Source organism: Phaethon aethereus (assembly GCF_964289735.1).
Source record: "Phaethon aethereus genome assembly, chromosome: 7".
Taxonomy (NCBI): domain Eukaryota; kingdom Metazoa; phylum Chordata; class Aves; order Phaethontiformes; family Phaethontidae; genus Phaethon; species Phaethon aethereus.
Genome location: NC_138583.1, coordinates 33,754,916 through 33,899,094, shown reverse-complemented (window position 1 = coordinate 33,899,094; position 144,179 = coordinate 33,754,916). Strand labels below are relative to the sequence as shown.

The window sequence follows — 144,179 nt, the reverse complement described above, 5'->3', positions numbered from 1 at the left end:
TACTCTCCTGAGGAAAATAAAATGTTTTGTCAATGCCAGTTTCTTTGACTCCCATTGTTTTCACTGGCTTTGGGAACAGATCCTTATTTTTGCTTTATTTTTTAATTCCTTTTTACATCCTCCTATCTAATGAATAATCTGATGCAAGAAATCAGCAAAGAAGGGAAACTGCACTGATGGGAAGTAAGGAAGCTACAAAAAATAACAGAGAGACCATTTCAGGAGAAAGCAGAAAAATTTTCTTTAAGATGAAGGCTTTTCTCCTCATGGTTTGAATCTTTGTGTGAATGATGCAGGTAAGGGAAGCTGAGGGGACAGCAGGTAGCAGAGGAAACGCACACTCTTCTTTTCCTCTGAAAGATGTTCAGAATCTTTCTGCTGTTACTGGGCTGAGGTTCTCCTGCACAGCTTTCTTACTGCTGAAGTAGAAAGACAAAAGGAAAAAATTCCAGGATGACATAAAAGTGACACATTCTGGTCTCTTGTCAGAAAAGCAGGTAAGCATCCCCTGGCCCTCGGCAATGATTCAGCTGTGTGGCCTCCCACACCTCCCCCCTTCCTGCAGGAGGACATGGTGGACAAGTCTGAGGACAGACCTACCTTCCAGCTCTAAGAAGACCCACAAGGGAAAAAGGCCCTTTCCCAGTCAGAGTAAGAACAACCTGCATTGCAGAGCCCTGAACTCCATTAACCATGTACTCATGAAATAGATTTTATGAATTTGCACTGTCAACAAATTAGTTTCCTTTCAGAAATTTCTAGATAAAAAAATATAATGTTCTTTTGCCTTCCTTCAGCACCCGGTGTACATTGGTTAAAGAGAATTAAAAATGAGCTATCATAAATTCTCCTGACCTATAAATTAGAGTGGGTGGAGAGTGGTACTACTCTGCTGCAGTAGCCCGTGTGGGACCCCATGGGGTCTTATTGCAGAGCTTGGACCCACAGCTGTGGAGGAAGGACGTTGGCTGCTCCGGACATCTTCCACAGCATTTTGTGTTTAGGGACCTTGCTTTGATAAATTTTTAGTTGTTTTTCCTTTGCTTCCCGCCTGCCCCCAGCCCCTCCACCACGCTTCTGTCAAATCCCAGTTTCCACATGCAGTTTTGCACCTGAGTGAAAGCGCTAAGATAATCTATTTGTAATAAAATACTTTCCCTTCACTTCAGTAAACTTAGCGCTTCCCTGTAAAAACAAACTCTTTAGTTATTCAGGTGTGACTAGTCACCATATTAAATCACCATAGTACCTCCTCAGCGTAATAATACATTTATTTAAAATTTCATTTTAGAATCACTCCTCTTTTGCTGACATTTAATTTTGCACAGGAGTAACACTATAATAAAAGAGCCCAGGTGTAAAAATATTGCATTTTTTGTAATTATGTACTGTACATTGCTACTAAAAACTAGAAAAACTATCAATATTTCTCAAAATTGACTGGAATTACTAAGTTTAAACATGAAGAGGAATCATTTAAGAGCTACATTGCAGCATAAATGCCTGTGTGCCTCTGCTACACTCGGCCATTTGCTGATATCCTTTTTTAAGGATACATTTCACTTACTTTTTTAAGTACAATGGTAAGCTTTTGCACAGGTAATCAGCATTTTTTAACATTCTGACATTAACATTGCTAAGATATAGGTCTATCAGTAGAGGAGAGCATGAGAAAAAGGAGAGACAAGGATGAGTTGCATGTTTAGTGAATGCCATTTTGACAGGTTCGTATCTATGGCTTTCAGATGATGTTTTGGCCTCCCAAATGAAGCTCAGGCTCCTCCAACAGGAACAGTTATGACTGCAGTAGCTTTCAGTTCTTCTGCCTTAATTTGATATATTAGAGGCTCTTTATAATGGAACTAGAAGGATCCTGAGTCTAACCCAAGTCTATGGCAAAACAGACTGGAATGAATCTCTATGACCTTTGACAGTGTAGCTTACCAACTAGGTAATTAGTAGATAACCAACTAGGTAATTAGTAGGTAAGCAACTAGGTGCGTTCGTTCATTCATGGAGAAATATAGTCTCCAGTGAATGAGACTACGAGAAATCCCAGCGACTGCCTCATGCCACCCTGACACAAGTACCTAAAACGGGTGAGTCAGTACGCATGGTTACTTCTCTCTTGCTCCATAGACCAGAACAACAACCTAAGGATTTTCTTAGCTTAAGCATCCACCTCGCACATAGTTAATGCTTGGTTAGAAGAATCCAACCACTTGACTTTGACATGTTTGGATCAGACCCTACAAGGGCATGTGCATTTGGAAGTAGAGTTGGCTGGGAAAAAATCAGTTAAGCCCATTTATTTGGAGAAATGTCTGTATGGCTGTTTGTCCAAATTAAAACTTTTTTTGTCAGGGTAGAGGGACCACGTTGGTTCTAACAGTGACTGGGGAAGATTTCTCAGTCCAGGCTAGAATTTGTTATCAAAATGAAGAAAAGACCCCAACCACAAGATAACCTTGTGGTGATCCACTTGAGATAGGGGAGACCTGAGCTTAACAGTAGGTCTTAACAGGCAGGTGTCAAGGTCACTGGGCTAATACGCGCTGCAGTGACAACCTTTCTCCTTCCCTCGTTGTTCATGTAAAACATCAGGGAGACATGGCTTCATTCTAGCACAGACCAGACCAGACTATTTTTACAATAGAAGTTTTCACAGGGTAGAAAATATTAGTTCCCCTTTCATCACTCTGAAAGAGTATTCCAGAGGGCAGACAAAAATCTTCACTAAATGCCAGTTGACTTCGCATTTTGGCTTCCTTGCAACGGCCAATCTTATCTTTCCTAGGCAAACAAGAGTCAGATCATTCAGTTTTGATGCTGTGAGATTTAGACTATACTCTATTTATCATTTAGGCCACTGCAGCTGTCTCAGAGCCCTAGCAGAGGACTGAGCCTGCAGCGTGCTGCATCAGGTAAGAACAACTAAAAAGACAGCCTCTCTCACAAACCACTTGCAAAGCGCTTCCTGACCTGACCTGTAGTAAAGCTGCAACATCGGCACTATGTTGTAGTCCAACTCCTTCTTCAGGCAGAGATATCTGAGGTGAGGCGGAAGATCTGCCGTGTTTTTCCTCCTTTTGTAATGCTCAGTAATTGCCGAGGTTCTCCAGAGCTATCACAACTCTTCAACTCCATGTTCTCACAACTTCTTTCCTTCATGATTTTCTCCTATCTTCTGGACTTTCAGCACATTTGGATCTCTTAGATTTCTCTTTATGTGAATATCACCCTTATTTTTCTTCCTGATTTCTCTCAGAAATTTTCCACACGTTATCTGCAACTCCCATCTCTGCCTCATTGCTATTCTTTTTCCTGAGCTGCAAGTGGTTTGCATGGTGGTTTCTCCCGTCATGTTTTTATCAGGCATTATCCAGTAACATTCCTGCATTTGCCCTTTTTTGCCCAAGGTTTTGTTTACCTTCTCTATCTCCTCTGGGTCTGCATGTTTTGGGGCTGTTGGATCTCTCATAATGGCAAGGCTTGGGTAGTTTTTTTTAAGGGTTGTGTTTTTATCTTGCCGAGATGTATGTTTCTCTTTTCTTCCTTCATTGGGCTGTTCATTTTTTAAACTTTCTTTTAATCAAATGAAAGGAATTAAAAATGAGGAGGGAAAGCCCAAGAATTTAAATTCCAGTCTTCTTTCTACCACAAGGAACCAAGAATTCTTTCTATTTAAGACAATCACAGATTTTATCATTGTGACTGGTTTCCATTAACTTTGTAAGTAGAAAGACATTTAGTAAAGTTGAAAGCTGTCTCTTATGTGATGACAGACTTTGCCTGTTTTAATATTTTTACTGGTTAACTACCAAATCCTGAGTCTACCACAGTCTACAGCCAACATTTAGTGTTCACTACTCCTCTGGCAAGAAACGTGACTTAGAAATATATCTTCCATACTAAGCTTTTGAAAACATATAGTATTTTCTGTTAGAAAAACAACGGTTTCAACATGTGAAAGGAATTGCCACAGCAAGGCCTCCCCAAGAGAAAGAAACAGCAAAAAAAGCTGCAAAGGGTCAGGCAGAGAGTTTGCTTCGGCAAACACAAGAGAGGCTACTTTAATTAATACTAACGCAGACACCTCAAGGAGGATGAAGTGGTTATATAGATCGAGAAACTGGTTAAACCAACAATGGTGCCATGCTGGGATGCAGTGATGCTGAGCGGGATTTTGTTTCTGGAAGTCAGGATGCAGTTTAGTCCTGTTGAAACCCTTGTCATTGCCGTCAGGGATCAGAACGAAGTCCTCGTACCGGGTCTGCCATCTGCTCCCACACCCCGCGTCATGGCCACATCTAGCTGCTCCCAGTCCTTCCCTCGCTCAGGGAAATGGGAGCAATGGGAGCAAAAAAAACCTGACCAGCTTAGAAAAGACGTCCAAATAGATATAACGTACAGAGTCATCTATTCTGGAGTATATTTCAATGCCTGGCATATTTGGTTCTAGAAAAAGAAATATCACTGGAGATACTGTAATTTGTTTAATATTTTTCAGTGTAAGCAGTATTGGTGGGACTATTTCCCCCTCCAAGCTCAGGTCCAAGCAACAGCAGGAAGGCACTGCCAGCCCAGTTCTACTGCGAGGAGAAAAAACTCACATCCATCTGGGAAAGTTATGCTGGTAAAAATGGCCACGCAGGCAGAGCTGATGTCCAGCCAGCTGCTTCCAGCACAGCTTGTTCAGAGTGACCCAACGGCAAACAGCGCTGATGGTTCCCCTGGTCCTGGCTGGCTGCTGGGTGGGGAGCACAGGGGTAGCAATGAACCTCACCTGGTCTGCCCGATGGCTCAGGGGGTGAATTGAGATCCCTCTTCTTCCATCTTGTTTTTTTCCTCCACTGAGCAAGGCAGACAGGAGGCAAGGCATTTTGCTCTGCCCATGAAATGAGAAGTTTGCTCTTTCTGGCTCTTTCAAAGTTTGTCTCCTGCGCTGCAGGGTCTGTCTGGCACCGCTGCTACATGGGACATATTGCTTAGGAGCTCAGCAAAGCGACCTTCGTCTTCTGCAAACAGGCTGCTTCATGCTTGCTTGGTGCTGTCAGTTTTAGATTACCGGCCAGAGAAGTCAGATTTGGATAGAGGACCGAGAGGAGAGACAAGCTCCTCCCACGATCCATTTCCTACCTGCCTAGATTTTTCTTACAGTTTCTTGGGAAACCTCTTCTGTTACAAAAGTTCTTCTCTCATCTCCTTCCACACTGCTTCTTCCTTCAGTGTCTGAGCTTCTGAAAGGCTCCAGTATTACAGTTAAGTTGCAAAAAAAAAAATCAAAGTGGGGCCCATAAATCAAGCTCTGCAAAATTCCCTTCAAAAGGGTTCCTCGGGAAGGGAACCTCACTCATTCCCTCTTCAAAAGAAACAGATGCTGTGTCCTGCAGGTCAGGGAGGACCACATCCATCGTTGGTGCTATCTGGAGACACGTACCGCTGTACTGATGGCAGGGCTACTTCCCCGGCAGCACAACTGCAGGGCAGACATCCCAGCAGGGCTTCCTCCACGGCAGCCTCCCCTTGCGCTGCACCTCAAACTCCCTCCCAAGCCACTCTGAAGGCCTCCGAAGGCCAGAGACCTGCTGGTAGGAACTGAACACAGCCTCAGGCCATGCCACCTCAACTCGCCGTTGAGCCGCAGGGCTGAGGCTGCCCAGGACCCGCTGGCGGGGATGGCATCCCCAGCGCAGCAGGCCAAGATCTCACACGTTGGAGTCTCCTCCAAGCCAGGCTGTAGAGGATTCAGACAACCCAAACATCATCTAACCTGCCTGCTCTGCAGAACTGCAGTTTTGGCTTTTAATCCTGAACGTTTGCTTCTATTTGGGTACAACTGTTGCTAATTTCATCCTTAGTGTTATTGAAGAAAGGCTTCCCTATTTAATTATTAGAAACAGAGAATCCAAATACACTCAAAGCTGTGAAAACTTAATCCTGGATCATTTTTTACTCTCTGAGAAAAGTTGCTAGGACTGATCTATTCATTCAATTGAGTACACACATTTAGTTTATTTTTAACATTCCTTTCATTGTGTTATGAGCTTCTTAAGGGTAATGAAATAATTGCTTGTCTCTTTGATTGATCTTTGTTTTGAAAGGAAACTTTAATAGTGTTATTTCTAGAGCAGGCTTATGATGCAATACAATTAAAGAAAAACATGACATTAAAACACATTAAAGCACGTGTTCCAGTAATTAGACCTACAATCCTCATCAGCTAAAGCACCGTGCAGGGAGGAGTTACTGTAAAAAATTATGAGGGGAGAATTCATATTATTTTTCTTAACAAAGAAAATATATTAATGATGACATTTAGTAACATTGTATAGCTGTAGCAATCGGCGAACAAGCTCCTTCCCCAGACTGCTCCGAAAAGCTGTTCACATACTACAGAAAATCCCAAATTCTGGCATTTTATTTTGTTAACATGAAAACATGTTAAAAATATGGTAACTTGGAATCAGTTCTACATTTGTCCCTTGTGTGAAAGATTTTGCGGATCTTCATGCCTGGGGAAATTTACCTTCATCCTGGATCTTCCTTTGCTGAGGACCCACCACCACCTCTTCTGCTGCCGGTGAGCGGAGAGGCTCCTTGCCCCCGGAGCCAACGGCACCGCTGCGATTCCCTGCCAGCAGCAGCAGCACCTCTTTGCAGAGCAGGGCATTTTCGACACTACCATAACACACGTGAAAATTGAAATTTGCCTGGGTTACTTAGACCCTTCCTCCCACGACAATTCTGGATGGGTTCCTGGCTGCCTCTATTTCCAGACCATTTGTTTCCAAGGTATCAGACTAAATGAAGCACAGACAGAGGGTGTAAGTAGGCACTTGTGATGTTTTACACATCACCGCGCTGTCTTTGGTAGCCAAGTGGCACCCCCCAGATACACCTTTCTTGCTTCAATTAGCTGTGGGATAGGTCCTTTTCTGGCACAGCTTCGGCGGACTTACTTTTAACAACTTTCTGACCAGATTTGATGTAAGTCTGGCCCCCAGAGAAGAAAAGTAGGTATGTATTTCCTGGTTGATTTTAACTGCTAAAACATGTGTTCGGCCAGCATACACATGGTGGCTGTGTTAACTGAATTAATGTGTTATGAAAGTATTCTCTATAGGTATGGGACATCCTACTGTACACAAAAGATCCTGGAAACAACTGTGCTGAGGAACAATTCTACTATACTTTTGTTCTTTTCCATGTTAGCATTCCCCATGTCCTCCATCAGCTTTCCAGAAACAAATGAGCAAATGGAATAAAAAATTAAGAACTGCAGTTGTATGTATTAGATATAATGCATGACAGGCATTGTGGCTCTGTTTGGGACACTTACTGTGTAGACAAATATAGCAAAAAATGCTGATCACCTAAAAGCTGCCAGGATGCTTGGAGTATAGAAACACGTTCTTGTTTAGGTAACTAAATCTCTCTAAAATCCCTTGTCTTTTAATAATACCCAAAGACCATCTCTTGCTCTTTAAAATGAATTGTATTTGCATCCTTGGTAAGCTGGATGCTTAAGTATTTTAGCAATAGTATCTTTTAAAGCTTTTATTCAGCCAAGAAACAGAAAAAATCCTTACAGAAAAGCATCACTAGCATATCAGTAGAAAGTTGTATAGACGATTGCTTTGACAAGCTCCCGGCTTTCCGAAGTAAGAATTCTAGTTTGCACAGTTCTCTGTGGTAGCAGAGATGGGGGAAAGCTCAAAACCTGATATAATTGGGTATGTCAGAAGTGTGCATGTGCATGCAAGCAAATAGCCAGTGGTGTGCCCAGGTGGCCAAGAAGGCCAACAGCGTCCTGGCCTGTATCAGCACTAGTGTGGCCAGCAGGAGCAGGGAAGTGATTGTGCCCCTGTACTCGGCACTGGTGAGGCCGCACCTCGAATCCTGTGTTCAGTTTTAGGCCCCTCACTGCAAGAAGGATGTTGAGGTGTTTGAGCATGTCCAGAGAAGGGCAACGAAGCTGGTGGAACCGGGATTGTTTAGTCTGGAGAAGAGGAGGCTGAGGGGAGACCTTATCGCTCTCTACAACTACCTGAAAGGAGGGTGTAGCGAGGTGGGTGTTGGTCTCTTCTCCCAGGTAACCAGCGATAGGACAAGAGGAAATGGCCTCAAGTTGCACCAGGGGAAGCTTAGATTGGATATTAGGAAAAATTTCTTCACTGAAAGGGTTGTCAAGCACTGGAACAGGCTGCCCAGGGAAGCGGTTGAGTTACCATCCCTGGAGGTATGTAAAAGACGTGTAGATGTGGTGCTTAGGGACATGGTTTAGTGGTGGACTTGGCAGTGCTAGGTTAATGGTTGGACTCGATGATCTTAAAGCTCTTTTCCAACCTAAATGATTCTATGATTCTAAATTAGAAGGAAAAAAAAGAAAGAAAAGACCAGAGATCCTGAACCTGAATACACATGCTGTCAGCTTGAAATACAGCTGTGCTTGGGATTAGACCATAAATGGGATAGTATAGACAGGCCATACTAGACTGTATAGACAGGCTATAGTAGACTGTATAGGCAGGCACCTCCTGCTCCCACAAAGAATTAAAAAAGGACTGGGCAGAAAAGCCTCAGATGATGACCTCATGTCCTGTTAGGACACTGACATAAGGGCATTGGGATCGAGGATTTTCTAAGATGTACTTTCTTTCCCACCTTCTGTGACCTGATTTCTCAGTAACAAGGCTGAGATCACAGATAATCAAAATATTCAGGTTTTGGTTTTTTTTGTCCAGTTACAGTTGCATTCAATTTAAATATTTGGGGTTTGGCAGGGAAGGGCGGAAGGGTGGAAATTTTTCACTTCTTTGAACGCTAGACCAAATAATCTTTTCTTCATTTAAGGTCAGTGAAATCACTTAGAGACTGTTAGTTTGGTTGGATTCGTGCTGGACAAACAGCCTGCCCTCTGCCTCAGAGGAAAGTAGAAGCAGGTCCCGGGCACCCCGGGGAGCTCTGTGTGGATGTATACGGCTTGATCCTCTGATGAGGTTTCAGTGATGCTGTAGTGCTTTTTTTATAGCAAATGAGGATTCACTAATGATAATGACTCTTTTTAGCATCCACCCACACGTGACACTAGCAGCGCAAAACCGCATCAGCAGTTATGCAGTGTCTGACGACGCGATTTGGCAACTTAGGAGGGAAAGCGAAGGCTCTGAGTGAACCAAGGAGGTTTAGGTCATGCTCTGTACTTGTCCAAACTGGAATCATGGGTTTAACATTTCTGCTCTTGAGAGGCTGGGCCACTGATCGAAGCTGACCAGCGCTACTTCTGCAATGTGGGTGGGACCTTCTGGTCTTATCTGAGAGGCGTCCTGGCTGTAGGCACGCTTAAGAAGCGGTTCAAGCCTGGGTCTATCTGAACTTCAGAGTTCATGCTGGGAAAGGACACTGTCCTTGTTTTTCAGGATGCCTGTAAGCCTGCGTTAGTAAACACAGATGACGGCAATTACGCCTTTAGGAGAATCTTGGCACATTGGGACTGACCGTTTTTCTGATGAAGAACTGAGATAGCAGGAGAAACCTTTATTCTCTGGCTGAACAAGAACATCTTGAATCTGTTTATGTGTGTATGAAAAAAATTAATCAAACCTCTACGGGGTAGATTCCTCAAGGATGATAAACACTCGCTGGCTTCAGAATCCTGCACAAACAGTATGGGTTAACCTGGTGAGCTGTTTGACTCGAGATAAACTTGAGGAGCAAGGCTGTGGGCCACAAGTAACGAAATGTTATCACAAGGAGAGGTCAAGCCTTTTCTGGACACAGAGCAGGTACTGAGTCCCTCCAGTTTTTACCCACTTGGGTGATTTTCACTTTGCGTAACTAATAAAGCCAATAAATATTAACGACCCCTTTGCTTTTATTTGATGTCCCAGAGGTTAGAACCTGATTTCTGCCAGGATGAATAAGGATCTGACTCAGTGGTAGATAACCTCTGAGTTTCAGTTTAAGGAGGATTAATAGAAAATCAAACACAGAAATCAAACACTGGTTTCTCTGGGAGAGGGGCGGGGGGAAGGTGAGCCCAATCTCACCTCTGCACGGCTGAAACCGATGATGGTTGAATGTAAAAGTGGTCTGAATTAGCCTGGGAGGTCAAACTGAGCTTCCTGCTTGGTTCAGTACCCTGTCCCGGCCGCCCTGCAGCTCAGGAGCTGTGGAAGGACACATAGCTCAAGTGAGATAAGTAGCTAGTCAACCCTCAGGTTGCTTGCATCATGCTCCCTCACGCCATCATTCCCTGTACAGCAAGATGCCGATGATTGATAGTTACCTCCCAGGGGGTGGATTCAAATCCACTTCCCCAGAGAGATCTGAACCTGCATCTCCCACTCCCTGGCTGAGTGCCTTAAATATTTGGTAAAGTATCTGGATATCCTCTGCAGTGTTGTAAACCTAGGCCAAAAATAGTTTCCAGCTGCAACTATATGACTAATTTGACCTGGAACTACTTTGGGGGGGCAAATATTTTATTCACCGAAGAAAAACAATTGCCCTGCCCCATTAAGAAGACAGAAGGAAAGAGGCTCTACTGCTGCAGGAAATGAGCCATGAGATCTTGTAGACAAGGTGAGGAGGCTCCACTAATATACACCACCTTTTCCCAAGATACGGTTTCAAAAATCCAGAGTTCTCCTCCCCATCTCCTCTTGTATATAGCCATATATTTACTTAGGTATGGGTTTCCAGAATAACTCAAAGTCACTAGCATATTCTCATAACGTGCAGTAATAATTATATACATTTTATGGCTGTAACCCCTGGGAGTGCAGGTAGATGTCTCAAATATATGATGTCTTTCCAGAGAAAAACATTCAAATTATAGAATCATAGAATCATCTAGGTTGGAAAAAACCCTTAAGAACATCAAATCTCGTCCTAGGTTTTAAAAGGCATTTAAAGTTAGGCTCCTAGGATCATACTTAGGCTTATAAATAAATAATCCAATTTTCACATGTGCTACATTCAGCAACTTCTCCTAGTTTACATGGTTGCAGCTGGAAGGCCGGCATTTTTGAAAATCATGATACTTGAGGCTTGAATACAGACTTGAGATGAGGATTTGCAAAGGGAGGTAGGTGCCCAATTTCTATTGAGAAAAGGTTTAGGAGTTTCATGAGCATAACTTTTAGGTATCCATTAGGAAAATCTCAGCTTTGCTGTAAATGCCTCTGGATTCCTTAGATTTCATTCATTTGGCAGCCAGGCACCTAGTTCTGTCGTCGGATCTGAAAGAAATTTGCCAAGTTCTGTATAACTTATGTAGTCTTTCTTTGGAAAATAAATAAATCATTCAAATGGAAATACTCAAATAGCTGGGCATATGTCCAGATACAGTATGCCTAGCTTAGTGGCAAAAAAGTTACGGCACACATCCTGTATTGTCGAGGACACTGAATGTTTTGGCTGCCCTAATAGAAAAACAATAATTCAATCATGTATTAAAAAGGAATTTCCTGGAGAAGTTTGGCCCCACTCAATCATCCTATTAGATTTTTCCTTAATGTGGAAGAACGGCACATTAAATTCATTACATACATTAGGCCAGCTACATTTATTTCCAGATGGGTTTCCATAAAGTGGTTGAAATGCCTAAAAAAAGACATTTTGAAGATGCCTTTATGTGTAACTCATATAGAATAATAACGACACTGCAGTCTTACACCACTGTATGCCCAGTAATTCTTTCTCGCAATGGTAGGACACATTTAACACAACTAGCTGTAAGTATTTTATAAATCAATAATAATAGGCCCACAGGGCTGGGATCATTGTTTTATTTTGCTGGCAGGGGCCCACAGGACTGGGTTATTATGCAAAGACGGGAGAGGATGTGTGAGGAGATAGTTATGCTAATATACGGCATTTTCCCCCTCCTTCTTTCCTCCCTGGAGTAACGGTCTTAACATTACACGTGGTGATTTGTCCTCAGCAGTTCCAAATTACCTACACCTGTTGGCTCTGGCACATTAAATAAACACCCAATTAGGCATTTCTCTGTTCGCAGAGTATGAGGAAAAAGCCTTTCGAAGTGCTCTGCCGCAGCCCTACAACTCTCACCAAAGTGTTTTAGATAGCTTTCAGATGGACAGGAGTTAGATCCATACCAAGGCTTTTGAAAATAGGGCTGCAGAGCGATCTGTAGGCAATTTGAGGGATTTAACTTTCCCAGAATACAGGCGTGCGCCCTCAGTCCTGGCCAGGGCCTGTGATGGTGCTGCCGGAGAGCAGCCCCATGCTCCCATCAGAGCCTATAAGGGATAGTGTCGATAATGGGAGGACTCAAGCTCCCTAGGCAAAAGTAAGGGAGGTGTGTCACCTCCAGAGGTGATGCTGCCTTTTCGTGCAACACTGGCTAGGACCCCTTTCCTTACAGCCTCTCAAAGACCGGAACCTCCCCTGTTTGTGAAGACTGTCCTGTATCAGCCTGACTCCCTCCCAGACGCAAAGCCACAGCCCTCGGCAAGCTCTCGGTGTTCCCAGGGTACATTTTAATTTCTCAGGGCTCTCTAGGTGTTCCCACCTCACAGTCGGCTTCATCTCATGCACGTGCCATGCATCTTGCCACCTCTCCCTGGCTCAGAGACCTGGATGCTGCCGGCTAGCCAAGTACCAATGGTCACTTCCCACTGGGGTCCCAGGCCAGAAGAAGAACAATGCTTTGAGGGGCAGCTGAGAGGCTGTGCCTGCAGGGGTTCATCTAACCAAGCAGCAGATTATCAACATGCACCCGCTCTTCCTACCTCATCCCATATGCTCAGACCCACGCCCATCCTGTGACCACCCTATGCCACCCGTGCCCCTTCAGGAGAGCCCATGGCCACCGAGTGGTGCAGCTTCTCAGTAACAGGATGAGAGATCAGCACCATTCCTCAGTCATGACCTGCATTTTAACCATCTTGCACCCTCACACCCAGGAATTTTTAAGTAGAAATACTTGATGTGATGTTTCAGTTCCTTCCCATCTCATTCAAAGCAGATACAGATGAAGGTAATCATCTTGATGGCAACCTCTCTCTCAAGTGAGGCTGCTCTGAGGAGACCACGGAGGCTTCCGAGCAATATTAACACAACCTCATACCTGCTGTGCTCTCAGCCACACAATCGGCACTGTAACAAGTCAGCAGCAACGCGGCCGGGCTTAAGGAGAATCTCCCATGAAAATTCCCTATTATTGATTTGTTTCCACTACCGAGTCGTACCGTTTTATCTGTCTCTCCATCGGGAAAGCAGAACTGCCTCCCCAGAAGGAAGATGAGCTTGTCGTGGGAGGTTTGTGTACACTGTTCTGGTGTACAGAACCTTCTCTGCTGATAACATTGCACACACTGCAGATGTGCAGGGATGGGCTGGTGTGCTATTTCAGTAAAAGAATCACCCCTGCACTGGAACTGTGTAAAATTCCACATAGACTAGGCTTCAAAAAGCCTCATTACTTTAGTAGCCCAGGATACTCAGCTAAAGTACTCAGTGTTTTGGTCTACACTTTTGCAGATACACAGTGCCCAAACCAGACCAGGACACAGCTGTGACTCCGAAACATGACGGAGCACCTGGCCACACTCAGCTGGGTGCTATTTGGGTGTCACCTCACCTGTTCTCCTTCTCTGCCAGGGCTGCCAGATATATGGAAGTTCCACAGCAGAAGTCTTGACTGATGCAGATACAGAGAGTTGTTAATTACACACAGCAAGTGACTGCAAACTGTCATCTCAACTGTACCTGGTGCTGGGAAAGGCTTACTATTCTTGGATCTGTCACAAAAACACTTCAAGTTGTTACAATGCCTCTCTCTGCAAAGAGCCAGAAGGCTCCAGTATTTCAGTAGTGCCAGGGCAAACAGTTTCTTAATCACCTTCACTCAAGTGTCTCCTAGTGATACCCCTGGACCCTGCTTTGCACTGCAGTACGCATATGCTGTCACACATTTAAAAAACATCTACACTTTATGCATATGTAAATATACCTACTTTGCAGTCATGCGTGTAATATAGGTATCGCTTTCCTAAGTCTACAAGATCCGTAGCTTTACTGGTGCACACGCATGTCTTCTGCATACTTAGAAGTTGTATCAACAAGCTGTATGCGCCAAGATTTTTCAGGAAGGAATCTGAATTGGGTAACAGCTGGAAGACAAGCCAGAAATTGTGATATATGCCCATAACTTACTGCTACAAGCACTGGAGCCAATATTGTGTCCCTTCCAGTGCCGGCAGCAGGAGCAGGCAGGATGCTTTGTGGTGGCACCCTGGTAGCCCCCCCGCACACGCAGAGTTTTCAAGGAAGGTCTCCTGGGTGTCCCTCTGTATGCTGCTGGTAGGATTTGCCTATAATATAATTTAACATGTGTTTGGACTGCTTCTGTAGGCTTAGAAAATGTTAAAAACATACATATTTGTAAAAACTCTGGGTTGCCTGATGTACTGGAAACTGGTTACGTGCCTATAATGCATTTCCTCTAGTCAAACTGAATTCTTTCCCTCTTCATTTCTGCCAGGTTTTCCGTAGTCCCAAAGGGGCAAAGTCCTCATCTATCAGTTCCAAATTACTAGGACCATAAGGTTGAGAATATCACAGTTATTGAAAGCTCAGAAACTATAAATGGAGGGTCTATTTATAATATTTTTCTATGTGGTCTCCTGCTGCGCTGAATCCAGTGTCCCTGCTCTTCAAGCTGTAGGTCCTTTGTTCTGCACTGATGGAAACAGTTTCATACAATTTCAGATGTCCCACCGGGACAGTTCATTGTGGTTGTTACATTAATCATTCTTTTCTCTGAACTTGCAACGTCCCTAATTCTAGATCTGTGTTTGTAGTCACACTCCATCTGTAAATTTGTAAGTTCATCATTTTCTGCACCTTTCTTAACATTCAAACACTTCCTTCCTCATTGTTTATGATATCCAGAGCAAAAAAGAGGAATTAGAGTTCAACTGGACAGGCCCTTATGAAGTCTTTCTCTATATCAGTTAACTTACATTGGTTATAAAAAAATGGAGAAAACCTGATAAAAAAGTGAAATCATTATTAAGTACACTGTTAAAACTAGGTAATAATTTGTTGCTCTTGCTACAGGGAAGCTTGGCTCATTTTTCTACCTTGTACATTTTCCAAATTTATTTTTCTCCATCACTGACATCCACTGCTGGAGAGCATAGCCTCTCCCTGAATAAAGCTCTACAGACATACTGAGATTATAGACTGCGTTCTGATTTCTCGTGTGTTAAAGAAATACAGTATGATGCCAATTACTTCAGGGGGGAATGAATGACTCTGGATTTATACCACTGTATCTGAGATCATAATTTGACTCCTTGTGAGTAATTGAGGTCATGTGTCTTCCTTTTTAACTTCACCACTGTAATGCCTACGCCTCATGCTGGAGGGTGAGTAGCTTGAACCATCCCAGATGACTGAGTCATGAACATTTTTTCTAGATGAATACATGAGAGTTTATATGAGAGCAAGTAATTGCTCTTCATATGTGCCTGGGATATTATTTCATTAAGCAAACTACTCCCTGTTCATGCAGAAGCCCTAAAGATCAAGCAGCTGCTAGTGCCAAATTAAGTTTTCCTTGGGGTTAGAGCACAAAGTCAAAACTCTTGGGTCCTCTTTCATTAACTTCCTCAATTTGTGACTTTGGACAAACTCCCTGGGATCTCTGTGCATCAGTTACCTGTCTATAAAGCGGAACGAAAGCTTACTTTACGAGGGAAAAAAGATGTGAAAGTTAAGCATGTGGGGCCAAATTCTGTCCTCTTAATCATACTGAAACAGTCCCTTGCTCTGTGCTCCTTAACTGTTTGGCTCCATGACATCACCGAGGAAAGCCAGACTCGGTGTAGGTTCGCATGTTTACCCCTGGCTCTCCAGGTTGGTAAAACACTCTGAAATTCTCCGATGTAAGCTGCCCTATAAATACAAAGTGTTCTTGTGACTCAGGTTCACTCTTTGTTTGGGTACAGATTCAACATCTCACTTCCTCGGCTTATGAGACAGGTTGTTATTACAACGCTCTTTCCTACCTCCTAACACCTACTTAAACAGAAATCACTTCTTCTGCTCTCACATTCAGGGCACAGAAATCTATTTAAACTTTCCTTTTGACATGAAGGAAATCATTAAAATCAACCTCAAACCCTGCCCGAGGGACTGCTGTCTTGTTACACTGAACCTCTACCAGTAAAGGCTATAGCATGTCTTCAGCTTCGCTTTTCTCAGGAAGGACCTCGGCTTTTGAAACTGAAGAGTCTTCTCTGAAGCCATGAGCAGCATGTGAGAGCAAAGGCATGGGCGAAAAGAGAAGTTCTCCTCCCCAAGGAGGAGTTTTAATATGCCTGAAGAAGGCAATTAAGACTTCAGATGTAGGCTTTAGCACCATGTTACATAAGTGACACCCTTTAGCATAAAATCACTGTACTGAGGGAAAGAAGGGCATATCAGCGATGTTTATATAATCAAATTTGAGAATGTCTTATATCCATTTCATGCATGTGTTAAGTGCCTACACAACCTACAAGGCACTACAGGTCTGTTTTGCTAAGTTTTCTCTACATAACCTATAAGGCACTAGCGGTCTGCTTTGCTAAGTTTTCTCCCTGTGGTAGTAACTTTTCCTCCTTATATGTGATATTTAAGCTATAGTCACCCAGGTTAGTGATAGAAAAATGTTATTTTCAAACTCCCACAGCTGTAGAGGTGGCATTAGTACCTGGATGGGGTCAAACAGAACAGCATTGAGCCCAGCGGACACCCACCCAACACTCCCCGCACCCCTCTCCCTCCACCTCCACCCTGGACATTTCTTACCTTGCCTTGCAGAAGCCCAAGGGTCCAGAGCCACCAAACCCAGATGTGTTCCAGACATCTATTAGTGCACACACTAAAGAGCATATTTATGATACCACAAATATTTAAGTGTGGTCTCTGGAAGTGGGAGGAGAAACTGCTCTCTCCAAAAGCTTTTGGCCACAGGACTTCCCTATCTTGCCAGCCTCCATGCGTCCCCCTGAAGCTGTGGGTTTGGTGGGAAGGCCTCAGATGATCATCTGGCATCTTTCACAGTGCTCATAAAAAGAGCTGGTGAGAACTCCTTACATACTATACGTACTTGAGTTTCCACAGCACAAACCAACACGTCCAGGAAAGGAGGGAGAAAGCATGCAGTCGGTGCTAAGGCGTTCGGGGAGTCATCTGCCAGGCGATGGAGTGGGGAAGGAAGGATCCTGCCAACGCGTCTTGGAAAGTTCTGGCCAGCTCCTTCCCTCTTTGCTTTCTTGTTAGGAAAATTCAATTTTACTAGCCTAATATATAGTGTGATTGTGAAATGAAGCTGATGAAAGATGATTTAAATTTTATAATCACTCTTCTGGTTTGGATTGATAAATGGCTTTCCTGCAATACGCTGCTGTACAGAATGGTCACCTTTTCCCCTGGCTTGAGAGAGAGCCTAACTGAGCCTGTGTGAAATCGAAATGATCCTTGCCCCAAAGTTTACATCTCCAGCTGAAAACAAGGGATCAGGTTCCCTCCCTCAGGCCGAGCAGATTCTTACTCTGCGAGTAATCCTGCTGAAACCAATGGGGATGCTCCTGGAGCTGAAAGATGTACTGGCATGGTGTAAAGGTCGCTGGCTTTGGTTCCAAATACCCATTCACCTTGTTTGTTTATTTTGGTATTAAAAAGCTTTTAACCCTGCAGGCATTGCAACGTATTGGGACTGAGGCACAACAGCTGAGCTTTGCTGCCAGTTTGGCTCTCTCAGGGTATGTAAAGAAATGCAGCGTTAGGAAGGATGGAGCAATTTTGGCCAAAATGGTATTTTGTTTCTTCTGGTTGGATTTTTTAGTTTGGGTTTGTTTTTTTTTTTTTTCTTTCTCCCATCAACCAAACTCCCAGTCACACTGGCAAAGTTAGCTGTACTTCACTGGATACCCCGTCTTAAAAAAGAAAGTAGCTTTTCAATTAGCAGAGGAAAAAGACTGATCCCATGTGCATGGTCTTGGTGCTTCTTTTTCTGAGTAAAGTCAGCTGATTAAGTGAAGTACGTGCTCTGTAGACACTCTCTGCTGTTATATGTAAGTAATTCTTTCATCTTCAACGACATTAATACAGCTCTGCACCTAATGCCATCTCCCCACGGCATTAATACGGCTCTGCATGTAAGGAAATAGGAGGTAAAGAGAAGCTGTGCAGAAGAGCTCCTTGGGTTATCCTTCAGCTCTCACTGAAACGGGTTGGAAATTTCAGAGAGGGAGTTTTCACGCTGGCAAAATGCCAGACTGATTAAATCAAAATGAACCTCCCAGCAGAAATCAGATGGGTTTCTCGTATTTCTGATGAGCTCAGTGGGCTGGTGGGCTGCTGCAGAGCCTGGTGACGGGGAGAGCCCCAGCTCAGTCCCGTTGGATCCACAGCTCTGTTAGATAATCGGGTGTTAGTCACTCCTATCTTTATCTGGCTATGACGCTGCAAGGAGTTCATCAAGCTGATGTAATCCACACCAGACCAAGCTCCTGGGCTGGGTGAGGAGGTTCTAAAGCCAAGCTCTGCCCCTCGAGAGCCTGTGATGGAGCTCGGGAACCCCGGAGCTCAGAAGTCCTCTGCTTTTGAAAATTACCTGAACCACCCTGAACAACACTCCACCACAAACTGGTTCACAAGGGGAAGATATCCACTCCAAAAACGACATTCAAAACACTTCAAGGTGGTAAGGAGGAGCTCAAAGGCAGTAATTTTGCGTTGCCTGTAACAACTTAATTCCATCTTGTGTGGAAAAAACTCTCCACCCTCTAGTTGTCTGGTCCTGTGCTCCTTTCTCCTGCCAGGCTGTCACCAGGTCTTCAAACTTTAAACAGGGCTTGGGGACCTCTGCCTGCCTAAAGGGGATAAATCTTGGAAGACTCCAATTATAAATCTGTGGAAGTCTCTACTGAGTATATATGATTTCTCTTTCAATTTTCTTTCTTAAAAATAAATTAATAGTTTTATCCCCTTGTTTTTCAGCTTGAGGCAGAAAATCTAACAGAAATTTTCAGCTTGAATGATGAAAGTTTAGTGAAGCTATACCGAATGGGAAATAGGACCTTCTCCTGGGAAGTGCTGAGCAACCTTGGCATGAGGTGGGACTCGGGCGGTGCAGGGTGGACTGGCTGGAGTTCAGCAAAGCACTCCACCGGTCGGGCCAGTGAGTGGTGCCAGACCCTCCAGAGCACTGTGTGTAAATGTGTATGATCTGCCCTGAGGTCTCAGGGAAGCAAGGCTGATTCTTGGTTTCATGATGTTTTCTATGTGATTGTTCCAGAATGTCCTTAACTTCCCTTTCTTTGCCATAAAACCCCAGTCTCTCATCCAAATCTTGAAGTCCTCTTCTCTCTTCCCTCCCCAGTGCCCCATTTCAGCTGTTTCTATCAGATTGCCTCCCCTCTTGTCTGTGGGGACGCCAGCAGAGCAGAGCAACGATATCGCAGAAAAGAATCTTTTTGTCCTCTCACCTCTATGACCTCCTTCACTGCAAGGCGTCAGAAACAGACCCACCTCTGACCTGATGTCTATGCAAGTGTCCAGCACAGTGGGATGGTTCTGTAGAGGACTGGTCTTTAGGGACCTGGCAGGTGCTTTTTCTCCACTGTTTTTTAAAATTTATAATACATGGGATCAGCCTTTTATCTCCAAGCAAATAAGTAGATCTGCACTGTTTCCATAGAAGAGGCATGGAAAGAGGGTGGCGGTGAGCTGGCATTTGGCACCAGCCCCAGGAAAGCATGGAGCAGGGTCCCAGCACCCAGACCTGCCTCCTGGGGTCCTAGCACCCAGACCTGCTTGTCTCCTGGGGTCCCCCAGCTCACCAGCCCAGACTGGACGGAGGTGCTCCTGCTCCATGCTGGCCTTGACGTGCTGTCATCACTCTAGAAGCTGCAGTTTCTTCTCCTTGATCCCGAGGTCTCTTCCCCGATGAGAGGAAGTTGTCTGGCAGTGCAAGAGAACAGTCTGTGCGTGTGCTCCTTCACAGTTACAGACAAGGTGACAGGCATGCTGTGCTGACTTAGGAAAATGAGACGACAAGTTCTCATAAACAATAATAATAAGTAAAATAATATTTAATTTTCTCCAAATTAGGAGGTGTTTTTGGTTTTGCTCTCATAAAAAAAAAAAATCTCCTGCTCCTCTGAAATGGATCGGTAGTGACACCCAGTGGCCACAAAATGAGACAGCTATAATAATTTTGTGTTGTAATAGTGGTCTGCATTTACCACCAGTTACATGTATCTTAAAAATGTTCTGTACGCAAAACCATGTATACAGTTTTTATAAGTACCACTGTCCATGGAGTGAAGAAAAACACCGTATCCACCCAGATCATCTTTTTGAGGGCTAGTGCAACAACTTGTTGTCCTTGGAGCTATTGCTCTGCTCTGACCCACATAATGAAATACCTTCCTCCCATTTGGGCTGGCCTTTGGAAGAAGCTTAATTCACTCAACCAGATATTTTGAAGTGAGTTAAAGCTAAAGGTCTTACAGAAGAACTTGGTTGCCTATGCAGGTTGGCAGCTTGTTTAATCAGTTTTTTCAAAGGGCTTTGTGAGTCTCAGATGGTTTCTATTTATCTGCTCAGCTTCTTGGGCTTCTTCTGGCAATGCTGTCTGAGCAAAGGGGCTATCTGCACTCTGCACAGAGTTGTACAGATGTCATGGTTTGTACATGATGGGGTGAGGGTACTGCTAATAATGCTTTTTTTAAAAGAAATGTGTATGAAATACAGAGTTTCCCAGCACAGACACCGATTAAAACTTTCATAGCATTATTTCCAGAGGTTTAGAAATGCCCACTAGATCTAGGTAGTCAAAGTCCAACTTGGAGTCCACCCTACATCACGAGTGATTTTTTTCTACATCACAATTTTTTTTTCTTTTCTTATCATGTTATCATGGTGTTCCAACCCACAACGTGCTAAATACAGCAAAGCACATACTTCAAGCGTCCAAATAGCTCCCTGACCTTGAGCAAGCAGACACAGGAGGACTGTCTTGGATTGCAGCCACCCTGCTTCACTTCTTGCTGATCCGGCGTTGCAGAGTGACTTAGCTCCTGATGGGGAATATGAACCAGGCCACCGACGAGGGAATCAGCTGGTTTGTACAATTCAGGGAACTTGGAGAAGACCTTGCTTCTCTTTCTCGGTGTGTTAGAAAAATACCGGCCAGGCCAGCATGCGGTCAGAACCGCCCAGCGTGAGCCAGGCACAGCAGATTTTTTACTGACTGAACGTGCGCTGGGAAATGCTCAGCTCTCCCTCGGAGACAATAGGCTTTTCTTCAGCAAAGTGCTGACGCTGTCACTCCATAAAGTAAATCCTCGGTAAAATACTGTTTCTCACTTGATCTCACTGGCAATTTAAGAAGTTAAATTTACACCCTCTCTGACAGCCTCATGCCTCTCGCTCACTTCTAATCTGAAGCGACTGCTGCGGTTCAGTTCGGGGTTGGGAGAGATAATCAAGTTACTGTTGGTTAGAGAGTTACTGTGTGTTCGTCGAGGCTGGGGGTTCAACCACATGCATACTTCTAGACTCTCGCAAACACACAGCAAAAATGCATTATCTTAAATCTTTTTTTTTTTTTCTGACACTTAAATGAACACATTTTTCCTCAAATACGTGACAGGCTGAGCGCACCTGGCTCCACTGATGCTCAGTAAGTAACTCATTACACCGCAGGAGCTCACTCATTTTTGAGCCCTGGGCTTTGGTAATCCTCTTGCCTGGTTTGTGGCACTGGTGTACTTGATTTGCACTTGAGCCAGGGCATTATATTTAGGCAACAAATTTTGCACAGAGATCCAAACCTTTAATTCATGGCTACGGGAAGCGTTGGAGTAAACCCCCTGCTCATAACTCATTGTTAGCACTTTGAATACGAATGCTTCAAGGAATGACAAAATGCAGAGTCTAAAAACGTATGTATCGAAACTACAAAGCAGAGGCACACAAGTCAGCCTTTCAGATCCTGCTGATGCTTTACCTGAGACAGCAGCCTGATAAAACATCCTACTTGTCTGTTTAGGAAGGTGGCTTAAGGCCATTATGCTGAGTGACATTTCCAGCATGTCACTTTTTGTTTTGCGATTGTCAGGATGGCTGTCATGTCTCCTTCCATTTCTTGTAATGCTTGTTTATCTACTTGGTAATGCTTAGTCTTCTTGTGGGATTAAAAGATGCTAAGACTACAAATAGGACACAGATGGCAGCAAGTTCATATTATTTAACGGTAAAGCACCAAACACATGCAACTATTTACACTCAGCTAGTATTTACTAACAATCATATGGCAGATCATTCGTATCAATTTCTAACAGAGGTAGGTATCTTCAGAAAATCTGGATTCTGCTCCTCACAGAAAATTTTGGGATGACTTCCCAAAAGATATCCAAGGAACTTACTAATACTGCAGCAGTAGAATTACAACCTCTCTCCTCATGTGCTGGACAGACCAAGAAGTTCATCGTTACCTAAAAGTCTGATTCCTGCTAAGGACATGGAGAGGAAAGTAAGCGGTGCCTGTCTCCACAGATGCTTCAAGCTTACTACGTGTGAGCTACTACCTGGGTACCTCACTGTCATGGGATGTGAAACACCCTGAGCCAGGAGACAGTGAACAGATTACCTCTACCAGATGTCAGGATAACATCTGAGGAAAATATCAGGCTGCAAGGGAGGAGTTAAAAATGGAAAGCTTTATGTCATCGGTGCCAGGTTGGGTGACAGAGCAAGTTGGTAAAAGGAAGGAAGAAGGGAGTAAGTGAGAATACTCATCTCTAGCAGAGTTTTTATGAGGCAGTGTAAGTCTAGCAGGGGTTAATAGAAAGTAATAGGATTAAACTTGGCTGAATTCAGAGCAAATAGTGAGATTTGGTTTCTCAGAGGTTTCAGATTTGGATGTTTGGCAGTTCACTAAGAAATGAAACCTTAAAAGGGGTGGTTGGAGTATTTATTATTATTATTATTACTATTACTATTACTATTACTATTACTATTACTATTAATCTTTCAAATCCCTGGCAGGTGTATGGTCCTTAGGTGACCCACCTGCAGATGAGGAGGGTGGCTGCTGGCTGAAAAGAAAAAAGGCTGTAGACGAGTCATATAGTGCTGCACTGTCCAGGAGTGCAGTGTATTTCTGCTTGGGTGCCTTGGTCTTTCTCCAAGCCTCGAGATTGCTTGCACCATGGGGAAGGATCTATGACAGCTACCTGCAGCTGCATGCATACAGGGCATGTAGACTTAGTCCTTACTACATGTGGAAGAGGGAACTGGTTTATTTGTAGAGCTAGCAACTGTTGGCTGTGTCTCCATTTAATTTTTTTTTTTTTTTAACTCCTATAGCAAGAAATAAAGGTGGAATCCCTTGAGCTTCCTGGAAAGTAAGTTTTGCTGAGCATGGCTGAAACAATAAAACTCTGTTGGTATCTGGTCTCAGGTAGGCACTTGGAAAGCAAAGGCCACAGTAGGGGTGACTGTTAGCAATACCATCACCCCAGGAAGGCTGGAGCTCACTCTTTGCCTCATTCTCCTAACCCTACCACGAAAAAAGAAAATAGTGTTTGTAAAAGGTGAAACTATACCTGACCTGTTGCCTTTTTTTCCCTACAGGATTTCTTCATCCCTGTGCTGGAAAGCTCTGTCACTTTACACACTGGAAATCCACACAACATATAAGGATATACCTTGAGGAGCACATACTGCACTGACCCTAAGTCTGTGCTGCAACCCACGTAAAGGCACCAACCCAGCTTCCAGTGAAGACATGTGAGAAATACAGAGGGACTGATAAGGTACAAAACTCTATTAACTTACACTAAAAAAACCCCGTGCATCTGTCCAGAAAAGTCTCAGCTGTTGAGACAACCAGGAAATAGGTTACTTGGTGGTGGTGTCACCACAACAAGTGCATCCCCCAAGGGGAGTGGGGGTGACTGGATTCAAAGCTGGTTTTCAGTGGACCTCTGCCAGGCTCTTCTGAATGCATACAAGTGTAAGAGTTGCTGGCTGTCTTTTATCTCCTCTCAGCTGTCCTCTTAGGACCTCTCTAGAAAACAGTTCATTGTAGCTTTACTTATCTACAGGTGAGAGAACTCGACTGGTGGGAAATGTACTCACGCTCTTCAAAAATTGTTAAGAAATGAGGGTTGTGCTCCCTGGTGATCGTAGCAGTTGCATCATTAGCCATAGATGAACAAAAGGCATCTGACGCTGCGTATTTTTATGCATGAGGTCAAGTCTCCTTGTGCTGATTCTAGCTCTATAGGCGCTCAATCTGGGGCAAAAAAAGGAAGAAGCTGAAAGTCCCCTTCCTTACAATGAGTGCTTAAGTTTGCCTACACAACTACAAAGCTTTCCTACATAAATAAGTAGTACCGAGACCAATCCTTTGGACAAGATATAATGGCATATTATGGCCTGTGAAGGTATTGCACTTAGGTTTTCCAGTATTCCTCCGTTGCTAGATTGAGTATCACTTTACAGGAAGCCTGACTGGACAAACCTTGGCAAGGTCTAATGCTCTGAGGTTCTTTGCTGTTCTGTTTTACAGGCTGATGTGCAGATGCTCATCTGTTTTGGAGAAAGTATGGGCTGGCTTTGCATCTTTTGCTATTCCAAAGAACTAAGTTTCAGAGCCCCATGTTCTGGAAGAACTGGGATGAAGCTTTAGGCTGTATTTTGTCTCCTCAAGCCAAGATTAATCCTGAATCTCCAGAAGCTGTACAAAGGATTGTGTATTTTTATTGTGCTGGTTAGCCAGCGAGGCTTTTAATGCCACAGGAAACCTGAGGGATGCAGTGGTTAACTCCTGAGGCACTGAAGCAGTGTCCTGGAATAATATATTCCAGGCTTACTTTAAAACAAGACCAAAAAACCCACCCCTCCACCCCCCCAAACAACAACAACAACAAAAATCACAAACCCCAGTATCTGTAATATGAGAAGATGGAGGGTTCCCTCCATTCTTACCTACAGGAAAAAGTATTTTCTTTGCTTATGACCACCTTCTATGTGCTTTTTCATGCACTCAGCTGTGTTAGTCTACAGTATCTCTTTAGCCTGTTTGATCTACGTGTCCAGAAAAAACTTGCAAGTTACTCCTTGGCATCTTTATTGCATTTACAAATAACAGGCTATGTTTTTCAAGTTCTCCACCTGCTACTTCATCATAGTGCACAGGAAGGTACGAGCTGTCTGCCAGACTTAATTTCCTTAGAGGAGTCAATCAGCAAACAGGTGCCAGCTAAAGCAGAATGAACCAAGGCAATCTCAGGAAAATCAGTGGAAGTTTTCTTCTCAGACGAAAGTAAGAAAAAAGAAATGCATGAGATTTATGGAGTATGAAATCCTCAGATGCTAAGGACCAGATATTGCAAATTCTCACCATCCCTCACAAATTCTGGACTAGAGAAGCACTAAGTGTATCAGTGGTATTGCTGAAACTATTAACAGTTGGGTCCCATGTGTGAGCAGAGGGCTACGGAAAGGAGATGTGCTTGCACAAAGATAAGCCTTCCTCAGAAAGGCTGTGAACTCGAACTCTTAACGGCTACCAAGAATCATTTTTATATTGTTTACCAAAACCCAGTGCTTCTCTATTAGAAATGGATACTTTGTGTTGTCGGGAAATGGGATAATAAGGAAGTGTGAAAGATGAGTCACCAAGCCACAGGGGAAGAAAATGTAGTGTGAGCAACCGCAGCACCCTCACTTGCCCTGTGGTCCTTAGAGCATAATGCAGTTTCCTGCAGCCGTGGCCTCCAACAAGAGCTATGTTCAGCTCACTAGTGCTGATGAGGGTTAAGGATATTTATTCCAGCTGCCTCCGTTGTGCCTACAAGACCTACCTAAACAGCCTGTAATTTTAGTAAGTACATTTATCCTGACCTTACAGGTGTGACTCTAAGGCTTGAAGAGCTAAGCTCCTTCTTCTCATAGGATTCAGGTGACAACACACCTTCTGAAGATACGAAGTGACATGGCTGTGGTGAGAGTTAGGGCAGGAATCCTGGCATTGCTCTCTAGCAGGGTTGTCCTTCTCTCCATGTTTGGAATCCAAATCATTACAATCCTCTCCTTGAATGTCAGGATGGGGCAGATTCAAAGCAAGACCACCTTGGAAGCTGGGCAAGTTGAGCTCAGACACAGAATAACACAGGAGCAAAATGTTGAGTCACAATGATGAGTCGGGAGGGAAGACAAGGCTATGCTGCTGAATTCTGACCGAAACCCATTTCTGTAGATAACACTTATGTCAAAAAACCAAAACAATAACAAAAAGAAATGCAAAATGCAAACCAACCACAGACCGTGATGTTACTGCTAATGCTACTAAAAGTTAAAAGTGGGGGAAGTAGAAGGGAAAAGTTGATGGTGTGTGGTAGAGCAGCAATAACTTGTTTTTAAATCTTCATTGTGTCTGTGGCCGCCTCCTTCACCTAAATTTGAACCTGTGCTTGCCCTTAACGGCACCTATCTTGTGTCAAGTGAACAGTCTCCCCCGGTAAATGCAACTTCCCAATAAAAGATGCTAAAAGGAGTTACTGTGGGAAGAGTCACGCTGATGAGAGTAACTGTAGGAAACAAAGAAGAACTTGGCCTTGTGGAAAAGCAGTATTTTCACTGTTCTGATAGGGTTTCACAAATAACTTGGCACATACTTTGAAAACGTCCTTGACGGTGCCCTTTTCACCAACGAGAAAGCAGGCGAGCTCATGTTACAGCATCAGATACGCTGAGCAACTGGTGCGGAGGAAGTATTAATGCCCACAAATCTCCTGTGTAAAATCAAACACAGACAATTACCTTGGTTATGAACCACGGCGGTGTAACAGGCTTCAGCTAGCAGCCTGTCCAGCTGCTCTTTGGCACGGATCCTGAACAGACCTCGCAGTTGGTCCTAGATCTTTGGATACTTTCCTCCTCCCCCACCCGCCTGGCTAGCAGCCCTACGGATCACACTGAATGTTCACATAGCTGCTGATGGCTGCACTTTTCCTAGAGATACGGGCAGCTCGGCCAAATTGCCGTCAACAAGCTCTCTCCCAGGCCTTCCCAGTAAAACAGCGGAGGGTATAAGTGAAAGGGAGATACATTCCTGAAGAAGGAGAACTTCCTAGACAACCACCAGCGGGAACAGAGCTGTAATTAGCTGAAGAAACCTGTGCTCCTAATAGAAGGGAGAGGGACCCCCAAATATATATACCTGCTCCCCCACCCCAGGCAATTCTGTAGCACAAAGGCATCTCTCCGGGTACCTCTGCTGAAGACCTCTGGACTCCCTTGAAGAGATTCAGCATGGGATAGAGCTCACTCCTTCTACCTCTCCATGGAAACCCTGTTCTTGACAAGGCCGGTTGTCAAAACCCCACTCATTTTTTTCCTGCCATCCTTCCTACCGTGTACTTTATAGAGGTTTACCTGCGATTCTCTTCGCCTGCCTTTGATGCCCTTTGTGTCCAGGCTGCCCCAGAGACCGCGCGGAGGCATGTGCACGCTAATAGAGTGGATAAGAGATGAGCACGTCCTCATGCTCCCTGGCTTGTGCCCCCTCCAAAGTAGATCATTTCTGCATGGTAAAAACAGTATTGCCGGACTCTATTTTAAGCATTTAAGCTAATGAACCAAAGATTAGCATCTCAGAATTCTATTACCAAACTTAGGAGGATTGCTTTTTTTTTACCCAGTATACGTATTTATATATTGTTAATGAAATCCAACAGTTTTGCAGTATATGCCTCTATTACTCCTGTATCACTCCCATGTATGGCAGTGTATAAATTAATCCTATTATTGGCCCTTGCTAGTTGTCCCTTTAGAAGTTAAGAATGAAAAAGAGCTTTCTGTTCCTTCCAGAAATGAAGCCCCACTACCACGCCAAGCACGGGGCTGAGCTTAGCCCACTCTCTACCTGTTTCACCTGCCTGAAATCTGCATTCCCCCTGCAAACTGCTTTGCCTTCTGCAGGGGTGAGAAAGCGACAGGATTACCCTGAGATATCGAAGGAAAAAGTTGAGTATGAGGTTTGGGAATCCACGCCAGCCTTTACTCCATCTTTACGCTGGAATCAACAGGGGATGAAGCTCTGAGAAAACAAGTCTGAAGGAGGCAAGTGCAAGAAAAACCCACATGTTGCTTCATTTCTCAGCAAAATATTATCGTCCTTCCTGCTCCTCCTCCAGAAGCAGCCATTTCTGATCCCTGAGATAAACCCAACTGTTTTCTGTTGTTCTTCCTCCCTGAACCAAGCTCTGCTCCCGCAGCGGCTCCTCTGCTCCAGCGCCTGTGGCAGTGTTCCCAGGGGCTCGAGGTGCCTCCCAGCTTCCTCTTCCTCCTCCTCCTCACGTTACCTGCTAGCTCTGCCTCCCCCAGCCCCGCTCCCGAGCATGATCTGCCTCCCCAGCCTCTTGTTTTCTACCCTTTTTTCCATTGCTTGTGTACTACCAGTTTGGGGGATCCTCGGCCACAACCTGCTCAGGTTTTCCTTGTTAGATCCCTTCTACTCCCGTACACCTTCCTCCTCCTCCCGAGGGAAGAGGGAGCTCTTACAGGTTCCTTTTCCAGACCAGCTGCGTGTTGATAAATAATTATGCAGTATTTAGTGGATATTTACTGACTGCAAAGGAAAGCAAGCCTGGATCTGTGGAAAAGCAAGGCAGGGATCACGATTTCAAGCCTCGACAAGGGAGTTTTGTTGGATGACTAGCTCACAGCAGCATCTGCAGTGGAAACAATTAATAGCTGTATTTAAAAAAACATGAATGTGAGACCAAGGTAGAACATTTAAAAATAACTGTTCTTAATGTTGCTACGGAGACTTTTATTGTAGCCGTTGTACGTGATGTGCATTGATTATATTCCACGTAGGTAACATTTCCCTCTGACTGGTAGAAGCTGACAGTACTCCCACTTGTACGAGATGGTATGTAGGAGCATACAGGTTGTGGAACTAAACAACAGTTGAGATGAGGTTTACTCGGTATTTTAATCTTAAAAATTTGTACATGTGCAGTTTTAGTACTCCATCAACAGTTTTTCACCTTTGCAGATATCCCTTGTTTAATACATTCTGCCTTTTCTAAAGCAGAAGCGCTTGCGATCATTGTAATTGAGGTGGAAAACACAGCAAGCCTATTATAGAAATAAGGGGTATCGTTCATATGGCTGGCAGTGCATGCATCTGGAGCTCCCTCACTTAAATCTGAGTAGTTTCAACCCATGGCATTCAAACAAAAACTGTATTGACTGCATTAAAGATTTTGTCTTTAAGCCTAGTTGATTAGGTCACAGTACTGAAGGCAGAAAATGTATTGCTGATGCTCATGTAGTTATACGGGCTGCTTTTTTAAAATGCTTTTGAGAAAATGTTGCTGATCAAAAGCGGTTAAATCAAAATCTTGCAAAAAACCCTCCCAGTTTTCATTACCATATTCTAAGCTTTACCCATTCCAATAAAAATAACGGTATTTGGAAATGCAGCGCTCACAGAACTTCAGTTTCACTTTTTACATGACAGTTTTCATCTTCCTGGATTTTTTTTTTTTTTTAATATTGACTTGGATTAAATAACCTTGTACGGATGACAAATTTTAGCAGAAATTATTCAGGAAGCCAAGCTTCTTTAGGGCTTATTTCAGAGAAGTTTTAAATTTCATATTGAAAATATTTACTTCAGTTTTTCCATTTGTTAGATGGAGAGCTCAGTAAGTAAATTCAAATAGAAGTGTATAGGCTTCAGGCAGCTGTGGTTTTAGAGACACGCTTCTAAAATTATTGGAATAGCTGAAAAGTTGTAGGCTGGTAGTGGGAGGAATTCCTAATTTGCTGCAATACTGAGGGTAACAGACAAGTTCCTCGCTTCTTTTAGCCCGCAGACTAGAACTTCACCGTCTCAGTCAATCCAGTATTGTCGGCACCACTGAGTGCCTGGGAATAAAGAATGGAAATTGAACAGAACCAAACCTGTATGAATATCCATGAGTTTTGCCTTCTGGCTTAAAGAAGCTACAAGAGTACAGTTTGTCTGAAAATGGGGAAATTATTCGTCTGTTAAGAGGGATTTGAATTTTTTTCCTTGTCAGTAGTTTGGAAGTGAACATGAAGAACACCAATTTAAATCACATTTCTGCCAGAGCTTTTTATCTATTTCTACTGATAATCCAAACATTAAAAATAATCCTAATATTTTTCTAAATTATTTTTGATACTTTCCTTATGCAGGCAGTTCACTTAGCCCCTTCCCCTGCAGTGTCTTATGCATAAACAAGGTAGAAAGTGTGAAAAAGTTATGGCCCAGACTCAGTGTCAAAGGATAAGGCCAGACCTCTCTGTTACTACAGAGATAATACAGTTTTCCAACCTGCAAAATGTTTGTGGAAGTATGAGTTGCTTCTGTCCTTTCAAATGTCACTTTCTGAGTGTGAAACATGCGGTCGTGTTTCTGGGTGAATTTAAATTTGGCTGGTGTTTGCCTTGCTCTGAACAGACTCCGAACAGAAGCAGTGCAGACAGCTTAGTATGAAACCAGACTATTAAATAAACTCTAACGGGAGAAAGACAGGAATTGTAACGTTACGCTTTCTCAGCTGAAACATGTTACTAATGGTATTTACAGAGATTTCATTAATATAGCTATTTGTCTCACATAGTTGGACAGAGAAATTTACATTATTACAAATATGTAGCCCAGATTGATAGGTATATGTATTACATATGCATACATGTGTATGTATTACAATATGTAGTCCAGATACGTGTGCAATGATTATTATTTGTCATTGAACATAGTCTTCAGGCCGTCTCCTGAAGAAAAGCTACTTGAGTTTGTGCAAAAATACGTTGTGAAGGGAATAAAACCACATGTGTAAAGATCAGCTGTGGGAGTCCGCATGCATCTTTTCATTCTCTGAATATAGAAGCGTGGGAAGACTGTTGTGAAAACCCGTTAGCAGGAAGGTACGGAAATGAGAATATATAAATAAGTGTTTCCATTTACCTTTCCCGAGCTTCCTGCCAGTACAAAAGGTGAAACAACAAAAAGCCAATCTACTTTTCCAGGCTCAAATGGCCTTGAGTTCATACAAGGAAGGGAGCTGAAACTGCCATCTTCCAGCTCTGTGGTGCGAATTCAGGAAATTGGTTCTTTACTTAGTGCTTGTCAGACTCATCTTTAAAATAGATTTTTTTTCCCCCCCAGATTTATTTACATCAGAATGCCTGGTCTAGCTTCGACTGCCTGGAAAAAGATATTTTCATTTTAAACCGTTAGGTTGGGAGGAGGAAGGGCTAACCAAACAGGAGGGAAAATGAGAGGATCTCTTTAGGCTTTTGTGAAAGGTTCAGCTCCGCAAACACGTTTACATGTGCTCAGCCGGACGGCTGTTAGGTACAGCCCTATGTGGATGCCTACAAGCACTGAGAAGCCCGAGGGTGCCCAGAGCGGCAGCACACAGGCGTGCCTGCCCGCTGCACTCACACCGACCACACCTTCTCCAAAGAGTAGATGTAAACCAGTAAAGTCCTTTTTTCTCCGCTTTAGTAACTTGATACCACGTCTGAAACTTAGAGGCAATCAGAGAGTTAAAGGTGAATAACAGAGAAATCACAGAATCTTCCTTTTCCAAAAAACCTCACAGATCTGGGCTAAAACTTCTGAGATACTCCCCCCGGCTTGGAGAGTTGGGGCAGCTTCCCTCAAACCCCCTACGGTCCCCTTATTTAGCATTTCCTTCCAGCTGAGCCAGCGTCAGGATACACGGGAGCCGCCAGCCGCTACAGAAAGCCAAGCCCCGCCACGGCATGCCACCGAGCCCGGGACCGCACCTGGTGAAATCGGATTAGCGAGTGTTTGCACAAGGACGCGCTCCCCCGCGAGCAGGACGCGGATCCGGGCTCGGGTTGCTGAAGTGCCAGGCGGTTCTCGCCCACCCCCCCCCGCGCAGCCCTTTCGCCCCCCTCGTCACAGCCATAGAGGCTGATAAAGAGTCTCGGCGCTGCACCGGAACGGCTGCAGCAGGGACACGTGCTCAGCTCTGACCTTACCGCAGGGGTGGTAACCTCCAGCCGAAGGGAGGAAGCGTCTCGCCCCGGCCTGATCTGGCCGAGCTTATCCGGAGGCTACCGAGCGAGAGCAGACGCTCTGTGGCCGGCTGCTGCCGGGGCCCAAGGCAGAACCCCCAGCCCAGGAGCCTGCGGACCCCCGCGGGGAATTGCACCTCAGCGAAGGGCAAGTGAGGCACAAAGCCTCACAGGGACCCTCGCCTCAAGAATTACGTTCATCCCTGAAGTGTGTATTAACTCCTCGGGCATTGAATCCTTATACAAACTCGAAATCGCTTTTTAACGCAGTTTCTTGAAGCCTCTCCATCAGCCAGAGGCTGCTTCGGACCAACCCAGCAAGCGAGCCAAGTATCAAAATAAATAATGTGAGGCTTGGAACATCTCAGACATATCGATCATACTGCAATTATACTTGAAGTGTATTAGGGGAAGAAGCTAAAACAATCTCCGCGCTGAAAAAGATAATTTGGGAGCGTGCAGGAGGGCCTCGGGGAGGCTGCCTGCAATTCTTAGAGGGGATGGTGGATCTGCTTCAGAGTAAGGAAAAGGTACTTGAGTGAACGCTAAATGACAAACGTGATAATAACTAACCCAAACATACCACTTTCTAAGGCTTAAGCAAGCTAGCATTTACATGAATACCAGAAGTCGGCAAAGCAAATGCAGGAAGAAGCAAAACACATGTGACAAGCTTCACGTGCGTCTGCGACTTAAAGAAGTTTCTGGACTTAAGATGTAACAGCAGGCAGGGAACAGAGGAAATCTTCTGTTTGCCTTGGTACTGGTAATCTAAAAAGTCTGAATTTGTTATGGTTAAAGTGGCTTTTTTTTTTTTTTTTAAATCTCAGAAAAGTTATCTGAGTGCTACGGTTCCTCAGCGGAGGATCTTGTTTCATGATACAATAAAAGCCAGGGTCTGGGTGAGATAGTAACAGAATCCCTAATTAAGAGCCAGAACACTTTAACCTTGAACACAAGTATCTTGAAGTAAGTATCCAAAGCATCTTTACATCCAAAATGTTAATCTCTTGATTAAACAAGCAGAACATACTTTTGATGATAATTAAAGATGAGCTTCAGTCAAAATACTGGATTTGTATTTGGGCCAAACTAAACCTTGGATGCAAACCTTCCCTCTCTTTTTGTTTTAACATGTGATCCAAACCGTTTGGGCTCTAAGCCACTATTACCAACCAACTCAAGTGCTTTACTTGTTGCATGTAAGATTGCAAAGCTGTTCATAAACAATGAGAGTATCCCTGTTGTGAGACAGATCATATTAGATCGGTAAATTCAGACACAAAGTTGAAAACCTCTTCTTTTTCAGAAGCGAATGTCCATTTGGGGCATTTGCCTCTTTGGGTAGCCAGAGCTGTTGCACACAGTATTCATAATTCCAAAATAAACTCTGTAGTTTCTCATTAGCTGTGAAAATTGAGGTTTAGCCTTCTCAGGTAGCATCCAACCAAAAAGCAACATTTAATATGCATTCCAATCTTGAAATCATGGGTCTAGCTTCCTTTCCTGAATTCATACAGTGAGCCACCTCTAGGATAGGAATGAAACCTCCAAAAATTCTCAGTCACCATCCCTAAACATACCTAAAAGTTGGGGTAGATTTTTCAGTAGGATAAATGGATGCATTCAACTCAATGGATCCAACAATTTATTCCACCTGACGATCCGCTGGCGGTTCCCTATAGCACTAATACAGCCTAAATACGATTGAGTCACCCAAATTGTATTTTTTTCCTCCAATTCTGAGTGGAGGAATTTTGCTTGTAATAGTGAAATGTACTGGAAGGATTTGGAAATGACTAGTGAGCCACAAGAGATGGACCGTCCTCTGTGCAAGGAACGGGCTCAGCAGGGTCACGACAGATGAGTTCCTCCAGGCGAGTTGACTAGAAGTCTTCTCAGGGACCAGCTGGAGGTGGGGTGAGCCCTTCCTGCCAGCACCGGGAGCAGACTCATACTGCAACCTGCCTCTTCAAAGGCAGAATTAAGGAAAAAAAAAAGGAATTTAGGTGGCAGCAAAGGAAGTCTCACATGATCTAAAGCCGCAGTGTTTTTAAAGAGGTTCACGCCAATAAAACATAGGATCGTCTGATAATATGACATTGCGCTTGGCAGAGTTCAGAACTAGAACTGGAAGGAGCCCTGATCACTTTTTTTTTTTTTTAACATATCTTCAGAATTGGACCAGACCAGCTGCTCTCTGTGCAGTGTATCCTATCTGAAATTGCAGCTGCCCGAGGACAGTCAAAAGAAAAGGATACCCCCCTGCAGTCTGGCACCAGTGTAACTCCCAGCAATCTTTGTATTTAATAGCCTTCAGTGGATTTTTTTTTTTCCTCATGAATTTACCTAATCACTTTCTAAATCCTGTTTCATGCAGCACCATGAGAATGATAATCTAATTTTGCTCTCTAAGAGATGTAATACAAAAACAATAGGAGGCCCAGGAAAGAATGTAATCATTTTGCTAACAGGTATTACAAAAGCAGGCAACAACTCCAGCCCAGTGATGAAGAAAATTACTAAAACCACTCATTACAAAACAACCCAGCACTTCCCGCTTTGAAAAATAACCTATCTAGACTACTTTGCAGTTTTGAAAAAAAACACCACCTGTAACTGCTTTTCTAAGCTTGTGATATGGATGTTTCTTTCCTCAATGCCATGATGTGAACTTTAAGAGCACGCCTCTTCGACTGGTCCTACTGTCTGGGGTTAACTAAAATGCTCCCAAACCCAAACATCCTTGGGTCAGTCATGAATTAGATGAATCCAGGCAAATGTTCCCAGGGTGTCACTATTCTTTCTTAGAAGAGGAGAACTGGCTCAAACACATGTCCCTTCTGTGAATTTATGTCACTTGCTCTCTATTAAATTACCAGGCTTTACATATTTTGCAATCTCTGTACACTATCACTGTTGCAATCTCCTGCAAAATGTTGAAAATTGGTTTTGTAGTTCTACATTTACAGGTTTGTTGCCATCATGCCCTAAATTGATTTGCAGAAGAGGGTTTTCCTTGCTTAAATATAGATGAAATATTCTTTTTAATAAACTCTCCCCTAGTACTTAAAAAAAATAATCAAATATACATATAGGGACTTTTTTTTAATGCCTTGCATCCTATTTAATAATTTCCAGCTGTTCAAAGTGCAAATAGCTGTGTATATTCTAGACAGTTTTACAAAGCTCTGTGTAACCAGGTGGAACTTGGTGAGACTGCATACACCTTTCCATTTATCCAGACTTCCAGAAAATGCAAATAGCAACTTCCAAATTGAAGCCAAAGTAAAACATGCTCTTAAAGGCCCTTTTTAGATGGTATTAAGACAAATCTTTTTTTTTCTCCTCTACCTAGAAGGTTTAAACACTTTTCTCTCATATTTCCATCCTATTTGATGTTATGTAACACTTTTGCACATCCTTTTTGTATTCATGTTAACGGATTTGCTGCTATTTCCCTTTATTCTCTCATTCTCATTGAAAATGCTAAAACATGCCCAGTTCTTGCTTTGTAACATGTCTTTAAGATAACACGGCTCCTATTGAAATTGTGTTCCTGGGAGAGGAGGAAAGCGACTACTGAGCTGAACGCTTCCGAGGCTGTTAAGCTGCCATCAGGTGCACAAAATGTGCCAAATTTCCTACTCCGCTTGTTTAACAGAAGAAAATACCCAACCGAGACACCTCCAACATGACTTTTTTCCTCCGGCTGTTCCTCCTGACCCAAAACCACGGCTGCTATTGCCTTTCTGAGTATATTACTCCTTATCTGAAAAGCCATTTAGTTGCAAATCCAAACCCTTTCCATTCTCGCCGTGTATGCCTGTGTTAGCCATGGTAAAGGCCCGTTATGGGGGAGGACTGGACTAACGACCTCTCCGGTATTTCTATAGAAATGCTCTGTTAAACACCCAGGCATTTCAACTTTCAGTCACAAGACCTATAAAAAATTCATACTCTGAATCTCTAGTTTCAAACCACAGCACTGCATCATTAAGAGCTTTTCAATCCTCCCACCCCACACACTTTATGAAGGGGGAGGGGAAAGAGGGTTTTTATCTTCCTGGCATTTAAATTTCACCATTTTCTGCTTCTCTTGGTTGCATTTTTAAGTAGTTGTGGAGGTTGGCAAAAAACCCCCCCCCAACCAACGATGTGAGCCTGAGTTTTCTTTTATTCTATTAAAATATAACATTACCTAAGAACTTTTTAGCTAGATACCTAACTAAAAATCAAAATAGGTGTAAAAAACAAGCTTTACTATTTAAGTAACTTTTGTCTTAATTGTGGCTGTCTTTCAGAAATTGTAAAACTTCTGTTTCAACCTTGAAAGAAAGGACTACTCCTGACACAGGGAAGCACCTGAAAAACAATGCGCAGCTGTTATTGTACATTCTCCAGCAGTATGTACAGCTTTGACCTGGCCTTTAAATGAGTTTGCTGAATTAGAGTAACAGGGTTTTTTGGAAAGATGTTGATATTTTCCAGTAAAAATATGGTTATTTTATATGACACTTCTGTAAACCCATTTTGAATATAATGGGTCTCCTGGGTTGCTCTCTGAAAATGTTCAAAAAGGATCTTTCTGAAGTGTCTCCACACATTTTTCTCGCTCACTGTTGCCCTGCCTCATGTCACGTTTCTTCTTTCTATCCTTGTTCGTTGCTTCGAAAGCAATTTTTATAAACGGCCATTCCTCCTGGTCCTCAGTTCGACCGGCTGCCGCTCGCCCTGCCTCCTGCGTGGATTACACCTGTGCAACCTGAAAGGGTAACGCGCACCGCGGGAGGCGAGACGCCCTCCTCTCCTTCGCTCTCCGACTTCGACGAAGCCGCAGTCTGTTCTACGAAGCAACCGCCGCCGTCAGTTGTCGCAGTAGTTCAGTCCTACACACAGGACATCACCAGCTGACAGATCATGACACTGTGCAAGGCTCTCAGCTTTCTTCATATTACTTTCCTCTATACGTTTGGTTGGGGTTTTTTTACTTAATTTATTCACTGACAGCTTTTAAGCATTAGTAAATTATTGAAGAGGATAGGAACAGATTGGTATCTTACGCCAGTAACAGCAGAGCTTGATGTCATCTATAGTGTATTTTGAAAATCTGCTAAAAGCACCTCTCACCAGCTGCAAACAGAGAACTGGCTCTAGGCGAGAAATCCCACGGAAAGAGATTTTGTCTCCTTGCCCCTCTCCAAGGCAATTTCACTGAAACAATCGGCATCCACCTGCCCATTCTGGAAGAGACCAAATGTCCTTTCTCTCTCATCACTCCTCACACGTCCCTCGGGCAACGAAGTGCCGAACGAAACCGGTCACCTTCCCACAGGCGAGACGGCTTCCCCCTCCGGCCCCGGCCCCCCGCTCAGTGGTGATGCCCTAACTACCGCTGCGGCGCCCCAGACGCCCCCCGACTGACACTGCACGGCACTGGGGAAAGCGCCCCACCCGTGTGCCCCGGGAGCGCGTGGCTCAGACCCGCGGCTGCCCGCCCCGCCCAGCCCGGCCCGGCCCGCCGGGCTGCCCACGGCGCGGGCGCACAACCCCCCGGCGCGCATGCGTCCGCCAGGCTGTGACGCCACACCGCCCGGCGCCGTGACGTACCCGGCGAAACCTTCCCAGCTCGGCCAATGGGGCCGCGCGGAGGGGAAGGCTGCACCGCCGTTGGCTGGCCCCGCCCCCTGCCCCGCCCCCTGCCCGCCGCCGCGGAGAAGGCGGTGGGGGGACCCGGATGAGGCAGCCTCCGGCGGCCGCGGCCGTTAAACGCCGGCCTGCGGGCGCGGCCCCCACCATGGCGGCGGCGCGGTGAGGGCAGCGCGCTCGGGGCGCGGCGCGGGGCGCGGCGAGGATGCTGCTGGTCTATGTGATCCTGCTCTCGGCGCTGGCCGGCTGCTTCCTCACGCTCCTGCTCCAGCTCCTGCTCCTCTACAGGAAGAAGCCGGAGCTCCCCGGGGCGGCCGGAGCCTCCGACGGCCTCGTCTACGCCCCCGTCGCGGCTGACCACAGCCTCAGGGACTACCTCCAAGGCTCGGAGCCGGCCGGCAGCCAGGCGTCACCGGAGCCGACCCCTGGCCCGGCCCCGGCCTCAGCGCCGGCCGCCGCCGCGGCTCCCGCCGCCACGGGCCCGGACCCCAGCGCCAAGCAGCCGCCGCAGCAGCAGCCAGAGCCCCCTCTGGCCCCCTCTTCCCGCGAGGAGACGTGCCACTTCCTCAATGCTATCTTCCTTTTCCTCTTCAGGGAGCTCAGGGACACGGCCCTGGTCAGGAACTGGGTCACCAAGAAGATCAAGGTGGAGTTCGAGGAGCTGCTCCAGGCCAAGATGACGGGAAAGGTGCTGGAGGGGCTCAGCCTCAGGGACGTTTCGCTCGGCAACGTCCTGCCCGTCTTCAAAGCTGTCAAGCTCATTCGGCCGGTGGTCTGCAATGAAGAGGGCTGCCCCGAGGAGTTGGGCTTTGAGGTAGACCTGGAGTACAACGGTGGCTTCCACTTGGCCATAGATGCTGACCTGGTCTTTGGCAAGTCGGCCTACCTCTTTGTCAAGATCTCCCGGGTGATGGGGAAGCTGAAGCTGGTCTTCACACGCCTGCCCTTCACACACTGGTCCTTCTCTTTTATGGATGACCCTGTGATACTGTTCGAAGTGAAGTCTCAGTTTGAAGGGAGGCCCATGCCTCAGCTCACTTCCATCATTGTGAACCAGTTCAAGAAGGTTATTAAGCGCAAGCACACCTTACCCAATTATAAAATCAGGTAGGATGTCCTGTGTCATCAATGTTGCTTTGGAAGATGTGCATTACAATTGCTGTTTTGCTCTTAATAGGTAAAGAGAGACTTCTCATGGTACTTTTACAGTAGGGGTGTTTGTACATTGTTTGTCTGATATCAGAAGCTTTCCATGAAGGTGAGCATGGCTTTCCACTTATAATAGATGAAGAAATCAATGCACAGTGAGATTGTGACGTGCCCCAAACTACACAAAACTAAATGGTGGAAATAGTAGGTGTGAGGTATTTGGGGATACTGTCAGGTGTCCAGTGACAGGACCATGATAATCCCGCTTTGGAAAAGGTAGAAGGATGACTCTGTGGACAGCATCTGGGTTTGGGGTGTCCTTCTCCCAGTCTTCTGCCACTGGTGAGCTATCTGGGCAAGACGTGTGGCTTACGCTTACCTATAGAGGCAAGGTGGTGGTTAGTTAATGTGAGAAAGGATAAAGATGACTTTCTAGGGTTGTTTTTTGAGATCTCATGATAGATGGTGTCCTCTTCTGATTCATTGAATTTCTTCAATAACTTTGGGGAAATCTAAAAGTTGATGAGAGAAGTATTGCCACTGTTGTGGTAACTAAAACTTTGGGGGTCCTCTTGGGTTTTTTGTCTTTTTTTGGTAATATAGTATGTTTTCTTTTATAAATGCACACACTGCAGCACAGACTGCATTATATAGTGAATATAAGGAAACGTTCAGTGATACTTCTGTAGCAGAAGTTGCAAAAGGCATCTTTATTTTGATTCCACCCCCATTTCTGATTTAAAAGATACTGAATGTCTTACCACTGTTCAGGTACTGTTCCCTTTCTGTCATGTGTCTTGCCAATTTTAGGATACCATGTTCCCTTTCTCTTTTGTTTATTCTTTGTAACTTGTGTTATGTGTTAAGGAAGGATTTTTGTTTTGTTTACCACATTCTTCTGCAATAAGTCTTGTCTCTGAAATGCATCAGAGATGAGTAACTGAAAATGCCTGTTGAATTTTGAAGTGTAATTAGCTCTGCAGTGATGTCATTTTTAAGGCCTTTTCAGCTGGTGGTTTTGCAACCAAATTTATAAGAGTTCTCATGAAAGTGGATGTGTAAAACATCCAAGATCTGGAAAGCCTGCAGGGCAATGAGTAGTTTCTCCAAGTAACATGGTGGTCCTTTCAAATTTTGAGGTACTGAATTGCTTTCCAAAAGAGAACAATCCCTGGGCAGCAGGGAAGATTTGAAGAGCAAGTTTGCTTCCATTCTTGTACTGTGTTAGAGAGAGACTGCAGAGACTCCACACTGTTGTCAGTGGAGCCTGAAGGAGAGCCTGGGGTAGCACAGTAGTGGTACAGAGTGAGAACTCTTGGCATACCTACAAAGAGAAAGTAGAGCAAATGAGCTTTATGCTCTCTGGACAGGTTTTTAGGGTGCCTGTGGAACCAGCAAGGATGTGCTCCTCCCCTTCAGCAGAGGGAGACAGACAACTTCATTTTTCCACTGGGAGATGCACCTGGGCAGTAGGGTGCTCTCATCATTTGGTGGTGATGAATTTTCCACCTATTTCTCATGCTTTATGCACCAGAAAGAATGGATGAGGTGTGTGTGAGCCACTGACATGTTGAAAGAACTGGAGGGGAAAATAAGGAAAGAAGCAGAGCACAGCATTTGGGACAGAAATGAGTAGAAGTGTGAGGACAGAAGGTAACTGACATGGAGAATAATATAGGAAGCATAAATTCTTATAGAACTAAGAAGAATAAATTGTTATTTTAAAATGTTCTCTAAGTTATAAGGAGTTGGGAATTTGTGAATGCTTGAGAGGGAAATGCAGTACCATAGCTGGTTTTCACACTAGATAGTAGGTGGGTAGCATTGGGTGGCAAATGTTCAGGGAAACTGTCCAACCCTATATATAATGCTGTTGACCTTTAAATTTTATGTCATGTTCTGAACATGTCATTCTGACCCACTGTGTTGTGAGGGGGAAGGCAGGATGCTAAGCTTATTGTACATTAATGAAAATGTCTTAAAGAAGGTTGGGTCATCGGTAACTGTCTAGAACTTTGCCTTTAAAGCTTAAAGAGGGAATTTAAAGCTTAAAGAGGGAACACAGACCCCTGTATGGGAACCTCTAGCTGTCTGTGAACCTCTAGCTGTCCACAGTTGCCCAAGGTTTTTGGGAACACAGACTGAAAACACGTAGTCTCCATCAGCATGTCTCAGATGAGTTTATGCAGGTAGATCCCTAGACAGCAAAACTTGGTAGCAGCTGAGTAGTAACAATACACTCTTATGTGGTGGCATAGTTGAGAATTGAGATGTTACAGTTTAGGTGGTATGGAGAACTGATTTGGAAAAATCAAGCCCCCTGCTGATAAGATGCAAAACTTGGCATTTTTAATAGAATTTATAAGAATACATTGTCTGGGATTATGGTATGTTAATATATTCCTTAGCAAGGAATGTATAGGAAGAAGTCAGAGTTTCACAACTGCTTAATAACCTGTTACCTTACTTAAAGCTTAACAAATTCTCATCTACAGGGAATGTGAGTATCCTCTCCCTGTTTTTTTCCTGTAGCCTATATGCCTTTTGTTTAAGAATGTAGTCAGTATTTGCTTCCATCTGTAGTTCAAAACCTTTTTGATGTCTCCCTACTCTTGCTCAAGTAACTTTGTAAATAAATCTTTGAAAAGCAGTAATTACAACCTTGTAAACAAAAGCACTTTGAGTGCAAGGAGTTTTCAGCTGGTTAAAAGGGGCACTTCATTACCCTGCTAGCTTCCAGATTGAAGTCCACAAAGGAGTTCTTTCTTGTTTCAAGGTGCTAAGTAGCATTAAAAATTAAAATATGGCATTTTCTTTGTCTTTTGTATTAGGCAACTTCTAGAGGTTATTACTTGGTAGTGAATGGCATAAGAAGAGAATTTATGCCAATAGATGATTTTGAATATCCTATAACTAAGTTTCTGTAAAGCACATCCCCCCCCCATTATTTAATTGTAAAATACTGCATTAAGAAAATAGGTGTTGTGTCTTCACGAGTGTATTGTCTGTTGCTACAGCCAAATTACTACACACATACTTTTGTATTCTTTCCAGTTATGTGCAAAATTTTATGCAGCAAAGCAGTTATTAGTAAGATCATCCTCTTTTGTATCATCCATTGCTAGGTGTCACTTTGTGTGATGTGCGTAACCGTAGCTTGAAAGTAGAAGGTGGCATCTTGCATTCCTGATGCATTCTTAAGTATCTATAAGGGGAGACAATGTAGACTGGTAAGTGCATTTTAAGGTTTGTCTAGTATTTTATGTACAATTTTCTCCATAAAAGCAATTGTCTACTAACTGTAAAAGGAGGGATGCACTTTGTCAAAACAAATAGTAATAGTGTGTAATCACTTTTCTTTGGCGCTTTAAGAAATATGTTTGTGTCTGGCAAAACACCCTATTTTGAAGCTGCTCTGCCGTTGAATGGTGATTGCTATCACAGATAGTAGAATTTGGTTAAATGTCTGGAAGCAAGGCTGCTGGTAAAATTCAGTGAATGGTAGGCTTTTTTTTTTCTTTTTAGTCATCATTGGTAAAGGATCTGTGCAATTCAGTTGGTGGTAGCAAGAGTTACTAGTGGTTTATAGCTAACTTTAATCTTAATGTATTTGTTTCTTCGTAGTAGAAATGCAAACAGCTTTTCTGAAAGCACTGTGGTTTGTCAGAAGTTTCTTGTTCAGGTGTGGGGAAGATCTAAAATGACAGTTTGGGTTTTTTTTTTTTCCTTCTCCAATATACACGAGTTCTGGTGTACTCTTGGGAAACTAGGTAACTGTGAGTCAAGGGTCTTTGTTTATAACTAGCCCTAACTTCAGTAAGGAAATGAAGAGTTGTAGGTGTCATTTATTTGGCGCTACATAATCCATAACTCTATTTTGACCCCAATTATCTGTTTAAATCCTACCTTTTTTTAGTTCGAAGACAAGTTGGCCAGTGGGTGAAGCTTGAGAATGAGCATGGAAAGCCTTGACTTCCCCTGTTGCTTGGTTGTAGTGGCAACTATTGGTGGTCTGCAGGGCAACCACTGACCCACCAGCTTTGTCTCACTGTCCCGAAATCTCTAATGCTGGCACTCTCAGGAATCATACTCAGGCAGTCTTGCCTGTTGGCATAGCTTGACTTGGCACTGGGTTTTTCATGTAGGTTTCTTTTACTAGAGCAGGGTGGTAAATACCAATTATCAGCAGAAAGTGGAGTTTATCTAGTAGCCTGAATCCAACCTTTGGTTTTTCAGGGTACACACTAAAAAGTAGTGCTGTAGGCATTGTTCATGTTGGTTTTAACTTTGTGTATCATGTCCTCTTAATAGTAGGATAAAGTGGTTGACAATAACCTGTAGTTACTAGCATTGCCGTAGTGTGGTTTGTATTTAGAGATGCATAGTAAAGACTATTTCAGGTGTCTCCTATGTCATTGCTTGTTTGTGCTGTGGTGGGTGTCACAGGTTCATCTCTGTTAGTTCTCTAAAGGCTGTACCTTGCTCATTAAGCTCTTATTAAGCTGGTGGCAACCTTGATATTCCACCCATCATGTCAGGTATATAGGTACATGAATTATGCTGTATTGTCTAGCCTATTCTTAATAGTCAGCTATAGTTTTGTTGTTTTGATCAGGTCCTGATCTCACTTTGTATAAGTTTTGGAGAGCTTTGGGGTTTGGGCTCTTTCTAGACAAGAAAAATACACTTTGCCATAATGAAGATACAAAGCCCTTTGTGTGTATGTAAAGGGTGAGGAGGAAGTACTTGCAGTCTAGTCTCCCTCCAGAATTTAATTTCCTGGTATTTCTTAATCAATGGTGTAAAAAATCTGACACCTGCTGTTTTTTTCTAAATGTAAGGTCTTGCAAGTTCATCCATTTAGATTCTAAGCAGATTAGGTGTTGCCTAAGCAGTGAGTCAGTTGTGTATATTTTAAGAACACTTGATTTCTCAGTTTGTTACATTAAAAAAAGCTAGTATTTTGTATTGATACTAGCCTGTTTGAGAAACTAATACTCTGCTTTATTTTAATGCATGTTATCACAGAGTGGAATAACTTTCTTTAGAAGTAATCTCACAAAAGATTACTTCTAACATTTCTGTGTCAGGTATTTAGATGGCCTCCTGAGATCTTTTCCAACATGAATTATCCTTGGAACTGATCACTTGCAATATAGTTAGTCATTTTCAGTAGTTTTATGCTTTATTTGGAAGTTGAGGCTATATTGAATTTCACTGGGAAGAACCATCAGACAATCCTATTTTAATTTACCATTATAGAATGCAATTTGAGCATTACACAGCAGTTTCTTATTTCTGGCAAAACTTAAGCTAAGTAGTAATGTGAATAGCTATTGATTTGAAGTGTGTTTTAGAATAGAAATGACTTCATAATATGGTAATAGAGGTATTGGAAAAAGTATAAAATTCAAAAAAGTATATATTATTCATATGATGAGGTGATATTCAGAAATACCAGAAATAATTGTAGAGATTGGGATTGTGAGCATGTCTTAACTTCAGAAATCAGCAGCCAGTATCAATACCTACTTTCTCTACAGCTTCTGCACAGGGAGAGGACATTCCTGAGTGGATTTCTACTGTAGTTGTGCTATCAATCTCTCTTACTAGTTAAAACTGTAAGGCACTCCTGTTTGATGTTCTCACTTCTCTTGCTGCTGAAAGAGGAGGCTTTTCTTTTCTGTTCTTAATGCCATGCCTATTCTGCATGCAAAAATCTTCTAGTATACAGAAGCATAAAAAAAAAACCCAACCCAAGATCTGAGTCCTTTTCAGCTCTGCAAAAATTCATGGTAAAGCAGTGCTGTGATACTTGCGGGTTTTCAGCCTGTTCCAGGGAGGTAATGCTCTGAATGATGCCGGCACAAAGACTTGTTCCGCTAATGGGAAGGCAGTGATAATTGGCATCAGTAGGTCGGTCTGTAGACAGTAATTCCATGCTTGGAAGATTATCTTTGTGTAGTGTATGAACAAGTAGTTTTTCTTAATCATACAGGAGCTAGATAAATGGATCTGTAGGCAACCTGGCACACAGTAAACAAAAACAAACCCTAGAATGTTAAATATTTTCATTTCTACAAGGGTGCTACATGTGTAGAAGGAAGCTTTTTGTAGTGCAGAGCTTTTTACTGTCTTTATTTTGGGAGTGGTCTCAGACATACATTGTTCCCACAGGGTCACTAAATACATGTTTCTTCAGATTAAATGGAAATATGTGGTACAAAGTATGTATGTAGATCTCCTTATGTAGATATAATGTTCAAAACCTGTTGGTTCTAGTGGTTTTGAAACCATTTAAGTCTCCTTCCCCAGCTCCAGCACTTCACAGGCTTTCACACTGGTAATTCTGAAAGAATGCCAATTTGAAACTTAGTCATTATAAAGTCAGATTTAAGGAATGACCAGCCATATATTGGACATTTCCCAGTATATAGGTGGCATTCTTTTCAGGTTAAGAGTGAGCCTTTTCCTGTGAGTAGTCAACAAATGTTACATTTTCTTTTCTTAACTGCAAGAGTGAGGAAGTAAAATGGCACTGACTTGAGATGGATTATTGAAGAAACTGGGAGACCAGAGGTATAGTTGGGGGGGGGGGAGGAATCCATATCTCCTTCCAACTGAGAAAGACAGAATAAGTTTTGGTGATTACTGTTTGTGTTTGCTGCGGATAGCAATCCAACAAACATTAAGGTTAATTGGTCTGACAGGTAGATAAAGCCTCCTTCAATTTCTCTTACTTGAAACAGTATATAAAAGATTCTTTGTGCAATAATAATTAAAAGAAAATTTCCTCGTTTAACACCTTTGCTGGTTTGTATTTAAAAATTACTTGATCTTAGTACTGTAGTGAACTTCTTTCATGTGGATAGTGAATGAAGGCTTTGAAAAATCTGATAAGATTTATTTGGTACTTCATGGCGTTTGCATGCAGTAGCCTTGCAAGAGCGTTTCTGTTCATCTGAACTCTGATCTTGAACATTTAAGCTGATCCTGCTGCTCAGAACAAATACTTTTATTCAGTTGTCATAATTTGCATAGTTTTCAATTCTTTTAAATAAAATACGAAATAAGGAGTAGTACTTTTATTTTTTTTAAAGGTAACTTCAAAGTATAGGGCATATAGTATTGTGAATAACTCCTGAAATAACAAATGTCCAAGCTTGGCTCTGGGTCCATCTGAAGCAGGTAGGTGTGCTCAAGCAGTAGAGTTGGGCTATTCTGAATTGCCTTCTACAGGCTGTACTATGATTTTTAGTTTCTGCGGATAGATAGTCTGACTAATGTTCCCCACCTGTCACACAAAACTGAGCACTGGATTTTCCGTGAAGGAGATTAGTTCAAGGAACAGAGGCACAGAATTTACCTGTAAAAATGGGTAGCTAATACAGCTCTTAGTAGCTTGTTTGATGTCACAACATGTCTTTTGTAGACTCTATTTTGTATATACTAAGCATGTGAAATAGTTAATCTTTTTAATTATAAATGATGCTTTTATCAGAAAGCTCTTATGTAGGCAGACTGAGTAAGGACAGCAGGTTTTAGCACTCAGTGGTAGAACAGTGTGGTGCTCCAGTGACGGTGAAGCTTAGTCTCAGGCTGCCGATTTCGGAGCTAGTCCTTTCATGTTGCTGGGTTTCTATGGGAAACTGCTTATTCTGCATTCCTGCAGAGATTGCCTGAAGTCACCCAATATGCTCCTGTGTTTACAGTTCATGTTCACACTTGTTTGATTTAAAACTATTTAAACATTTGGTTATTCTTGATATTATTGTTCTTTAGAGAATAGTAAAATACTGTAAAACTTCTAGGATTAATAAGCATTATTGTCTAAAATGAGTATGGAGAGAATGTTATGTACCTATGTGGTTTGTTAATTTAATAGATAATGTGTGCCACCCCACTCTGCTAAAATCCATTAAATGTGGAACCACACAAACTTTTGTGTGATCTCAAACTGTGCTTTTGTCCAGAAGCAAGCAATGATCCAACATTATGTGTTTGCTCAGAACAATTAGCTTTTCAAGCAGGTTCCATTCTGTGATACATGACTCAATATTTTATATAATTTAGAAAAAATGCTCTATTGAAAGTGCATGTTTTGATGTTTAAGGGTTAAAGAGGGGTTGTTCATGACTGGATAAATTCTCATTTTGAAATTAAGTGTGGATGCTAGTTTGTGTGAAGGGGATTTGGGAGTCGTTACTTAATAAACGTTCATGTTAATCATGACATGCTAAGCTGAACATAGAATTTATAAATAATTACTCAAAGAAATTTCTGCTACAGTCACTGAATTTCTGGTTAAACTAAAGAATTTACTGCTGGAACTGATGTTCATCTCAGTTGAGAGACACCAGTAATATCCACACAAGTTTTGGAAGCTTTTCCTGTTATTTACTTTCACTGTTTAACAAACTTCTGTTGTTTTACAAGCCAAACAAATCTGGGATAGAATTCAGACCTTCAAATGCTCAGTGATTCACAGAATCATTAAGGTTGGAAAGGACCTTCAAGATCATCAAGTCCAACCGTTAACCCAACACCACCATGCCCACTAAACCATGTCCCGAAGCGCCACATCCACACGTTTTTTGAACACTTCCAGTGGCGGTGACTCTACCACCTCCCTGGGCAGCCTGTTCCAATGCTTGACCACTATCTCAGTGAAGAAATTTTTCCTAATATCCAATCTAAACCTCCCCTGGCGCAACTTGAGGCCAGTATATCCAGTAAATTAGTGAAAAAATCTGCAATGAAGACTTCAGTTGACAGATGTGTTTGTGTTGCAAAGAATATTTCTACAGTACAGTTAAAGTGCCCAACCATGAGTGAAATGGTTGCATATGCAGTGTCATGGCTGTGGGTGCTCCTAAATTGTGCTACCAAGCAAGTTGGGTATGTGCAATGTTGGGTTTGGTAGCTTAGACTTCTGCGTGAAAGCTTCACGAAGCCATTTGGGTGCATCTGCTTCCCTAAGCACTTCTTCTGGAAGGACTCTTACTCCTGTGGAGCCTTGCCTGTGTTAACAAGCCCCCTCGGGACTTGGGAGTGCACCTCTTTTCTGCGGGACCCGGTGGGAGCCCGGCAGCATCTTACACCTGCCTGTGGCCATATATAGCTACGAACACTGCCAAGGGGATGCCAGGTGTAGCAGAGAAGCAAAGAGAGAGAGGAAAAACCTTATTTTTTGTGAGATAAGAGAACGGCAGAAATCGTTTTTAGCTCTGAGTTGGGCTCTGGAGAGCCACTTTGTTGTTTTTTTTCCCACTAGCTGTTGTAATTTGTTTTAGCCTTAAAACTACATGGGGACAATTAACTTTTATGATTTCCAGCTACACTATAGTCTAGCAGAATGGTGTGTGAGGAGCGGTGCACCTAGCCCTCTCCATTAAAGCTGTTTCATGTAATGGAAAACACAGGGATTCTACTACAGCAATAAGCTTTTCCCATTTTAGAAGACTTATTGGATGTCATTATTGCAGACAGATATTTTTTTTTTTTAAAGACTGTATTACAGAGATCAGTTGATGATAGAGTTAATCAGACTATTACACTTAGCCAAAAGACAGTAATTAATTGCAGATATGACTAGCATAAAATTGGATAATCATTTGGAAAAAACTTTTTAGCAATTTTGTGTTGCTTGAGCTGTAAAAGTTACAGGACGATTTGAGATTAAGTTTACAAAATAATTTTAAAATATTGGATAGAAATTAAGAAATAAGTGTTTTGATTTGCATTAGATATCCACGGATTATATACTTTGTTCATTACTTTCTTATCCTATTCTTAATGCTAAGTTTTTCAATGTATTTTCTGGAATTGCTTTTAATGGTAACAGTTATGAAAAATGCCCATTCAGAAGGAGTTGTGTACAAATAGTACAATTTGCTTTTATAATGTCATTAAGTACAAGATCATGTTTTGTCTGCCAGTGTCACTGGGATGAAGATACTAATGCTTACAATAACTAATACCACATAGGTAAGATACCTTACGTGACGAGACCTTTGAAAAATATCCTGTTAAATAGACTTTTATATAGTATTTTAAATGTAAGCCATTGTGTAGTAAGAATAAGAAGAATAGACTTTAACATAAATGTCACTTGTGTAGTAAGTGACTTAAACCATTATTCTTGTTTGCCCGAGCTAAAGTGCAGATGAGTAGAAATTGAGGATCATAGTCTTGCAGTGACATGGCAGAAGGCTTCATGGAGTTGTTTAAATCACTGCTGTGAATGATCTGGCTTGGTGAATAATTCCTAAGTAATTAACAGTGGAAATGATGCAGTGTAACTCTGAAAACTTTGCAACAGTCTGTATTTTTTTAAGAATAATTCTGCATACTTGCTAACAAAACTTAATGCAGTATGGTAGAATAAACAAAACAAATTCTAATGTTGCTGAGCAAAGAGCCCAGTGGATTACAAGGGGTGGTGGGGTGGGAACAGCAGTGTTAGTCAGTGGTATTGTTTTAAAACAATGCTACAAAAACTCAGAATTTTTTTTCTTTTTTTTTCCCGTTCCTCTGAAAGAAAGGCAAATTAGAGAAAATACCCAAATTCATTATGGGGATGGTGGGAGAAGATTATGGTAATTTGAGCAGCTGCTTCTTTCAAATGTAATCACAAGTCCCGACTGTAATTCTGCATCAGTGATGCAGGATTTGCAAAGTGCAGGAATCCTTCCTGGTGCCACAGGTCTAGATTGAGTTTCTGTGTTATTTCATCCCGTTCATTCACAGTACGGGCCCATTAATAAAATACTGTAACTCACAAATGTGACCTTTGCTTGGGGGACAGTTGGCAAGTATTTGCCATGGTGTGTTCCTCGGTCCCCATTAGTGCCCTCCCCACCATTGCAGTCTGAATAGCTGAGCTGTCTCTAAAACAGATCCTTAATTACTGCTGTTTACAATTTTAAGGTGAACTGTCAGTCATCTCAGGTTTGAAAATGGTACTACTAATCCTGAGCTAGACAATCCCCACCACTTTGGAAGACTTGAAGGGTGTGAATTGGACTGTCTTCTGCCTTGTCAGAAGTGACTAGATAAATGTAGATTGAGGAGAAGCTTATGTAGTTTGAACATTTTTAAAACTGGAGGAGTGAGGATAAACCTTGGGATGCTATTATGTGTAGAATTCAGAACAGATACAAATAGTTTTTTCACTTTTGGTTTACAGCTGTCAGAGACTGTTTTCATCCATGAGACAGCCATTTTCTAAGCCGTCTAAGAGGATGTCATTAGTTTTCATATGGACATAGGCTAGTGTTTAGAGCAGAGGATTAAAACTCTTGAGCTCAATGAATGAGTCCTGTACAGACCTTAGACTTCTATTAGAACATCAACAACATTTTCCTCTGACCAAGAGTGCGTAGAGATGATGTTTGTAGGGGAACTTGAGACTTACAGGAGAATATATTGCTGAAGTGAGGAAAAGCTAGCGTTTTGCTAGCATCAGTTAGTGGAACCAATCTCTAATCCAGCTGGCTAAAAGTAGAGTTTTGGGGTGGCTTGCATTTATTTTGTTGGTTTGGGGTGTTTTGGGTTTTTTGCTGCTGCTGTTCTTGAATGTCTAAAAGCTGGTTGCTGAACTACACCTGCCTCTCTTCCAGCTCTATATGAACAAGAGCATAATTCTGCATCTTCTTGTACATTTGGAGCAGAGCCACGATGATCCAGGCTTTCTGGTTAGATGGGGAAATTTTGTCTTCGTTCTGTCTGAGACTGAAATATAGCAGGATTTTGATCTCTTTCTCTCAATTTGAACAGTTGGCTTCAGCTAGGTCACATACAATTTTTAAAAAAACCAAACAACCACATAAAAATTCAGAGATCAAACAGGCATTGACTGCATTGAGTTAACTGAGCTATTTCAGTATTTATGGAATTTAGAATTTGGGAAACTAGTATTCTTGAAGTGCAAAAAAAGTGTGCATGGTCAAATTGATCTTGTTTGTGCTGATAAGAAAGTAGTTTTGATAAGCCTGATTCAAGATTTCTTTTTTACCCGTGGCTATTTCAATACGGACAGAAATGGCAAATCTTTAAGACTCTCCTTGCCATATTTACAGTGACTTCTGTCATATAAGCAAGAAAAAAAAATCTACTATCCTTTTTGGAAGGACCTACTTGACCATTTGCATTTTTCTCATATTTGTTCTTGTAGAACGGGTCTTAAAGTTTTAGAAGTGTTTGTCTTGAGTGTCTGATTTGAGATATACTTCGGAGGTACTGATACCGCCATAAGAAGGAAGACTGTAGCTTAAGAATCTGGAAATGTGTGAAACATCTTTGAAGAAAAAAACCTGAATAATAAAATCCTTGCTTTTTTTTTTTAGGTCTTGATTTAAAAAGTGACTGTTCATATATTGAGAACTTATGTGTATCAGCCTCCCACATGCCTGTGGCAGAATATCCTGTAACACAGTGGGTGGAGTGTTAGAAGTGATTTGCAGTTTTCCATAAAATTTCCTAGAAAATAAACCTACTCTCTTATTGCAATGTTTTTCAGGTTGCTTGTAAGCCAAATTTTCATGGGTGTGGTTAAAGCTGAAACTAGTAGATTTCTATATTGAATAAGAGTATAGTTTGAATTACTGAAGTCTACTGGATATGAATACTTACACAGTTCTGCAGCTTTGTTCCTTGTGAAATCAGTGGAAGCTGGAGAATTGCTTTAGCAAAATCTGCGGTGGTGGTACTTTTCTTTTTAAAGTACTTAAAAGTACCCACAACAAACTAATTTTTTTCAAAATAAAGATGAGCTCCATTTTTATATCTTCAATGTGAAGAATGATACAAGCTGTTTGCATTCTAATACCTAACCCTAACAAGCTTAAATGTTTGCTGATAAGTACTTTTAGAATCTTATTAATGTGATCAGTTTTTTTTTAGGAGTGGGTTTAATATTTTAATTTTAATGTAATATTTTAGAATTTTTGTAGAAGTAAACTTCATCTTAAATTACACATGATGTAAGACTAGAAGACTTTTTTATGACTTAAAATATCTGGTGTCAATCACTCTTTTTTGAAACTTATATACCTTACAAGCACATGACTTGTATTTCTGTGAATCAGATAAAGGCAATCTAAAGATGACTGAGTTCTGTTCTGTAGTTAGTTGAGCGTTTTGAGTATTCCCAAAACAGAAAATAAATTCAGCAGTTACTCTTCCAAAAAATATTTTAGATACTAGAATCTTTGAATACAGTAGCATTTACAAAAGTCAATTGTTGCTTTACTAAACACAGTCTGACTTTAGATTTTGATTTAATTTTTACTTAGTGGTAAACAAAATTCTAAGACTTGCAGTGTATATGAAGTAGCCTTGTACTCAAGATACTTGCATTTTTTAGGTGGTGGGCTCTTCTGAGATTTAAGGTCTTTTTTTCCCTGTCTTACATTAACTGAACATTTAAATCTTAGTAACTCGATTAAAAAATTGATAAACCTGACAATGTTAAATCTTTATGGCAGTAGAGTAGTGCTGGAATTCATATGATACAAATGATTAATGTGGTCTTAAACATATCCAGTAATTTTTAGACCACTGTTTTAGATAATAAACTTCCTTTATAAAACCAGAGAATAATTTAAAACTTTTCCCACTAAGAAGTTCTCACTTCTTAGCAAAAGCTCTACAAAATCCTAGCTTCCTCCTGCATTTCCAAATGAAGCTGTCTTACTGCTTCTCCCGGTAGGAAGTGGAGTCCTAAGAGCTTTTGAAGTTTGTCCTGTCTGTGTTTAGGTCTTAATTATTTTTTTTACTGTGACTCTGGGTATTCTTAACAGATGCAATGAACAGAAACATATTAAGCGCATAGTTATCTTTGGCCAGATAAATTGATTTTTTTTTTTCCTCCCCTGTTCTTAATAGATTTCCTCATGCAACTGAAAATAGTGTAGTTTAGGTACTGGTGGGAGCCATTAGTTTAGGTAATAGCTTAATTAACCTAAGGTATGAAAGACTTCTGTACTCTTCTCTGTTAAAAGTTAGCTAAAGGACTACAAAACAATAATCACAGAGTAGTGAATACAAGTGAATGGGAATATAGGTCAGACATTTCTAAAACTAAACAGCTGAATTATACTCTTGTTTCAAGTAGGTGAGTTCCTCCCCCACAGAACTGTCACTGGAAGGAAGAATAGCGTTATTCAGGGGCCGAAAACACCCAAAATGAAGGGAACAAACTTAATTTGCTCGGTTTTGTTTGTTTGTTTCCAGGTGAAAATTTGATCTAGACTTTGAGTGAGGTGGTGATGAGATGAGAGCAAATGAGCACTGAAGTGACTCTGTGGAATATGGCATGAGTGGAGTGTAGAAGCCCTTTGTATGAAGGAGACATACTGACTGCATGCAGTGTCTGGAAACATTTTTGCTGTGCTTTGTATGTGGAAGAGCTCAGTATTATGCTATTTTAGAGTACGACTTTAATCCTGTATATTAATTGAGTAACTTTATCTTAATTATCTTTCAGTGTAAACATCTGTCCAAATTCCTCATGTGAAATGACTTTTTTTTGCTGTTTGTGTTCTGCACTATTTGTTGAGAAACACTTTTGCTACTTGACAGCTTCTTAAATATTATTTTCATAGGTTTTTTTCCCTTGCTGAAATTTCACATGAGGTTTGATGGATATTCCTTTTCATATTCACATTATTAAGTTAAAATGCTGTTTTTTAACTAACATTTTCTTAATAGTGTGCTATTTGAATTTTAGACTTCTGGATGAATAAGGTGATAAATTTGTGGAGGGAGACTGGTAATTTAAAAACAAATAGAAAACACACTAAAAGCATCTAGTATAAGGCACTTTTTAAAGACTTTTTTTTTTAATAGTGTGCCATATCTAATCAAGGTTTTGGGGTAGGGGTGTAAGGTATCTGTTTTCTCATATAGCTATGATATGCCTATTTTGTTCCTCTGGAAAAGATGAAAAGATTGCAAAAACTTAACAAATATGTTTTAAAGACAGAAAAATCTCTCCCCCACAAAATCTAGCTTCTGATAGTTGTTTAGTATCACTTCACAGGTTTGGAATTGAAAAGGAGGTTTTTGGGTATGTGGACTGAGTTGGTGTAATCCTGCTTTGTAGGTCAAGGATTTGTGACATGAGCATGACTTTTGTCTTTTGACCATGCTGAATGAGGAGGTGGCAGCATTAGACCCCACTTGAAAGGGGTCTAATATTGATGCAATGACAGTCTGCCTTGGAGAACCCTGTAACAGCTCAGCAGTGTTTAGAAAGACACTGTATTTCTTGTAAGTACCTTTTGGTAACAGTTTCTCAGCTGTTGTACTTTTAGGAGCAACTCCTAGATTTCCCCACACCATTGTCATGGCTTAAAACCTCTTTCTCTGGCTGCAGCAGTGAGTGGACCAATTGCAAACCATTTGTTATGGGCTTGTTCTCCACTGATGGAGGTCCACTAACTTCTTTGATTACTGGTTAAAGTTAAGAAAGGGAGCGGAGGATACTGGATGAGTGTTCAGAGATCTAGACAGCCACACAGAAACCATATTTTTTTTTCTCTTGGTCAGTTTGTAAAGTGAGAGCCTTGAATTCACAAGAGCAACTTACCAGAACTTACCAGATCCTGGGATGGCTGTTGTGATGAGGGCAGAGACTAGCCAAGATTAACCGAGGCATTTAGTTTGCTGTCAAGGTTTCTTTATAGACTTTTTGAGTAGAGGCTTAATGGCAGGCTACACAACCTTTTTTTTTTTTTTTTTCTTCATTAGTGTGATGAATTTCTCTAAGGCATTTATTGGTGGGCTTTAGCTCTTTAAAGCTGGGCTAAACATTAGAGGGTAGCAAAATAAAAAGCTATTACAGCAAGGTTATTTACACAAGATATTTTATAAAGTAAGTTCTACATTATAATAGCAAACCCAGGATGCTAGGAAACTTATCTCTCCTTTACATAGGAATGTCTGGGACAGGAAAATACTGAATCACAAAAGGAACTGTAGTCTGCAGGGCTTGGGAATAGAGTTCGTATCTCTTGTTTCATTCACTGTGTGTTATTGGCACTATTAGCTAAAAGCCTACTCTTGGTACTTTAATACAATGAAATACAGCTTTGCTTTCATATTAAAAGTGTGTTTTGTTGTCCCTACTATAAATACTTTACAAAACAAACTTCACAATTACATTTCGTCTAGTGATGTGATTGTTTTCAAGCAGGAAAATTAGATGTTGCAGAGGTGGAATGTGGCTTCTCCGCAGAGAGGAGAACATCCGTTGGTGTTCTGCTGCGCTCCTGCTAGACAGAACAAAATTGCAGCAGCGGTGGCTCTGTAAGAATGCACTGCTCCGTGCCCTTCATTATTGGTGACTGTGTTTTGAAAAGGTAGGGTAGCTCATAGGCTTTCCCTACCATGGGGAGAAAGATGGGAGAACCTGTGGTGCCTGACTCAGTTACATGCATGGGTTGCAGGTTGCTTACGTGTGGTTTTACAACTGACTGTTGCTGTCTGCATCTGTATTAATTCACCAGTTCCCAGTAGGAAAGTCTTCCCAAATAAATATGGGTTATCTTGTACTTAAATAGTCTGTCAACAGTTCATTTACCTAATACATAATTGAAATCTACTTGAAATAGTAATTTGTCTGAAGTTTAATTTTGGAAATGTACAAACTCTCAGTAAACTAACTTAAATAGGTAAGTGCTATCTTATAAAACTGGAAGGCTTCAGAGCAGCACTTAAACATTAAAAATGCATTTAATGCGGGATATTTAGCTCTTTGTATGTTGCTAATGCCAATGGAAAGCGGTAACGTGTTAGGTTTTTTTGCTAAGGATTTTACAAAATAGTTGCAGTGGTAAGAATGTGAACATAAGTGCTTGTTGTAAATTAAAAATGATGTTGAGACTGCTTTTTAATCCCATATTTGTAGAAAATTTAACTAGTGCTGCACAAAGTCCATCTTATACTGTTAAGTGTTTTGAGTATTATTGTATATAACTGCATTGGTATTTTAGAATTTTTTCCTCTTTAAGTCATTGTTGGTTATGAAAGCCTATTTTGAAAACAGAAATCAAAATTGTAATAAACATTATGTCTTAATCTACCGAGAAAAATGGCTTGTTCTGAGGATTACTTCATCATTCTGTGCTGCAGCAAAAGACTGCAGTGCGCGCTGTACTTAATGCGTTGTTCTGAAGTTACTTGAGAGATGACATTTTTGGTTTGAATATGTAGGTAGATACGTCTGCGTCCTTACTGGAATATTTTAGTCTGTTTTTCGTTTTTGTTTTGTTCTTGTTTTTAATATTTGAAAACAGATTTGTCCAGGTTTGTGTTTTTGTTAAATAGCCTGCAGACTGTTTTATGGGGGGGTGGGGGGTGTGTGTGGGGGGGTGTGTGTGTATATATATATGTGAGAAAGACCTTATCGATACTTGTAAGCCTGGCATTTGCAGAAATTCAGAGAGGTGATGGTAACTTATTGGATCCTCTTTTTTTTTTTTTTTGTCTATTCCTACCTGCCAGAAATCTTGTTTTAGTAGCTCACTGAGGCTCCTGCTGATGGTCATCAGTTTGAGGTTCCCATGGAAAAACTATCTTTTTTTTAAAATAGATTTTGGGAGAAGGTATATGGACAGTTGCTGGTAATAATTGAAAAGTTGTTTATTTGTGCTGAAAAAAATCCAAACCTACAAGTATTTATTCACTAAAAACTTGGCATTATTTTCCAGTGTGCTTGCCTAACTCTTGTGTTGTTGTCTAACAAAATCTGAGCTAAATCTGTATTTTTGAGGGGGTAAAAATGATTCCTAAAAGGAGCAGGGTGCCCTTGCTTGTGCTTAAAGTGAGAAATGTGTGGGGTGGTGTTTGCTGTGATGGCGTAGGGTGGGTTTGAGCAGGGAGGTGGTCAGGCCCTGAAGTGGTAGTAAGTCTTGTAGAGTGAAAATAGTTGGGTCATCTTGGTGATATTTTCTCTACCCTTGTGATGCTTACTATTTCTTTAATAATTGAAGAACTATTAAAGGAAGACTGAGTAAAGTTATCAGACCAGATAGTACCTGCACAAGGCATATTTTGAGTTGTTTGCTTATGGTGTACTCATAAGCCGAAACCATGGTCAATGTGATCTAACAGCTTCGTATGTCTTGTACACAGACTTAAAAATAATGGAAAAAAGTATCTGAATTATTGAATTTTTTGAATTTTTTTCCTTGACCAATTTCAAAACTGTTTTCTTCCTGAAGGAGTTAATGAGGAAACTTGGAACCAAATTAAAGTTAGAATTTGAATTGGATTTCAGGAAAATGGCTAGAGTGTTGAGTTGTATTTATTCACAAGGAGAACAAAAGAAATGTCTTTCTCATGGCTCTGTACGAGGCTGATGCTTATACAGAAATGAAGTGTCTCGAATCAGAGCGTCGAACTCCCTCCCAAAGAGTGTGCCGACAGTTAAAGGGCGCTTCAGTGTTTATTTGAATTTCTGAAACTCTTCATTTCAAATCCATGTGACTGTTTCCTGAACTTACTGTGATCTCTGAATGTGACAAGCAGATGCCTCTGAGCAAACTACTTATGAAAGACTTCTTTCTCATGAAATGGCAGATACATCCTGCAGGCAGTGGTGCTCGTGTCCTGCTATTTGTAAGTCTTCGCAACCGAAATAATCACTGGGAGGCTGTCTCGGTGACAGAGGATGGAAGCCAAGGCATGGGGCAGTGCTAGGAAATAGGAGCAATAAATAAAAACAGAAGGAATACCCTGCAAGTGCTTTTTCAATGCTTTTATGTAATGCTAGTGCAGATTCCGTGATATCTTTCTATTGGCAGGGTTGTGGCCCTTGCTGTTAGGGCTGCATGTGTGTGTCTGCCATGGGATGGGGCTGCAGCTGTGCAGCCTCTCCCCCTCCTTCCTTCCCTCCGATCGTGGCTGTGTCTGACACTGAAGCACTATCACTTAAAAATGAAGTCAGTATTTATAACTTGGTATATTCTAATCAAAGAGAGAGAATTATGTGGTGAGATAATGTGTGTAAAACACTTAGTATCTTGAACGTGAACTGCTTTTCCTGTGAATCATGTGCTGTGATAAGGGAAATAAAGCTCAAGGGCGAATATTTAGAGTACCTGTATCTTTATTTTAATTCAAGAAGACTGGCTGAAAAGAACAACCGAATGTTTTTCACAAAATGAGAGAAGTATCAACCTGTGTAACTAAAGTGTCCTGTTTATTAGGATGCCCCAGTCCTTTAAGTACAGCAGTGCCATAAAAATTTATGCTTAGGGTCATAGTACATTTTCGCCTTTCAAGGCTGTGATATTTTATGCAGATGAACTTAAAACTTAAAGACCTCGTGAAATATTTACTGAAAAAGGACTCTTGTGTCAAATCACGTTTGCAGTCATAAACATATTCTGTGACTTGATCAGCTCCCTGCTTTCTCGAAATTATCTGCAGTAGTACATATAACTCAAATAATCTATTCCTGTGAAGCAGTTTGTTTATGTATTCTCCAGTCTTCTGCATTCAGAAAGCTTTTGTAGCTTCTACTTGTTCCTTTTGACCAATGAATATGTAGGAATGGTAGTATTTCTCTTTAGGAGTGTTAAAGACTAATTGTAATCCTGTTACTTCTTAATATTTCTCTGTGTTAGTGTTATTTACATCACTTGAATTAAGATAAGTCTCTTCTATATTTTTCAGGTTCAAGCCATTTTTTCCATTTCAAGTATTGCCACCTCACGAATTTGAAGATCGAGACCTCTGTATACAGGATTTTCTATTGACAGAAGGTCGCCTAAAAGTCACGTTAATTGAATGTACAAGGTATGTTTTGTGATCTTTTGTTCATCCTTGGCTAAGGAAGTACCTTTGTTTGTTAAGTTAGTAGTAATTATAGATGTAGGCCTATTCTGCTTCATGAAGTAGTAGCTTTGGTGGTATGATTATGCTCTAATCAAAAAATGTATTTTTTTAAAGTAAAAATTAACAAATGAAAGTTGCAGTAAGTTTCTGAGGCACTTCTATGTTGTTTTGTGGCTGCTTGCATTTGCCTTTCTTCTGAATTTTGCCTGGTTACAAGCTAATCGGTGCCTCCTGTTACTTGGTTGTTTTGAGTTTTTTTTGTTTGGCACACCAAATTATGAATCTCTTTCCAGGACAGTATAAATGTTGTAATTATTCTATTGTATTATGTATTGTATTATGTAAGCAAAGGGAAATAATTGTTTCATTCAGTCTTACTTGGATTAATCCAAGTAACTTTTGTAAGGCATTATTTATTGTCTTTGTCTTGAACAAAATAATGGAAAGAAATAAAATCTACTTACTTCACTCATTGAAGAGAAAATTATTCTTTTTAAAGCTGGAGAGAAGGTGTGTGGGCTCTTGGTTTGTTTGGGGTTTTTTTTGTCAGACCTCTTAATTCTTGGTATATGTTAGATCTTATCCAAGTAGTGCTTAGGCTTTGATCTAGTCATGTGCCGTTCTGTTCTTTATGAACTAAACTCTGTTTTGCAGCAAGACTTTTTTTTAACCTGTTCTTTTCTTTGCTTGTATTACCATATGAGCCTCTCTTTGCACTTTTTTCTGTAGCCTTGTCCAACTGTTTGAACTGTATTTGCTGTATTAATGTGGTTTATCAGTGCCACGGATTTCCAGAAGATACTCTTCTGCTTCTAAGGATTGTGTGGGCCACAGCAGTGATTATTTTATGTAATAAAATTGCTGCTTACCTGTGTCCATAGCTTTGTGATGCATTTTTTTTGAATGATCCAAGACCACTAAATGATTCTGTACACTCCTTGGCTGCTAGGACTGTTTGCTCTTTAACTGTACTGAGTGAGGGAACTCATGATCTCTCTTTATTTGGCAGTCTCCAACTTCAGTGCAGTAGTGCATTCATTTTTATTATAATAGGGCCCAAAATAACTACCTTAAGTTGTGTGTAGTTGTTCTTGGATTGGAAAGTAATCTTTAAATACTGTCTTTCCTGAATCTGAAACACTGTGTAACATCACCAACATCTCACTAGTGTTGTGTTTCTTTCCATTACATTTAGAAGCCAGATTGCTCAGTTTGACATCATCATCTGACCTCTCAGTATTTTCAGCTGTCACAGATGCTTATCAGATGGCTGAGAGAGGATGCAGTTGCTGGCTTGTCAGGTCTTTTAAACTTCAGGTCTGACTTAATCTGACTATTTTATGCAGCTTGGAATTTCTCAACACACACTTGGAAATTACATCTCGACAGACACTTCTCAATCTAGATGTCTGACTTTTGGTCCCATAGTAATTCCTCAGATCTTCCAGGTGTCCCATCCTTTTTTGAACTAAAAGACTACAATTGCTGTTCATAGAGTCCCCCGGTGAGTAAATATTCTTGCTTACTTTGCACCTGAAGATATTGATGAGGTAGAAGCTGAAAGACACATAGAGGATTTTGGTAGTAAAAGGAGAAATATACAATGTGTGCAAAAGAAACAATGACAAAATTTCCCTATTTCATCAATGCTGTACGTGAGCTGGTGTGAAGGTTGCCTGGGACCATTCTCAACCATTTTTTTTGCAGTGCAGCACTGCATGCTGAAATACAGAGCTTTTTCACTCATGTCTTCCATACGGACCTGAAAATTTTTCTTGGCAATCATTTTTGTTCCAGAAAATAAAGATTACTGTATTTTTCAGTTTTGCTTAGTGCCCCAGGTTTTTATATTCTCTCGCAGTGCAGTAGCTATTCGTTCACTTCTGTACAGAATTTGGAGTAGGATTCTTGACCACTGACGTTGTATTCCATCTAGTCTGGTAACAGTGTTCTGCTACTTCTCCTGCTTAAGTCTGAAATCACTATAGTTTCACCACTGTATAAAACATTTAGCAAACTTTTTCTGTGTTATACATGTAAAGTTTAATTTTGTTATGTTCTGCGCACAACCAAATACCTGCACTTTCTGCACTTGTTTCTTTTCTAATGGTAGGCTTGACCATACTAATTTCCTTGCTGTCATGCTATTGAAAGAAAAGTTAAATTTTGCGCATTTTAAAAATTAAATTAATGAAAGGATGGGAACTTTGGTGTAAATAATAAGGAATATGTTTTGCAAATTTTTGTCTGACCCGCTGAAAATGTAAGTTTTCTTGTACAAGTGCAATGCCCTCATAGAATTCAATCATTTCAAAGATGCTGTTATCTGTGATTACCTTAAATTTTTAAGGAAAATGGTAAAACAAAGCTGTTAAATTTTGCTATATTAGTTCTTTTTAAAAGATACACCGTGAAGAAAGTCTCAAAGCCTATAAACTCATTTTATTAGGTGAGAATACTCTTCCAAAACTATGCCATCAAGTGGGCTTTCTAAATTATAATTTTTTCAATAGATAGTGTTTGTGGACAAGGAAACCTTCCAAAGATAGTTGTTTAGTAAAGTACTGCAGAGTGTACCTGAGACTGCGTTGTCAAATTTGGAGTTTTATGGGTTCTTCTCCTTTTGTCTTCAAGTGTGCTTCAGTGTGCAGCAGTGGCACCTTTAAGTATGTGAATATTGAATCTGCTTTTGATTATTAGAAGTTGGGAAATATCCTATGTATTTCAGCTCCTAAAATACTTGCAAATAGAAAGGCCACAGTGGAAATGAAAAAATGAGGAAAGGGTTGTAAAGGAAATTCAGCTTGCTTTTACATACCTGGTAATAACTAACATGTTACTAAAGTTTGGTGTGTACTTTGCCTGCCCATATCAGATCCGTGTTAGATTTGCGGATCAGTACTCTAGCATCATCGTACAAAAGGAAGGAAACTTGGTAGCCTTGTTGTTCATTCTCCTTTCTGGAAGACTATAAAAGTTTGCTGAAGTTCTCGGCTTGGCTTGGCTTAAGAGTTGAGGTGACCACAGCCTCCATGTGCTTCCATTGTTCTCTATCGGAGGGAAAATACTTCATGTCTTGGAGTCCTCATAGCTCTCGGACTGGAAAGCAGGACAGCTGCAAATAACTTTTCATATCCATAGCTACTGTGTTGAATCATCCTCTTCTACCTCATGCTCACTTGCTGTAGGTAACCATCCCATTTACAGTTGAGGCATGAATAGAAATTAACTTTCTGTATGTTTATTTTAATTACTCAGGTGGTAATTTAATAACTTTATTGATTTAATTATAGCTGGTGTTATAAACTCTGTTTCAGGATGTCTTTCATGTATCCTTTCATACTGATTTACAAACTTGCAATCTGTAGGATATAGATATCTCCTTAATATCCAGTTGTTTGGGGTGTGTTGTGACACAATCTTAACATCAGTCTTTATCTGCACCTGTGTTATAGAATACAGTACCTCTGGTTGCATGCTAATGGAGGTATGATTCAAACAAAAATTTCCTTAGTGTAGTAGCAGTTAAAAATTCCCTTTTGTCTTTCTGAAACTGGGAATTGAATTCCAAACTCCAGCATGAAGAGCTCTTTAAAATTTAAATGTGTAGTTTTGCTGTCTTGTGATATGTTTCTTCAAGTTGCGTTTTGGTAAGCTAATGTAAGGTGAAATTTCATTATGGCTCATTGTTTTCCTTGCGACTTTTATGTTACGGTTCTCTGAAAATTATGTTTTATTTCTATTTTGAGCTACCTCCTGTCCTTGTTCTTCTTAGTTGCCACCAGTACAAGACAGCTAAATAGCTACTGTGCTGATATTTTAGAGGCACAGTAAGTGCCCCTGGAAAATTCCCCAAGAGTGTGTGTAGGTGACCAGAAGATGAAACGTATGCACCCAGTGACCAGCTGTGGAAAAGCTTTAATGAACTGGCTGATATCAATGTGACACTGAGGAAAACCTGCATTACTCAAAAGTAACTACTAAAAGCGGAGCAGAAAAGCCACAGAGGGCTGGGGATGGCTTAAAAATAAGCAAAGGCAGCATGAGTTCGTCAGTTCAAGTAATCTTGAACAAACTTAGTCTTGTCCAGACAAAGTACCTCATCAGTTGGTTCTGAGGCTGGATTTCTGCTTACAGTAATCAAATTGATAGTGTCTAGACAAATGAGTGCTGAAGGTCAGGCTGAAAATGAGGTTGACAGCTGCTGTTTGTGGCGTTTCACTAGAGCGTGCGAAGTTTCCATCTGAAGACGGGGTTACAGGGTACAGCCACCAACTCTGAACCGAAAACAATTGACACTTTGTATGCAGGTGTGCTGGGTACCAACCCAAATGGGATCTTCCCCGTCATCTCCCCCATGCATTCATGGACTCAGCTAAAAACCAGTTAAACAAATTCCAGTTAAACAAATTCTTCATAGACGAGACAGAAAAGAAGTATTTATTTACCTCTCCTTGCTGCAATACAAGCTAGAGAGCTGTTGTAGCCAGAGAGGTGTTTTCCCTTGGGATTGGTTTAATTTTACCAATTCTAATTGTTGGTGAAAGTTGATTTCAATAACTTTACTTAATTTTCGAAGTATGTTTACTACATGTTTCCACGTCTGGAAGGCTAAGCACTTGTTGATCATATTTAACCTAGAAACATTATTTAACAACATCAAGATAAACAGAGAAAATTGATGTGTTTTCCTAACAGCTTTTGTCTGTATCATCTAGAGTTGTGTAACATGTCACAGTCACAGCTAAGATAATATGGATGAAAGCTTAGAAACTGTTCTTGTCAAATGTATATAGAAATTTTAGGGGGGAATTAAAAATCTAAGAGCAATTTTGAAAGAGTAAGATTTGTTTGAAGTTTTTATTCCAAAATATTTATCAGCTTCCAGCTACTGTGAGAAGCTGTGTACAACTTTATTGCTGTTCTATAGCCTAAAGGTTATTGTCTTTTTTCTTTTATAGTGCTGCTATCTACATGAAAAGCATTATAGCCTTGTGGAATAGGGTATCATGCATCAAGAACCACTCTTTTGTTTGTTATGAACATTACAAAAAATTACAGATATATGAGGATCCCAGATTAGTGGAAAGAAACATAAGCAATAATAAACTTACTTTAATCTGTAGTAATGCTCTTAAATCAAGAAGAGCTGAAGTTCACTGTGAAGTTTAGGACTAGAGTGAAAGATTCTTGTGGCTATTGCTGCTTTAAAAAAAAATAAAATTATTCTCTTATGGAAACTAGTCTGCTGATTGAAGGCTTTATTTAAAAAAAGAAAAAGGGAAACACAATAGCAAAAACAGAAACAAAAAAAACCCGCAAAACAGAAAACCCCTAGCTAAAAATTTGTACTTATATTTGATATTTGTGGAGTTCTTCCACTAGAGGGTGGCAGTGTCATTCCTTTGGTGTAAGGCTGTGCCTGTAGAGTCTTTTCTGTGGGGACACAGAAACACTTCTCTGTGTGTACACTTTGATAATAATGATAGAGTGTATAAATGAAAAATGGTGAGTTTAATATGATAAATGGGATATATGTAATAGTATTACAATTCTTACTATAGGCTTTTCTATTTCAGGTTACTTATATTTGGATCCTATGAAAGAGAAACAAATGTTCATTGCACAATGGAGCTGAGCAGTAATGTTTGGGAAGAGAAATCAAGAAGTTCTATTAAAACGGTAAAAAAGGGTATAATCTTTGTATATTGCAGTATGTCATACGCTCTTAACATATTGTCTAAAAAGAGTGTGTCTTTGGACAGTTAAATGGGTGATATAGCAAAACACAGCAGACCAGTTACTTTTTAATCTAAAGTATTTCACTGTTAAATTGACATGTATGGATAACATCATGCTCAGTTATCACAACTGTGCTTGCAAATGTTCCTGGTTTGAATATACTGTCAACTGTCCATCTGCATTAAAACAAATAGTTTATACCATTTTACAATACGTATCTTAATAGTCCTGTTATATTTGAGTGGGGCAATATTTAGAAAATGGTGAGTAAGATTCACTTCTCTTTCACTGGCTGGTAACATATATTCCCTTCTGATGTGAGTGGTGAGGACACGTGTGATCAGGGGGTAGCTCATGTGACTGACTTCTTCCTTTTCCCCTGCTTTTTGTGAAAATGTAGGCAATTGCCATAGAACTCTCAACTTTTATTAGAGCACAAAGAAGAATACTTTTACAGGTGTCTGCAAATATAGCTAGTAGTATTGGTGGTATTGTAAGTTAATCTTTTACTAATTATCATACTTGATAACATAAGTTTAGCAACATACAGCCTACGAGTTGCCTCTCTGTGTGTGGGGGAGGATGAGTTACCTTTTTTCTTCAGAGGTGTAATGTATGAAGGAGCCTTTCAGTTTCACATTAGAGTGCTATTGTGTTAGTCATCAAATTGAATTTGGCTTAAGCTGAGAAGCAAGTAATGTGCCTATTGGAAAAAAAAACCCACAACAACAACTAGAAGCTTTAAAAAGACTTTAACAATTGGTTTCATGCAAAGAAATCACTGGAACAAAAAGCAATGTCCTGTATTTTACCCTCTGCTGTCTGAGTGCAGCTAGCTTAAGCCTGTGCCTTTGTTATATCTGACTGGAGTTATGTTTGGAGGCCAGCATAGTTTTTCCCCTGGAGCAGCAAGAATCCAGAATTTCAGCATCTCATCCAGTTTCTGCAATTAAATTCCACTTTGCATTGTTTTTAAAACTGCTTGTGACAAATAAGTATTCAAAAAACGTGTGGAGATGGCACTTCAGGACATGGTTTAGTGGGCATGGTGGTGTTGGATTGATGGTTGGACTTGATGATCTTAAAGGTCTTTTCCAACCTTAATGATTCTGTGAAATGCTATGATACTGTTTTCAGCTTACTGTATATTATGTTTTGACAAAAAGGGTGTATGGCTGAGCAGCAGAGAGAAAGGCTCTTTTTGTTATCTTAGCTGCTGTATTCTTAGACAAATGAAAAACTGGAATGGAGGGTGGAGGATTGCCCATGCTCCCTTAGGAACCTGTAACACTGGGTGGCAATCTGCTTTCCGAGTGCAGCAGGGAAACAACAAGCAGGGAGCCTGCAGCTGGAGTACAGACTGAGAAACTTCAGAGAACTTTCCTGGAGTCCATCTCAGCAGCCAGGAGTCATGGATACTGAATGGCAGCTCAGAACTCTGTATTCCAGCTTTGTCTCTCTCTTGGCCCCCTCTCAGCCTGCTCCTAACGCAGTCAGTGGTGTTTGCGTGGTTGCGTTAGCCATGTCAGCTCCCTGAGTTGGCTTGCTGCATGAGAGCTCCAGTGCCAGTGGAAAGGAGAAAGAAGGGTGGGATGGCAGCAATTTCAGCTAGTTTAAGCTGCTGAAGCATGGCACCACCAGAGGCGATGGCATCAAGCGTTCCAGTGGTCTCGAGAAGAATTACTGAGTTTGCTTACCACTAAAGATTGTTAGACTTCAATGAAGCACTAAGTAGCAGGTAGGTTTGAGTAATTTATTTTTTTAACCTTTTCTTAATCCATATTATGCAGCAGTTTTAAAATTTTGTTTAACTTTTTCTGGTTTGTTTTAATCTAAAGATTTAAGCATCTCTGCGCAATTACATAGGGGTAAGGTAGAAGTAATTCAGCCTTAGTAGTCTGGCCAGTTCATAGTCTTAACCCTTTTCTAATAAGTATTTCAGAATTTTCAAGAAACAAGCAATACTGCCAGAGTTAAAAACAAACAAAACAAAAAAACCCCGACAAAACCAATAAAAAAACCAAAAACAAAACTCCCAAACACCTTTGGGATCCAGACCCAATCCTGCTAATACTTATGTGAATGGCCCTTTTGTTGGGACAAGCTGTGTATGAAACCGTGCATGGATCTGCAGGGTTGATGCTCTAGCAATAAAGGTGGTAGTATGCTGGTTTACCATTATGCTTCTCTGGACAAATTAATTTGTGCTTATTTTTAGATAATTTTGAGTAGCAGTATTGGAATATATTCTTTTGCACTCTAACAACAGAGGAGGGAAGAAAAAACACTGCAGACTTCATGGCATCGGTGTGTTTGCAACAGCAGATGGCAGTAGGACTGAACTGATGGAGGGTGGAATAGCTCCTTTTTAAAACTACAGAAAAGTACTCAGGGTGAGATTCTCAAGAACTCATCTTCTGTTTCAACACCTAAAATAAAATGGCAAGTTTTAAAAATTTCTTTTGGAAATCTGGCCTGCAATGTACAGAAGGGTTTTCAATGCATCTATGCTGCAGTCCTTCATTCAGCATCATTGAAATGTTGCCTGCCAGAGAGCAGAGACTCCTTGATCTGAGTTGCTGAATCTCTAGCTCTGCTGTCAGTATGAAGAATTCACTGTGCTCAACCACCTTGAACTTTAGGCCATGAGATAGGTGGCCTAACTTTAAGATCCTGCTTTTGAAAATCTTGATGTTGTAGAATATGGAAACTGAAAATTAGCAACTTGAGAAGTAACAAGTAGTTCTGCAACTTATATTCAACATATGTAGTGAAATCATGGAAGTCTCTTTTCCTTAGGAAATCAGGTTAAACATGGAAGTAAAGTTACAAAATGTTTGGCAATATTCTTGCCACGCGTTGAGGATCTTAGGACATCTCACTAAAAATGGGTTAAGTTGCTAACCCACTCAATGCTGGAACTTATTTTCCTCAAATTGTAACTGTGTGAATAGTTAAATAGAAAATTATAATGAAAAAGCATGTTGATATTTTGCAAACAAAGTTTACTTGTATCTTTAATTATGACTTTTAGCTCTATTGCAATGTTAACCACGACAGCTGATCGCAATACTTAATATCTTTCTAATATTAAATCCTTTTTTATTACTCACATGCACAATAATTATTTGAGATGAAGCTGTTAGAATGAATAACTTCAGAAACTACGGAGAAGAAATGATAGACTAAGTTAAAATGAAAAGTAGAAAGATACATTCTAGTTTAAAAGTGTCTAATTAGAATCTCGCATAGGCAAGACAATACATCTTCCGATTCAGACTATGTTCTACAATGCTCCTGAGGAAATCAAAACTTTCTACACTTCCTGGCATTTTCATTCTTTTTATTACGTTAATAATAGTGATAAAAGATTAGACAGGTTTAATACTTCATAATGAATTTTGGTGAGACTTTAATCTGATCCCATTATTTATGGAATATTAGTAGGTGTCAAAATTGGCTTTGAAAAAAGATGCTGTGTTATTGAACATATCTAGAGCATTATTGAAGTGTCTGTTATAATACAAGGGTGTCTCAGGCTTGTTTATCAAATCAATCTGAAACACCAGTAAGACTTCAGAGAGGTGATTTGGCACATTCCCATGTGGTACATGTAAACATTCTTAAAGATCCTAAGTAGTATATGTTCCTGGAAGTAACATTAATCACTGCACTGCTATGCAAAACTTAAATTACATATGGATAAGATGTAATTAGTAGCATTGGATTACTAGGTAAGTGTTTTATGACTAAATAGTTGGATATATGCTTGTTGATATTAAATGGAGGCTGTGTCATAAATGTGAACGGTTATGTCTACTGAACTGCCAGTTAGCAATACCAGATTGATTTCTACAAACAAAAAGAATTGTTCTATTTTTTCTTGAAGCACATCTATTTAGAGTGGACGCCTGGCCTGGTTACACTTGGTGAGAATCTTGCTGCTGACTTTACCTGTGCCAGCACTTCAGGTATACTGCTGTGAAAGATTAATGTAGTTTTTCAGCAGAAGCTGAAGTTGCTCTATGACTAAAAGGAAAACATAGTCTCCCTTCCTTAAAGGTGGTAGAAGAATGGACATAAAAATGATCTTGAAATGCTAGTAACAGAGACCTGAGGTAGCTTTGCAGCTGTAAGTATCCCTTACATTGACTATACAATGCCTTGACTGCTCTATGGATGCTTGGCTGTCCTGAGTGTGGCAAGTGCTGGCACTTTCCTGTGGTTCCAGCACTGTAGGGAAGAATGAATCAAGAGTATAGTTGTATCAAAATGAGAATCTTGTTTCTTTTGAACTGCTCTGCTTATCTTGGTTGTCATGTTGCCTTCCTTTAGGTCCTGATTTTTCTCGCAGATAAATTAGTTTTCTACGAATTGTAGAAACTATTGCACATAGATTGGTATCTTCTGATACTCTTATACCCAGGAAGCATGTATAAACTCTTAATGGTTTGTGCTTTTTATTGGTTGCATAAATGTAAAACAATGGCAGAGAGGTGCTCAATTGCAAAACAAAATGTATCCATTCCAAATTTTAAGTATTTCATTTTTATAGAAATTGAGGAGCACAAGAGAATCATTATTGATCTTGAAATAATCAAGTTAGATAAACTTAAGAAAAACATAAGGAAACACCTCTAAGTTCTGTTTTCAACTAATGCATTGGCTGAGGTGGTACTGTAGGAATAACCACAGTTTCGTATTCCTATAGATAGTAAGTGTTGGGGCTTTTTGTTGTTGTGGTTTCTTTTTTTTAAACACTTTCTGTAAATACTGACTCTAGCAATACAGAAACAGCATTTCATATTCTGCAAAGTGAAAATTTCCATCTAAAATGCCACATCTAGTAGTAGCCCATAGGATTTACATTTGCAACAGTTGTCTCCGGAGCACACAGTTGTACTCTGAAGTAACCTAATAATAGAAAGAATTAAAGAATTAAGATGAGCACCCTACCACTTCTTTAGGAATTCTGCTTGATGTCTTCTCCAGTTCATTTCAAACATTGTGGTCAGCACTGGAGTAACTGAAGGGAAAGAACAGTGACACCATCTTTCAATATTGTACTCTGAATTTGTGCATGTGTATATGTACACATATATGCCATGATCTCCACTTCTTTTGGTGAGGTTATGGCCTTTTATAGGTAAATTTAATGGAAACTTTGAAATTGCAGGCAGGCTGGTTGGTACCTGTTTATAAAAACAAAGCAATACTTCTCAGCCTTTCATAAACTAAATTTCCTTTATTGAGGATTAAGGGAAGCTCAAAGGTATTACAGTACTGTAACATATGAATGTAAAATGAGAAATAATGTAAATCAAATCCAGCACCTTCTGAAATGAGTTGCCTGAAGATACTAAACTATAGTGTCAAAATTTAAAGCAACTGTGAAATGTTAATTTGTAAATACATGGAGTTAAATGCCTCACAGTTGGCATTTCAGTGTGCTTATTTAACAGCCTGCCATTTCAGCATTTAATCCTATCAAAAGAAAGGAGGAGGATTAAAGCAAGAGAAGCTTTTTGAAAATGTCACTTTTTATGAAAATTCATGATCTTGTAAAATTTGATAATATTTGTAAATACAATGGGGAATAGTTCTGAGATTTGTGCCTTACATAATATTCTGTAATCCGTCTTTCAAATAAACTTGAAGGCCATCAGGATTTTTTTGGTGTCATCCTGAACATTTAAGCTTTTTGACTTGGGGCTTTAGAAAGCTTTTCTGTGATTTGATGAGGGACCTTCTGTGAAAATGCACTGTAGTTCTTACCTGCTCAGAGACTATTGAACATGAACATTAAAAAAACCCACTAACAGCTTTTGTAAATGCATATATGTGCAGGTAGCTGTTTAGAACCAGATGTCATTGCTCTAGGCACAGCCTGAACTGATATTTCTTGCCTGCTTATAAATCATTCAGAAGCTGTCATGTACTGCATCCTTGGGCATGCCTACCCTCACCTGGGACAGGTAGAAAGCAAGGCTTGCTCTGCTTTTGTATATGGCAGCAAACAGTTCTCAACGCACCATGTGCAACCAAGTCTGTAGCTTCCCTTACATGCACTTTCTCCTTTATGTCCAGGCTTGAACTTGTGATCCTTTCCAGCCTCTCCTGGAATGCTGCAGAGATTGACTTGCTGAGTTTCAAATTTAAAATGATGACAAGATTAATGGATAAAATAACTTGGGTGACAAGAATCTGTAATGAGCAGGACTTCATGCTCTGTGTGTGCTTATGTTTCCCCATCCCCAGCTCTTACTTTAAGAGCTGCCAACAGAACTCATCCATGGTACTTGGACTTAGGAAGAGAAGTTCTTCTGTAGCCAGATACTTGTCTTGTATAGTGAACTAAGTCTGTTTTGAAGCCACTTAATTCTAGTCTAAGTTTCCATTAGATTTTTGTAACCAAGTTGTATTGCAGGTGCCATAGGTGATACTGTCTATTCAATTGGGGTCTTCCAAGGTATTTTGCAGGGTGTTGTACTCTCTGAAAGTGTGGTAGTGACCTCCTGATTCATCAGAAAGCATCATTAAAGAGGTGCAAACCTTTTAGATGGTTGTGTTGAGTGAATTCACCTTTGCAAGACCTCTCTGTATGACTGTTCTAGGACAAAAATGATACAAAACTGCAAGCTCGATCAGGGATTAGTTCTGTTCTTTTAGTGCTTTTTACAGAGCTGATACACAGCGTTCATTTTTGCTGTGTGTTTTTTCTTTGAAGGTTACTTATGTAATAACCAACCTGTAGTACAGATCTGTGAATTACCTTTTAGTTGCCTGTCTTCCATATCCTCCTGATACTATCTAGTTTGGCTAGTGATTGTAAGCTTTTATCATACTTTTTAACTTAATAGTTTTATATTTTAAATAGGAAGTTTTAAGTAAACTCTGAATTATATCTTTTCCCTAAAAATGCTTATAATAGCTAAGATGGGCACACTGTTTTAGTGTATCACTAGATCTGGTGCTGATGACTTTTTTTTGGTATTCTTGTCATCTGTTCTGCTGCATGTCCAAATACTGGATGCAGGGGAGAGTTTTAAGTAGGTTTTACAGCAGCTGTGTTTCTCATTTGTGAAGAAATTGATTTACAGTGATAGCTGATCTTGCTAAATAAATAGATGGTTGATGTGTGAAAGCTAACTTTGTTTGTATAAACAGTATGGCCTATTGTAAGGGAGATAACAGTGTTTTATTGACCAGAGTAAACAAAGTGGTTTCTGGGTAATTCAGTATATTTCTGGAATGACTTTCTAAACTATTTTTTTACATCTAATTGCAAAGTTGTATGCCCAGATGAACCAGCAGATCAGGTTGGAGGCTGCGGCACATGGCTGGAGTGGAAGGGAAGGGACTTAAACACAGATATCCACAAACAGCTTTGGGGAAAAAAAGCTGTGTTCATTCTCATTGGTTTGTAGTTTGTTTTCCTCTTTGGTCTTCTAGTTTTACTTTTTAAATATATTTTCTCAGAGCACCTTCATAAAAGCTAACCTCTTCTTAACTTAATAGGCTTTTGCTTTTTGGATTGAGAGGTTTGGATCTGTTTCTACTGATGAGGTGGTAATTGGATTGAAACTAATTTACCCATTTGCATGGATTTTAGCAGAGTTGTAATATTTCCCTACCAAATCAGGACTTCACCAAGTAAACTGCTGGGCATGTCAAAAACTGTTTCCTTCCATTGGTGAGTGGTTATGTCTCTGAAAATAAGGAAGAAGGGAACCTGTGTTTTGAATGTTTAATTACTGAACAAAAATGTCTTTTCCAGGTTGTAACAACACAAATAGAGAAAGCCTGGGGATGGGCAGAAAGTCTTAGAAAAGGAGCCTGTGGCTGTGAGTAAAATTAGTTGTTAAGAACTAGTGAGGTATTGGCACTTGGTGCTCATATGCCCTCCTAAACCCAGTTAACATCTAAAATCTGTGTGTGATGTAGCAGTTTGACACACGACAAAGTCGTAGAGGTGTTTGCTTCTAACTGCAAATTGCTCAGTGGTAACTTGTCTGTGAGTTACTCCCACAAGTCGTTCATCATCTGGAAGTTCATCTTGCATTTAAGGAAGAGAAAATGACATTGTAGTTTCTACAGATTGTCAAAGGATTGGCAAGTGCTTGTAGTTATTGCAGAAGAGCTGATGTTTAGCTTCTGACCCGTCAGTGTCTTCAGTAATCTGGTACTGCCCTTGGTTCCAAGTATGAACAATTTATCTGTTTGTAGACTTCAAAGTGCAATAATAACTACTGAGAAGACTCCTCTTCTGAACACCACTTTATTCAGTTGCTTTGTTCACAGTTTTCAAAGTTTGAGCAATTAAAGCTACTGAGTAGCTTTTTACTGGAAGCTTATTAAGAGCCTGCAGTTTGATCTTGCATTTAATCTTGGGTTTTCTCTTTATGGATTGTCTGACACCTACCCATGCTCACCTGCAATATGTCAAATGCTGCTACTGAGTTTTACCTATCCTTTTTCTCTAAACTGTTTATTCTGCTGTGGGCTGTCCTAGAGGAGGAGTAGGGAGTATTTGTGTGCAAGTGAATGTCCAGGAGGAGTTAACTTACTTTTAGTAGGATTTTGCCCAGGTTGGTTATGTTGTTCACTTGTTGTTTTGTGGTTTTTTTTGTTTGGGGTTTTGCTGTTGGGTTTTTTGTTTTGTTTTTGTGTGGGTTTGTTTTTTTTTTTTAACCCAAATTGGCAGATTGAGTTTGGGGACTTGACAAAGTCTTTAGCTCCTGCTACATGACTAAAAACAATGGATAACTATGGCAGACCGTTTCTTGAGGTAAAGTGAACCTGTTGGAGATTGGCCTCCTGGAAAGTTTCTACTTTTCATTTGATAATCTGAAAAAGGCATAACTAGACTAGGAGTAATATCAACTCTTTAGCAACTCATTTGGGCAAAATGAAAGAGCCAGAGTGAAACATAATGGCATATGTTTGGCTGCTGAACTGTGCTATCTGAAACTGAGATGTTTTAGGTGACACAAACTAATACAGGGAGCAGATGGAGACAACGGAGAGGTACATGGATTGGTACTTACTGTCTGGTGTTTGTCACCAAACCAGCAGGTTCTTCGGCACTGAGAACGGGTTTGAGAGGGATGTATGAAATGAAGGGGTCCCCAACAAGTTGGTTATTACAGGCTGCTATGGAACTGAAAATGTCCTTTTGTGGGTAAGTCATCTGTCACTTCTGTAACAGAAGTTTTCTTGGTAATTGTTTCTCCCTCTTAATGGCCATAGATGCATCAAAGTATCCAAAACAGCTTGCTTTTAGTCAATGGACACACTGAGAGCTGATCAGAGTTTGTGGCATCTGTGTTCCCATCTTTCTTCCAATACCTTCCACTCAGAATGCACACTGTATAACAATAGGACAAGGTATCCAGTTATTCTGCAAGTCTTTAGGGATCTTGAAGAGGATCATGAATAGCATGAAGAGCCAGGAGGAATGCACTGTGAAAGGTGTGGCCACATCATAGTTTGAACAAGCATGTATTTTGCTTATCTACTAGTATCTGTAGGGCCTTTGGTCCTATCCATCCTGAGCTCCTGGTCAGCAAGGGCTGCTCTCGCTTCTAGGCACCTGGCATAAGATGGTATGGTTTTTACACTTCTGCTTTGGCCTGCAGCATGCTATACACTGAGTAGTGTGATTTAAACTTAAAATTGCATAAGTGCAGCTGTTTGCATTGATTATTTGTTTTTTAAACAATCAGAAGTGTGAGTGTCTCTGGTTCTCTGTGTGATTCAGGCTTCTTACATAGTGATGGCCCTATGCATCTATGCTTCTGTCTGGATTTCATCAGTTACCCTTCTGTTCTGATGAGTTTTTAGAAGAGATTGTATTCAGCTCTTCTTGAATGTTAAGTATATGTTCGTTAAATAGGCATACCGGTCCATTGCAATTTAGTGAGGTGTTGATGAAAGTCATATATTTTCTCTCAGTTCCATTGATTTATGCAGTTGCTCTGCCTGTCTGTTTGAAAATGACATTGTACCAAGTAATATTCTAGATAGTTTACTCCTCTTTCAGGCATGGTTGAGCTTGGTTTGTCTCAAAATAAAGACTTTCCTGGAAACAAAGAGCTAGAGATGGAAAGATAAGAAAATGGCATCTCTGAGGCAAACAGCTGCAAAACGCTGGTACAAAGGCAGCGTGGGAAGCTGGTTACTCACGGCACAAACATACTTTGGTGTGAGCCACAGTGTATCTTCTTTCATAGAGTGTGTGAAGGGAAGAGGAGGGCTTGTAGAGCAAATTGCACTGGATACCTTAGTTTTGCTTTTCACAAAATGGCTCGTATATAAACACTCTCATTAGTAAACGAAATCTTAGCTGCTTTGTTCTGATTCTCATTTTTGTATTTACAGCAGCTAAATTAACGATTACATTAGCTTAAACAAAAGCATAATCAGGTTAAATACCAGGAAGAAATTTGGAATGGAGATTTCCTAACATAGCTTTAATAATATATAATATGATAACAATTATTAGTATTAATTATTTAACTAATGAACCCACCATTCTTTAATGTAGATATTTGATGCCCTTCAATGGGATGGAAACGAATTTTCATACACCAGAAACAGAAGATATCTAGTGGTCTTAAATTTTGTGGTTCAAGTGTCAAAATACAGACATAAAAACTACTGACTGTTAAAAGAGCCTTTAATGTTCTGGGAGGAATCCTTATTCTGAGTACATTCTTATGTAATGTAGCTATTTTTGTGAAGTCAAATGAGTTAAATAGTTCAGATTCTTGGACTCAGGGTAATGCAGTGTTGCTACATGTGTCATGTCCTACCTTCCTACAATGTGATTATTTAACTAAACATTCTCCCAAAATGACTATTCATTTTTTTCTTCTTTTCACCCTTTTCAATCACAAGCTGAACCAGAAATTAGATGTTTATCTCAGTGTTACAAGTCTCTCTTGGGTCTAGTGGTGGGGAGCTCAACACCTGGAGGCAACATGGAGTGAATGAGAATGGTGACTGGAGTATTTATGTTGTTGTTGTTGTTACAGTTTTCACTAGTTACAATACTGTAGCTATTCTATGTCCCTAAAACAGCAGGAGTGAAATCCTGCTTTGTGGGCGAAAGTACATGTTAGGATCATTATTAGTGCAGGTTAAGTGATTCTTCTTGCTTTTTCTTAAGGGTGACCCAGCATTTTAAAAATACTTTCCATAATTAAATAATGTATAAGCAAGTATTTTGTAATGCAAGTGCGGTGCATGTTCTCCAAATGCTCTATAATGATGGCAGATAGAAATGAGAAAGTAATATGAGTGGGCAGTGTAGCAATTGCCCGGGAAAAGCCTTGGGGATCAAAAATGGAATTGCTGATTCCCGTCATACAAAGGAAATGACAAAAAGGTCATTCCAGTGTATTAAGGTTAGATATAGCAGAGTGATGCTCTGCAAAGGACACCTACATATCAGAAGTAATCGGTAGTGAGTAATCATTAGAAAATGGAGCATTTCCCTTAATGCAGTCTGTTAAAAGGCTGCCTCCATTAAAGTTTTGGTAAGATAAATAGAATCTTTGAACTATGAATGTCTTTACAAATATTTTCAACAAAAAGTCGTCAGATCTATGCTTATGTCATCTGTTTCCATTTTTAGGTATTTAGTTTAGAACAAGTATCATGTCTATGTACCCTCAGATCCATTTGATGTTAATTGAAGCTATATATTTTCCCTAGCTGAAGGAAGAAAACAAAACCAAAAAAGCTCTTAGAAATCTGAGGCAAGATATGCAGAAAGGGTTTTTTTTAAAATTATGAAAACAGCCATAAAGTTTTTCACATCTAAACAAATATTTTAAAATATATACACTTTATATATGTTTGTATGTTGTGCATATATAAATACATGCACTTAACATATATAGAGATTTGTGTGTGTGTGTATATATAAAAATTAAAATTTAATGGAAGTCTCATGGATAACAAGTTGACCCTGCATTAAAAAATGTAGATACCTGTAAATACAATAAATGACTCCTGAGAAACTGAGCTTGGCTTATCTGAAGTTCATCGGTGCTTACAGATCCAGTGATATACAAAAGAATCAAGAAATACAAAGATGATGTTTGAGAGCAATTACAGAAATCTGTTTCTAGGTTCCTGGGTAGTTAAATCACACACCTGTGGGAAAATAAGAATAGGCTGTACAGCAGCTCGCAAACTAAAAATACAATTACTTTACATAACAATGTGAACTACGTGTGAAGTGAGCATATGATTAGTGTTCATAACTTTATAACACAAACACGTGGTCCATCTCCACTGTAATCTCTCCCCCTTTCAAACCAGTAATTTCCACTGGTCTTGATTCAGATGCACATTTCTGATAAGTAGAGGCAAAAATACAAAGTGTATATGATTTCATTGAGCTAGTTAAGTGTATAACAAGTAACTTGCTCAAATTATAAACTGCTGTTCAGTCACATGGTATTTCTGTGAAATGTGGACTCAAAATAGATTTGAGTTATATAGCCTGTTCTTGCGGAATATGAAAAACACCATGTGACAAAGGCTTTGATAGATGTTATACATACTCATGTATGTGTAACATGCATACTCATGTGTAACATGCATTACTTGTAATTTTTGGATCTGAGATCTATGCATAGAGTGTAGATAAAGCTGTCCTCTCTATGGCCATGCGTGTATATATATAAATAAATAAATGAAAGAGTTTGGAAAATGGAGGTGCATATCACAACCTGTGTTGAGAGCAGGATGCTGAGGCTGCCCCTGCGTTAGTATGTGGTACAGCCTGGGGGCTGAGGACATGACTTCCACGCTGTGTGCATCGTAGAGGTTTTACTGGGGTCTGCTTTTGGTGTCTTGTCCTGGACTGACCATGGTTTAGCGTTAGGAGCACACTGTCTGGTGTAGCTTCCTTTGGAGGGAATGCACTGTGTGTGTTGCAGGAGCACTTCATAATGCAAATCAAAGCCCAGCAGGTAGAGACGATGGGAAGTTCTGCCTCAAAAGCAATCACCTGATCTGAACTAAAAAGCAAATATAAGCCTGTGCTTTGAGCAACTGTTAAATTGCAAATTCCATCTTGGGTGTTGGCTGCCTTGCTGCTCCTACCTCTTTTGTCTCTCTATAAAATTTATTTTGTCACTGTCTTGGGCATGGCACAGAGGTCTATCTAACTGTGCAAGGTCATCAGCTTTTATTTTTTTCTGTTCATTGAGGGCATAGTAAAGAAGTAACTGAGGGGCTGTTGAAGCCTGGGTTAAACTTTACCTCCTGTGGTGTGGCAGGAGGTGGGTTGCTTGTCAATGGATTTAGATTATGCAGCGAGACTGATGCAGAAGTCATTTTGTGTAAAGGGCTAGAGATTGTGGAAGGAAAACATTTTCACATATCAGCGAAAAAAAAAACCTTGGAGGGCTCTAGCTGCCTGTATGTTAAGTATTTGGGAGGGGGGAACTGTGGGCAAGGCAGGATAGATCCAATATATATGACTCGAATCCCACAAACTAGCTCAAAATGGAATAGAAACAGGTAGTGATGATGTGCAAGTGTATATATTCTTCTGTCTAGGTAACCTGATTTCTAGTGATACCTAAAACGAAGCAGCTATGCTTGCTTTGGCAGTCATTTGTTACCTCTTTGAACTGTTGCTTTACTTTTGGAGGAGCGAAGTCTAGTGCTGAGTATCAGTGAGATGAGAATTTTGAGGGTGCTCCTGAGCTTTCTTAGTTGTGATGTCCTGTTAAAGTACAGGGAAGTAAGGGAAAGATAGGGATGAGTTTGACTGGTAGGGTTGGTTTTGATGTTTCAAGGCTGATACAAATGTGCCTGAATTGCAGGCACACAGCTTTGGCCTGAAGAAGGCTCCCCACGTAGGTGGGGTAAGATGTGTTAGGAGTGGAATACTGTGCTCTGTAGTGGGCATGGGACTCTAGGACGGCCATGGCGAGAGCCTTGCTAGTTAAGCAGCCTTGTCAGCAAGGAAAAATAAGGTGCTCAGGAGAGAGAGTTCATGTTAGCCAGAATTTCTTTGAAAGCTTCCAGTAAGGAAAATACCCTAGGTTCTAGGAATTGTATTACTTAACCAAACCAGTTCTGCAGGCAGCACTTAGAGATGTAATATCTGTTAATTATTAAAGGAGAAAGCAGGCACAGTAGTAAGGGAGAGCAAATAATGAGTATTAACTTGGTGCAGGAGACCAGGTGCGATGATGAATAACTGCATCGATTCAGCTGCATAAACAGAGCAGAGGATGTATGACAATAATAATATTACCAACAAGGTCATAGGAGTAGTAAGGTCATGGGAGTAGAGTGGCTGTAAATATTTGGCTAAATCTTTAAAATCCCTGATTAATGTATGTTATCTACCAGTTATAGAAACTCCCAGGAAACGTGTGGCTGTACTAGAAACAGTAAACAGCTGGCTTCAGCAGAAAAATTGGCTCAATTTCAAGCATTTCTTCATATATACACACACACATATATATAAATATTTCAAAATAAGATTTGAATGATGTCTGGATAAGGTATCTGTTTAGTTACTAGACTAGAGTCAGAGTAATTTAGAATGGAAGGGACCTGTGGAGGTAACCTGGTCCCAAGTCCACCCAGGTCAGCGCTAAGCTGGCTCAGGCTGCTCAGGACTCTGCTCAGAGGGGCCCAGGCGGCCAGTTGTTAAAAAAGGCTTTTTCTTCAAATTGCGTTGTTTTCTTACTAAATAGTACATGACAGACTAGACTATTACACAGTGATGGAGGGAAGCAGAGCTATCTGAAATAATTTCAACTAGTTAAATAAGAATTATTAATAAAAAGAGTGATTTAGCTTCAAGACCACTCTGCGTCTGTTTCAGTAAGGGTAGCTTCAGAGGGAGTAAAATTTCTCTGTGTTGCAGGCAGTCCAGGCAGGAGGCAGTTTTAGCCTAAAAACATGTAACAAAATTGCATCAAGGCTATGCCTGAGCTTACTGGCTGGCTCCCTTGCTGGAGGGAGAAAGTAGTAAATATGTAATATTTTTGTTTCATTTATTAAACTTCTGCAGTCTGGCTACAATGGGTGTTTAGCCAAAACATGGGAACATCTATGATGATTTTTGTTCTTTGCAAATCATATTTGAGCAAAGAATTCTTAAAGTTTTTTGCCAGGCTTGATAAATGTTTCTATTTCCACTACAATTCTTGAAGCCTTAGCTATTGGAAGAGAATCTGAAATAACATATATTCTAAAAATACATTTGTAATAACTAGGAACAAACTTTTGGCTGCCGTTGCGAGCAAAGGCATTCGGATTCTTTCCAACTGATGTGTAGAAGTTCATTAGGAACCACAGTCTTGGTTACATATGATTGAGGTAACCAAGAATTGTAATTAATTCCTGAGCTTTAACAATAGCTGCTAGGAGGAAGTAATTTTATGAAAGGTCATTAAAGCAATATTCTCTCATATCTAATAATTGGCATGAAAGTAAATGAGATTTACCAGAAAGTAAAGAATCTGATTCTAGCTGAGAACACACAGCTTACTCTTACAGAGATGAGTTTCATTTCTGGATTTGTTTTGACAGCTGGGAGTAGAAACCTATAAAGACATTGGAAATGTGTCCTGGACAGAATACACTCTTCTGCATGTTCAAAAAATAATTTAGTGGAGAAGAGAGATCTTTTTTTGATACTGCCAAACCCCCAACCCACTGTATAAATCTTCAAATGCTGAAATAAATATTTTAAAGCTACAGTAGAAGAGAAGGAAAGAATGTTGCTGTGGCTGCAGGAAGAACAGTTTAGGGAAAGATGCTGTATGGGTCTTGACTGGTTGTATCTTGGGCCTCCTTTCCAGCAAAGCTGGAGTAGAACAGGAGAGGTGCAAGCGAATTCCTTCCTCTTACTGCTCTTCTGTCTATATCAGAAAATAAATCTTTGACATTGAAACTTGCCACTCTTTCTTATTTTTTATTTTTACATTTAGTTGGAGAGTAACTTTACCAACTTCTGAAAGGAGTTTTTCCTCTTCATCCTTTTGAAAGCTAGATTATTTTTTTCTTGTTATATGCTTCCTGGTGGCTGGTGTCTAGCAGTCCTACAGATCACGAGGTAAGCTTCAAGTGTTATGTATTGTTAGATGCAAAGTGCAGGAGTATAAATTCTATTGTCAATAGAACAGGTAGATTTTATATTTTGTTAAAGGTTGAATTTCTACTGAGGCAACAGCATAAACCCAAAATAGGAGAGCAATGATTAACCTACTATTACTGAAGAGGGAAGATTTTGCACATTGATCATGAACTTGAAGTGTATAGTCATCCTTTTATGTATCTGTCAGTATCATACATTTCTACATATCATTTATTAAGGAAAGAAAGAGTAGCAGTTGAGAATGCTGAATGAGCAGGCAGCTAGTAACTATCAGCTGGCCAGAGACACTTTAAAGCAATGCCTTCCATAAGAGAGAGAGTATGGCTGATATGCAGAACTTGAACGAGTGCACTGTTCATGCAGACATGCTTTTTTAAGTATCTGTCTATCACTTCACCCCTTCCCCAAAAATATCTTTAGTTCCATTCTCTGAGTATTGCTGCCATTTATCTTGAATATTTGGTATAATGTGACTGTTGGCTAGGGGTCTTATCTAGTGTAAGGATTAATTTTTAACTGGTTATTTCTAGTATTGCTATTTTATGTTATTTAACAATTTCAGAAAATTGTATTTAGCTACGCTGGGTTGAGGCAGTTATGTCAACTGAGTGAGCATCACTTAAGTCTAGAGGCATAAGTTTGAGATCCATTTCAGTGTCTTGTTATTCAAAGGGTCTCATTAATTTAGATATGTCTCCCTTTTTATACTCCTATGAATATCTATATGCCTGTATAACACTTTTTGAAGAAAGCACAGTGATACGTAAAATCTGTGGGTTTGAACTTCTGTTGAAAAAAAATTTATTTAGCCAGTCAGACTTAAACTAAGGACGTGGTCCAGCTTGGCTCTAGTCCCTGCTTTAGTCCCGTGTCCTCATTAGAGCTTTGCTGTTTTGTTCCCCCAACAATGTAGAGCTGCAATAAGCCCAGGTAAAAAGTTTTGGTTTTCTGTAGGGGTGAACTGGCTCATGGGCCCCACACCACAGTGGGGACAGCAGGACAGCCTGCCTGCCCAGAGGGTCTTCCTGCCATGGGAGTGCCAAGGGTGCTGCTGGGCAACCACCTAGGTCCTTTTCCACTCACCTTTGAGCAGGAGTGGATCTTGCCACTTGGCCCCATCAGGGCTGTGTTTATCCCTGTGAACCACAGCAGTGTCAGCTGCCTTGGAGAAGGTCCCTTATGAAAACCCCTTCTATTCGCCATGGAAGCAAGCCTGTTCACTCCCTATGTAATAAAACCATAGGTCTTTCAATAATTATAAGCAACATATTACTTGATCTCATCATCATGTATTAGTTACGATCCTTGCATGCTGTTTTTAACCTTGGACTGCTTTGTATGCAAAATACCGTTTCCAGTTCAACTCAGAAATGTGTCCTTGTATGAAAATGGCAAAAAATGAATGATGCTTCTGCTGAAAATATCTAAACTACAGTTCATTTTGGTATTTTTATGATTTAGCAGTCTAGAATTACCTCAGGTTTCATGCTCTTCTTCAAATGGTATTAAAGTATGTAAGTCAAAGGCTATTTTTGTGAACTTCAAGAGTTCATCAAGAAGGGCAAGCTGTGCATGATGAACACACATGTTTATGCATTATGATTTTCTTCTGGCATTGCAGGCTAATGGACTCAAGTAAAAAAAAAAAAAGCACTGCACTTACAGCTTTGCTTTTTTAGCTCCCCAAATTGTCTTTTTTCTCTTGCACAAAAGACAATTCATACCTTTCTCTGAATATAATGCAATACGTAGATGGCGATCTCTACCGAAGTGTAAAAAATATGAATTTAAAAGAGAAACCTCAGACTTTGAATACTTAGTATTGAATGTGCCATTTCTGGACAGTGACTTTTTTGGGGCTGTTCCACCAACAGCCTTACAGTGATGGTCAAGAAAGTATAGTACCATGGCCTGATATCAGGTATTCATATTATCACATAATGTTTTCATCAACTTCTTGCATGCAATTTTCAATTTTTTGTTTGAGAAAGCTTATTCAAATTATTAAATAAATTGAACTATTCATACTTAAGTCAAGAAATCAAAGAAATAACTTGTGGTTTCAGAATTGATGCAGATTCCATCCCTGTAATATGTAGAAGGATGAATATTTACCACCTTAAAGTAAACAAGCAAGATCTACTTAAGGAAAGCTTCTATCATGCATGTGCATCTGACGGTCTTCTCCCCCACACACCTTGTTCAGTATGATTTTTTTTTTAAATATGTTTATTTCTCAGACATTCTATGGTATTGACTAATTCTTTGTTCATTTTTAAATTAAATGAGGGGTGAGTTGTAAATTCTTTTGATTAAGGTAATTTGGTGGGGTCTCAAGCAAGCCCTGTTTCTGGTGGCAGAGAAGGTGGAAAGGGAAATAAATATGTTGCATTATGGAATCTACAGGGCATTTTTCTTCTATATTTCACTAGCTATCAATAAGAGCTGTTGCGAATTTAAAAATAATAGAGCGTAAAACCAGAGTATATGAAGTTACAGTGAGTGCTGAAGTAAAAAGTTTTTAAGCTTGGCATAATTTCCTATTCATTCTTTCACTTACCTTACGATAGGGAAATAAGGAATTGGTATGTATTACTTCCCTGAGCCAGGAAATACTTTAAAGAAAAAAAAAAGTCAAAATTAATGAACTTTTATTATCTTATGGGTAGTGTCCTTGTCCTCTTGTAATTTATTTTTCCTTTGATTCCTAGTAAGCTGTCTCTGGAAGAGTATTTTTCTTGTAGCACTTTTGCATGCTTCAGAGTTAGTGGTTTGGAGTCTAAAATGGTTTTCCGGAGAACTCCTATGTTCTGCTACCTCCAGAAATACATGGGGGGAGAGATTTCTGCCAGAATCGGACTAAGCCTCTCATAATGCACAATCCCAGTCTCAAAATGTTTAACAGCAATCTGTGTGGCATAGCTAAGTGGGTTTTGTTTCTTTGGGTTTTTGGACATTCATTGTAATAAAGCTTTTTCATAGCCTAGAAACGGAGGATATTCAGCTCTTTGTCTAAGTAGCGATACCAGTTCTGTTTTCTTGTCACTTGGATATCCAACTATTGTAGGAGAAAAAAATCCTACTTTTTTGTTAGACAATTATATGATCACATTGATTACATGGAGAGAAAGCTGCAACATGAAGCTCCTTTCCAAGCCAAACCATTCTATGATCCTATGAAAAATTCAGACCTTTGGATCTTCATGAAGCATGTATAGAACCTCAGTTGCAAAGTTAGATAGCATGTTGATTCCTATTTACAGCTAACATTCAGTTTCTAAATTGTTCTTTGGCTATATTAGGAAGTGATCTTTATGTGTGTTTGGGGGGAAGAAAAAAAAATCCTAGGATATTTTTCAAGTGCAAAACAAATGTCGCTAGGTATTGATTTCTTTTGCAAAGAGAATTGTCAGTATTTGACTTCATTGGTGTAAAGATCTTTCTCAGTTTAATAACCGTGGCAATTTTTATAAGTGATAAACGGTAACGGTATGAAAATCTGGCTTCTAGGTGTGCCGTTGTCCTGGTGCTACTAATTAGATGTGACACTGAGCTGCTGTTTCACTGCCTGGCAGCGACTTGTGCCCTATAACCATAAACAAATTGATTTGATGTGATGTGTTCAACAAAATAACCAGAAATAGATGTACGGTTGTGGAAATCTTTACTGGTTATATAGTTGTGTGTTTATACTGCAGCGTTTTGTCCAGAACTTAATTGAAAACAAAGTGTGGTTTGGCTGCTGTTCTAAGTAAAGAAAGATTATTATATATAAAACCTTGGCCTTCTTACAGTAATTATTTGGAATAAGCTAGATACAAATCCGCATCTTTTCTGTTCTTGGCAATGTAGAATTTCAGAAGAAAACTGATCTTCTGGTTGTACCAGGCAAAAGGTGGGATTGGGGAGTTGTCTATGACAGGAACTTAATTTTGATACAGATGGATCTTCTATTTAATCTCTGAAGAGCTGTTATAATGACGAATCATTTTACTACATCTGCTTTAATTCCTTTGGGTTTAGCTAGTTCTGTGGGAATGTAGGAGTCTGAAAAATGATCGGGTCATGCAGGATATTATTCAGGCTTGTGCTTTTCTTTAACAGCCATCTAGCCCTTAATATTGATGAGAAATCTTAACAGTTGTCAGGAAGATTGTATGTTTACGCAGAGCAGGAATAACAAGCACTTCACTTAAATCCTGTGATATTAACAAACGCTTCACTTAAATCCTGTGATATTTCAAATTTTATAATTACATTGCTACATGTGAGGTCCCTGTTGCTTAGACAATGTTATTAAGAGCATAATTTGTGTAACCCAAAATGGTAATGGTTTGTAAGAGTATAGCCTCTTACATACTTTTTGCATGCTCTTGTGCAAGTAACTGTTTAAATATGTCGCATCTTTAATAACTCAAATGATATTGCTTGATTTCCTCAACGTTGGTACAAAGCTTAATCTGATAATCCTGGTGGAGTTGAGGGTAGTGTAAGGGCTGCAGGGCTGGGGCAGAGGGGGAAGACCAGCGCTGTGCTCTGGGCTCCTGGGACTGCGGATGCTCCCTGGCCCTGCCACCGCCGCTGGCAGCACTGGGATCTTCCTCGGAGCAGTGATTCTGCTCCCGTCTCAAATGCCGGCATTTTCCTGAAGATTCCCAGGTGAGGAGTATTTATGAAGCTCCTGCTCATTTTAGAAGATGCACTGTACTCCAGGTGTAACTCTGCAGTTAGCATTGGTCTTGCGCTAAAAAAACCCTTCTGCTCCAGAATAAAATCAGCCTATGAATAATGCAGCGCTTCCAACATTTTTCCTTCAGAAACGTAACTTTTTTAAGCCCTTTAAAGTGTGACTTTTAGATCTCACTAATGGGCTTAAGAGTTATGATTTGTATGCATTAGAAAGTAGTATCGTATATTTTATTTCCATGGAAACTGGCATCTGTGATGCATGTTACTGTAACTACAGTGGATAATAACTTTCCATATTTTTAGTTTTGATGGCAATATCCATGGCAGTAATCAGATGGTTAATGCTGCTGGGTGCGATAGTTAGAATTGTCAAGCAGTTTCTCTGTGTGGAGAAGAAAACTCTTCACCATGAATATTACTTCCATTATAAAGAACTTTTACCTGATACTCTACCACTTTGAATTTATCACTGTTTTATTACTATTAATTAGGTATTTCCAAGATAAATACAAGTAATTACCAGCTGTTTTAGAGGGTTTACTTTTAATGTGTACACTTGAATGTTTTTCTTTTGTTTGCTTCCATCTCAAAGGTGAACAAAACCCTGGGCTGACATCTCTGTCGTGTGCAAGTATTCGCAGTGCATAAACTCTTATGTTCTCATTAATCTCCTTTATCTGTAATTTGTATTGCAGCAATTCATAACAAATTTATACAAAGAAAACCATTAACTAGGTAAAGTTTTTATTGGTTTGGTGTCACATGTGGTATTATTAATGAACTTTCTCTGTTCTTTTTAATATCCAGTTTCAGTAACTTTTTATTTCAGTATTTGCTATTAGGCTACCTGAAGTTTTTACGAAATATATATAATGACACAGTCATGCTTAAGCAATATTGTAGGAAACATTTTATCTATCAAAGACCTAAATGGTGATGGGGGGGGGGGGCGGGGAGAAATCAATCTCTTCCAGTTTTTCAGGGACAAAGGAAATCATCACAGTTGGGTTTAATAAAGACTAAAAGGATGTCAGTGAGTAAGAGCACTTAAAGAAGAGCTACATTGGTGTTTGTACTAAATTGCTCTCGCTCCACCTAAAACTGAAGGTCTGCATTTTACCTGCTTCTGACACTTTGAAGTTAAATGCAGGTTTTCTGCTGCCTTGTTTGTCTTTAACTTCTCTGTTCAAGTCCTGTAATTGCTGTGTAATACGAATGCCTCAGCAATTCATGATGATTGCAAAACAGTTTGTTTTTTGCATGCCACATAAGCTGTTCCACTGCACAATTGGAGGGTACACTTTTTTAGTAGTAGCTTAGTCAAAGAGCACCTGCAATGTGTCAGAAGTACTGAGGAAAATAAGATGTAGCTCCTTATTTTGTTCAGTAACTAGCCAGTTCTGGATTTTGCTGATGTCTAAACGTTTTTAGTGCTCATCAGGCAGACAAGCAGATGTTTAGTTTGAATGAATTGTCACATTTACTTCAGACAAATAGCACGTGATGGTGAAGTTAGACATGTGTGCACCATTTGCAGTATTGTGGCCTTAATGAATTACTACTTTAAATATTATCTTGGTCCAATATGTAACTCACTTATTATCAACTTATTAACTTTATTAATACATTTTTTTTGCTTTTTTAAGATACCATGTAGAACAGAAAATAATGAGGCCTACTAGCTTGCTATGTAAGATGGCTAGTAAAAAAACCTCAAGAATTTATCCATAAATATGCTTCTTCCTAAAAATAAAAATAAAAAAAAAAAAACAAAAAACAAAAAACCAAAAATAAGAACATGAAAACGGCAACCTTCATCTGAGATAGTTGTGTCTCTCCATGCACAGACCACAATTCACATAGCTGGAAAAATTAACAGCAAAAGGTCTAGCTTCCATTTTTTCACTGTTTTAAGTAATTAAAAATCCGTTGTTCCTAATATTCCACAGAAAGCAAAGCTGGTGACTGATTATTCCAGATCTTGCTAAGAAAGCAGAGGTAGCAAGTCTGTTGCTTATAACCCCGATTTCGCTTTCTGTGACACATTTGCTGTACAGACTTTTTCATTAATAATGCTATTTCATTGTTTAAATAAAGTGTGCCACAATTTTTAATTTATTTTATTAATTGGGGTGGCTGAAAAGTGGCATACCCCTTAAAAACTGCTTCCAGTATAGCTTGGAGAAAATTCTGTAATACCTGAAATGGACAAGACGAGATTAAAACCAGTGGAGAATAGGTGCACACTGCAGTACAGCACTAGAATTCTGCTATACCTGAAATAGCTCAGCAGTACCAACTTACCTGTTCTAAGATTTAGTGCTGTTTCAACATCAAACTCAGAGTGGGCTAATTCATCTTAGTCTGTATTCTGATGTCAAAGTAGTCAGCACAACAGGTTTAAAGTCACAGTTTTAAACCTTTCTATGTTTTAGTCACAGGAGAGCGTAAGAACTGATTACTTCCTGGCCATTTCCAGATGCCAGTAAAATGTAACAAGTCTTTTGAAGGCAAAGGTGTTTCATGTGTGTGTTTTGTGGGGGTTATTGGTTGGTTGCTCTTGGATTTTATTGCTCTTAGCAAAGGGGAAAAGAAATGGGGAGGTGGTGTGTAGGTCATGTGCATCATCTGAGTTGGGAGAACAGTAACCGCAATTGGGGGGGGAAATACCTTTTTCTGGAGCTGACCTTTTCACAACTTAAAGGTCTTTAAAAGGTTCAGTGCAATTAGGACCCCAGTGTTTCTTTCTTAACTTCTCTCTGAATGCCTTATTTTCTAGCATTTGAACTTAAACTGTACCTTTTGAAATGGCTGTGTAATTCCTCTGCCTTAATCAGTGGTTGGAGCTCCCTTTGAGAAGCCCGTGGCAGTCACACTAAACTTGCCGAGATACTCGTGATGATGGATGAACGCCCGAGTCAATCCATTCCATTAGAAGTGGGTAATTTTTTAAAATAAAATTCCCTTCAAGGAAACATGAAGAGTCCACAAGCTAATGGTTTTAGTATTTGTTCAGTGACACCCAAAAAGGCACAAAGGTGTAGCCGGTCCCGTAAAGCTATGTACGGTATGAATGATCCGTAGTGCCATCGGTACCTGATTTGCCAGTTAGTAATTGCTGTTTCAGTTGGTTCTGTATGCTCCAATCTGCAAGCATTTTCGGCTGATATGATATAGAATGCAAAAAAAAAAAAAAAAAAAAAAAGCAGTAATTGCAAAACTGACAATATTGAATAAAACTAAACAAGCTGAAGAATGTATTTTCTGATATTGCAAATATTTGTACTAGAAAAATCATGTGAATATCCATTCTCGAGATGATTTCGAGTGTTGGCTGATTTATTTTATTGACGAAGACTATTTTCAAGACAGAATGCATTGTTCAGAATTTCTTTGGTGTGAAAGGTGATCAACAGAAAAGGTTGACTTTTTTAGTGGATGACAGATTAGGCAAGTGAACGGCTGCCAAGGACAGCTATATGACTACAGTAAAAAGTCTCTAGAGTCATGGGCTTTCAGAGCAAAGTAAGAGCTGCAGTGGAGGAAAGCAGAACACCAGGTAAAGCAAAAAGCAAGTAATTAAAATTGTCTAAAATTGGAAGGATCAGCCTGGTCCAGAAACCCACTGCAAACATGATAGTGAATGTTAGGTAGAGGCAAGGGATGATTTGACTATCAAACTAAGTGGTATAGGATGGATTAAGAAAATGTGGTTGTGCACCTAAATAAATTCCATAGTATCCCTGTGGAGACAGCTTTCTGGTAAAACTTTCATATTTTTATATTCGCTGTAACTCAGTCCTGTTTGCCATGAAGTTTTGTTTCGATTGGTTGTGTCTACTTATGGTGAAAGCTCATTCTGCAGTTATTAGCTTTTCCAAACTTACTCTGGTTCTGCATGGTAAGTTTTTAATTGTTTTATCAAATTTCTTCTTCCAAGCAAAATGGGCTCAGTTGTATACTGTAAAATGAATTGTGCAAGAACAATAATTTGGGACTTCAGGATTTCTGTTTGACAAATGAATTTTTTTCATAAGCACGAGATATTTTCCTTTTAATTTCTTACTTAGAGTTTTATTTAGATTTAAAATTTTTAAATATATTTATAATATATAAATCCAGGTTGGGGGGGGGGAACCACCCACCAAAAATCCCCCCCCTGCCCCGAGACCCTACCCCCTATTCTACTATATCTAGAACAAATACATGCTCATTCAACATGTTTTGGAAGATACTTAAAAAAACTGGGAGTGGGGGGGATTAATCTTAATTAATCAAGATGTTTGTTGAAATTAACTGAATCAATGTAAACCTGGGAATCGGGGAAAATACATGAAAGTTTGCAACCAAATCCGATATTAAAGGTGTATGTTTCTTTGATATGGAGGAAGCATCACATAGCAAGAAATATGTTAATTATTGTTGTAGAAGTCTTGATACAGATTTTTGGAACAGTAACAACTCTAGATTTTAAGATTTAACTTCAATTATGGAAGCAATAAGTCAGGTTTTTATCCAAGCAATCTTAGGAACCACATTTTATGAATGGTTTGAAAAAATTAATCCACAAAAAGGTAAACTAATTTCCAAGTTTGTAAATGTGCTTCCCAATATATGTTGGTTTCTTAAAATAAAGTATTGCTTCTAGCTGTGATGTATACTGATGTTTCAAGTAGCCAGCCTATAATCTTTTGCATTAGATTACCTTCAGACAGTGGTCTGTTATTAATGCCTGTTTTAGTGGAGAGGAAAATAAATATTAAAAAGAGTCAATTTTCTATGTAGACACATGGACAGGAAGCCTGGAGAATAGGTTGGAAAAGGCTTGTGCTACTCTGACCCCACAGTTTTGGGCTTCAAGGCTGTGTCAGAGAGAAGAAAAACATCTACTCCTCTAAAGCATAGATGGAAATCCTCTCAGAACATTAAAAAAAAAAAATTCCTTTTTTTCCTGTGAGTCTAGTGTTACTAAGGAGTGTATTGTGAGATTGGTGATACCTGTTTCCTGTCACTGTCTCCTCGAGCCTGTATAAATAATCTAGCAATCATTTCGCTGTGCAAGTCATATATAATGACTGCATTCAATAATAGGGTTGGAAAAAAGCAATAATGTTGAAGTCCATATTTTAAAGATATTAAAAAAACGTTTTTGGCACATAATACAAATATTTGAGTCTTCAGAATAGGAGGAACTGCTTCCTAGTTTTGTACTTTAATGTTTTGGGGTTGGGGTTTTTTGACATGAAATATTCCTTCCTTTACTCTCAGCATGCAGGGTTGTCTAGGAGAATGTAATACTTTACAGGCATATTCATAGACTTTATCTCTTCTTTTTCCCCAAAACACATTAGACCATACCTTGCAAGAATACCTAAGATATACTTACATACAGAGGTACTGTAGTAACTCTGACAGGTTGGAAAAAAATAAGGTTTTTATCTACAGTACAGCACTGACATGGTGTCAATTTGATACATACAGTGTGTTACATACCACTAATAGAGAATAAGAAATATTTGTAAAAATATTATTCTTTGGTTGATGTAAAGTCAATGAAATAAGACTTGCCTGGCTGATCAAGCTTTTCTTAGCATTTATTCAAAAGAATGTGACATGCTTACTAAATTCTAATAAAGCTTTCCTATGTTAATGCTTACAAATAGTTAAGCAAACATGGAATATTAGTTACAGAGTAAAATTAAGCGTTCAAAAAACAGTTTCCTTTTTAGTTCCTGAAAATAAGTGGTTTGGTTTAAAGCAAAACACTTCTGCTCTAATTATCATGCTGTGTCTTAATTTTGTGACTTTTTATTTTTGTATGTGTCTAATAGTTTCTAAAGTTTAGTTGAATGATGTTGCACTATCAGTAAGAGGTTGCCATACCTGCTTTTCCAGATGTTGCAATCTCCATATTTACAGATGGACACTATTTATTATGTTTTGTCTTAGAAATTCTGGATGGAAGTGCTATATGTAACGTTAACTTACATTGTAGTTATGAGACTACAGTATTACTGATTACATTCTTACCTCTATTCAAAAATAACCTAACTTCTTAGGTACAGTTTTGTAAGCAAAGAGTAAATGAGATGGCATAACATTTGTCTGTTGCCTATGAGAGAGATGTTTATCATCCCTTTGCATTTACAAATTCTTTCAGCTTGATAATTTGATGAAGCGTTTAAAGATGAAAATTACATCCTGTGTTGACACTCATCTAAATAGTTGGTCATTTAAATGGTATGAGCAAGCTTTAAACTTCTGAATGATCACGGTGTAGCTGTGGAGTTCAGTATCGGTATGTTGAAAAAGGTTGGGAAAATTGATTTTTCACTGACATCCAGCATCTGCTAGGCTTTCAGAACAGCAAGGCTGAGGTAAGGAGAGGCTATGAGACACAACATAATTTTCTGCTGCATTGTATTTCCAGAGCATACTTCCAATATTGAATTGAAAGTAGTGGTGGGGTTATGCTCTGCAGTGGCTCATACACTGATGCATATAAATGAACTAAAGCCTGTTCTGTGAAATCAATACATATAGACTTTGTCCTGTAAGTCAGGCATTCATAGCCCCACATCAAAATGTTTTATTAATTTTAAAGTGAATGGACATCTTGTCTTTTTTTTTTAATAATAAAACACTAAGGAAATTACTTCCCACTTTTTCCCAAGGTAGTCATTCCTGTTCTGTTGCATCTTAATCTCAACAAGTATTTCATAAATAGTCTGGGGGGTGCTTACCTTTTTAAAAAAAAGGTACCTTTTTCTATGTTCTATGACACAGTTTAGCTCTAACTCTTTCAATATAAATTACTCTGAATGTGTGCCTGTCACTGACAAGCAAGTAGTATTATCTGCTTTGTCTTGCTCCTGATTTAAGTAACTGCTAAGGTTTGCAGGAACTAGGAAAACAGAGCTATTAATAAGATCAAATTAAAATGCACTTGCTTTAATATGGTATAGCTAGTTGGTTAAAAATTCCCTTTCTCCTAGGCACAACTGTTAATTTTTCTCCCTTGCAGCCAGCTTCCCTGGTAATAAATGTCTTTTCATTATCAGCAATTTTCTTCTAATCTCTGTGTCATTTAGCTGATTTTTGTCCTTCTGATGTTTCGTGTTCCTGTAGATCTTTGGCTCTTCACATATATTATCAAGTTTTAATTTGAGGGAGAGGCAGAAAGGCATAAAGTAGCAGTGCTGGGTATACAAAGATGCTTGGCTTTGTGAGTGTACTTTTTGGCGTGGGGGGTATTTGAGAGGTTGAAAGAATGTTTACCCGCACTGCAGCTAGCGTGAGATACTGGTGGTATTACCATTTGGTGAAACTTGGAGTTGCCAGAAAGAAAAAAAATCAAGGAAACTCTTCATCTGTTTTGGGTTGATAAATAAAACCAGTTTACTTTCAGAAAGCTTGTGACTGTGCCAAAGTTAATAAAAAGATGAGATTAACTTTGCTTGTTATGTTCAAAGGCACTTTTCTTCCAAAAACAGCTTTCCATCAGATACTGCTAGAATACTGGAAGTCTCCTCGCCATCAGAGAGTCATACGTGCTGTAGTCTGCGGTCAGTGTCCCTGCATGGGAGCCAAATGTTCAGAGATACCTAAGTGTCTTTGGTCCCAGCTGTCCCTTGTTTCTTTTATGTGGTCTGGCCCTGGGGGAGGAGGGAAGGGTGAAATGCTGGGAATCACCTCAGAGGTTTCTAGTCTTTTACAGTAGAGAGTATTGTCATTGTTAAGTCATCTGCTATTGAGATCTGCTTGGATTGAAAGGAAGCTCAAGAGGATGAGAGTCTGTATGGACAAACTGTAAGAAAGCTTTCGGTAAATTTTTTTTCCTCTGTACTGTCTAATTATGCCCTTTCCCCATATCTGCTCATCAGCAGTTTGCCATGATTGCAAGTACTAGCAGTGGAACTAGAGTTCATCGCTGCCTGCCTTAGCGCTAGATGTTGCAGTACCAGCTCTTGTTTTCCTTCTGACATTCTTTCAAAAAAGGCTGGTCGGTTTGTGAAGAACGGGACTTTAGAAATCTTACCACTTCTTTGTCTAACACTTTGAATGGATGAGAAAATATCCGACACTGAAAGAAAGTAGATTTGCATGAGGTAAATCCTGTAAAAGTGTTATGATGGCCAGCTTCCGTCAGTAGTTGGATGTTTTTCTGATCTGCTCAAAGACAGATTGCACAAGAGTTACCTCATGTTGCAGCAAACCTACAGCAACGTTTCTTCTGGTGAGATGCAAAACTAACAGACTCTCTGTCTTGGATGAGCCATGACTTTAAAATATCTTGTCTTATTAATTAACTTCAGTTCTGGGCGTTAAGATCCAGAACTAAAGTAAGGTTTCAGAAGAAACTATCATCAAAATGGATGTGCCCGTAAAGGAGTGTAATTAAATGGCCTGAATAACTTAGAGTTAAGAGAAAAATAATCCTGTTTTTGTTTGTTTTTTCTCCACCATTCTGTTTAAGAATCCATTTCTTTCTTGAAATTCTTTGACTAAAGAATTTTATACTTCAGTGGACTAATAAAAATTAGGGCAAGAAAATGGTTATAGTTTGCTTTGTAGTCCTTTCTAACACTCATGTTTGTCAGTGTTCCTTAAGTGGGAGTTTACTTCTGATCTTCATCGTGATAGTCTTGTTATCTGTCCGAACACAAGGATTTGGAAATCTTTTTCCAACCTTAATTGTTTAGAGCAAGACTTTAAAAGGAACCATCATAGGAAAACTGAGATTTGAGTACTTAGACTCTGTGGCAAATCTCAGAAATAATGGTGGTCTTGTTGTTTGATAATAATATGCAGAGCTACATAGCATAAGGGAGTGATTTTTGGAAGGAATATTTGTTGCAGGTTTGTATGCTGCCACAGCGCATTTGTGTTTTTGACAGTTAAAATATTCAACTAGTGTTGTTTGAAATTGGAGTAATTGTTAGTGTTGTTTCATACAGCACATGCAACACTTGTGAGTTGCTAACTTAAAGCCATATTCTATATAAATAAAGGACTAAAGCAGAAGATAGTTCTTTTCTTTAAAAAAAGTTTCTCTTGTCTTCCACAGGTATTTCTAATATTTTTTCTTTGTTTCTTTATTTTTTTTTTTTAAATTTAATTTTGTGTCGGAGTTTTTCTGGTGTAAAGGGGAATGGCCTTAATTAAAACAACAAAAAACCCCCCACCCAAAGCCCTACCGCAGTTGTTTCTGTAGACAGCTATTTACTTGTTCGCATTATAGAAGAACCTTGAATCTTGGAACTGCAATTAAGCTTATATTTGGTCTTGTTATTTTTGCATACATTACTGGGTATTCACAATAGATGTTAGCAAAGTTTGAGAGAAAATATCTTTAAGTGACTGTGGGAAATGCAGAAAATTAGTGACAAAGCTTAGAAAGTTAATACAAGTCTGCTTCTTCAATCTCAATGCTGTTCTTAAGCAAACTGTTTAGTGTAGCATTTTTATTTCTGTAAAGAAGTGAACAACAGTTAAGAAAACCACCAAGATGTGCTATTAAGATTATAGAGTGAATGCCATGCAGCCAAGGAGAGAGTCATGTACTGAAGTAATCCACTTCATGTGTGGGAAGCTGTTGTAAAAAACTAAGCAAACAAACGCATCCTCAGAAGAGGAGGATCAACTCCAGACAGATCAAATACTGACAGTTGAATAGCAACAAAGTAAATGTGGAAGGATGGAGAAGACTGTCTACTTAAACTCAGTAAATTGAAACCAAATAGAAAATTTCCTATGGAGGTTTTCTACAAACAGTGTCTGTCTCTGTTCTTGGGAATCAAAAAAGCAAGTTAAACTTCTGTCCCTGGAGCTGAAACAAACTATGAGTTCCCCTTTCAAAGAGACAGAATATACTTTGGTGCAATGCTAGGAGACAGCCATTTGAAACGGTCCAGAAGGAACGTGCTTTAGGAAAAAAGTAGTATATTTTAAAATTCATTAAGGACAGTCTTTATTGATAAGAAAGTTGCCAAAGGTCTCGGACACTGAGGTGTGTAAACAATTGATCACTACCAGGATATATTCTTCAACAGGGACTTCTAAATTATAAGAGGTCTGTGCATGAGTGTGGGATGAAACTCTATTATACAGATTGCACCTCAGTCTTTTTTTTTTTCTTTTTAAAGAATGAGATATTTGAGATTATTGAGTTAAGTTTTATCTTGTCTTTATCTTACAAGATAAATATGAGGAAAGGGTTCTGAGTCTTTGAAGAAACTTCTTAGGCTATTGTTAATTTAGATTTGTTCTAAATATGCTTTAGCAATCTGTAAGTACGTAATAGTTTTATCACTCCAAACACCTTTTTGTATAGACTACTGAAGAGCTGCTTGTAATGGGTTTTGTAACACAGATGTGGTATATTCAAAGTGATACCTAAATTGATGGTACAGTGCTCCTTTTAATAAAACTTTTTCCCAATAAAATGGATGATGAGGCTGTATTTAGTTGTAGCTTTGTTAGGACTGGGACTTTTTGTGAAGATGAGCCATACATTGCCTTTTCTGCTGATTTGTATTTGCATAGGTTAGCTCAGTGTTGTTATTAATTGTGTATAAACTATTGAGCAGTTCTGTACACATACACCTGTTTTTATTTACATATATATTTTTATTTATTTATTTATTTTGCTGATGATTCCTTGCACTATGCTCTAGTTTTGGGATATTTGGCTCTTCAGAACTGGTGACATTTGGTTCCATCTTTCTCCAAAGGTGTAAACTAGTTTGACAGACAATCTATTATGTGATATTCTGCTTAATGAAGTCAACGGATGGCCTAAAGAATTTTTTTAATTGTATCAGTTGTATAATTTTATTTAAATTATCATTAGTAACTGTGAGTCCTTGCAGTCAGCTTAATCGACATACTCTTAAATTTTAACTACTTCTTCTCTAGGCAGAACTAGTGAAAGGGAATCTGCAAAGTGTTGGGCTCACGCTCCGCCTTGTGCAGTCCAAGGAAGAAGATGCAGGGCATGTTGTCATTGAAACTGTGACTCCAAACTCACCTGCTGCCGCTGCTGATCTACAGAGGGGAGACAGACTGCTAGCAATTGGCAGTGAGTAATACGTCAGCTTTCAAAATAAGTGTTGTCTTGCAAATTGGGAGGACGTGTCTGCATACAGTTCAACTAGACTGTCTTTCTCAACAATTACAGTTATGCCTGGCACTCGTAATAAAAACTAACATTGATGTACTTATGGCCACTTAATTTACCTGATTTGCTTTCTTGCATATTTATTTACTCTTTGCTAGGTGAAAGCCAAAATAAAGTTGAATAAACATTTGAATGTAAGTACATTGTAACTGCTCTAATAGCAATGCTGTGAGGTTCTTTACTTAGTTTCTTCCAGTCATGTTATAAAATGTGCTTAGTTTACAAAGACAACCATAACATTTTGCATCCTAGGCCTGCATACTCAGCCTTGAACCTAAAGGTACTAAGTAGAATATGGAACAAGTAGTATAAACATATTTTTGACTAACAGAATAATTGTCTGAAATCACAGAATGACCCAAGAAGATCTGCTGAGTATTTGATAGTATTTTTATACTTTTAGTATCAGTTTTTGCTAGCTCTGACTTGTAGGAGCCTAAGTATTATTTGGAAATCTCTGAAGTTCCCATATTTGAAGGCTTTGGCTGAGTTGTAACCAGCAGATAAGTGCTGCGTTGAGGCAAAAAGTTACCCTTGATTTTTGCAGGGGAGAGCACTGTGTTTTTTTAATAAAGATTCTGCTGAAATCCCTGGTCATTATGAAGTGTGTTGATACTAGTTTATATTCTACAATTTTAAATTAGACCATCTCTAGATATAGCTTGAATACTTCTGTTTTATATGGACCCTGTCACCAACAGAGAACTAGATCATAATCATAAACTGTTACTGAAAATCATACTGCTTTAAACATGAGAGTTGGCGGGGACCTACAGAATATGGCAGTAGACAGAAGGACAAATAAACCATTAACAAGAACACTGGCTAATCAATTTAGTGGAAGGAGCAGATAGGAACCTGTTTATGATCATTAAGAAATGACGTAATGTTTTCTGTTCTACTGGGTTTTGTGGAACTAAATAAAATGTTATTGACTAGGAATCATAAGTAGCTTAGTTTAAAGTTGTTGGGGTTTGTATACTGTCCAGGGATTTATAAAGGACTAAAAAGAAGTGGGGATATCACTGTATATTAATAACATTTTAGAAATAAGTGTAGGTACGTACCACTGATAAAATAGAATGTAAACTGCAATCGCTCTGGGGGAAAACGGTGAAGGAAATTCTATTAAGGTTATATTGTGAATGTGGAGATTATCTCTTATCGTGTTGTTGGTAGAGAAGGAAATACAGAAAGAACTGCATAATTATGAGCGATAGTGTCACATGCAGGGATATCTGGGATAGCGCACACATTTCTTCTCCAGACATTAATTTTATATTTGATTCTGCTAAGTCATTAAGATACTACAGAAGAGCTAGTGTGGTAAAATACTATGAAGATAGAACTTTATACACTTATGACATGAACTACTTAAACTCCCTGCGCAGTCGCATTAATATTTTAAGTTTTTTAAAAGTATTTACCTGAGAGGTCTTACAGATGAGAGCTTAACCACTACAATGAATTATTGTGGTTAGGCACTATCTAAATCCCCATTGCATTGTTCCAGTGACTTAAAAGGGTTTTGAGTTGCTTTGAACAGGCAATTGATGATTGTACTAGAACAAGGGAAAAGTCATTTTTACATGACCCCCCTGCGTGACTTTATTTGGACTGTGTGCTCATTAACATGTTTTAGCTTGCATCTAATTTGTTGAATCTTACCATAGGCTGGAGATGCTGTCAAATAGCTCTGAAAATTCTGATGAGGAAGATGATTCAGTTTGCTGTTCAGCCACACTGAGAATGTGGCATCATGCCTGTATTTTGTTAACATATTAGAACTATTTTCTTTGTTAGCCTTCTTCTGTTTTAATTATAACTGTATTTAAAGGTACCCATCTCTTTCGAATCCTTTGTTAAACGCCTGCTGCTGAAAAGTCCAGACTTATAATAAAACTGAGGTTAAAAATAGCAGCATGTAAAATCAATGTTACTCTGTAAGATTACAGCATTTAATAACAAACAGAAAACTGGACTATTTATGCTAGTATCTTTTCTAGCTCCTGAAGTGATATATTTGTATGAATAAAATGGAAAGTATCCATCTGTTACATTTCAGTTAAGCTCTTCTGTAATAATTCCTTTGTTAGTGAGCAACGGTATTATTACCACTATTAAAGATATAAACATGTTTGTCCACTATTTTTGGCCATTTAGATTATCATAATTAAAATTTAATAATTTTTGTCTTTTTTAATAGGTGTTAAGATCACATCAACTGTACAAGTGTTGAAGCTTATTAGACAGGCTGGGGACAGAGTCTTAGTCTTTTATGAAAGGCCGGTTGGGTATAATCAGCATGGTTCAGCACTGCAGGATGGATTTGGACAATTAGAAGACACTGCATTCTTGACACAGCCAGAAGATGACCAAGCTAGTTTATCAGCTGATGTTGATAACAGAGATTTTGATTCAGAATTTGAGGACTTAGCTTGTGAATCACCTGACCAAAAAGAAGATCTGCCAACAACTCCGAGTCCCAAACGTTCAGTAGTAATACTTGCTGCTAAGCCACTTGGAACTATATCTCCGATTCTGAATCGAAAACTACATTTAGGAAGTTATCAGACAACATCAAAAATGCAACAGAAAGATGGGGCTAAAGTGGCAACACCCAAAACTATTGACGGTTCAGATGTATCACAGCAATCGGGTAAACAGTCACAAGGATCCACTACTAAGCCTCCTGTGCCACCTAGGCCACAGAGTAAGCCTATTTTGCCTACTAGTGAAACTCAAAATCTGTTAGAAACCGGAGGTGTACCTTCTGAAAAACCAGAGAGGCCACCTCCACCTACAAATAATGGAGATAAATGTACAGAGAAGGTAGTAAAGAATAATGATCAAATAGAAGACGCAATGGTATCAAAAGTAATAACAGCACCAAAACAAGATACATTAAAAGACGGACTTTCAGAAAATGCACGTAATTCTAAAGATAGTGGAGATGATCATCAAACATGGGAATCACCAGAAATCCCTTATAAAATCCGGCAAGGCCGATGGCCAAGGACGAGAACATCTTCCTGTCTATTTGAGGTAGAAGGATACCATAAGTACCTTAATGTTGCACTATGGTGCAGAGACCCTTTCAAAGCGGGTGGTTTTATCTGCTTAGGATATGCAAGCATAAAACTTGAAGAAATTGCTTTAGATTGTATAGCTACATCCTCAATGGAATATATTAGAACATTTAAACTAGATGCTCCTACAGCTAAAGCAGCAGTCACTAGAACAGCATTGCGGAATTTGACAACCCATAAGGGATTCAATGAAAAATTTTGTTATGGTGATGTAACTTTACACTTCAAATATTTAAAAGAAGGTGAAATAGATGATTCAAACTTTCTCCTGGAGAAAGAAAGGGAATCTCACTTGGAAGAAGAAGCTCGTGCACTTCAGAAGGAGGATCCTTACTTGGGACAAATTGTTCTTACAGAGAACAAGCATAACTTTCAAGATACTCAGTTTCAGAATCCAACTTGGTGTGATTACTGCAAAAAGAAAGTATGGACTAAAGCGGCTTCGCAGTGCATGCTCTGTGCTTACGTTTGCCATAAAAAATGTCAGGAAAAATGTCTAACTGAGACACCGTTTTGTGTAGGAGCTGAAAAGCGACTTGATCGAACTGTGGGAGGCTGCAGAGCAGAAGGACAGGAAGCTCCCCAAGCTGCATCCTCTCGTGTTGATTCAGAATCTAAATCTGTTAACAGAACTACAGGCTTGACCAGGCATATCATCAATACAAGTACCCGTTTGTTAAACCTTCGTCAAGTCCCGAAAGCTCGCCTTTCTGAGCAAGGAACAGAGGTGGTAGAACCTTCGCCAAAGCACACCCCAAACACTTCTGATAATGAAAGTAGCGATACTGAAATCAGTGGGCCAAGCAGTCCTTCAAAACGTGCAACAGGTACTGGGATAAAGTTGGTCCGAAAGGAGGGTGGTCTAGATGACAGCGTCTTCATTGCCGTTAAAGAAATTGGACGTGATCTCTACAGAAGTTTACCCACAGAGGAGCGTTTTCAGAAATTAGAATTTATGTTGGATAAGCTGCAGAATGAAATAGATCAGGAGCTGGAAAATAATAATTCACTTGTTAAAGAAGAAAAAGAGACAACCGATGCCAGGAAAAAAGCCTTGATTTCTGCTGCGCTGGCTAAGTCGGGTGAAAGACTGCAGGCCCTCACGCTGCTGATGATCCACTACAGAGCAGGCATTGAGGATATAGAGTCTTTGGAGAACATGTCATTAGAGCGGCAGTCCAAAAGAGTGACTAAAGATTCAGAGGAACCCAATATAGCAGAAGAAATGGATAATGAAGATGTCAGTCTGATGGAGGCTCCAACATTCAACATCATATCAGAAGAACCAGTTGATCCACCTCAATCAGTAGACTGATATTTACCTATTTAGCCTTTGAAGGAGTGGACTAAAAGAATACTTTGCACTTAATTACAAACACACACAAATTAAATTAAAACACTGGTATAATGTACATGTCCTGCTTCTCCACAGTTCTTTGCCTGTGTAAGAGTACAGCTAATAATGGTTCTTCTCCAGCTACAGCACCATCATTTTGTTAAACTGGCTGGTTAAAACTACATTTTGGGGTTTATATTGGAAATTTATTTTTAATAACTTATTTTTATTCTAATTATGTAACTTTACCATTTCACATTAATGTGTGTGATGTCCTTAATGTATTACTTCTCCCCTTCCCCCCCCCCTTTTTTTTTTTTGAGCTAGTGTTTTCAACAGGAAACTGGCAGGATTTTCAAAATATTTAGTTTCCATTGTACAATGAAAAAATTATAAGCTTGTTGCATGCCTAAGCTGATGACTGACACAGAAGTCAGAGGGACCAGGCTTTAAAATGTTGATCACGGTTATTGAACGATTGAACATCTTCTAGGTAGTTGTGTATTTTTTGCCAAACATATCATGAAAGCAAACAAAAGGTCTTTCATTTTGTCTGTTAGTTACTAAAGGTAACATTGCATATCATTTATTTTGCATATTTTTGTTAAATACAAGAACTTTTTGTAGTCTGTAATTAACATAAATTATAGTAATTCAATGCAAAAAAAAAAAATCCTCCTTAGAACTTTGGGCTATTGTATCCTGATTGAATAATACTGGATAACAAAGTACTTACCAGTATCACATAATAATTTAATTGGGAAAATTTTTGAAGTAAGAGACTGGTTACCTTCCAGACAAAATTATATGTTTAAGTGTTGTTGTATTATCTGGTAACCTGATAAAGGAAAATTGTTCTTCACAAGAGTTGGAGGTTTCATTGCATTCTATGAAAAAGCATGTAATGACTGTTCAAGTAATAAAAAAAAAATATGCTGCAGACTTTATCATTTCAGAAAGCTTAAGGTACAAAATACTTTACGAAATAGCTAAATGTGTTCTCTCAACACTTCTGAGTAATCATGTAGTGGTAAGTTGTATACAGCTTCTCAGACAGAAGAGACAGTCTGAGCAGAAGGATCACCTTTTTCAGAAAAATGTCTTATAGTGTATATAACATGTTTTATTTGAGTCAAAATAAGTGAGTCTAGTAGAGGTGAGGAAGAATTTCAGCCAGCAGCTTTTGAAAAGAACTATCTGGTTTTGTGCTATTTGTAAACTGTGGATCTTAGCATCACCTCGCTCAGGCCGTTGTTCTTATTTATTTCATGTAAACATGTCTTTTGTTTCATCTGTGTATGCCGTATAAAATACCTTCTTTATTTTAGGTACTGTGTTAGGTACTGGTATCGTTATCACTGGTAGTAGGAAAAAAAAGAAACACAAAACAAACCTTTGTGGAAATGGAGTTGAATCTGAGATGGTAAAATAGCTCATTTAAGTTTTCAGGCAGTCTGTAATGTATGTCTCCATTAAATTTGCTTCTCAGTTTATTTTGTGATGGGCAAAATTAAGAAGGAATGGTTTTCACAGATGGAAAAGCATACTTGTACTTCTAAACAAAATGGTTACTTCCACTCATGCAACTACTTGCACTTTTTTGTGAGTTCTGGGCAGTTGATAATTATTTAGTTGATGTATGGAAAACACTATCCATGCTAAAATAGGCATGTGACACTTCTGGAATTAAGCTTCAGCAAATAATCGCACAAAAATTAGCTTCCCATATTGACTAAAAATTATTTAACCTATACTTGCTTGAGATGCTTATTAAGACTTTCCCACTCCGTTTTCTCAGCGGCTTACCGTTGGTGGTGATTTGCATTCAATCTCTATCAGTGTTTGCTCTTACAGACTGCTATAGAGGTTTTCAAATATATCCAAGTACTTCATTTAAACCCTGGTACACATGAAGGAGCTGTGAAAACAATGCAAATACCGATTTCAAAAACGCATTCATGGTTTTAAATTGACTTGTGTAATACAGAAAAGCTGGATATAGTTTTCCTCGTATAGTATTGCTAATGATGATTGTAAGAGATAAATTAAACGTAGTGCAATATTTTTAAGTATACTGAATGGAAAAAGGGCAAAATAGTTGTATTTTAGTGATAAGAAGGAAAACATAAATTCCTATCTGGCATTAATTACAATAAACAGTGACTCTTGAGGGGAAAATTGTAATACTACATTCCTGATGTAATCTTTGCTTCATGCTTGACTGTAAATAGCTGAAAATAAAGAATACCACAGAAAACAAGAATATCTTGACTTAATGATATCTGAATAGGTGGCAGCTCCACACATCTGCAGAAGACCTGCCTGATATGATTTTGTTGGCTATTATTTTATCGTGAGAATAAGCTTTAATAAAATAGTTTTGCTAAATTATCAACTTCTTTGCATTGTGTTAATATTTTTTTAAACATTCGTATTGCAGTAGTTTATCATCTAAAGCCACTACTTAAAGGAGAGATCTTTGTGAGAAAACCACACAATTTGCATTAAATAAAACTACTGATTGCTGCATTAATTGGGCTTTTATGCATTCTTTCTAGTTGCATATGCATTTATTTTTTCATTCTACACAGTTTAATAGTAGACACATTTCTGTCAAAATGGTGATTCCGGTTGATTCTTTGTGCACCTAGAGAAGGTTATAAAATGCTAAGGATGTTTGTGGGGTTTTTTAAGACCTCCGAGCACTGCTCAAATGATATTGCCATTGAATTATTGGCGATAGCGTCTACCACCATAGTTACTTTAGGGGAACAAATTGTCCAAGAAAAATTCTTCTGACTTGCACTGTCCTTCAGAAAATGTCAATGGATAACTAAACAGGTCCTTACTTGTTTACTAGCTCATTTTTATCTCCTCAGTTTTTCCTTATAATTCCTTATCCTTGGGTTTTTTCCCCTCAGATTTGAAATAAAATGTGCACGGAAGTTTACAACTACAAGGGAGAACTGTGCTATCTTTTTTACATATGTAGCAGTCGCTATGTTTATGTGACGCACTTGTGAATGCAAGCGATGCATTGGTTAATCAGCTGGTAAGTAATATGTACTGTGGTAATTTAGAATTCTAATGTTGGTATATTAGTTTCAAATATAGTTGGTTAACGATTTGATGATCGAAAGAGTTCATTGAAGTGAAGTAAAATAACTTCTTTTGGAGCGAAATTTCAAGTATCCAAATGATCTACGTTGTTAAAATCTTAACCTAATATAAATAACCATCAAACTGCATGACTGTTACTCAGTGGCAGTTGAAGTACTCGCCCTGTGACAGAATCTTGGCTTATGCTGTATTAGTGTCTGTCTCCACACACCTCGGCTTTGAAGGAAGGACTTCTGTCTGTTACTTATTCAAAAGAACGCAACTGAAAATAATACCACCATAAAACGTGTAAGTGGATTTTTCAAATCAGCCATAGGCCATATTCCACGCCCCTTAAGCCTCTGACGATGTTTTCTCATCAATCTTCACCCTTATTTAAGGAATATACCTGAGTGTCCCCTGGTACTGCACGTTTTGACCTTACCTGTTTCCTAAAAGTTAAATCTTGGACCAGCAGCCACATAACAGACTGATTTCGGAAGCTGTTGTGGTTAAGTTGTATGCATTTATCAACTAGAGTGAAAATGTTACTGAGTGGACTAGAAATGAGGAGTGCTTTCCCATGACGAGAAATATTTTTGTTGGCTTTTCCCTGCCCTACTATACTGTAAACAGCAATGTATAAGGCATGTCATGAGGGGGATTATTTTTTTATTTTTATTTTATTACAATAGATAATGAGCTTCTTTTAAATAACTTTATTTTAATGTGATCTGAATGCATAATAATTGACAAAGCAATACTTGAGGGTTGATCCACTATATTTTTTCATGTTTTCTGACCATAGTATATACACTTTACAAAACTATATGTAAACATAGTATCTATGCTGTAGTACATAAAACACCTGCAATTACATGTAAGAAGGCACATAAAGATTTTAATTTTACAAATGAAAAGGTACACCACAGTTGATAAGGACATGGGGTTTGTTTTAAAACACTTTCTTTCAAAGTCTGATTTTTCTCAGTGCAGATAGGGGCTAAGACGGTGCTTCACCTGTACTAGACTGTGTCCCCAGATGTTAACAGATATTGGCAACAAACTGGTCACTTATTCTTAGCGAAGTTGATATTTTAACTTAATTTTTTGAAAAGTATGTATTGAATTTCTAGATGTATATGCAGATGCATGTAGAAGTTTATTTGAACTGCTTAAGTTATCAGCACATGCTAAGAATAAATACTGTGATACTGCAGCTTTTCTTAACCAGTCACTTAAGATACATCTAAAATAAAGTTGAGATGTTAAAAATAAAAGATTCAAAAGATAGAAAAAAGTATTTTCATGCTGTTCTTATTCCCTTTAAGGGAAAGGAACTGTGTACATTTGTACCTACTTCTTTACCCAGTGTTGTGTGGTTGGTTGGGGGCTTCGTATTGCACAACTGGTTAGCTAATTAAAATTTCATTAAACAGTGCTGCCTAATAGCAACACATCTGTGTAAAGTACTGTGTGTTTTCCCCAACATTCCATGAGCAGCTCAGGTAGAGCCCACATTTTAAATTGGCAAAGAAGTTGTGCATTTTATTTTACTAATCTATGACCTAAAGTTGATCAAAAAAACCTTGTAGTGATGTCCACACACCGAATTCCAGCCTCCAGCTTCTGTGGATTGTACTTACAAGGGTACAGTTTAGCAGATTTTCCTTGAGCTTTGCTTTTTTTTTTTAATTTCCAATTAATAAGACAGACCCAAGCTCTTGACAGTAATTTATGACTTCAAACAAAATATGAAATATTTTTTCAAAAAAGTGAAAATTCACATTTATACAGCTTTATACTACATTGTAATCAAAAATATAGTGTAATATTCAATAAAATTAAATACACAAAATAAAGATTAACACTATACAAATCCTTTATAAAAGCTTTTCCCCTCCTAATAAGGCAATTATCAGTCTGCTTTTAACCATGGGTGATGAATAATATACCTTTGGGCTTTTTTGAACATTTCACTATTAAATGTACAGTACAACTAAAAACTATTTCTGGATGAGATGGGTCACATGAAACACTGCATTTTATACACCAAGTTAGAACTTATTATGGCTTTTCTTGTTATTCATCACTTTCATAGTCTTCTTCATCACCTATGGGGTAGGACTGGATGTTGTTCTGGGTGTACATTTTTGTTTTAACAGGACAGTTGTGATCCATGAGTATTGCCTGAAAGAAAAGAGCGGGTGAATATTAGCATTTCTGCTCAGCATCCAGCTGAGGGCAGTGGTTGACTCCCCCACCCAGCCCTCCTGCCCCATCCAGGGACTTAGGGATTCACCTCTCCTCCCTGAAAATGGAATCCAAACTGATTTTGGAGTTAATTCAAGGCCGTAGGTCTGTGTGAGGGGTGATCTTGGCCATACAGCTGTCACCAGCAAATTTCTATTACCTTACTAGAACCAGTATTTCAGCCCACGAGTATGTATTAAATTGCGATACAGCTACCTGCTCTCCAGTTACAGCGATTTACCTCTCCTGTAGTCAGTCTCCATCTATTGGAAGCAGCCCCGAGCCGAGTCTCCCTCACGAGCTCTGCTTTTCCCACCCCGTTCTGCGGAACGGCACAACGGGGCCAGGGTGTCCACAGAGTGCGACTTTACACCCACGGCAAGCTCCAAGTGATTCTTGTAGCCAGGGGCCAGCCACCGTATTACATCCTTCAATTTTTCCTGAGTCTCTACTTGGAGTTGTGTAGCAGATTTTTAATTAAATTTAATTTAACCCTCCAATTGACTCTTTTTCAAAACCGAAAGAAGAGGCACAGCAGTTTGGTGACAAAAGCCACTTTGGGAATAGGAGTCACTTCGGATTTAAAGGTAGGTTAGGGGGGCAGACACTGGAAGGTGTTTAAGCCGTGGGAGAGATCCTGTCCCTTCAGCGATTACCACAAGTGAAACGCTGCCAGGGATGAGGGAAGCACACACTACACTTCATATCTTTAGCAAACAGCAGCAGCTTGCCTTTTTTTTTTTTTCTTTCTTTTTCTTTCTGTTCCTCAGGCTTACTCAATGTAAAAAAAAAAAAAAAAAAATCAGTGCAGTCTGCAAAGGTCATGACAAGGGATTAACTGTAATCTCTGGGATTCTGCAGTCCAAATATGTGCAAAACAAAAGGTCTCTGGCCTCATGTACACCACTATTTCAGCAAGATTCTTTTTTCCACCTTCTGTTCTGCCCATGCTAGCACAGCGCAGCAGCAGCGGACGCAGCAGGTTCTGTCCTTGCCTTGCAGCGCTGCATAGTAAGACCATGGCCATGCAAAATCACATTTTCTTTTCACCTGAATAAACAAATAGCAACTGCATTTTGGGCCCAAATCACCCTTGTTCAGGATGAGCAAGGATGGAACACTGGGTGGGCTAGACCTACAGATGGTGACAGATGTTGCAGCAAAGATTGGTACTTGTTTTCCAGGATTTTCCCAGCCATGGAATCACAAGGGATTGTTCTGCCTACTGACTGCACTGCCTTGTCATTCCTTTGGGAGCTTCCCGTCTTCTTGCTGAGCAGGGGAAACCTAGTGACCAAAGCAATGGGTCCCCTCCTGCACTAAGAGGGCTTTTGAACCTGATCTTCTATAAATCTATAGGAACAGCGAGCCTTGCCCCAGCAGCATCGGGGAGCAGATAAAGGATGTTACATGAAAGGGCAAACTGAGCTACAGAAATGTGAAAGGAAGGGGGAGAACAGTATAGGAGGGGAAATGAAGGAAAAGGACTACCAACACCAATGCAGGAATTTTTTTTTTTTTTTTTTTTGGTGACAGGCTAAGCATACAGTGAGCAGTAGGAGTGAAGGAATGAAAGAGGAGGAGGAGGCATGCTCATGGGCGTCCTGGGGCAGAACTCGGGGAATAAACAGGTGAAGGAACTCTTCACTCCAGTTCTTGTGAAAGTAGACATTTACATGGATTCAAAGAGCAAATGTGAACATTAATGAGGGAAAGAGTCTGTTAAAGGCTGTTAATCACAATGTCACTTTTCACTTGGGCCTCTTAGCCCCTAATTTTAGGGATGTATCAGAACACATTTGCCTGCTCCGAGACTCGTCCCTAGATGCCCAGTCCCCTGGGACCCCCAGAGGGTAAGATGCTGATTTGGCCAAGCACCGTTGTTCTTACACACCATACAGCAGCTGGGGAGCACTGACTGCTCTAGAAAATTAAGTCACAGGCAAAGTTATACTAAAAAAGAAAGAGGGTAAGAGTTGTGGTACGGATAGGACAGGAGAAACCATTACTTTGTTAGGGCAAGTGATCTATATGGAGAAATAAAGAAGAGGAAAAACTATGGTGCAAAATATACTGTGGAAGACCATGGAAAAAAACAGTTTGAGGCACACAAAGGAATAAAACAAAATTGCTTGATACAGTTCTGGCACATCAAGGAAAACAAAAATGCCTTTTATACTGACTGCACCACAGCGTATGCTGTTGCAGATGAATGTCTGCTGCACCCTGTTTCATGATAATCAAATTCATGGCTTTGTAACACATAGCTAATAAAAAGCTTTTCTTTATACACCTTACACATAAAAGGAAGGGGGCATTCATTCCAAAGATGATGCATGAGGGTGAAATAAACTGTGCTGGTCCCGTTTTGAGGAAAATATGGACAAAGATGCAGAAATAAGCCATCATTTGATTAACTGAAAAAAACCACCCCAAAAACCAAAAGAAAAAAAAAAAAAAGTAGTTATGCTTACCATTTTTTCCTCTTTGGCAGGTGGACTTCGAAGGAAAAAGCACAGAGGAGCAAAAAGGATATCCACAATCCCTATAATTGTCATTAGCCATGGAAATCCAATGGCCTTTGCAATGGCACCACCAGCAGAAGGACCTTGTGTAAATAAAACCTTTTCTCAAGATCACTCAGACACAAAATTCGCAGCAGTCACTTTAAACAACAGTAATTTTATATACAAAACTCCCGCTTTACAAACTGATTTGAGGAATGTAAAGACATGTTTGTAATTATAACACAAACCTTTTCTGGCTCCATAATCCACATTCACTGAAGAAATTAGAGGTGCTTCTAGGGGCTCCCAGGGCATCTGTATCATGCACCCAAGGAGACAGGGGGTCAGTGGGGAATTATTCCCCTCCCAGACTATTAGGAGCATGGCTGTGGTGTTAGTTTTAAGTATTCCAGGACTTTTTTCCTAGGAATATCTTATTTAAATTCAGTGCCTGACGCCTTCAAGCCTCTTACAACTAAAGAGGCTGAGCACAGCATCACGGCAGAGAGGGGAACAGATGCCAAACAAAATTAACAAAATTCCGTGCATCCTTTCTCTCTGCTTCTGATTTCCTCTAGAAAACCACCACCCCTGCTCATAAAGCTTGCGAGCGCCACTGGGATTTACAGCGGGCACCGCAGTATATTCTCTTTTCTTATCCGTTTATTATAGGCAGGGAAAGGCCGGACTTACCTATGGCGAAGCCCATGCAAAAGGCAACGTCAGCTATTGCGTACACGCTGCCATAGACTGATACATGACGCAGATCTACGAGGTAGCCCATAATTGGCATCATGGAGGAGTCCACCATTCCTGGTCATGAGGGAGGGAAACAGATCAGAACGGCAACAAAACTAATTTTCCATGTAACTTCATATAAAATCATTTTTACATGAACAACAGATTGTAAGAAGTCATTTTCTTACCAATGGCAAATCCAACTCCAAAATTTGGTGCTATGAGCCCATAAATGTTTTTAGCAAATGGTACCTATAAAGGAAATTTCAGGCAGTTAATTATTTCATACTGCACATGCTAACGAGGTTCATTTTCTTTTTCCAAGATAAATTCTCCAAGTAGTTACACCTCTCTTTGTACAGATGTAAGAGTTAGATCCCTGTTCTGGGCTACCATTTCAGACAACTGTGCCATTAAACCACTGACACACTTACTATTATGAGCAAGAATAAACTGTTGAGTGGCAGCTCAAAAAAAGATCATCCTCCTCCTTTCAGAGGCATTTTTCCTTAAAATAATTGAAGCACTTAAATTTGAAAGCACTCAAAACTCTGATCTGGAACCTATTAACTACACATTGTTTAATAACGTATCATGAAGCAGAAACTTCAGCAAAATCTCATGGGGGAAGCACGTATTTGAAGATGAACACACGAACATTTATATGGTTTGAAAGATACATGTTCTTCTACTTACGCATAAAATACTTATTCCCACGATTAGCATCCCAAGTAAAGCACAAAGCCACCTATCAAAGAGGAAACATCACTCAGAGATCAGTGATACTGAGATGTTAGACTTGATCTTGCACGTTTCAAAGTCATGTCTGAAGTGCCGAGTTACACAACTAAAGTAGCAACATGTTCAAAAAAAGCTATTTTGCTACTGTAGAACAAACTTTAATAATTTCTACTATCAATAAACAGTCCTGGGAAACACTGGAAATGGTACATGAACAGACTGGAAGATTATTAGTATTTTTAAATTAAGCATACCTCCCCATTTTGTGCGCGAGTATCCCAAAAAGATTAGTCCCAATGAGATAAGAGATACTAGCTGGAAGAAAAGCAATGCCTGAAAAATATGAATGAGATGTTTTATCAGCAAGGATTTTAGTGAAGTGTTAGAAGAAACTAATAAATTCCAGACACTGCAATTTTGTTTTGAACGCATCTAATAGAGTCTTTGTGCACAGCCCAAAGAATCAAATATCCGGTTTGTTGCAGCCTTCTCATGAAATCTAAGGACATCATCTATGAAATGCGGGAGTGATGTGGCGCCTTTCAAAGGAGTTTTTCAGCATCAGCTACAAGAACTGGTATGGGAGAGGGGATGGAACAACAAAGAGCAAAAAGTTTATATCTAACTACAGTAGGCTTTGGGATAGGTCAAGGATGTATGTGATTGTATGGCTTATGGAGCATATGCTCAGCACATGCAAAAGGCCAGAACGGTCAGGGGTGGGTGAATCCCTCCCTGGAGAAGGGGACAGCAGGGCTGCTGCTGTGGCTTTGCAAGTCACGGTCCCCCCCCAAGCCTGTGACAGCCGCGAGGCCTCTTGTGACAGGTGAGTTTGTAACACCATGGTATGGTCCTTGGTCAAGCAGCGACTGAACTCAATAATGTAAAGGCGAAAATAACTTAAAGATATGGTTTTGAAATTATTTAGCCAATATATGCAGTAAAAGTTAATTAAAAAAAAAAAATCAGTTCTTGGTTTAAATTAAAAAAAAAATGATTTGCAGATGAGGGCACCTGAGTAAATTCCTTCTGACCCTGAGGGGAGGGTACCTGCACCCTCCCTTCTCCCCCACGTCCACTTGGAAAAACATACTGTTGGGACCAGCAACTTTTTCTAGTCTCGAGGTTTCCACAGCAGCGGCTGTATCTGGAGTAGATGCTGGCTGCACGGTGGCCAGAAACATCTCTGGTTTAAAAGCCAGTTCCAGGCTGTACTTGAGGATTCATAGGATTCATCCTCTCCCCACACCGAGGTCACGGGGCAGGACCCAGCCGGAGGGGCAACGTCAAGGAAGAAATGCTATGGGAGAGCGCGGCGTGCCATTGCCTCGGCTGCCTGGAGAGCACCCGGGAGGGCGACGCAGGCGCGTGCGAGAGCAGGGACTGCCCTCGAGGAGAAGACATTGTATGAAAAACACCCGAGAGGCAGAGGAACAGGGCGGCTGTGCCTAGTGCCGGATCCTTGTGGAATGGAGTTGACCGGTTCATGTGTCTTGGAAGAAATAACACACAGTACTTTTCTGTTGCACCTGTTAAATTTTGCGTCTCCTTAAGAAAAATAAAAGCGGGCAACCTGTCGAAACTGGGAAAGTCTGACAAATCAATGCATGCCATGACAAGCCTTCCGTTCGGTCACTGTTAAATCAGGTAACTCAGATTTAGACAGCAGCTGTGACATTATGGTACACAATCAAGCCATTTCCCTGTGTATATGCTCCTCATCTTTCACCAAGGCAACACAGAATTTCTCATTTCCTGCCTATCCATCTTCCTTCCTATCTCTCGGATATTCATAAGAAAAAAAGTCAAGGGGTAATTTTTAGCACAGCAATATCCTGTGATTAAAATCCTTGTGGCTTACAATGGTGATGCTGGGGAAACGTTTTCACCTGTGTAACCACAGCTACCTCGGTACTGCTTGGAGCTGCCTTTTTATACTAAATGGTCATATAGTGCAGACCTTGACAACTTTAAAAAAAAACCAAAACACTGCAAAGACTTGTTAAATAAGACTTGTAGGTTGGTGTGTAAGCTATGGTATATTGAAGCAGAACCATAATTTTCTAAATAAGCTTTACGCACAGTAACATTAATTGATCAAATCAAGGTTCTTTATACCTTCTTCAGATCATGTTTCAAACAGCTGGATCTCCGAATTGCATAAGATAACCATTTGCTTAAAACCCTGCAGTTCAAGATACATTTAAGAAGCTTAAAAACTTTAATTAATGCTGTCAAATCAGACAAAGCGTAATGGAGTCAATTACTTATATCATTAAGAGGTAAAATTAGTCTTAATTTAAAATGGATGTTTTTCTTCTAGGAACCTCTGTTCAACTAAGGGATTTGTAAATCTCATTTCCATTGCACCAGTAAGATGAAACTGTAGTGAGGGAGGTAGATAAGCAATCTTTCTTTTCCTTCATGAGGTTTAAAATATCTAAGCTTGTGTGTTAATTTTGCTATATTGCAGGCTAGTGGTCATTACCATAAGTACAGCAGCACATTAAGGACTGCTACCTACAGCCACCCTAGATCTGAGTTTGCATTAATAAGGACTAAGGTTTGTGCTTTCTATACGGTGTAGGGATGCCTACATTAACACAGAGTAGGGATGTTAGTTGGATGCTAGCTGAACATCGTGTTCATGAAGGATTTTTGTTTTCTTTCCAATGCCATATATTGATATTAAAAAATACCCTCATAAAATGTCACAGCATAGAATGAGTCATTAACTTTATCAAATAGATATAGGTTGTGTTTGTAACAGTAACTCTTGCCTATGAACTATTAGCATCAGTCCCGTGGATAGAGAGGATCAGCGCTACACGGTGTGGTACGCAATGGCCAGGCACCCCTCCCAAGACGATTCACACCAACCTCCCGCACACAGTTTGACACTCTCTGGAAGTTGGTCCTTTTTTTTTTTCCCCTCCCCTCCTGTTAACCTCAAAGAGAAAGTAACTGCCCCAATTTTACTCTGAAGTCTAACTCGATACTTGAGACAAATTCCCAGTTTGCCTGGGGATGCTGGTTTCCCGAGACCATGTCCCTGTAACAGGTTGTAAGGTACCCCCAAGCTGGGGCTCTCCCATTGCTTTCTGTTGAATTAGGGGGACTAAATAACCACTGATAGGGAGTCAAATCTGTCGGATTCAAGGGAAAATGCTCCTCATGCCCTTGGTGGCTACATTTTAAGTAAAGACCATCCTTCTTCCTCACGTTGCCAGGAGCTGCCCTGGAAGGGGTATGTGTTGGCATGGGCACGCTCTACACCAAACACACTGCGCCCGCTTCTGTGGCTGCCTGCACCTGGCAATTTAAACTAGGAACTGAGGAAGGATTCCCTCTGGGAAAAACCCAAACCAAATTGTTTTGCCCCGCTGGGCTGGCTCTGCGGCTCACCGGGCATCTTGCCGCTGCCCCAGCCAACACTCGCTGCCAGAGGCGCTGCTGGGCCCCGAAAGCAGCCGGCACAAGCCACGTGCCGTGGCTGCCTGCATCTATTTCTCCTTGCAATGCGAGCGTAGCCCCTTACTGGAGCCTCCACTACAATAACATCAATCCGCTACCTACTTTTCTTACAAATCGATGTTTGCAATTGTGCAGGTATAACACTGACAATTTAAAGATAGTAAAAAAAAAAAAAAAAAATTACTACCCTGAAGCATAAGGAGACCATCATTAACAGCACGAGAACCGAGACATTCATTGGACAAAATAGAGCAATGCAAATAATATACTGTACTTTACCAAGTTGCCATTTTTTTGAACACATGGTCTCCATCATCCATATGGGTAATGCTGGTTCAAGCATAGCAATAGCCATGTTTGCAAAGCAGATTGATCCTTAGAGAAAGAAAGGGAGGGGAAAAAAAAAAAAAGTAGTAATTATTTCTTTCGACTATGAACAAAAAGCCATGCAAAAAATGGGTGCTTTTACATAAAACATTGCGCCTTTTACAGTCCAATTTGCATCAGATGTTGATTAACGTTAAATAGAATGGAATGTAAAATCACTGAAGACTAACTTATTATATATTTCTATTCTCCTAGAAATTCTACAATAAAGGTTAAACTATTTTCATAATGTGAAAGTCTGCAGTGAGCTTGATGACATTTAGAAAGTTCATGAGGTCTGACTGTTGTACAAATGATTAGCTAAAGCTACAATCTTTTTGTCTTTATCTCGTCTCCTGGGGCGAAAATGGAGCCCTGTTGTGTAAGGGGCACAGGCTCTGACCCTACGCCTCCATCACCTAAGAATGACTGTGATGACATGTGGAGGTCTCGATCCTAAAAATACCAAGAGACAATCACAGAGATGTCTGTCCCCTAGAAAAGGCAATTTTGTGTAGGGATCCTATAGCTAGCAGCCAGTAAGTCCATGCAGCAAAGCATGGGTCTGGCTGAGCTTGCCCAGCCCTATGAATTTCAAATGCTTCCAAATCTCTTTTGAATTTCTGGACCTTTAGTGACCCAGACACAAAGGATAACAAGCGGTGGAAGTGCTGATTCAGTCTTGCCCGCCGGCACAGCTCTGCCCAACACCACCGTCTGCAGATCCCGACTCCAGTGGGTTTGTGTCAAGTTCATCCACCCTCAGTAGTGCACGTCAGCTTTAGCGCAGGGATTATTAAACCCCATGGTATTTCTTTGGATTCAAGATGCCTTTCCCACTTACTCAAAACACCTGAGCCTGTCAAAGCCTAATGCAGGGCAACGGGACACGTCCCCTCTGCTAATCCCCTACAAAATTACTTTCAAGGGAGTTTGGAAGTCACTGCTAGAAGCAACCACCTCAAACTTTTGTTTCCACTTTTCTTCCTAATATTTATAATCTCTGAAATTTAGCAAAATACTCTAGACTCTTACAACCGTTTACCATTCAAATTTTACTTCTTAAAAAAAACCTTAATTTGTCTGAGGTCAGAGGAACATTATTTCTCCTGGAACAAGTTCCTCATCATACAGTTCAAAACAAAATGAGCACTGATGTCACTCTTTGCTCAAACCTGTCAGAATATATTAGACTGTGTATCCAGGATTCCTAAAATGAACTTGCAGGCTAGCTGGCTCCCTCCCTTCCTGGTGCAGGGAGCGGCAGTTCAGCACGGCTTTACCCTAAAGACAAAAGGTTGGATCTAAAGCTAACCTTTCCACTCTGGTGCAAGCTCCCACTGGCGTAGTGTCTGTGAGGAGCCCCGGTTAGACACCTCGGGGCTGCCCTCTGCCGAGCCCACATCAGCCACGCTTGAGTGGCTTCCTTGATGCTGCAAAAACATTTCAAGACACATAAAGTGGCTTGTGTGGAGGAAGCAGTGCCAGAGGCAGCAGTACCATTCCGACAGAGATGGTTTAAATAGCAAAGGTCTTATTCTACTCTTAACAAACTTCACAAAGGAATGGGAAACAGGCATGCATGCGTGTATGTGTGGCATCTATTTCTCATTAGGTCAGGAAGCATCACCAGAGCTGACCAAAGTAATCAGGTACCCAGTGACAAAGGTAGTTCAGATCTTGAGGATATACCCCAAAAGAAAAGTGAGAGCCGGAGCTGGTACTCTGCAAACTCAGGGCAAAGTCCAATAGAGACCATGCTACCTTAGCGAAGCTTCCCCAAAAGAAGATAAAACATTTTTTCCCCTCTGTCTTGCATGGAGATGACCTCTCTTTAGAGGGCCATGTCTCAAGGGCATAAATCCTACATTGTTTCCTGTTTAAATGACCTGCATTGGCCAGACGTTGTGAAATTGCAACCTTCCAGCTGGATCCCATCTCCGCAGCCGAGAACCCACTCTGCTTTTGGCAGAGCGCCGCAGACATCACTGGTATTTTGCTGTGAAAAAGCAGGTACCCGGCAAAAAGCTGTCACACACCTTCATAAGAACCCATGTGCTCATGATGGTATCTGTCTCAAATCTGGTTTTTGGATTTGATAATTTAAACTAACTCACCTGTCAATGCAACTTTGTCACCCGCTGGCACCTAAAGTTTCTTTAATCCCTCTCAGTGAGGTCTGGCTGTAAGAATGACACTGACTTCATTCACTGAGGTCCTACTAGCAGTGTCAATAACGTTTCTTTTGCCTGGGTCAGCAAGTACTGATGGCACTGAGTTTGAAGCGTCACCTCTGACGCAATCCACACAAGAGGCAGAGTCGTATTTGCCCATGTTTCCTTTCTCCTGCAGAGGTTTTCCTGTGAGCTTACCATATCATCTGGTCCTGTCCCTCTGATGCCCACATCTTTGTGACCTCCCCACCTGGACTGGCGAGTGGATGTTCAACAGGAATGGCCGCAGCGCGTCCTGCAGCAGCTGTTGCTGGCACCGAAGGCGACCAGGCAGCAGGACTGGCCACAGGGACTGCGATACGCAGCAGGTGAACGAGAGCACTGGCCTCCCGCCTGTTCTGACAGTCAACCTTATCAACTCTCAGGCAACATGGGTGATGAAGGGAAAAGGTCACGCTTTCAGACAGGGAGGACACTATGACACCATGCTTGAGTTCAAGACACCTTGTCTTAAAAACTAATATTGTGATAAAGACAAGCCAAATTGGTCTTGTGCTTGTAAGTGTTTGTACTTCAAGAATACAAACAAGTATGACTCAAGTGTACGACGCACACTCAGGAGACTGAATTTGAATTTATACCTTGAAATTAGTGTACCTAAATCGAGAGTGCAAGAAACACTTAAACTGTCAGTCCATTTGCAGCATGCCTAAAATGGCTCTGGTTTTCACTTGTGGTTAACAAGTCAGCCCACTAGAGATGCAGTGAATTTTTTTATGAGGTCATTCACTGGCTTAAAAGCCATTCAAAACCTCTAATGTCCCACTGGGTTTGCACTGGTTGGGGACTTTTAACCTTCTCCTCTCTAATCACTGTATCTGAACACCACACACACTGTGGGACATTTACATTCACAGCATCTTTGTGAAGCAGAAGACTTATTATCCTGTCTTAGATATGGAGACATGTGGCATGATTCCTTGACTGATTATCTCAAGGTGTCAGAGCACGGAGCTAAGTCTGCCGTTCCAACCAACTGCTTACCCACCCTTCCCTGTTAATATAAGGATCAGAAGTTCCCATCTTAGAAAACAGAGCAAGGAAAACACTGAACTCCTTGGGATAAAGGAGAGCAAATGAAACTTTAAGGCCCTTTTCACTGTAAAAAGCAACAACTTCCCAACTGAAGCAATTAATATTTAAATAGTGTATTCTTGGTGCATCAAGAAATCTGCATTTGAACTGATGTGCACTGGTAGGCCAGGTAAAAGGCTGAATTTATAGTTGGTATTCAGCATTCAGCTGAATGTCTGAAAAAACCCGACAAATTTGGTCTGCAAGGGAAATAAAGGAAGGGGAGTAGAGGCTGAGGTTAGAGAACATCAGCATCATCCGTATTGTCAAAGCACTGGGCAGTCTTTCCTGGGAGGCAAAGACCCTGGGTGCTGTACCTAACCCTGCTGTCAAGGTACTACAGGGACCTCCTCAGATCCTGGGCACTGATGCCTGGTAGGAGCATGACAGGTCACCCAGAGCACTTGGCAAGAGCAGGAGGGATCAGAACAGAGAGGCTCTTTGTTTCTACCCCTCTGGACATCCTTCCTTTCCCTTCTTCTGGTCATGTCCAGCTGCTGGGGACCAAAGATGGGAAGGGGAAACAGGAGGCACTGGCAGTGCCTGCAGGCACCTGCAGGGAAGCAAGAGGCAAAAGGAGCCAGGGCAGTAAAGGTAAGTGCTCTCTGACACACACAGTCCTGGTTCCAGGCTACCCAGCCCTGAATCTTTTCACTAATGTGCTGCCCTGAGATCGCTTGTGCAGCCCTGCTTACCAGAGCCCCAAAACACCAGCTGAAACAGCTTCAAAGACAATAGCTGCAGAAATGGAATGCCATGCAAATGTGTCAGCAAATGGGAACAAAGTCTATCCCTGCCCTTAGCAGACATGGGACATGGTCAAAATAGCGGGACCCATGGTCTTTGGTACCTTTTGGTACCTTTTCTCTTCCTTGGCTAAGACTAGTTTGGCACGAGCAGCTAAGTCTTAGTCAAGCAAAGTACTCCTTGAAATCAGTCCCCTGGTCATATATTGTGGTTTAAACCAAGTTCTGTCACAGATTAGACCTTGGCAGGGATTACATTATTCTCCAGAAACCTACTTTATATGCTAGATGAACCTCACTTTGCAGCACCTGCTTTAAGCACTGTAAGAGACAAGATACTGAATTAGATGAACGATAGTTCTGATCTCTTATGACAGGTACTGTCTTTGCTACTCTTTTCCCTCAAATACTTTTATTCTATGAAAAGGTCTTTTAATGCTACAAGAATTTCTCAAGCAGAAATGTTTGTATAGCTTCAGTCACAGCTTTGCCTAGTCAAAGAGTTAGGGTAATGGTCATTCCCTAAGACCACCAAGAACAAACCCCCAAGACACCTGGAAGAATACTTTTCTTGGACAAGCAGGTTAGGATTAAGGAACAAAACTGTAAAAGTTATGATCTCTTTTCAGATATTTTATGAACATTAAAAAGGGCCAGGCTTAATTACGGACTTCAGAATAAGCATTCAACAAAATGCAATGCGAAAAGGCAAACTTCCCTTGAGACAGAAAAACTCAGACAAACGATGCATGTAATACCAAATGTCATTCACCGTTTGACCCAGACCTTTTCTGAAATATAATCCACACTCTAGAGACCAAACTCACTCCCTCTTCAAACTGAAACAAAGTTCAGTGTTACTCCCTACACCTGCCTGCCATGTGCTGCCAATCCCTCCTTCCGAAATCTTGGCCCTCCTCACTTGCCTCATAGAAAGTTTCATGGCCACAACTCATTGCCGTAGCAAGCAACGGCAAGTCATTAGTGTCCCCTCAGCTGGAAAGACACATTTCAAACTCTCTGCCTATTATGTTTCTACTGGTATATTGATCCTGTATGGTAAAACAGATTCTTTCAGCTTTATGTAAATGAAACCAACAAATGACAATATTGTTAAACCAGCTCAGCCTGAGGCATTGCCGGATGCCAGGTATAACACCAACGGTTGGTTTAAAGGACAAAAAAAAAAAAAAAGTGGTACCTGCTGCAATAATGATGTACGGGTCCTTCAAAAGTGTCAGTAACGGTGTCCCCTTCTGACTCTATGAAACAAAAGCTTGGGATTAGGAAAGGCAAAGCGTCATCCACTGTCTAGAGTGTTTTACCTTAATACTTACTTCTGCTTGTGCTCTGGATGGCTGCAGAACAAATAATTGAACAGCTGTGAAAAGAAATCAATACTGTAACATTTCTTCGAGAAGGGGGTTAGATGGTAGTAACATGAAAGGGCTGTGCTACATGGCAATATCGACTCTTCGTGTTTACTGACCTCCATCGAACAGAGCTAGTGCTGCCAGCACCAGGAAAGGAGAACTCTTCCCTACAAACTCATACATGACGCTCCCAAAAGGTGGGCCCACTGCCAGGGAGAAAGAAAGGACACAGTTGTGAAGTCACATCTCTGACTCTGAACAAACATCCCCTGCAAGCGTTTTGGCATCCTGATATTGGCACTCAGTGACCAAAAAGCTCAATTTAAAAAAAAAAAACACCAAAACCAAAAAAACCCCTACAACAAACAAACTAAAACACAAAGCTTATTGATCATGACAATAACCATATTCTTCACTCTCCAAAAATACTCTTCCATGTAAACGAAACCCAAACATCTCAGGGGTTTTTGCCTGATCTATGTATCTGCATAAGAAACGTGCTTCTGTGGGAAAAACGATTCCTAACATGCACCATGAATCTAAACTGGAGATGGCACGGTAGCATTGCGCTCGATGAGACTCCTGCTGCTTTCATAGATCCTCAAAGCATATGCTTGTGAAGGGGTGGTTTCTCTTGCCGTCAGAGCCTCCATCTCACTGACCTAATACTCCCATAGCAAGGCCTCCTAGTGCAATTCCCATTGCGTTGCCTCTCTCTTCATCATCCGTATATACACTGGCCAGCATACCCATCCCTAAAATAAAATAAATAAATAAATAGCACAACACAAAATTAGGCAGCTGTATACTATAATTTATGGTCATCATTTGCCAGTGCTACTAAACATTATACAAACATGAGAGCAGGTATCGCGCGCTCTCTCTAAAAAAAAAAAAAAAAAAAAAAAATCTATATCTCTCTCTCTCTCTCTCCCCTCCACATGGAAGTCACCTTGAAGCCAAAAGGTTTGGCAAATGTAAATGGTCTCTAAGACTATGTTCTGTTATACAGGATTGCTCAGGTAATTCAATAATGCCCTCATTTATTAGACTCTTTGTCCCTGTCTTTTTCACACAGCTTTTAGACGATGCTTTTCAACTAGGTGAAAAAAAGCTTTCGGCAAGTATTCACTATCTGTTATTTATACTCCGGGCCCTTGACACCAAAGTCTGGTGACCACTCCCAGCCGTAACTGTGGTCAGTGCTAGCTGTGCTCTGGGCATGAGGTATTTTTCAGAGCTGATTACCTTGAAAATGAGCATTTCAAGTTCAACATCCAACATTAAAGGAGTCTTTTGACCATTATCTTCACATGCCTCACTTCTGCATTTGATGATGAGCCTTCATTCCACAAAGGGAAACATGAAGCCCAATTTATTTGTATTTTATGTGAAGCATTCAGATGCTGTAGAGGAAAATGCTGCAGAAGAGTCCTCATAGGAATTAATAATGCTGTTTTCAAATCAAGGTTTAAGTAGGGCTCAATAAATAGGGTCCACGGCTATACAGCAAGCCAGAAAAAGAAAACAAAATATTGTATGAATGATCATTAAGTGAATACCATCCATCATGTGCACCAAAAGAGCAGAGGTCCTGTGCAGATGAACATGCTTAGAAAATTGTGGATGACATCAAATTGTTTGCATGAACAGTTGAAGAGCAAGTTAGAAAGTTCTATCAGAATTCACAATGCATTTGTGAGACTTGGAGAAATATTCTGGAAAAAAATAGGAGGCAATACAAAGACGGTAACACAAGGTTTTACTCTTCGGTAGGAATGATTACATGCACAAACGTGGGGGGGCTGGTAAATGACTGATTGGCAGCAACACTACAGAAAACTTCCTTTGCCTGTGAGATACGTGAAGTGACTCTGCCCTTGGCCCGTCTAAGAGTCAGAGTTTCTCCGAGTGCCGGGTCTGGTTTTGGTGCAGCACAGGGTGAAATGTGGGGGTGACCGGAGACTATCCAAAGAAGAGCAATGAGGGTGAGCAAAGGCTTAGAAAAATATCTGTAAGGGACAACTGCAGGACTTTCAATTTAAAACCAGAGAGGAGAAAAATGATGTGAGATGTGATAACAGCCTTGCAATATGGAAAAGAGCCACAAGGATAAAGAACAGAAACCGTTCTTTGTGTTCTCTCAAGTATGGGAAGCAGAAATATGTTTACATGACAGTAAGGAGGATTTAGATGAGATATCAGAAGAAAATTCCTGACAGTAAAGGTACTTAAGCACAGAGCTAGATGCTGAGGGCATTTCTAGAGGCTTCTGAGAACACGCCTGTCAAGTATGCATGAGGAATGGCAGATACAAAGCTGATCCTGCCTTCAGGAAGGGGGTGGACTAGACGGTCTCTTGGCCTTTTCGGCTCTGCTTTGTAGGTTGTCTGTGAAAAAAAGAGAAGTCACGTACTCGTCTAAGAGCCGTATCTGAAGGTGCACACTTGCACAGGGACTGAGTTAAAGCTGAACAATAATTTTGGTTCTGGCATGTCTTCCCTTTGGAAAGCTTGACGTGTAACCTTCACTGGTACAAACACAAAAGATGGATTTTCTTGTCTCTGCCCCTCCTGCTTGTCTTTGCCTTCCCCATCCCTGGCTCCTCATCCCAGCCCCTGCCTGCTCCCTTAGCCACATCCCCACTCTCCCCACTACTCATCCAGGCTTAAATCTCTCTGCTTAACTAGTGCTTGTTGTGCAGCTTCAAACTCATCTTAAGCATAAGGTGTGCCTTGCTCCCCGCTCAAACGCTCAGCCTGGGGCGTTGCATCTCCCCAGCTGCCCCAAGCAGTGCTGCCCAGATGTGGGCTGGAGAAAAATCCCTGCAAAAGGAACCTAGGAGGAACCCAGCTGCCAAATTCTTGCTAAGTTTCTATGGAGTGCATGTGAGCCCTGCTTATAGACCAGTCCAGCTTGGAAGGGGGAATTTTCCTGAGGGCAAAAGACATATTCTTGACAAAAAACTCTCTTCACCTCCTCTCCCAAGCCCCATTTATATTCCTACTGCTGTCATGGGAAATTTTTCAAAGGAAAGATTATGAAATGTTCTAACATTAACAAATCATATTTTCTCCAGTCTCGTTCTCAGAAATGGTTCAGAAATTCGGGCTGAAAACCCATACTCCATTTCACTTACTCATTTAAAACTTAGAACCTTGCATTGGAAATCTGGTACAGATAACGCGAGTCCAAACTGTCAGACAGCATGGTAAGTCCTTGAAAACAACATTTTATAACAGAAATTTCAGTAACAGACAGAGCTGCTACCCCTACTATAATAAGTACCAACATAAGTTCCTGATGACCTTTAAAACGGCTAAAAATGAATTTAAAATGTTGAAAACGCACATGCAGAAATCCCGGGGAGAACGCAGTTCATTTAGTGCTCTACCTTACTGCAACTCAAATATCAAGGAAGTCTGAAAAGACATTTGCTTTCGAGCTTCTTTATAAGAAAGCAACAAAAAGACCATGGAACTGATTTAATTGAATATTTTTGTATTAATTATTGAAACTGCAGACAAAATGCAATTCAGAAAGTTACTAAAAATGATAGAATCAGTAATCTGTATTTTACTCTATCATCTCTTCTCTTACCTGCCACTGAAGAACAAGAGGAACCCACTCCTTGGAGGGATCTGGCAATAAACAGTAACGTGTAGCTTCCAGAAAAGGCAAACACTACAGAAAAAGCAGAGGCAATTTTTTAAAATTAGGTTAACTCTAACTAGGTTAAAAAGTTAGATTTCTTAAAACTATCACAAAAACTTCATGCAATTTAGTCAAGCGTTTACAGTGACTTGTGCCACTTTCAATGCTAACTGCATTATTTTCTCTTATTGCATTTAGATGTGTCAGTGTTGAATTGCTCTCAGGTGTCTAAGCCTTCTGGTAACACAGGATGCAAGCGCTCAAGCAGTTTTAACTAATTACTTAGAATTTGATTACACCCTGCTCTGATTCAGCTGCACACAGAGGGAGTGGTAAGACCTTTCTTTTTCTTGCCTCTCCATGCTGCTTCATTTAAGGCTGCCCAGCCTGAAGCTCCAGGCATTCAGGGAAAGCAGGATTTAACAGACACGCGCCGAGGTTTCCTCCGATACGTAAATGGGTGGAGAGAGGCTCTAGCCCGGTGTTGCCAGCTCCGCGCTCGGTGCCGCGCAGCAGAGCTGGCTGAAGGTGCAGGGGAGGCAGCTCCACCCGCCCGAGGGCTGCAGCAAGTTCCTGATGCTCCCAACAGCAGTGCGCCCGAGAAATGGCACTAGAAGGTGCCTCTCTATCTCTCCTGGAGAGATTTAACCCCAGGCCCCACTCTCAGCCCCCATCTGCCTTTTGGGACAGAGCCCCTGGATGCTGCGCTTGTCAGTCCGGCTATATTCCCCATCCACAGTGCTGGGAAGTAGGAGTGTCCCAGAAACCTAAGCACATCTTTGCTTGTAGAGCCTGTGTCATGGTCAGTGTCATTAAATCTGCAGTGAGTTTTTAAAAACTTTTTTCAGCTCCTGTCTGTTGGCCACCTAAGGAATTCTGCCAGACAGGTTATAGCTGGGGGAAGCTGTTAGGCACCAACTAAACACAAGATCCACACACACTTCTCCCGCCCGCCCTGTGGCATTGTGCCTCTTGGGCTTTTCACCAGATCCTACCCACACGGACAGAGAAAATTCAAGAAAAAGAAAGAAAGGAAGGATGTCAGCAGATCAACAGTACTCCTCTCTGCCATGAATTAGGCTCACTACACTTACCTCCATCCCAACCAAAATTTGGCTAACACGTTCCTAAAATGCAGAGTTATCAACAACTCTAAGACCAGGTAATCTTCTCCAGAACTTCAGTCCCCTTGATGATACAGTTTTAAGCTTGTTATTCCTTCTCCTATGTACCGTGGATGTGGAAAACTTTGTTCCCTTCCATTTTGTCATAGACTCTGATACGTCTTACATCTGCCTTCTGAAGCAAACCCCATTCTTTCACTGTTCCTCACAGGCTCCTAGTGATCCTTGATGTTCTCCTCTGTACTCTCTCCATTTGGGCCACAGCTTTAAGTGCTGTGCCAAAACCAAACATAAAGCAGCAGCTGAAGCCTTATCAATGCCATTAGAGCAGACAAATTATCTCAGCTGACTTGCAGGCTATGCTCCTGTTTGTACATCCCACAGCAATGTTTAACAACACTATGATGCTGTTGTCTCATATTCTGCTCATGAGCCTCACTGCAGCCTCATGATCTGTCTGATAAGCCCCCATGACAGCTAGTTGTCAAGGACCCTGCAAAATAGCCCTCTCATAGCTGATAGCCCTCCCATGGCTACCTGTTTAAAACTGTCTGAAGTTTAATCTGAAGCCCGGCTTCAGATTAGAAGAACCTGAGAAAGATTCAGCTAAGGAAGACACCTGCTGAGGTGGGATGAAAGGTGGTGAATTCCTTAAGCACGTTCATAAGAATGTACTTGTCAAATCTCATCAGCACCACCACTCACACAGAGCAGCCACCCTTAAATTTTCCCTGGAAATCAGTCTCTCTACATCAACGAGAAGAATTCCTAGTGATAATTATTATAGATCATTTATTTAAAAGTTGCATCTGGGCCAGACCAAATAAGATGTGGACACTTACTGATTGTTGACACAAACATGATGCAGAAGCCAGCAAACAGTGGAATCTGGTAGCCTATTCTGGAAAACAAAATGAACATTCACATTTCTGGGATTGTCTCACTGGCATTTTGAGTTAGACTTACTCACATGAGAGCACACACCGCAAAAGCCCAACCTGCAGTTCCTTAGTAGGCTTTGAACTATTTATTGTGGACTACATGATCAATTTGTCTGTGTTACAAATGCCTTTCCATCTGGCATAGCAGGCTTTGTATCTGAAATCCCTGGAAGAATCCTTCTCTCATTAGAATCTGATTGCCCTGTTCTTGTTCCACCATGATTGTTCCCAATAAAGCCCCTCTGGGCCTCCATGGGGTTGCCAAGAATATGAGAAGGGGAGATTTGTCTGAGCATGCTGAGCTTTGAAATATCCCAGTAGTGTTTCAACGCTCATCTGTTTCCATCCTCGTGAGACAACGACTATAATGAAACACGGTCAAACCAATGGCTTTTTTACTGGGAAAATTTGTCATCAGCTTTGTTGGGAGTTCTGCCTCAGCCCAGAGCGCTGTAAGAGTCCCAAAGGGTCTGAGAATAATATTGTTGCTTTCCATGGGTTTAGGAGTAAAAATGGAGCTGATCAAAGCTTTCTTTGTCAGCCCGCTTCTTCACCAGGACTCTAAACAGTTTTCAGGTTTCCAGGAAATAAAGGATTTGCTGTCTGGAAAACAACCACATATTCTCGGCAGCTAAAAATGAAATGTCAATAAAAAAATTCACAATATGCTACTTGTCACGCTGTTAAAAATCTACCCTAGAATCAAAAACACTACCCAGGTAGCTCTGAAGACAGTCTGTATATTCTATCCAGCACACTTTATTCATGACTCCTTTTTTTGTAAGGTTCTGCATCTTAAATGTATTTGTATTATTTAATGGCCAAATTCTTCATCAATTTATTTAGTTTGTATTATTTAATTTTAATTTTATTTACTTCGTATTATTTAATGGCCAAATTCTTCAATAATGGACAATGTTTTTTAAAGGAGTACTGATGGACTTCAACTTCCAATGCCCAGTTTGACAGTATTGGGCATTTATATTGGCAGTATTGGCTTAAGTAAGTAGATCAATCAAAGAATGGAAGAGTCGGTAATTCCTTTTCATTTTTAATGATAGCAGTCCTGACATGAGTAAACCAACCAAATTAATCTGAGCTTTGGTTTTTTGTTAATATTTTCTATACAACTAAGTACCATGGATAATGGAAAACTTTCTGAAGTGCAGGGCTCAATGTTCATTATATGTCTCATCGTAAAATTTTTTTGAGTAATATGAATGAAGGAAATCTAGCATGCACGTTTGTACACGCCACAGAAATCTCTAATGAAGAACAGTTTTGCCTTAAATATAATCATTATATTAAAATTATGACAGAAACATAGTGCACAGATTCTTCTAGTTGAAATTTGTAAGTGGGTGTTACAAATATCCAGCAGAGACTAGTTACTCATGTGGTACTTAACTGGACTGGTATCTCTAAAGCAAATTAAATCCCTGGCACTATCACAGACTTCCTCTGTGGTCTTATGATAATCATTTTAATCTCTCAGCTCGTGATACCTGGCCTGTAAGAGAATAATACTACCTTTTTTTGTCTGCTTTATTTAAAGTGCATGATTTTCCTAAGCCTGTGTCTTCTCTTACTGTGTGCATAGTAGGTATTACACAACAGGATGCTAATCTCCACTGACGTTTCTATGTACACAAGGAAATAAAAAATTATCCTCTCCTGTTACCAACTTCTCGCCTGCCTCAGAGCTGAAGTGCACACTTCCCTTCCCAATGGGCTCAGGTAGAACAGGCCACAGACAGTTTTTCCATAATTGCTTTGATTTTGAATTTTTCAATTAAAGAAAGCACTGATAGAAGTACAGATTAAAAAAGCCCTCTTCAGGTATGGCTACTGCTGTTGGTGAGCGATATCACCTTTCTCTGTGGTATGAAAGCAAGAGTTGAATGTCCTTATACCTTCTCCCATTGCAAAGTAGGGTTGTGTCTGTCAAGGCCATCCCAGAGGTATCTAGGATGGACATTGTGGGGGAGAAGACTGATTTCAGTACATAAATAAGCAATTCTTAGACGTGACACAGGGGCCATGAGACAGCAATTTGCTTCTGCTACAAGTATACTGAATTAAAATTCAGCTATTTGCATGAAGACAAGTGCCATCCAAAGTGTCTCCCACATTCATGTTTCCATCACTAGATCAGACACATGAGCTGTGAGATCTCCCATAAACATTAATGAGTTAAAGAAAGAGAAGGGCTATCATACTACTTCCCTAACCTTAACTGAAGGATTAACCTCTACCAAGTTAAGACAGGTTTCACTTCTCCCAGTCAGCTTCCTACACTTGGAAAGTTTCTGGTGGTTGAAAGCTGTAGAAAACAAGTATTGGAAGCCACTTTTAATGCTCAGTGAAATACTGTTCAAGCATTGGTCTTAATTTTGCAGCCACAGATATTATTCCTCCATTATCTCGGACAGACAGACTCATAGCAAGGCGTGAAGCAATACATGGCCGTGGGTGATGAGGGCAGAACTGGAGCAGAACTCAGTTCTACTCTTGCTACCCAGCAGACCATGATGCTTTATTGCACATACCGAGGTCTAACACATACTTCTTCCTCCACACAGAAATTAATTATTTTAGAACAAGACTAGGTGGGCACAGCTAGTCCTTTCAGCCGAAGTCTGCATTGCCAGGGATCATCATATAAGATGATGCAAAGGTATACAGGTCAGCACAGGACATGCATTTGTGCTGAATTAAACAAGTCATTACAATCCTCTGAAAAGCTAAAAATTGCCTGGAGCTTCACCCACAATTTGGAGATGCACAATTCTGGTGCACCACCCCTGCATGAGACTGCTCTGAACCTCTGGAAGTCGTGGTTGCTCTTGCTCAGGGACAATCTTACCCACATCCAGCTGACATTTCGTTAGATATGCAGATTGTCCTTTCCTGCGTAATCTTAGCAAACCCTACTTCCTCCTGAAATAGCAGCACTAATTAGTTGGCAGTTGTGCTACCACAAATGTCTGATCTGCAGCTGCATTTCCTGATCTGTCCAAAAGATCTTAGAGAGAACAGACTGGGAGATTTTGCTGACCAATTACACCTTATAACATAACCACAAAAAGGAGAAGCACTACCTGTAACAGCCAATTATTCAGTGATTCTGTCCCTTGGTCCTGGGCCATTCATGTTCTTCCCCTGTGAAACCTGTGAATATGCAGTTTCTACTTCTTGGCCGTGACATGACACGCTCCATCACAGTTATCTCTACATTTTGTTCCTCTGCACGTGTGCAACACAGAAGAATATTACAGCCTGCCTTCTCTCTTCTTTTTTCTCGTTACCACACTTAAGCATGTAATTTTCTTGGGCACTCCTTTCAAAACCCTCCAAGAGAGTCTGCAGCAGAGTCCAGCATGCTTCACCAAAGCTACCTGCAGTTAAAAGTGCTTCCTACACGTATTTCTGACCTCTGAAAAAGGCAGCATCATTAGTTGAAGGTGGGAGAGGAAAGGCTGCCACTGAAGAACGCCTAAATTCCTCCGTTTCAGTCCCATGTTGGCCCCAGATTGCAGGACTGTTTGGAAGTGGATTATATCCGTTAATAAGGTTACCCTACAATAAGACAACCAAGCGATGGGTCCTGTGCAGCAGTAAAATAAAGGTTACACTGACCAGGTTAGCAGCTGTGGGTGATTAGAGCCTAATTATCCATCCATTACAGTGCTGCAAATCCACTGATTTCAACCTTGTTTGTTCAAAGCTGTAGCCAGAGTGGTGTAAAAATGATGATAAAAGTATCTGGTAATTTTTTAATGATTTTTGAGGCCGATATGGATAAGTACAAGGTTACAACTATATATTTTTTCAGACTGGTAAATAAAGGGAGGGAAAGAGCTGGGACATTCAGTAGCTCTAGTGGATTGTGGGGTTAGCACAGCTGGGCTCGCAGCCTCGTTCATAGAGCTCAGTAAGAGATTGAAACCTATAATGGAGCAAATCAGTTGTCTATAGAAGGCACAGCAGCCTTTTGCCCACTTTCTTCACTGGAAAGGATTAGGCAGAGCCTTCAATCTCCCTTTGCCAGGGCACCCTCCTCACAAAGTGCCCTGTATCAAATGCTGTGCTATTTGTATAGTTTCTTACCCATTTCGCTACAAGGGAAAACATAATGTGCATCGGAGCCACAAAATCTTATCAATCAGCTCGGCCCTGAAGCAGTGCCACGGTGGGAAGTGTGTGGTCACGTCCTATTGCAAAGCCACCACGTAGCATTTCCTTTGCTAGGGCTTTGTTAGACCAAAGGTAAATTGTGTGCATTGCAAACCAGTTCACGAAACCAGATGTTTGTTTTGTCTGGTATTCCGTGGAAAGAGCTGTGTTTTAAGTAAGAAATACTTTTAGCAGAATTTACTTCTTGTATTAAACCAACTTTGAAATTTATTTTTAAAAAATCTACGCCTCCAGTAGAGGCGACATGACAACCACTCCAACTATATTTGATTAAAAAATAAAAACCATGAACATGGTGTGCTACCTATTTGAAAATGGGCATCTTAACAAACTGTGCACACTAAGCTTGAACTAGGCAACCCATTCTCCTTCAACCGTGATATTTTCAGAAGTAGTAATGGCAAAAATAATTATCACTAAACAGCTTATCAGTGGTAAGGAAGAGTCTTTATAATGATAACACATATATTTTCTGTTTCCTTTATAATAATCACAATTTTCACACTGCTTTTTAACTGATCATACACACTGTTATTAGGAAATGTCAGTTTAGGGGTTTTTTGCCGATGGCTTCCACAGTTAATTGATAAATGTGCTAACTGATATTTCCCACTAAACATTTCTCAGAAGATAGACAGATACTGGTACCAAGACACAAATAATGCATGAAAGAAAACCAGTAATCTTTAAATCTAATTTAGGGCCACTTTGCCGCTAAGCACTCGCTTCTGCCTTGTGGGAAGGGTTTGTCGCACAGGACACCGGGATGATGCGCTCCCTGATTTTTCTTCTCGCGCTTGTCGGGCATCTGAGCTTGCAAAGCTGCCCCTGTGATTGCAGTCACAGATTCAGCCCCGTGCAAAAACCTGCAGGACATTTCCGGGAGGAAATCTCAGCTCACAGCACTGATGTCCACGCTGGTGCGTTGCCAACCCTGCTCCTAACAGCGGAGGGCGATGCCCCAGCGCCAAACCTGAGGATGTATCGCGCGTGTCCCAGCGGCCGGCTCCCGGGGAGAGGTGTTACCCTTCTGAGCCTTGGCACAGACGGCACCGGGCTCCGGTCCTGAGGTGCGCAGGGGCACGGGGAGGCGTCGGCAGGGACACGCGCCCTCGCGCTCAGGCAGGCGTCAGCCAAAGAAAGAGCGGAGATCGCATCTACGGTATGACGTAACCACGCTACTGAAAAACCGTCGACAATGTGGAGCGTATTATTGCCTTTCCCCTTGTCTGGCTGGTTGTGGAAATGCTCATGCTGACAGGGGAAAGTAAATATCAGTAGGGCAGTTTAGACATTTTAGGAAAATCTAGAAGAATACCTAAAGAGCTATTACAAAAATATTATATGATGTGATGTTACTTTGCCTGCGGATGAGTTCTCATATCCTCACAAACCAACACAGAAAATCCGCAACATGCAGCAGTATTTGTGGAAAAGTAATTCCACAATGGCTTATTTATATCCGCGTAGGTGATATGCAGTGGGAGATAAGGTGAAATGAGAGAGAAATGCAGCTGTCTGTCTGTCTCATTTAAAGCTTTTGTGTTTAGATCAGTTCCACAGACTGAATACAGGTTTTGAATTCATATCACTGTGACTCAGACCACCTCAGCCCTCAGCTGGATACTCTTCTATCAGACTGAAATTAAACACTTAGACATATATATATATATATATATATACAAACTGTAAAACCTAAGAAAGGTAGTTTTGGCTTCAAAATATGAAATATCTTGCATTAACGTGTGTTGGTTGTTTTGGGTATTGTCACATATGATAGGCATTGACTGCTTAAACAAAAGTGTCTTACAAGGACAAATTTCTGCCGCATGTTATTTTCTGAAAGGAAAAATTCTTCTTTATAAAAACAGCTTAAATAAGAAACTTGAAAATTAGCAACCTGACTAAATACAATTTGGAGTTTATTGCCTGCAGAGATTGATCTCATTCTGTTTAGGAGGACTGCAGCTGCTTCTGTAGGGAACAGTTACACCAAACACTAACAATAAAATCAAAGTATTAACATAAAAAAATTAGATTATATTTTTAAATCTCCATGTAAACATCATTAGTGCTCGGGTTTTGGGGGGGGGGGGGTGTAAGTCATCGATATTGGTGCTTATACCCTTAATCCTGGCTCCAACAGATTTTCTATAAAGCCCATTTAAAACTATTTTGTTCAAGACATCACATATATGCAAGAATTTGGAGAGGAGAATTTGAAGGCTGGCCCAGACCAATGTACTCACAGAAATCTGTGATCACTGAACTCGGTGATGAACATGGCATCAGCAAAGTTTGACACTTGTTTTTTTTTCACTAAAGTCCACACAAATTTCCCACTGATTCTTACCTGAGATGACTCCAAATCACTGAATACCAAATCGCACCAAGAGCCGCGCATCTCTGTGACAGCGAAGGAGGGATCTAAACCCTGCTTACAGTTTCAATATCACGTTTGCCTAATGTAGGTGTAACAGATACATCATCAATTCACAGTGCTTCAGAAATGCTATGTTGTAGTGTCTTTTGGCCCCATATAACTGTATTGAAGATGTTTCAACACCATTTCAGCAAGAGTTTCTATATAAATCTGGAGGAAAAGTGTATGATACTGAACATATCAGTTGGCTCGTGCAGCTCACCAACTTATTTTGGAAAGGATGTAGGTGTTTAGAAGTGTTCACCAAATTATTTCACTAAAATATTCCTCCAGATAGACCGAGGAGGCCAGTAAGGCAGGGCTACAATAGAATTAAAAATGCTTTCTTTGAAATAGTATCCTGGACTAAAACATCAATATAAAATCCTAACTGAGTAACGTAGCAGAGAGAACATACCTGTTTGTCAGTGGCCCTATGAAGGGGTTAGTGATTAGCTGCACTGTTGCTTTAGAAGCAAACAAGAGACCGACTTGAACATTTTCATTCAGCAGGTCCTTATCTTCCTTAGGGCAGTCAGATGGGGAAGGAGTCACATTTACTATCATTTGTTCTGTCTGAGTATGATGCAACTCTCTGGGTCGGGTCTTATCAGATTCGTTTCCAGTAACCATCGTTGCGTTGTCGTAGTAGGAGAAGATGCTCTGAAAATTGTCCGTCGTTGTTGAAACTACTTTGGGCTTAGTAGTCTGGATTTCTGTGGCATTTTTCTCATGTTTGATGCTGTAAAGGTAACTGGGAATTATTGGCACTGGAAAAACAAATAGAATATATTGGCATCTTACTATCAGGTTATTTGTAAATGGAATCAGCAAGTTTTCTTGTTTGTTTTGCCATTGACTAGGAAATACCAGGCTTTCCTACAGAGCACACTACTAAGGAATTTGAATGGCAGAAACACAGAACTGAAATAGAAGTTTGCTCATGGGAAAAAACACACCCATAACTCGAAAGAGAAGTTTTAAAAAAAAGTTCTATTACATTAGTCTTTATTTTTTGCCAGTTTTCATAAATATAAGACTTTCTATACAGACAACATTCAGAAAGCAAAATATAAGAAGTATCAAAACCCATGTCTGAAGAGTCTCTTTGTTGCACATGACTGCACAAATCCATTTATTAGGTTGTGAAAACACGCAATATGAGAAAAGCATTGAAACTATTATTAAACCAAAATATAAAAAACATAATAAAACACATTTCTAAAATAAACCACAAAACTATTGATAAGTAACAGCCATAAGAAGGAAAAAACCATAACACTCCTATATTAAGTAATCAGAACTAATGTGTTGATGTTTGCACATCTCACTATTTTTAAAAAATTTACATTGAAAAGATCATCCAGAAGGGACCTTCTTTATATGCTTTAGCATCTTAGCTGCAATTTAATTGTGTTAGTATGTATTAGATTAGAATTAGATTAGAATTTCAGAATTTGTAAAAAAAAATGTCAGGTTCATTCAATTTAACACTAGTGACAGAATCGTCCCTCCCTGTCTTGCATCTCTTCCTGAAAAAGCCCACTCTTTCAATAAGTCTGCAAACTATAATAATTTCTAGGGCTTCTAGCATGCATATTACTGAATAAGTAATTAAATGTTAATAACTTTATAAGAAAGTATATTCATGTAAAAAAAAATCCGAAATCGACATGCTAAAAATATATATGTTTTTAGCTAAGGTCTAAATTGTGGCATCAGCTTTTAAGCTGAAAGTCCCCAAGAAATTCAGGAGTCTGAACCAGAAGCTGAGACCGCAGCATGGTCCGAGAGCCGGTGCTGCACAGCCGGATTCAGTTCCGAGAGAAGCATGGGCATTCAGGGCGGCGTGTGCGCATTCATGACCCACTAGTTTCTCTGAACCCTTTTCTTGAATTCATATAAACCTTTGAATAGGAGAACTTCTAAAGCGACCAGTGAAAAATGTTCAAGCATTTTATCTGAGTAGACTCCTAAACCTTGACACCATGCCACTTAAGCCAGTAAAAGTTGCATCTTCGACCTTGATCAAAATTTAATATTCTATTAAACCAACTCATAGAAGAAGTGCATTCTTAAAACCCAGTTAGATAGTTTTCTTATTAACCTATCAAGTTAAGAGCGATGTGGGGGAACGAGGAACTATCGCAAGGAAACAGGCATCTCCAATGTTATCTAGCGTGTTGTTTCAGTTGCATGACCACAGGAGAAAAAACGATGACGAGCTAAAAATACTGTTAGCTGTCGTTCTGGGAAGTATTAGTGGCGTTTAGTAGAAAAAAAAAAAAGAAAGAATTGTGAAGACCTCCTGATAGCATTCCTTGTCCTGCCATTAACACAGAAATAAAGCGAGGCGTTGGTGTGTATTGGCAGCGTGTTTGCAATACCTAGAACATCATCCGTGTTTAAAAAAACAAAATAAAATCAGTGCTTGAAAATGTTCGGTGCGAGAGCGTTAAATGAGTTCGGAGAGGACATCTGTCACCGGAGATTATTTCTGGCACAAACTAGGAAGGGAAGAAAGAAAGAAAAAAAACCCCAACAAAACCAAAGCCCGTTCTACCTACCGACGACGGTGAGCAGCATGTTGTCCAGCAGCAAGGCGATGAACACGATCAGCAGGATCAGTTTGCGGGACTGCCGGCTCTCCCGGAGCCAGCGGAGGGGCCCGAGCTCGCCCCAAGCCATGGTCCCGGTCCCTGCGCCGCTGGCTGCCGCTGCCGAGAGACAAAGGCCGTTACCGGCCGCCGGGACAAGGCGGGGACGGCGGGCGGCAGCTCGGCGGCAGCTCCAGCCCCGCGCCCCCCTCCCGGCACCCGGCCGCCGACAGCGCCCGGTGCCCGGCCAGCCGCGGGCTGCGAGCCGGCAGGGCTGAGCGGCCGGGAGGAGGAGGAGGTGGAGGTGGAGGAGGAGGAGGAGCAGGCGGCACCGCTCGTCCCCGTGTGAGCCCGGCGCAGGGCGGGGGCACTCCCCGCCTCCCCTCCCCGCTCCCCGCGCAGCGCTGCCCCGGGGCAAGCCCCGGGCGTGCCGGGCGCGGGGGGGGCTGCCTCCGCCGCGCCGGGCCGCGCCGGGCCCGCGGGGTGCCCGCTGAGCCGCGCCGAGGCAGAGGCGGCGGGGGAAAGGTTCACGGCAGCAGTGTGCCCTGTTGGCGGGCCAAACCGAAGTACCGCCACGGATTGATTCTTTTCCTAAGATTAGGAATTTGCACCGTTTGGCATTTAAACTGCTCATTTTTCTTGCCTGCTTTGCACAGAATTCCAAGTGTTGTACGCAGCATGTGGCATTTGGTCATCACCATTATGGCTTTTTTTTCATCTCAATCTATGTTAGAAAAGATTAACTTTCTTAACATTCTGTATCCATGATCTGAACAAAGGGGTTGAGTGCTCCCTCAGTAAGTTTGCAGATGACACCAAGCTGGGTGGCAGTGTTGATCTGCTGGAGGGTAGGAGGGCTCTGCAGAGGGATCTGGACAGGCTGGATCAATGGGCAGAGGCCAACTGTATGAGGTTTAATAAGGCCAAGTGCCGGGTCCTGCACTTCAGCCACAACAACCCCATGTAACGCTACAGGCTTGGGGAGGAGTGGCTGGAGAGCTGCCCGGCAGAAAAGGACCTGGGGGTGCTGGTTGACAGCCGGCTGAACATGAGCCAGCAGTGTGCCCAGGTGGCCAAGAAGGCCAACAGTGTCCTGGCCTGTATCAGCACTAGTGTGGCCAGCAGGAGTAGGGAAGTGATCGTGCCCCTGTACTCGGCACTGGTGAGGCCGCACCTTGAATCCTGTGTTTAGTTTTGGGCCCCTCACTACAAGAAGGATGTTGAGGTGCTGTAGCGTGTCCAGAGAAGGGCAACGAAGCTGGTGAGGGGTCTGGAGCACAAGTCTTATGAGGAGCAGCTGAGGGAACTGGGGTTGTTTAGTCTGGAGAAGAGGAGGCTGAGAGGAGACCTTATCGCTCTCTACAACTACCTGAAAGGAGGGTGTAGTGAGGTGGGGGTCAGCCTCTTCTCCCAGGTAACAAGCGATAGGACAAGAGGAAACGGTCTCAAGTTGCTCAAGGGGAAGTTTAGATTGGATATGAGGAAAAATGTCTTCACCGAAAGGGTTGTCAAGCACTGGAACAAGCTGCCAAGGAAGTGGTTGAATCACCATCCCTGAAGGTATTTAAAAGATGTGTAGATGTGGTGGTTAGGGACATGGTTTAGTGGTGGACTTGGCAATGCTAGGTTAACAGTTCCACTTGATGCTAAAGGTCTTTTCCAACCTAAATGATTCTATGATTCTATCATTCTAACTGTGTTGAACTGATCAAGAAGCATGTTTTAACAAAGATTTGAATTTTTTTAAAACATTGTCTTTCATATCACATAACACACTGCTTTCTTTTAGCCACCCAGTACTGAACTTTGTGAATTGTTCTTTGCTTCACTGTCTTCATGGAGCTTCACTTTTGGTAAAGCCCACTGAATGGAAGGAAAGTCTCTTCATGAGTTTAATGGTCCCAGAGACAAACATCAGACTGAAGCTGACCACATCATCACTATGCAGTTTATTTCTTTAGCTACATTGCCCGCTGTATGTCTTAACCAGTTAGTGATGTCCGTTTTTCATGCGGTGTGTTTTTGTTACTAATGCAGGTTTCTTCTGAAGTGGTGTTCAAACTTATGCGGGTGCTTCCGTAGCAGGAGGCATTTCACACTGTAAACACCCACTTTCAGGAATAACAAACCACATTTACACTGTGGAATTTTGCCAATGTGAGTAACAGTAGAAGAAAAATATTTATTTTTTTCTTCTCTTCTCTCAAATTGCTCTCTTAGGTCCTAATCCATCTCTGGGTAAGTTTGGGAACAGGCCTTGGGAATGCAGGTAAATTTTCAGTACAGTGTGTTATTGTCTATACAGAAATTTTTCTAAAAATAGTGAAAAGTGAGGAGAGGATATGCTGATAGCACATCTCTCTTTTGTTTGTAGGTAGGTAGCTTTGATTTTATTTGGCATGTCCACCATATATTATTTTTATACGGGACCTTTTGTGCGGGTACATGACAAATATCACCCAAGGCTATTAATACGCTATTGATTCTTGAATGACAGCTTATAAATGGTTTGTCTTTTCCAAACTCTTTTAATCAGCATCTTCAGGAGTTGGGCACATTCATGGTTGAAGTTAAAATTCCAAAACAGAGCTTCTGCTTCTTTACCTAGAGGAAATAGAAAAGTATGATCTACTGGACTGGACTGGGGAGAAATGTTTCATCTTCCAAATATCAGATCCTGAAGGCGTTTATGCAGCAAATTACATCGCTGAGTTGAGAGCTTGTGTGGCGTGCAGTAGGAGAAGGGGAACATGGGCTCTGGTCAGCAGCAGAAGCAGCATTAATATGGGATGCAGGTCAGTGAAATGCCAATAGCAATATTCTACCAGGAAAGCGTGGGTTTGGGTATTTTGTATTCGGAGCCGTTCAGAGGAGAGCTAACTGGCAGCGGTGCTGCCGTGGACGTGGGGAGAAACAAGATGCTTTTCCAGCCATTTCCGCTGAGGGACACGGTTGTAGAAGCAACTTGCAGCTCTCTCTGTATCACCTAAAGGACAAGGTGAACCTCCCCTTCCCCCTGCCTCCCCCCCAGTTCTTCCTTCTAGAATATTTCTCCTCTTCATCCGGCTATCGCTGTGGCGCAGACGCTCACCCTGGCAGCACCTGGCCACTTTGCTTTGCTGGACTTGAAATCACTCCTCTTTTCTGCCGCCCTAGCTTCTCTTGCCTTCAGCCAATTGATCATTTGGCAAATAATGCCAAAACATATATGCAAAACCATGCCTGCACTGTTCGCATGGATAAGCAGGAGAGCATCCGAATACATTTATTTGCATGTAGAGATGCCTACTTGTGCACAGATACTATTGCTTTACTAATCTAGCCGTTCAAATTGCGGTTACCTCCACGAAGTGAGCAGGACAGGAACCGGCTAGGTTTGCTGCTCTGCAGGTGTATTCAGGCAAATAACGATTCCTTCACTAATATTTATTTATAATCAGTGGTCTTTGTGTCTACTGAAGAACAAGCAGAAAAGGAATGGGACCATAGCCAAATCAGCAGTTACTTTTGGGAAGCTGTTGATTTGGTTTTCCTACTGAACTTTTTACTATGGTATAACTGTTAATTACGATTGGTCAAAAAGGAGGGAAGAAAAGCCGTGGGATTTTTCCCAGTTGTTGTTTGAGGTTTCAACAGAACAGCTGAGCAAAATGTCATACTTTGAAAAATGCTTGTCAGCTCCACCGCTTTTGTTAAGTCTCCACCTTTTATTTGCTTTAACCATCCTTTGAAGTTACATGTGCTTATTATACCCAGATTTAATAATATTACCACTTTATTAATTTGAATAAGAAATAATGATAAATGCTGAAATTAGTTCCAAAAGCATATATTTATTTAGGAATCAAAATTCTGAGGACTTCTAAACAGTCCCCTCTGAGCAAAACACCCCTAAGCCGTTAGGGCATAGGCTTAAAGGCACGGAGCCTCATAAAGCTGGTGATAAAAAAAATGTTGTCATGCGGTATCTGACTCTCGGACTTTGGCAGACTGAGTGGGAGAGTCTCCTGAACCACCTCTGCGGTGCCACAGAGCCCGTGTAGCCAAGTGAGCTATGCAGACAATAGCCGTAAACACGCAGGCAACGATACTGCAAATGGTCACCTGTCTGGAAACAACGTGGGAGAATAGTATGTATTAGCAGCCAAAACTTTGACCTCAGCTGAAAATTCCTCTGTGGGAAGAGATCCCGGATGCTGCCATGGGAAGCAGCATGATGTCGTTACGAGCACCGGGGAGAAGTGACACTTTGCTGGTTTGCCTACAGGTTCCTTAAATGCTGAAATTTTGAAAAAAACACTTCTGGTTCTCACCATCCAGGCTGAGAAATGCGCTACCTTGCTGGCTTGTTTGGAAAAAGTAATCCCTTTTAAAGCTGTCTCTTTTTAAGATTTACATTTATTTTTAGTGCTTGGAGTTTAATTTGCAATAATTCATATTATCTTAGCTTTCTGTATGAATTAATCATCTGCAGTTATTGCTATTGGGGAAAATTCCTGCTATAAATAATTCTTACAATTTAAGTTGGAAGACATACCTGGCAGCTTATGTTTTACTAATAACAAGTAATATACTTAGTCAACGTTTTCAACCTTAGTAGCTCTTTCAAGACTTTTTTTCATTGTGCCCGACAGTCATGCTACTAATTACTCTGTAGTGAGACTGTGTGGTGGTTAGTTCCACTGAATAATGCATCTCCTCTCCAGGCACTGAGGATATGCATTGTGTTTTAATCTTCTGCCATAGAGCCTAGAGTGCACAGACGTGCAAATGTGTATATTTATATATATGTGATTGTACACTGTGGCAGGTAAGGTCAAGGAAGAGAGAAAAAAGTAGAAGTTTTGCTTTTAAGATGGTCCCTTACCAGTTACTCTATAATGCTAAACATTTCTTTAGCTGAACAACTGTGTGTGTGATAACCAGGTTTGAGACTGAGGGTTTCATCTTTAAAGCTAGATGAAAGCTCTTGGGGTGGAGAAGGTGTGCGGGGGAAGGAGACATATTAGACAGCTCATGTGTCTCTGCTAAAAAGAAGTAAAACATCACTTGCTCCCCTTTGCACAGAAAGGACAATGCTAATTTTAATGTAGAAACACCGGGCAGCCATTTCCCCACACACCAAGAACCTGTGGCAGGAGGTGCAGACGTTTTTTAGGTATATCAGAAGGCTGTAGTGGAAGAGGAGTAGAAGGAGAGACGAAGATAAATAGGTGATGCTTTGTTGTGGTGTTTATAGGAAGTGATAGACTTCAGGAGACATATAGATGTGTCACGGAGAAAATCCTGGACCACAATACATAATGGCATAGGCTATCTCTATGCAATGAATAATTTAACCTGTTAAAAAGTCAAGTTTGTCGAGTTATGGCACTTATTCTGAAATATTGTTTGCATCTAATTGTGACCCAAAGTAGCAGCAGCAGTCTGAGGTACAGTCTCTTCACGTTTTCTCTATTCCATTCACACTGAAAAAAACCCAAAAAGCTGATATTGTTGGGAACACAGTACTGTGAAAGTTTCAATGAGGGTTTGAAATTTTCAGAGTGTTTCAGAACTAGGAAATTTTATTCTGCGGCACAGCATCCCTCCTCTAAAATTCACTTTTTAAACTATTTTCCTATTCATATTAGAAAAAACATTTGGCTATTCTGGAGTTGGGGAAGTGGCCGAGTAATCACTGCTTACCCTGCTCCCTATCTAAACCCCTGAAGAAAACACATGGCCTGTACTACTTAACCTAGCATGTTATAGCATGAAAACAATATTTAGGTATATATGGAAAAATATTTAGGTACATATGAGTACAGTAGCTAAAGTAATGGCAGAATAAACGCCAGTCATGCTTGATCAGTGCAATGGTTTCCTGGTATGGCTCAGATGTATATCCTCGCCTTTTAGACTTGCTTGAAAATGTAACCTAAAGAAAGCCAAAACTGATGGAGGAGGGGTCAGGTATCAGCACGGGCCCTGATTTCTCTTCCTGTCTTCCAGCCCTACGTTGCCATTGCCTGTCTGCCACACGAGAGGAGGGAAGGGCAGTCCCCTTCGGTCCCACGCTCCAGAATATCATCGTTTCTCTGCTGGCTTTTTGCACCCAGAATAGTTTTCCTCCCTGAGAGCCAGCGCTAGCAAGAGCTGCATGATGCTGAGGATTTAACGTGACCCTCCTGGGATCTGTCAGGAGAGCCATCGCTCTGCAAGAGGACCAGGGAAACCATTTTTAGTGCTTTCTGTGGCAGGCTTTGTCTAGCCACTCTGGCATTACTGACCACAGGTTAGTGATGGTGAGGTCTAGCTCTGACACGTTTCATTGCTCTGACAAGAAAAGAGGGTCTGCCAAGCACATTAAAAGCTGGAAAATAACTAGGCTGAATAACACCTTGTTTCATCTGTTCTTTCCAAGCTGGTATTCTGTTTGCCGTGAACACAACCCTCAGGGCAACCCACTGTTAGCTTCATGATCAATGGGAAGACGTGCTGGCCTCAGTTTTACAAACCTAATTATTTTCTTCAGAAATTTGTCTGAAACTAAAAGGCATCTGACAAAAAATCTTTCCTATCCCCGGAGCTTAGAGGAATTCAGTCATTACATGTAAATTGTGTTTATATTGACCGCTTACATGTCTTTTGAAAGCGGTGTCTTTTAAGTGGCTTTGCAAGAAACACAGTCCCCTCCAGGCACAAACTGTGAAGTCCATATATTAAGAAATATGTTTAGTAATAAGAGTGTGGTATGTGCATGTGTTTGTGTTTATATACGCAGAGACACATGTACATAAATGGATGTGTATGTGTGTGTGCGCCTGCATATACGTGTGTGTGCGCCTGCATATACGTGTGTGTGTGTGAGATGCCACTGTGCATCAGTTAGCTAATTGTGCCCAAGCCACATGCCCTGGGAAGTCTGAAGGCAAAGCAGGGGGTGAGCAGGTTGTGGGGGAAAAAAGCAATAGCTTTTTCCCTCAGTGGCTGGGCTTCAGAGGCAAATACCTTCCTGCTGTTTCAGCCCAGGCATCAGCCTGTGCAGTAACACAGAGTGTACAGGAAGATTTAAGGTCAACTTGTTTTAAGTAGTTGTTCACCTTTAACATTTGTCTACTGGTTAAAAGATTAGTCAGCTTTAGGTACATCTTACACCCTTTGCGACAGCATAGCTCTACATCAGAAATTGGATTCAACTCTCTTCTTTCTGCTGGCATATAGCATATTGCCTGCACTAGCACTGATTAATTTTGCAGAGCTGGCCAAGGCTGAGTGCATGAATGAAGGGGTGTCCTGAGCAAAGGAGATCCTGAAAGTGAGGTGAGGCAAGTTTGAAGTATAACATTCATTCACCGTCAGCTGTGGTGGTGGTAGAAAAAGGGAGATGTAACTACCTCGGCGACAGCAACAGTCATGAAGCAAAAAAAGTATTGAAGCTCAAGAAGCAGAAATGCAAAGTTGGAAACATATAAAGCAGGGCCGCTGGGCAGGGAAAGACTTTTGCCAGGTATTGAATCAGTTGTAGGGAACAGTCCTGAGTCGTTGAACTCAACCCAAGTATCTGTATATATTCGAGACATAAGTCAAGAGTTAATGAAGAGGGTTACGTGAAATGTTTGCCTCCAGTAGAAGGAGATACCTGATGGCCAAGGAAGGCTCTCCTCATTCTGCATGACTTTGAAACTGTCAGGAGCGAAGAGATGGCTCCAGACTTCTGACAGGTCTGTAAGCCTCCATTTAGCACACAGACATGCAAATAGAGATGGGTAAAACATATGAAGAAGCACTTCTACCTCTTGGTTACCTTTCAGTTCAGTTGCTGGGCTGTCATGATAAAGCACAGGGTGTTGCAAGACCCTGGAAGCTATACCAGGGGTTCTGACTTAGTAAAACTCTTGGACAGGTGATTGTTGGGGTCCTCCTGTCTGGGATTTTCACACTTGCTTTTTCCCTGACAGACTGTTCAAAGCAAAATCCTTCAGCATGACCAGGATGAACTGTCTCAGGACCTGCTGGCTAGCTCAGCCATATCCACACACCATTGCAAGGGATCTCCAGTTCCCACGTGGTGGGTGGGTGTTGTTGGCACCTGATGGCACACCACATCACAAGGACAGCGCAGTCATGTCAGGGCTGCTACGCCGAGCGGAGTCATGCCTTGTTCTTTAACACAGTTTTTGTGCAGCTGACTTCTGCTTGTATAAAAAGGTTAAATCAAGCCGTAACTTTGTCTTTATAAAGGACAAGTTGAGTGTGATTAAAATAGAATAAGGTTTCATTTGCCATGTTTAAGAATTACGATATTATGGTAAAATCCCCCAAACATAGAGCAACGTCACTTAGTCAAGTGGCTTCAAAAAATTGGCCTAGATCATTAACTTTTACGAGCAAATCCTATCTGTTGTGGAAAGTGAATCCACTCTAAAATCCTTGAATCAACTGCCAGATCTACTTCTAAATATATTATCCTGGATTAAACTCTGTGGAAAATTCATAATGAAAAACAAGCCAACCACACAGAGCAGACGTGCTCTGCAGGCTGCCAAATACTGTGATTTCTTCCCATTGATTATAATTTTAGCAACACCTGGCCTGAATGTGCTGTGCTGATGCAACAGCCTTATAGATCCTAATGAAATAATTACGGGATAAGAGCACAAAGAAACACTCAGAGCTTGTGAGAAAACAAACAACCATAATGCATGAACAAAGGTACTAGGCTAGCTGGGAGATGAAAAGCTTTTGTGTGGCCTTATTTATATTGTTGGCATAAATAAGATCTCTTCAGACCTGTATGTAATATGTTATATATAAATGCCGTCAATAAGAAATGTTAACTGCCTGGTCTGGAGGGAGTCATTATAGTTTTGCAGAAAGACGAGACCTTAAATAAGATATCCTGGTCCGATGGGAAAGGTGAGATGGCAGAAGAAGAGCAGAGGTTTGTGCCACCTACCTCTTTCCCTTCTGGGCTCCCTGAGAGCTCAGGGAAGGGAGACAGGAGCTTTCAGAGGGCAGCTGCCCTTGCTGTCTTGGACAGCTCTGAATTCTTGTGAAATTTGGTTCCGAGTTTGTTCTGAATATTCCACCTAGCTCCTTATTCGTCATGCAAAACAGGACTCTGGGAAAGTGAGGATCCAGAACTTAATTTTGCAGGTCTCATTAAGAGCTGATCATCTCATTTACATCCTATATGTAAGGTTTTGTTTCATTTCCAAGAGCACTGTGTTAGTATATGAGAAACTAAGAGTAGTATTGAAAGGCAGTGAACTCTTCAGCTAGCTTCATGGACCAAAGAAAAGCAAGATTAATAGATACAGTGGAGCTGAGCAGCTGCTGAAAAACAACCTGTGCTTTTTAAGTTGAGAGCACCAGCTAGTTGGAGGGAAGCCAGCCACTCTCACAGCAGAACCCAGGTTTTCAGGGAGAAGCAAGATCCAAGACATCTGAGAAACTGTGGTAGTCACATTGTCTGCAGCAGTAAAATACCAGTGAGATGTGGGGTGCATGAGCTCTACCTCTCAGCTACATGTGTGACTCGTTCAGGATCTCCTTAGACACCTGGAACAAAATCTTGGCTGTTGTAGGGCATCTAAGGTAGCTTTAGACATTCATGGACTTATTCCCTCACCCGTTGCTAACGGATTAAATCCAAGGAAGATTTCTGCTCTAATACGTTGACAGCCCGAACAGTTACTT

General features: G+C 40.6%; 2 protein-coding genes across 2 annotated transcripts; one reads left to right on the top strand and one right to left on the bottom strand.

Moving 5' to 3' along the window:
- Positions 1-37,990: 37,990 nt before the first annotated feature.
- On the top strand, positions 37,991-100,934 carry PDZD8 (PDZ domain containing 8; the record flags this gene model as incomplete). The annotated part of the gene is made up of 5 exons (XM_082001923.1): positions 37,991-38,892; positions 58,618-58,740; positions 64,359-64,461; positions 96,269-96,431; positions 98,737-100,934. The coding sequence occupies 5 exons, from the start codon at positions 37,991-37,993 to the stop codon at positions 100,932-100,934; spliced, it is 3,489 nt and encodes a 1,162-aa protein (XP_081858049.1).
- A 5,202-nt stretch (positions 100,935-106,136) lies between these two features.
- Positions 106,137-135,160, bottom strand: SLC18A2 (solute carrier family 18 member A2; the record flags this gene model as incomplete). The annotated part of the gene is made up of 15 exons (XM_082002338.1): positions 134,466-135,160; positions 132,317-132,668; positions 125,181-125,239; positions 123,161-123,244; positions 120,223-120,315; positions 119,677-119,766; positions 119,525-119,568; positions 119,389-119,449; positions 114,047-114,142; positions 110,548-110,626; positions 110,249-110,300; positions 109,741-109,804; positions 109,508-109,627; positions 108,782-108,915; positions 106,137-106,244 (listed from the first exon to the last, which is right to left on the bottom strand). Exons 1-15 carry the CDS (start codon positions 135,127-135,129, stop codon positions 106,137-106,139), a joined length of 2,100 nt encoding a protein of 699 aa, XP_081858464.1. The 5' UTR covers positions 135,130-135,160.
- Positions 135,161-144,179: the final 9,019 nt, after the last annotated feature.